Source organism: Cnephaeus nilssonii (genome assembly GCF_951640355.1).
Source record: "Cnephaeus nilssonii genome assembly, chromosome: 20".
Classification (NCBI taxonomy): Eukaryota; Metazoa; Chordata; class Mammalia; order Chiroptera; family Vespertilionidae; genus Cnephaeus; species Cnephaeus nilssonii.
The window spans coordinates 29,038,166-29,182,032 of NC_137091.1; the positions used below are offsets into that span (position 1 = coordinate 29,038,166).

General features: G+C 46.3%; 2 protein-coding genes across 3 annotated transcripts in view; both read left to right on the top strand.

Annotated features, from left to right (window-relative positions):
- The first annotated feature begins 12,960 nt into the window (after positions 1–12,960).
- USP10 (ubiquitin specific peptidase 10) lies at positions 12,961–85,936 on the top strand. 2 transcript variants are annotated; one of them, XM_079799972.1, is made up of 14 exons: positions 12,961–13,109; positions 42,404–42,472; positions 54,298–54,358; positions 60,235–61,275; positions 71,273–71,364; positions 71,869–71,978; positions 72,395–72,450; positions 72,682–72,785; positions 73,650–73,746; positions 74,447–74,624; positions 77,515–77,680; positions 80,982–81,126; positions 83,125–83,190; positions 84,908–85,936. In XM_079799972.1, exons 1-14 carry the CDS (start codon positions 13,089–13,091, stop codon positions 85,093–85,095), a joined length of 2,394 nt encoding a protein of 797 aa, XP_079656098.1. In that variant the 5' UTR covers positions 12,961–13,088; the 3' UTR covers positions 85,096–85,936. The 2 variants fall into 2 exon arrangements, with proteins under 2 accessions (XP_079656098.1, XP_079656099.1); XM_079799973.1 differs by lacking the exon at positions 42,404–42,472 and having other exon boundaries at positions 12,969–13,109.
- Positions 85,937–123,325: 37,389 nt separating this feature from the next.
- CRISPLD2 (cysteine rich secretory protein LCCL domain containing 2) overlaps positions 123,326–143,867 on the top strand; it is a 67,799-nt gene continuing 47,257 nt past the window's right edge. Inside the window, exons 1-2 of the mRNA XM_079799744.1 lie at positions 123,326–123,509; positions 140,602–140,915. Coding sequence (XP_079655870.1) covers positions 140,676–140,915 — 240 coding nt within the window. The 5' untranslated portion in view covers positions 123,326–123,509; positions 140,602–140,675. The remainder of the gene's footprint in view (positions 123,510–140,601; positions 140,916–143,867) is intronic.

Sequence of the window (143,867 nt, forward strand, 5' to 3'; positions counted from 1 at the left end):
GGTTCTGTTTATCTGGAGAACCACCCTGACTAATACAATGTGATAACTTGAAATGTAGAGAAGACCTTGGGCATGAAGATGTTCATTAACATTCTTAAGAATGAACAATTAGAAATAATTTATATACATAAGACATGCACAGGACAGAATATTGTACTATCACTTAAAATAATGTTTATGCGTTTTTATTCTTAATAAAATGGAAAAATAATTACATTGATGTTATAGGAAATACAAAATCAGATATCCAATAGTAATAACAACAATAACATTCTCATTTCTTGAGCAGTAACTAAATGCCAGGCACTGTCTTGGGTGTTTAATATGCATCATTGAACTAAATTGAATTCTCACCAGTGTGGCTCCGTGGTTGAGTATCGGCCTATGAACCAGGAGTTATGGTTTGATTCCTGGTCAGGGCACATGCCCAGATTACGGGCTCGATCTCTAGTGTGGGGTGTGCAGGAGGCAGCGATCAATGATTCTCTCATCATTGATGTTTCTAGCTCTATCCTTTTCCCTTCCTCTCTGAAATAATATATATATATCTCACCTTGGAGATTACACACCAAAAAGCCAACAGTGTTTGTCTTTGAAAAGAAATGAGTTTTTTCTTCTTTGCCTGTCCATATTGAGCTTGTATAGCCTTTATGACTGGAAAGAATGAAAACAAACTGGATTTTTAAAAGATGGATCCTCAGTCTCCTGCCTCTGGCCCTTCATCCGATTAGTTTGAGATCATAGTGCTATTGGGGGTAGCCTATGACCGGTGGTGGGTACCCCTCCCCCTCTCTTGGAAGGCTACTATCCCCAGAATCTTCTGTCGAAGTTAAATCCAAAATTATTGTATAACTAACATATCAATAGTGATAACAGCAGCAACATCATCTTATATGCAAATCACTTTCATTGTAGAGCACGCACAGCATAGTAAGAACCTATCAAATGCCAATGACACTTTTATTATTTTTTAAACTTCCATTAAAAGAAAGCATCTTAAATTGGAAAGAAATAATCCATGTCACAGGCCAGTTAGTCAGACACTGTTTTTCTGTTTGGAGGTCCCAGAATGATCGTCATCACATTCACTCCTTATGAAACACTTACCATGCACCAGGCGTCCTGCAATGTGCTTTGCATTTGATGTCTCAATCTGTATACCTCGCCGCTGTGCTGGAGGTTTGAGTTGTTATCACAAGATTACAGGGGAAGAAACAGACTGAGAAAAATCAAATCCCTTGCTGAGCGGGCAAAGCCAGAATTCAAGCCTAGGAGCAGTGAACTCTGAAGCCAGGAGATCTGGGTCACCATGCCGCGTTGCTGGGGGCAACGTGTTCTTAAGCTCTGCTATGACGTTCACACAAGGTGTGTTGATGGAAACGAAGAGAAAGACAAGACATAAACGCTGTGCCTCCAGACAAGCACTCCCATTCTCTTAGCTTGTGTTTCTGTCATCAGATTGAGAGCAACCAGGGAAGTTCTGGGTGTAGTTAAATACCTCCTCCTCGACTGTCCCGTCTACCCAGTCCAACAAATCAGAAATATGGCATTCGGTGAACATTGCCTCTCTCTCACCTCTCACATCGGTGCTTTCGATTCTTTCCCGTTAACTAGCTCCTCTGCAGCAGCCGATGCAGGATGGCTTCGTTGGGAAGTCTATGAATTTTCTTTAGTTTCAGGCATGGCCGTATCCAGGAGCCCAGAAATTGTGTCCAGCTTGGAATTCAGTTACAGGTTCTTAACTTGCGACGTGCTCCTGTCTCTTTGTGCTCCTCAGCTCACCACCTTCCCACCTCACCTCCACTGGTTTCCATGCATGTTATTATCCCAAATGGGGGCACCAAATGACCTTCGAGGTCACCTCAGACTACTACAGCATCGCCTTCAAGTCTGACTCTCAAAGGCACTGGGAGACCCTGAGGGGACGTTAGGAGGAAACCGAGGCTTCCAGCGCTGAACTTAACCCAGGTTCACCTGCTGCTGAGTCACAGCTTATTGTTTTTCTTCAAAATCTCTTGATTTTTGTTATGTTAACATAAAAACATTCAAGCCTGTAAAGAATTTCTGTGTGTTTATTTGAGCCAAACTGTCAACAATTGCAGGGAAGCACTATCTCAACAGATTGGGACAATGCTCCAGAGAATAGCAGGTTTTCATCTATTTTTATACATAGCGATCAAAGAGGGGACGTAGGTGGGTTACATGAAATCCATTGTGATAGATTAGAGAGGCGGGAGAAAGCAAAGCGGGGGGGGGGGGGGGGGGGGTGAGGAGGTGGGAGGGCGGGGAGGGCAAAAGTAAAATGATAGATACAGTTAGGTGGGTACAGGATAGTTAATAGTCAACAATTAACATGATAACAATAACAATGAAGGAATTTGTGGTATCTGTCCTGGTGCTCAGCACAGTAGGTTGTGCCCCAAGGGGTCTGGAAAAAGGGAAGTTACAAGTTACCCAGACATTTCAAGGATTGTTATCCTAGATGCAAAAAGACAGATAGGCTCAGTTAAGGTAAAGGTTGACCTTGTCAGTGAAGATACCGGCCTAGGTGGTGACTACCCACCATAACTGCTTTTAGTTAAAGTTTCATTTCGGACCATCCTTTGTGGTGACTTTAGGTCTCTGAGTTTGCGAGACCACCATGCAGGCCGCCCCTGAGCTTGTCAGGTCAGCAAGTGGCCCCTTTCATCCACAGTTATAATAATCAATCTTGCCTTTAGAGTAGCAAGATACTTGTTTTTGTAGGCTAGATGTGATTGAAAGAATGCTTCCCTCCCCGCTCCCCCCAGCTGTCTGTGTGGCAGAAAAGAAAAACGTACATTAAGTGAAAATCAATGAAAAATAAGAATTTCTTGGATGAATGGGAAAGAGAAGGGTTTGGAGGGGTGACTAGATCAAGAAAAATGAAAGGGCATTAAGTAGCAATGTCGCCACTTTAACTTGTTAATAATGTGAATGCATTGCGGTTAATGGATCATTTTACGTGGTTTAAATTGCTGTCACATTCATCACCCCAGTTGGCCTCTGTATCTCCCCTATGAGGCGGGCAGGACGAATTGGAATCTCCTAACTATATAGGAACTGAGTGACAGAAAATCAGTGAATCTTCCAAGGTCTTAGACTGACGTGGAGTCAGAATTAAGAATGCAATCAAGACCCCTGGTACTTCTCAAACGGCCAGTTTTAGAAACAGACCCGGGAATGTAAAGTACAGCATGGGGAACACAGTCAATTATATTGTAATAATTGTGCATGGTATCAGATGGGTACTAGACTTATGGGAATGATTACTTCATGACGTATAGAAATGTCTAATCACTATGTTGTACACCTGGAACTAACATAATATTGATTGCCAATTGTAATTTAAAAATGAATGTCTAAAAATGTTCTTAAAAAGACCGATGGTACTTCTTACACTTTCTTTACGTATTGCAATTGTTCTTTAGCAATTGTTCCCCTGGCCAAGGTTCTGTTAATGTAAAAAACCATTCAAACCTGTAAAGAATTTTTGTGAGTTTATTTGAGCCAAACTGTCAACAATTGCCAGGAAGCAATATCTCAATGGATTGGGATAGTGCTCCGGAGAATGGCAGTTTCTCATCTATTTTATACATTGCCATCAAAGAGGGGTCCTAGGTGGGTTACGTGAAATCCACTGGTGATAGATTAGAGAGGCGGGAGAAAGCAAAACCCGGAAACCACTGGGATTGGATAAGGAGTAAAATGATAGACACACAGTTAGGTGGGTGCAGGAACAATTAACATGATAACAATGAAGGAATTTGTGGTAACTGTCCTGGCACCCAGGCACGTTGCCCCAAGGGATCTGGAAAAAGGGAAGTTACAAGTTACCCAGACATTTCAAGGATATGTTATCATAGACCCAAAAAGACAGATAGGCTCAGTTAAGGTAAAGGTTGACCTTGTCAGTGAAGATACCGGCCTAGGAGGTGACTACCCACCATAACTGCTTTTAGTTCAAGTTTAACTGCAGACCATCCTTTGTGGTGACTTTAGGTCTCTGAGTTTGCAAGACTGCCATGCAAGCCTTTCCTGGGCTTGTCAGGTTAGCATGTGGTCCCATTTCATCCACAGTCCTTTTAGAATTTAGATGGTGGTGTCTGCAAGCTGGTATGCTGTCTGGGGACAGTGCTAGACCCGGGGAAGGACAGAGACAAGGAAATAGTGCAATGTAGAGGAGAGGAACTGCATTATACAGGTACTTTCCTTAAGAAGAGACTTCAACTATTGAGTTCTGCCATCAAAAATTAAAAGAGAGAGAGAAAGAGAGAGAGAGAGAGAGAGAGAGAGAGAGAGAGCAAGAGGAGAAGAAATAAAAGGGTGAGCCATTCCACTCCACAGGCTATTCAGTGAGAGGTTGGGTCTCAGTGAGCAATCTGCCTCCCCTCCCCTCCGTCTGTTGCCTTCCCTCCCAGGGCAGGTTGTTGGGCTGAGTTTGAAGTTGATGTTCACCAAGGAACAGATTTTATTTTATTTTTATTTATTTATTTTTTTTAGGAACAGATTTCAGATAGCAAGCCCTGCAGAGCTAGCCATAATTAGAGGCTCAAGTGGACAACCTGAGATTTGATTTGGCTCTGGATGAGAAACTCTCTGTGTTGTCTATATTATGTGACACAGAGACAGAGCCACACAGGGAAGAAGTCCACGTGACGATGGAGGCAGAGATGAGAGTGATGAAGCTACAGCTGAGAAACGCCATGGACTGCCAGTAACACCCGAAGCTGGAGAGAGGCATGGGATGGGTTCTTCCTCAGAGCTTCCAGAAGAGCCGACACCTTGATTTCAGGCCTTTGGCCTCGAGAGCTGTGAGACAATAAATGTCTATTGTCTTAAGGCCCCCAGTTTGTGGTCATTTGTTACAGCAGCCACTGAGCGCTCATACAGCTAGCTACCAGGCAGGCTATTTCCTGAGACACATGGGACTTCTCTGCTGGGCAAACTTGGCTCAAGGACTCCCAGACAGCCATGCTGAAACTTTTAAAGACTGCACGTCTCTAAAGACTCTTCCTATCCAGCCCTCCTTCCTTCCCCTTGTCTTCCACAGGGGACAGCCTATACCAGTGATGGCGAACCTCTGACACGCGTGTCAGTGCCATTTCTGATGACATGCGGCCGCCTCAGCGGCCGCATGCCGAGGATGAAACATTTATGTTATTTAAACTATAAATATCGCAAAATAATGGTTTTTCCTCAAAGTGACACACTACCCGAGTTATGCTCAGTTTTTTGGCGAAGTTTGACACACCAAGCTCAAAAGGTTGCCCATCACTGGCCTACTATACTCTACTCTCAAGGCTCCACCAGCTGCGTCCCAATTTCCCACCCAGGTGGAAAGGAATTGATTCTCAGAGGACCTGAACTGACACTTGCATATCTCAGATTCAATGGTTGTCAAGATCTTGCCACGTTTGCTTCACCTATTATTTTTTTCCTGTTTCCCCCCCTCAAGTATTTTAAAGCAAATCCCATGCAGCACGTCATTTCACCTTTATGTATTTCAGCAAACATCTCTTAACACAAGAAGCCATATTTCCTAGTATAACCACAATGCCACTCGCACGCCTAACACATTAATGGGTAAATAATTCCTTGGTATCCTTCAGGCCTTACCTAGACTTCCAGATTGTCTCAAAAATTTCTTTTCATGGTACATGGTTTGACTCAATTTCCAAGTACGATCCCAACTCTGCATTTGGCAAACCCATGTTTAAAATCCCCGTCTGGACGAAACCAGTTTGGCTCAGTGGATAGAGCGTCGGCCTGCGGACTCAAGGGTCCCGGGTTCGGTTCCGGTCAAGGGCATGTACCTTGGTTGCGAGCACATCCCCAGTAGGGAGTGTGCAGGAGGCGGCTGATCGATGTTTCTCTCTCATCGATGTTTCTAACTCTCTATCCCTCTCTCTTCCTCTCTGTAAAAAATCAATAAGATATATTTTTTAAAAAAATCCCCTTCTGTCTCCCTTATAAGAGGTGCAGTTTTAGGCAAGTCATGATTTAGGCAACCTTCTTTCAGTTTCCTCAGCCCTAACATGTGGAAACCAATAGCCTCCACCTTACTGGGTTTGGTGAGAATTCAGTGAGGTCATTCGTTCATTCATTTATTCTACAACTATTTACTGAGTGGCTGCCAAATGTCTGGACCTATCAAAGGTTCTGGAAATATATCTGTGAAAAAGGCTTAGAGTCTGGTGGAGGTAGGCAATGCCCACATAAGATAACTATGCCATTACCTGTCGGCTAATGAGATGTTCTGCAGAGAAAAATAAAGCAGATAACAGGAGGGAACGTGCTGGGCAGCCATGAGAGACAGAGTGGTCAAGGAAGTCCCTTCCAGGGGAGGTGGCCACCAGAGAACTGAGTGAGCAGAAAGTTTCAGGCAGATGGAAAGGCACCTGCAGAGAGGAGCGGGAGCCTGCCTGGGGCCTTAGAGCTGTCACTCTCAAACTTCTTGGTCTGGGTTTTCTTTACATTTTTCAAAGTTATTACTGACTCCCAAAAGCTTTTGTTTTTGTGAGATAGCCATGCTATTTACCATTTAGGAAGGAAAACTGAGACATTAAAATATATGCATGACCATTTAGTAATCATAAACTCATTGTATGTCAGCACATAAAAACATGGTTTAAAAAAAATAACTATTTTTAAACAAATTTTTTTTGTGTGTGAAGGGTGGCATTTTCTTGTTTTGTTTATTTGTTTGTTTTTGTAAAGCTCTTGAATGTATGGGAAACGGCTGGATTCTTCTACTGGCTACAGAAGCCAGTCTGTTTTGATGTTGTTTTGATTGAAATAGATGAAGAAAATCCAGCCTCACACAGATAACATAGTTGGGAAGGGAGGGAGGAGTACTTTCCTAAAAATTGTATTTCTCAAGAGGAATGGCCTTCTTAGACAATTGTGGATATTTTCCTTTGTTGTTCTGCCAAAAGAAGACACATTTCTTAAAGGAAAATTGCGAAGTGGAATGTAAAATCATATCAATGAACTTTTTGTACCCCCTTTGATCAAAATCCACTAGTCTAGCTTGTATTTTGAATGGACCTTTTAGTCATCGTGATTTTATAACATCCCACATGGGTCATTTGGAAAATATTGATTCACTAAGTTATGCAGATCTTCCAAATATTGAAACATGGCATTATTCATTATTTTTTAAAAATGTATTTGTTACTATCACCACCATCTCACCAGAAAAGTCTTTTAAGTGTTGAGAAGTTGCCCCGATCACAATGGTGGAGATGAGTTTCCCAAAAGTCTAATTTTTGTTTGAAAGCTTGAATTTAAAAAAAAAACCTGATTTTAGAGAGAGGAAGGGAGAGAGAGAGAAAAACATCAACTGTTGCCTCCCACATGGGGGTCAAACCCACAACCTGGGTATGTGACCTGACTGGGAATCAAACCTGCCACCTTTTGGTGTTCAGGATGACACTCCCACTGAGCTACACTGCCCAGGGCTGAAAGCTTGAATTTTATCATGGAAAATAAATCTTGTCAAATGCCCTGAGCTGTTGCTGTGCAAATATTGCCTTCCTTCCCAAGAAGTCTGGGAATAATAATGATAATTTCCACCACTTAGTAGCTCTTGCTGTATGCTAAGTTTTTTTTTTTGTATGCTAAGTTTACATGTTATCTTGTTATTATATTTACATGTTATCTTTTTTTTAAAAAAAAATAAGATTGCATATCTTTTATTTTTTTAGATATATATTTTATTGATTTTTTACAGAGAGGAAAGGAGAGGGTTAGTTAGAAACATCAATGAGAGAGAAACATCTATCAGCCGCCTCCTGCACACCCGCTACTGAGGATGTGCCTGCAACCAAGGTACATGCCCTTGACTGGAATCGAACCTGGGACCCTTGAGTCCACAGGCCAACACTCTATCCACTGAGCCAAACTAGTTAGGGCTATATTTACATGTTATCTTGTTATTATATTTATTTTCACTACATCTCTGGCAGGTATAATTTCTCCCATTTAATAGATGAGGAAATTGAGATTCAGAGAGGTTAGGTAGTGGCACAAAGTCACACAACTAGTGGTATTCCTCTATGCTATCAGAGTTCCAGCAAAGAATTTTCCAGGTAAGATAAGCCTAATTGAAATACCCTGCCCCCTTGGGGCCAGGAATTAACTCCTGCTTGTCGGATCATGTACCATTGATTCAGAGGGCGAAATATGTATCCCTTCTGACAAAGGCATACTCATCAAGACTTAGCTCAAATGTTACTTCTTTGGGGAAACCTTACACCTTCCCTGGGATATAATAAATACTCTCTTACCATTTGTTGAAAAATGGTAATAAAACTCTGTTACCATTTGACAGGCACAATATTCCATGTGCTAGCCCCATAACTTCATTTCCCCCTGGCAACATGCTTGCAAAGTAGGTGGTATTAACCCCTGTATTAATTTCTTATGGCTGTTGTAACAACAAGCACAAATTTCCTGGCTAAAACCAAGACAAATTATTTATTTTACAGATTTGTAGGCCCCAAGATTCACTATGTTCATTTGGGAAGTTCTGGGAGAAAATCTGTTGCATTGCCTTTTCTAGCTTCTGGAGGCTGCCTGTATTCCTTGGCTCAGGGCCCCTCCCTCCATCTTCAAAGCCAACAGCAGAGCATTTTCATCTTTGTCTTTCTGTCTCCTACTCTTCTCTCTCCATCTCCTACCTCTCCCTCTCCTCCTCCCTCTTCTTTCCTTTTTCCTCTCTCTCCCTTCTGCTTCTGCTGCCACAAATCATTTATCTCCTTGTATTGAAATCGTGTGTTCATATCTCTGTGAGTGATTTAAAAGTTTGAACGGTGTCTTATTTATTATAATTTGTATTTTTTGTTCAAGTACCATTTTGACAAAAATCAGATACAAACCATCATAAGTCACTGGTTTTCAGATCTCTTCCCAGTGTTTATCCATGTACAACATGGATGTTTCTGTGGTTGTAACCACAACATGTATACAATATTATATTCCATCTCCCCAGATTTTTGTTATAAAAAATTCAAACATACAGCAAAGTTGATAGTACCACTTAGATTCAACAATTGTTAAGATTTTGCATTATTTGCTTTCTCTTTACTAGTATGTATATTTGTGTTTACGTGATTTTTTTTGTTGAACCATTAAAAATAATAACTCATAGGTACTATGACATTCACCACTAAATTCTTTAGATGCATAGCCTAACAATGTGAACATTCTCTCACATGAACACAATATCCTTATTACACTATGAAAATTACCAATAATGCACTAAAATTATCTATATCCTAGCCATACTCAAATTTCTACAATTTTCAAAAAAATATTTACTAGCTAAAAAAAAAAACACAACACAACAAAACATACCAGTGTCCATACAAGATTCACTGCATTTGATTTTTTTTTAAAATTGATTTTAGAGAAAAACATCGATTTGTTGTTCCACTCATTTATGCATTCATTGTCTGATTCATGTATGTGCCCTGATGGGCGATCAAACTCACAATGTTGGCATATCAGGACAATGATCTAACCAATTGAGCTACCCAGCCAGGGTTCACTCATTTTATTTGATTATGTTTTTTGTCTGCTCTTTATGTTAGAACAGTCTCTCTCCTGACATATTTTTCATGGCATCCCATTTTTTAAAAAGACCAGGCTACATGTCTTATGGAATGTAGGGCTAGATCTGGTGATCTCGCAGCACTGGGTCTGGCAATAGCAGACTCTATACATGCTTGTTGATAATGGTTATGAATAACAATCACAGTAGCTAATTTTCATTGAGGGCTGGCTCTTTTATTTATTTATTTATTTTTAATATATTTTATTGATTTTTTTTACAGAGAGGAAGAGAGAGGGATAGAGAGTTAGAAACATCGATGAGAGAGAAACATCGATCAGCTGCCTCTCGCACACCCCCTACTAGGGATGTGCCCGCAACCAAGGTACATGCCCTTGACCGGAATTGAACCTGGGACCCTTGAGTCCGCAGGCCGACGCTCTATCCACTGAGCCAAACCGGTTTCGGCAGAGGGCTGGCTCTTTTAGCCAGTGTACTCACACTCATCTAATTTGATGCTCACAGAAATCTGACGATATTTTATTAGTCTCATTCATAGCTAGGAAACCAAAGGCTCAGGAAAGAGAAGTGGCTTGCCTGACATCACTCGGCTAGAAAAGGGGCCAAAGCAGATGGTAAACTGCCTAGTCAGAAAGGGGGCTCACTGTTTCTGACAGATCCTCCCTTCCCCCAATGGGTGGGCGGAGTATGACGTAACCTGCACCTGCAGCCTGGACATTCTCTCTGGCCCTACGAACTCTGGACCTACTCTTTTGCCCACCCTCCTCAACACAACTTTCCATCTACTCTCTAACATCAATCCCTCCTTCTCTACATCCTGCTGGACTTGTCTGTCACCGGCTCGAACCCTCATCATAGCCACTCCAACCCCAACCTATTGGACCACTAACTTAACTCATACCAGACCTCAACGCACCCTATACAACATCTCTCTCTTTAATACGGAAAACACTACCTGTTTAACAAATACCTCTCAAACCACTACCTCAGCTACTCCTACCCCTTACTGCTGTGCACCATCTATAAATTTACCCCTTCCCTTAGCCTGCCCTCCACTGGGTATTTTTCTCCTCTGTGGGACTACAGCCTACCCTCCAGGACCTCACACTCGCTCTTTTTTTTTTTTTAAATATATTTTATTGAGAGAGGAAGAGAGAGAGGGATAGAGAGTTAGAAACATCGATGAGAGAGAAACATTGATCAGCTGCCTCCTGCACACTCCCCACTGGGGATGTGCCTGCAACCAAGGTACATGCCCTTGACTGGAATCGAACCTGGGACCCTTCAGTCTGCAGGCCGACGCTCTATCCACAGAGCCAAACCGGTCAGGGCACACTTGCTCTGTCTTGATGTCTTCCTAACCCCCAATCTTTCTATCAGAACAGAGGGAGAACTCGAATCCTCTCTTGGTCTTCTCAGACCTCGCCACAAAAGGGCGGCCCCTGTTCCCCTCTTAGTGGGTACGGGAGTCCTCACTGCAGTAGGGACAGGAGGAGGAGGCATTTCCGCCTCAGTTCATTTGTACCACAAATTGTCTGCTGAATTTTCAGAAGGTGTCTCCATCATTAGCAATTCCCTTGAATCCCTTCAAAGGCAGGTAGACGCCTTAGCAGCGGTAGCCCTACAGAACCGCTGTGCTTTAGATCTCTTGACAGCAGAAAAAGGGGGTACCTGTGTCTTTTTTTAAAAAAATATATATTTTATTGATTTTTTACAGAGAGGAAGAGAGAGGGATAGAGAGTTAGAAACATCGACGAGAGAGAAACATCGATCAGCTGCCTCTTGCACACCTCCTACTGGGGATGTGCCCGAAACCAAGGTACATGCCCTTGATGGGAATCGAACCTGGGACCCTTGAGTCCGCAGGCTGATGCTCTATCCACTGAGCCAAACCGGTTTCGGCAACCTGTGTCTTTCTTGGGGAAGAATGCTGCTACTTGGTAAATGAATCAGGAGTTATCAAAGATCACATTAAATCCCTCTGGGACAGGATTGACCAAAGACGACGCAACCAGCTAGAAGGTGGGTATGCCATCCTTTGGCTCACTTACCCCATGGCTCCTCCCACTATTAGGCCCACTGGTATTTATTCTTTTAATTTTGCTTTTTGGCCCCTGTCTCATGCGCTGTTTCACTAGTTTTTTTTGGGTTTTTTTTGCAGAACAGAATGCAGATGTTCGCCAACCAGAAGGTGGGAGAGATCTATCTGGCCTTGAATTCAGAACCTAGAGACACCTATGTCACCAGAATCCTTGAGACCCCGAGTAGACGCCCCTGAAGACATCCCCTCTCAGCAGGAAGTAGCTACGGAAGACGGGCCTTCACCCCCTGACCTTGCCTGGACTCTCAATTTTTTTTTAAACTATTACCAAAAGCCAGGAATGATAGATCCTCCCTTCCCGCAACTGGTGGGCAGAGTATGAGGTAACCTGCACTTGCAGCTTGGACATTCCTGAGTACCTAATCAGGCACTTTATATGGACTATACATTGAACCACCAATCAACACCTGCCAAATACCCTAAGCCCTTGTCCCTATATGACCATACATTAAGCCACCAATCAGCGCGTGCGGAGTACCCTAAGCCCCCATACCTTCCCATTCCTCCCCTCAAAAGGCGTGTTCACCTCTGCACGTGTTGCTGTTCTCCCCTTGCATGACAGCCAGGCAGGTCCTTCTCCTCTAATAAAGCCTGTAGTCCTGGTTTTTTGCCCTCTGTCCGACCTTTCAGTTTCTTGAACCAATGACCCCAAAGCTGGTCTGTCTGGATACACATACAGCGGTATGTGTGTAATCGGTAGCACTGCTTACTAACTTTGCCAGGCCTCAAGTGCGTTTGCTTGTTTGTTTTTCAGTATCCTCCAATTGTCAAGTAAAAGGCATGACAGAGTAGACTGCCAGTATTTGTGGAATGAATGAAAAGTGAGTCAGTGAATGAATGGATGGAAACGTAAGTGAATGAATGGATGGAAACGTGATCTTCATACACCAGAGGAGTCCTCTGGGTCTTCAGCGCTCACTCCGGAGACCCTGGCCCAGGGAGACTCTGGGGCTGGGGCTGGGGCTGGGGCTGTGGCTCCCGGGCACCAGACGTCCCAAGTCCCGCCCATCAATCACTTCGACAGCCTCCCACCAGGTGAGAAGCCAGGACCACCTTGGTGCTTTGGTGTTTTCATCTCTCTCCTCTGCGCTTTCCCCCTCCCGCCCTGCAGCGGGGCTCCGGTGGCTCCAGTTCAGGAAGGGCCGCATCCGCCCCACAGGCGCGGGCTCAGAGTCCACCCTGGGCCGGCTCCCGCCGCGCACGCCCACCTGTCCGCCGCGCAGGCGCAGCACGCGCCCGGCGCGCCCGGCCTCCCCGCGCCCCGCGGTGCGCGGCCAGTGCGCAGGCGCGGCGGCCGATGCGAGTGTCTATGTGCGGGCGAGAAGATGGCGGCGGCGGGGGAAGCAGCGTGAGGAGTCGGGCGAGCGACAAGGCTCATTGAAACGGGCCGCCATGGCCCTCCGCAGCCCACAGGTAGCTGCCGGCCCGTGCCCTCGGCTGGAAGGGGCCCCGAGACGCGGCGGACGGGCAGCGGGGCGGGCGGCGGGCGAGCGCCCGCACCCTGGCCCGGAGCGAGGCGTGTGGGAGTGGGGGAGGGCGCCGGGACACGCTGCCTGGGACTAGGCCCCGAGCCTCCCGCAGTCTCCGTGCCTCGGCCGCCCGCTGCCGCGGTCCGCCCCGCGCCGGAGCCCGCCGTCCCCTGCCCGTAGGAAGCCGCGGAAGCAGCGGGAAGAGGGCGTGGGGGGGGGGGCGCGAAGGGGTTAAACCTCCCTGGCTGGACCGCGCCGACTTTGGAAACGGGGCCCTTGTCACCGGGAGAGGCAGCCTGGGGGCTTCGGCAGGCCCATTGGGCGGCAGAGCTCCAAGCACTCCCGTAGCCTCTCTGCCCCGAGCGAGCCACCAGATTTGGGGGTGCCCTGTTTCTCCCCCGTCTCCAATGGCTGCTTTCTCAGCTTGATTGACCACGGGGGGGCTTGGCTTGCTGGTTTCCTAGTTTTTAGACCCAAGTCATTAAGGAGCATCCTTAGGTTACTGTTGCAAAGAAAACTAAAAATAAGTCGCCAGGACGGTACTTTTACTCGCGAGTGACATCTTTTGCACGAATCCATGTCAGCCTGCCTGACACTATGCACCCTGTCACAACTGTATCTAAAGGTTAGGGGATGTTTTTAATAATCGCATAGAGGAAAGAAAGTAAAATGCACCTTTCGATTTTAGGGAGATGCATGTGTAGAGTTGAGTTCGAGTCACACTCCTCCCCTCCCCCATTACAGATACTCTGGATAAAAAATCGGCATGTGTTATTATTTGTCAACTTTGCAGTAGACTGCTGATTTGTTAACATCTAATCCCTAGAAGTTACTGCACTTTTATACCGTCTCAATGTTCTTTTGTATTAAATATGGGGGAATGAAACAAAGTAGCTATTCGGTAAACTGGTGGCCGGTAAATCCTAACCCTTTTAAAGTACTGGCTTTTGTTACCTTTTTGGAAATGAAGTCGGTTTTCATAACTGTTGTAATTAATGCGTGTTGTGGAATTTAAAACGTGAAAACCTTTTTTTTTTTTTCAATTTTTTTATTAAGGTATTATATGTGTACATATCTTACCATTGCCCCCCGTGAAAACCTTTTAACAAATTAAATCCACAGAGTTGCAATTTCGTTAAATTATTGGTATGTAGTTAGTTTGCACTAGAAGTTTCTCCTTTTAACTTTTTGTTCATGTGTACATCTACTCTTTAGTATTTAGTATTGTACTTGTTACAAAAAAGAGACTTAGGGTACAAATGTGTAATTAAAATATTTTAAGAGATTTGGTATTTGCTTTTTTCTCAACTTAAAATATGCATGTAAATAGCTTAATATAGTAAGTATGGACAGGTTCAAGGGCATTGTGAACTGATGTGTGATAGAATAGTCATGGTGTCCGGCTTGTGTGGCTCAGTTGGTTGGGTGTCGCTGAGCACCCAAAGGTTGCCATGTTTCGATTCCTGGACAGGGCGATAGATGTTTCTCTGTCATCTATGTTTCTATCTCTCCCTTTTCTCTCTCTGAAATCAATAAAACAAAACTATATTCTAAAAGAAAAAATATTCATAGTGATTTTGAAATGAAAAAAGAATGTCAGGCACAATTCACTACCATTATTATAGGCACTAATCACAATGCAAAATTGATTGAAATGTTAATTAGCAGTGATAATATGTGAACCTAATTGTAATTTTGTTTTCAATCATTGTTCTAGTACTGTATTTATGTTTTATACAACAATATGGCCTATATACATCTTTATAAAATTGGAGTGGCAAAAGTTAGCTGAACATAAATGCTAGCAGCACTTTGGGGTTATTCTTTTAAAGTATGGTGTAAATGATATTAAGTTCTAGCATGGAGAGTTTAGCAGTGGAAATAGTATGATTTCCTTCTCTTTTAAACATTTTTGAAAAATATATTTTATTGATTTTTTACAGAGAGGAAGGGAGAGGGATAGAGAGTTAGAAACATCGATGAGAAAGAAACATCGATCAGCTGCCTCCTGCACACCCCCTACTGGGGATGTGCCTGAAACCAAGGTACTTGCCCTTGACCGGAATTGAACCTGGGACCCTCAGTCCAAAGGCCGACGCTCTATCCACTGAGCCAAACCAGTCAGAGCATGATTTCTCTCCTTTTTAAAGTATAGTAATGAAAACAAGTAATGAAGTTATATGTGACGAGATTTAATGATCGGATCCTGTTTGAGTCAGGTTGAGCATTTTAATAAATTTTACTCAATTACCTGCTGTCCTAAAGGTCCTTCAGCCTTAAAGGCCATTCATTCATTAATTCAACAATCATTGATTGAACCCTTACCCTGAGCTAAGCACTATGATATGCATATTGCTTGTTTACTATTGGGAATAACAACCACAAATTAACAGTAAGGGTCCTGTTTATCTTTAAAACATATATTTTTATTGATTTCAAAGAGGGAGGGAGAGGAAGAGAGAAACATCAGTGGTGTGAGAGAATCATTGATCGGCTGCCTCCTGCATGCCCCGACACTGGAGATGGAGCCCACAACCCTGGCATGTGCCCTGACTGGGAATTGAACCTCCTGGTTCATAGGTCGATGCTCAACCATTGAGCCGCACCGGCAGGGAGTAAGGATCCTATTTTAAAATTGGATTAAGGTTACAGTTTTAAAACTTTATATATATTATGTCTTATTTCCATACTGTTGATCGAATTCTGTTTCCTGAGTTGATATGAAACAGTGCAAAACTTGGAAACATTTCTGATGCCAATAGTTTTCAATATTTTAACAAAGACAAGTGATGAACTTTGACAGTTGAAATATAAGTACCTCTCTAATTTATGAATATTTGTTGTCGAGAGGGAACTGATTAAATTATTTGGGATAATTAATTTGAACAGATTAGTTCTGCCTTAAACCAGAACAAATTTTTGTGATCATTGAAGTCATTTATAATGACTTCCCCACAGTAATGCTTCCTATATCCTATTAGATGTCATGCGGCTACTGCTGTCCTGGTCCTCTGCAGCAGGCTCACCTCAGTCTTTTCATTGCCTTGTAATAGTGGGGCCCCCACATTTTACACTAGGGAATATTTTGGATCCAATTTTATAGCACATGGCAGTGTTACTACAGGATGTCCCCCCAAAAGGTATACACTTTGAATGATGATAAAGTCAGTGTTTATTAACATATAGTTCATTTTTAAAATTTGAAAGAATCTATAGAAATAAGTGTGTGTACTTTTTTTTTTTGCGACACCCTATATATTGATGAATATCTTTATATCTGACAACTATATTAGTAATTCTTAAAAGAGACATTTTTATTGGAGTCTTACATAGGAGCAACTGAAGTATATAAAATTATTTATATATAGGATACTTGGAGATACCTTTTTTCCTTTGCATACTGACAGCAAAATATTGAGACATATCCTAAGACTAGTTATGCTATTTAAAGTTTGTGAGTTGATGGTTGTTGCCTCAGTGCTGTGGTCGGCAAACTGTGGCTTGCGAGCCACATGTGGCTCTTTGGCCCCTTGAGTGTGGCTCTTCCACAAAATACCACAGCCTGGGCGAGTCTATTTTGAAGATATGGCATTAGAAGAAGTTTAAGTTTAAAAAATTTGGCTCTCAAAAGAAATTTCAATTGTTGTACTGTTGATATTTGGCTCTGTTGACTAATGAGTTTGCCGACCACTGCCTCAGTGGTTTCTACAGAACAGCGGTGCAGGTGAATGGTATTCAGGGCCTTGCCCTCATGCTCTGGAGCCCATATTGTTGGGACCAGAGTGTACTGAAATTATATTGAATAATAAATGGATCTGCCTCGTTCTAAACTCCTCTTAGAGCAAAAGTTAGGATATATATTCCAGAGCTTTTTTAAAATGTGGAACTGGCATGATATAATAGTGTTCACACATAGGAAAACTTAAAGGAGGAAATGATTACAAAGCTTAATGGTTATTTACTGCCAAGCCTAGTGACACATTTACTTTGTGCTTTCTTTGCTCAGAAGAGAGTATTCAATACTTGAGAAAAGGTGTATCTCTCTACTTGAAGTAGTTACATCAAGGTTATTTTTGTTTGTTTTAGTGTTTTTACAGATTTCAGACATGTAAGTACTTGCTAATAATGGGTCTGGTTTTTCAAGTGGCACATTAAAGGTGGTTGCTGAGGACATTTCTTACTTTCTTAAATACCAAGTATGAAAAATAGGAAGAGTTTGCTTTTGAATTTGTAATTAGACTTATATTTCTATTAACTGCCACACGTACAAAAATCACTGTGGCACAAAACAGATAAATCCATTTGCAATGGAATTTACTGGCCTTAGGCCATTGGATTACTGTCATTTGTCACTTTAGTGCTATTTCAGCAGTGTAGATGTTCATTTTCAAAGACTTACATGTGCTTGGACTGCAGTTTTCCTGTTTATTGAATTGATCTTCCAAAAAGTCTTTCTATGACCATTTCTGTCCACTGGCTGGATTAAGAATTTGTGTAGGTATACTAAGTAATAAAGGTAGCCCAAGGGGTATGTTCATAGTATTTGTTTCAAGACTCAAACATTGTAGAATCTATCTACATAAACCTAGATGTGGAGTCTTCAGAATGTAGACTTTTCACGAGCTGGCTACTTTCTATTTGAAAGCTCCTCAGCCATACCCCATTTTCGGCAGAAGACCTGAGGAACCAGAAGCTGTCAGTCAGTTAACTCCATTCTGCCCTCTGTCTTGAAACATGCCATGCTGCGGTTGTCCTCTCCTGTGAATAGGGTAGGTGAGGTATTGAGGTAGAAGTGTGGTTTGGGAATGAGAGAGAGGCAATGTGGAGAATTAAAGCATGTATTTCTAGACTTTTTCTTTCTGGCTTACTTGAGAATTGTTAGATGATAATATGCATGTATACTGTTAGCCCAGTGCCTGCCACCAAGTGTCTACACACTCATGATGACTAGTCTTCTGATTTTTAGGCTCATCCCACTTGGTCTTTGCAGCTTTTTTGGTTGCCATTCTTTAGATCAATTCTCAATTTATTTTTCTGGTATCAGCTCGAGAGCCATTTCCTAAGACTGCACTCTTACTCAAGTAATAGAAATGTGTTAGAAATGAAAGTGCATCCTAATAGGCTGGGGTCCCCACTATTCTGCCTTCTTGATATTACATTTAGTCCCTGGCTTCCCCCCATATTTGATGGTGGTGGATTTTTGTCTCCCCTTTCGTCTTTATGAAGAAACTAGAGGCCTGGCGCACAAATTTGTGCACAGGTGGGGTCCCTCGGCCTGGCCAGGGGGAGGGGCTGCAGGCTGATCTGGGTGGGGCTGGCTGGCCGGGGGGGAGGGGCTGTGGGAAGTTGGCTGGCCGGCCCCATCCCCTGAAAAACACAAATTAAGACTGCACCTGTTGCCTGGCCAGAGTGGCTCAGTTGTTGTTCCATGCACCTAAAGGTTTCTGGTTCGATTCCTGTCAGGGCACATTCCTGGGTTGCAGGTTCAATCCCTAGATCCCTAGTTAGGGAACGTCGGGAAAGTAACCCGTCAGTGTCACTCTCATATCGATGTTTCTCTCTGTCTCTTTCTCTAAACCAACGGTCGCCACCGGTGGTCCGTGAGGTCCGAAAGGTTGGCGACCGCTGCTCTAAACATATTCACAGGTAAGGATGAAAAATAATAAAAATAAAATAAAGTATGTCTTAAACAAAAAAAAAGACTGCCCTTGTTATTGTGGATGGGAGTCCCATGAATATTATAGCACCCGACCCCCACCTGAGCTATAGTCCTTAGCTGAGATCAACTGATTGCACTGCAAGTGGTGGGGATGGCTTTTTGGACCACTTTCTTAACTTTAGTCTTCTCACTGTTGACAAAAATAGAAGTTTACCATTGTGATATGTGTCAAAAATGTTCATTTTTGTGTTTAATATATTGAGTAAAGCTGGATATCAGTATAAATTACATTTTGTAAGCCATGGACCTTGTGAACTAGAACTGCCCAAGAATATTTAATATATGGTTCTGCATAGAAAATTTTGATTTGCCTTTGGTCTTAACGAGGTGTTACAATCTGCATTCATTGTTTTCACGTAAACATGATAGTGTCATAGTGTCCTTTGCGCAGTGCATTTTTATTTTATATTCATTTAAATTTAGTCAGGACCAATTAACTTGTGAATTTATTTGGTGTTCTGATAACTGTTAGGAGGATTTCTCATGTTTTTTTTTGTGTGTGTTTCTCTTATTGTAGACAGTTTATAACTCTAGAGGAGGCAGCAATGCCTCTCTTTTTTAAAAATATATTTTTACTGATTTCAGACAGGGAAAGGGGGATAGAGATAGAAACATCAATATTAAGAGAATCATTGATTGGCTGCCTCCTGCACGCCCCCTACTGGGGATCCAGTCCATAACCGGTGCATATGCCCTGAGTGGGAATGACCCGGTTCATGGGTTGAAGCTCAACCACTGAGCCATGCTGACTGAGCCAATCTTTTTCTTTTTGGTAAGAGATGTGGAAGCTTTGGAGGAATAGAAGAGAATTTGAAAATGACATTTAATTCTAGAGTTTGGGGAGATGCTTGCCCAATGTGGTGAATGAACACACACACACACACACACACACACACACACACACACAGTTCCTCTTAACCTTTTGCACTCGGATGTCGAGTGTGACTCGACACGGTTAGCATCGGTAGCAGCTCGCTCGTATGTCGAGCCACACTCGACACGTAGTTTCACCGCGGGGGTGGGGGGAAGGGGGATTTTTGTCTATTTTTCCAGTATCTTTTCTTGTTTTCATTAGCATGAAAGGACAAGTAAAATGTAAATGCCGTCTCAACTGATGCCAAAAAGAAAAAATGAAAAACCGATAACACATGTGAAATTTATTAGGAAACTAGTACATGATCTTGTTGGAGAATTCAGAGATGGTACACTAACTTCCAGGGGTAGATTATTATCCACTAACTTAGAGCACCTCACCCTAACAAAAAACACAAAGATTGTGTTGTTTGTTCTAACAAAAAAAATCAAAGGAGGAAGAAGAGAGACGATTTATATTTGCGAAACATGTGAATGTAAACCAGGTCTTCATGTGGGTGAATGTTTCAAAAAATATCACACCATGAAAAATTATACAGATTAAAATTACTCTTTGAATGTATCAATAATTTGAAATATAAAAAAATCCAAATAAATAAGTTTGTATGAAAAGAAACTCCAGTTTTTTTTTTTTTTTTTTTTTTGTTTTTTTTTAAATTTCTTTATTGATTAAGGTGTCATATATTTGTCCTCATCCCCCCATTCCCATCCCACCCCCCTCCCCATGGATGCCCCAACCCTCTGTTGAACTTAAGCATTGGTTAGGCTCATATGCATGCACACAAGACCTTTGGTTGATCTCTCCCCCCTCCCCCCACCCTCCCCTATCCTCCCTCTGAGGCCCGATAGTCCGATCGATGCCTCCTTGTTTCTGGTTCTGTTCTTGTTCATCAGTCTATGTTGTTCATCATTTCCCCTAGATGAGCGAAATCATGTGTCACTAGAGATATACTTATAAGAACTGAATGTGCGACGAGCAATAATAGTTATGCTGACAGGCAAACGAATCAGTCTGTAGTGAGTTTCTTTCTGGTCCAACAGTTCTTTTGAGACCCAATATCAATGTCCACCAGTTCCTTATGAGTACATGTCGGCACTGACCCCTCAGCTCTGGATGGTGGACAAATGGTGGTAATGCAGGTCCGACTCCCTCTGGTTTGGTCTCGGCCGGATCCAGGGGCACGGCTTCACCCGGATCCAGGGGCCCACGGCCTCACCCGGACCCGGGATCCAGTCTCACTCGGATCTAGGGGCACACAGCCTCGCCCAGACCCAGGATTCAGCTTCATCCGGACCCAGGGGCGCATGGCCTCACCCGGACCCAGGGGCGCGTGGCCTCTCCCAGACCCAGGGTCGCGTGGCCTCACCCGGATCCAGGGGCCCACGGCCTCACCCGGACCCGGGACCCAGTCTCACCCGGATCCAGGGGCCCACGGCCTCACCCGGACCCGGGGCCAGGCTCACCCGGATCCAGGGGCCCAGGGCCTCACCCGGACCCGGGGCCCAGGCTCACCCGGATCCAGGGGCCCAGGGCCTCACCCGGACCCGGGGCCCAGGCTCACCCGGATCCAGGGGCCCAGGGCCTCGCCTGGACCCGGGACCCAGGCTCACCCGGATCCAGGGGCCCAGGGCCTCGCCCGGACCCAGGGCCAGGCTCACCCGGATCCAGGGGCCCAGGGCCTCGCCCGGACCCGGGACCCAGGCTCACCCGGATCCAGGGGCCCAGGGCCTCGCCCGGACCCGGGACCCAGGCTCACCCGGATCCAGGGGCCCAGGGCCTCCCCCGGACCCGGGACCCAGGCTCACCCGGATCCAGGGGCCCAGGGCCTCCCCCGGACCCGGGACCCAGGCTCACCCGGATCCAGGGGCCCAGGGCCTCGCCCGGACCCGGGACCCAGGCTCACCCGGATCCAGGGGCCCAGGGCCTCGCCCGGACCCGGGACCCAGGCTCACCCGGATCCAGGGGCCCAGGGCCTCGCCCGGACCCGGGTCCCAGGCTCACCCGGATCCAGGGGCCCAGGGCCTCGCCCGGACCCGGGGCCAGGCTCACCCGGATCCAGGGGCCCAGGGCCTCCCCCGGACCCGGGACCCAGGCTCACCCGGATCCAGGGGCCCAGGGCCTCCCCCGGACCCGGGGCCAGGCTCACCCGGATCCAGGGGCCCAGGGCCTCCCCCGGACCCGGGGCCAGGCTCACCCGGATCCAGGGGCCCAGGGCCTCGCCCGGACCCGGGACCCAGGCTCACCCGGATCCAGGGGCCCAGGGCCTCGCCCGGACCCGGGACCCAGGCTCACCCGGATCCAGGGGCCCAGGGCCTCGCCCGGACCCGGGACCCAGGCTCACCCGGATCCAGGGGCCCAGGGCCTCGCCCGGACCCGGGACCCAGGCTCACCCGGATCCAGGGGCCCAGGGCCTCGCCCGGACCCGGGACCCAGGCTCACCCGGATCCAGGGGCCCAGGGCCTCGCCCGGACCCGGGACCCAGGCTCACCCGGATCCAGGGGCCCAGGGCCTCGCCCGGACCCGGGACCCAGGCTCACCCGGATCCAGGGGCCCAGGGCCTCGCCCGGACCCGGGACCCAGGCTCACCCGGATCCAGGGGCCCAGGGCCTCGCCCGGACCCGGGACCCAGGCTCACCCGGATCCAGGGGCCCAGGGCCTCGCCCGGACCCGGGACCCAGGCTCACCCGGATCCAGGGGCCCAGGGCCTCGCCCGGACCCGGGACCCAGGCTCACCCGGATCCAGGGGCCCAGGGCCTCGCCCGGACCCGGGACCCAGGCTCACCCGGATCCAGGGGCCCAGGGCCTCGCCCGGACCCGGGACCCAGGCTCACCCGGATCCAGGGGCCCAGGGCCTCGCCCGGACCCGGGACCCAGGCTCACCCGGATCCAGGGGCCCAGGGCCTCGCCCGGACCCGGGACCCAGGCTCACCCGGATCCAGGGGCCCAGGGCCTCGCCCGGACCCGGGACCCAGGCTCACCCGGATCCAGGGGCCCAGGGCCTCGCCCGGACCCGGGACCCAGGCTCACCCGGATCCAGGGGCCCAGGGCCTCGCCCGGACCCGGGACCCAGGCTCACCCGGATCCAGGGGCCCAGGGCCTCGCCCGGACCCGGGACCCAGGCTCACCCGGATCCAGGGGCCCAGGGCCTCGCCCGGACCCGGGACCCAGGCTCACCCGGATCCAGGGGCCCAGGGCCTCGCCCGGACCCGGGACCCAGGCTCTCCCGGATCCAGGGGCCCAGGGCCTCGCCCGGACCCGGGACCCAGGCTCACCCGGATCCAGGGGCCCAGGGCCTCGCCCGGACCCGGGACCCAGGCTCACCCGGATCCAGGGGCCCACGGCCTCGCCCGGACCCGGGACCCAGGCTCACCCGGATCCAGGGGCCCACGGCCTCGCCCGGACCCGGGACCCAGGCTCACCCGGATCCAGGGGCCCACGGCCTCGCCCGGACCCGGGATTCAGCCTCACCCGGATCCAGGGGCGCACGGCCTCGCCCAGACCCAGGATTCAGCCTCACCCGGACCCAGGGGCGCACGGCCTCGCCCTGACCCAGGATTCAGCCTCACCCGGACCCAGGGGCGCATGGCCTTGCCCTGACCCAGGGGCACATGGCCTCACCCGGACCCGGGGCCCAGCCTCACCCTGACCCAGTTTCCAGCCTCACCCGGACCCAGAGGCGCGCGGCTTCACCCAGTTCCGGGACCCCGCGGGGTTTCATCTTCTTGATCCCAATTCCTGTTGGTCAATTCCCTCTCAGCAATTCCTTCGGCCATTTTCTCAGAGTTCCAGGGCAGCCACCGCAGAACTCGTTGGGCGGCGGGCTCGGCGAAGCTACGGTGTGCCCGGTGCGCGGCGGCGGGCTGGTCCGGGGTGGCTGCGTCGGCCCTTGGGTCTGCAGCGGTGGCCGGTCGCTGAGCATGCGCACCTGGCCGCTTCCGAGGCGTTGAGATTCTTGAAGGACTCGGAGGTCAGCAAGCGCGTAGTCTCCCACCCCATGTCTCCCAGGGGCTCGTCTGACCGTGCTCGGCAGCGAGTGAAGCCTTCCCCTCAGCCGGAGACCGCTGGGGGAACTGCGCCGAGCACGATCCAGGCCGCCATTGTGTCGCCTGAGCCGTAGTTTTTAAAGTGTGGTCTTTGGGTCACCGGCATCAGCTTCATCCCGCGTACCCCTCTCTTTTATTCTAGTTGTAGAGCATCTGCTCAGTCAGCCCTCCGGTGGTTCTGGATGGTGTCTGCTCTGCTCTCCCGTCGTAGTCTCAAAATTGTTGTGGTAGGCAGCAATCAGGCTTCTGCCCTATGCCTCCATCTTGGTCCTTGTTTGTATAGTTAAGTTTTGATTGTTGTTGGTGTCACTGGGAGGAATTGTCCTCCAGGCCAATTGGTCGTGCGGACCCTCTGTGTCTATAAAGGAAGAGTTGCTGTGCGGGAGACACGTTTATTTGCCGGGTCTTGGTGCAGCAAGGCTTTGGCGCTCACTGCGTCTGCCTCTTGAATGTGTCCCTTATGGTAGTGGTTGAAATCTGGTGTCATCTCACACCGACCACTAGATGCCTTCGTTTCTGGGTCTCCAATGGAGTGTAGGTCAGCTACTGCCTGTGGCCCCTCAGCATGAATTACAGCATCACTTATATTCGTGACCTGTTTCGGTGTCTTCCCCTTTTGGCTGCCTCCCTATCGCTCAGCTTCCCCAATCTCCCTAGGTGGTCGCTCTTGATACCCCCCTTTGTGGGCTGAGTGCAAAGTCTTGGTGTTGTTAAGCCTTGATTGCTGTTGGTACACTGGGAGGATGTGACCTCCAGTCCAATTGGCTGTGAGGATCAGCTGTGTCTATGCCGGGAGACAGCCCCATTCAACTAGACTTGCAAAATTGTAAAAGCCTCTGTGTTCAGCTTGGATGGGGCGGAGTTACAGGGCGGAGCCTACCGCCTTGGCTTCCCGTCAGCCCCGCCCTATGAGGTTCCTGTGTCTCAGTGTCCCTCCGTACTCCCAGCAAACACCTCTGAGAGAAAAGCGCCCTGGAGTTTCGCGCGCTGCCAAACAGTCTAGTCTCTCCCCCAATGAATCTGGATTCCCAGATTCTCGCCCAGAACTGGGTTTCCGTGTAGTCAGAATTGGGGCTCACCGCAGTCTGGCGCTTTTGTCTCCTTCCCTCCAGGGCGACTCAGCGGCACAGTCAGCAGCCCATCCTCCGCGCACAATCCCCTGCGCGCCTCCGGTGCTCTGCTCTTCGCCGCCTCTCTGCACCTCTGCCCCACAGCCCAGCTTTCCCCAGTATGAGCCTGGCTTCCCCGGGTCTTTACCGGAACTGGGGTTCAGTGCAGTTGGAACTGGGGGTTCAGCACAGTCCGGAGCCCTTGTCTCCCTCCCGCTAGGGCAATCCAGCGGCACAGGCAACAGTCCCTCCTCTGCGCACATTCCCGTGCGCGGCTCCGGCGCAGCTCCTCTGTGTCTCTGTCCCACAGCCCAGACTCCCCCAGCATGAGCCCGGCTTCCCAGGGTTTCGCCGGGAAATGGGGTTCAGTGCAGTTGGAGCTGGGGTTCAGCACAATCTGGCGCTTTTATCTCCTTCCCGCCAGAGAACGCCAGCCAGGCCGTCAGCCGCCCCTTCCTCTCCGGCTCCGTCTTCCCCGCACGCGCGCGGGCTCCTGTCTCCACCCGTGTCTCCATACCTCAAGCTTTTACGGCTTCCCTGATTTTCCTTGTGGTTTTCTTTTTCCTTCTAATTGTGCGCATTTCAGTCAGCCAGCTTTCCTGTGGTTCTGGATGATGTCCGTTTTGATTTTTAGTTGTGTTTTTGAAATTGTTGTGCCCGGCTGTAGGTTAGGTGTTTAACCTATGCCGCCATCTTGGTTTCTCCGAAACTCCAGTTTTTTATTCTATTGCCGCGCTTTGTAAAATCTGGGGTATTTAAAAAATTAAACCCCGAGTAGAATAAAGGAATCAAGAAAAAAAGCAAGTGAGCGCAAAGGGTTAAATATTGATATTTAAGTAGAAATTCCTGTTAAATGGCTGCCAAGATATGTACATTTATTTGAGACCTGGGGTTGACCTTCTGGGTTGATCTGATAATTGGAAAAGCAAGAACATGTTTATTATAAAACATTAAGAATTCAGAATTGACATGTGGAGGATGTTGTGCAGTGTATAAACTACATGGTTTATAAAGTGCCATGGCTGGTTTGACCCTTGCAGCAACTCTGTTACATATTGTTATTACCATTTTACACAAGTAAAGTGAGACTCAGAGAGGCTGTGACATGGCTTTTAAGTGAGTAATCAAGAAGGACTTAAAAGCAGGCCTTTGAACTTTTAAATTCTTTGCCTGTTTTACTTTACCAAGCTGCTTTTCTAGAAGAGATTGATAAAAGGATAACATTTCATATTATGACTTCCCATAGTAATTCCTCAATGAATGTTTATGATGGACAAATGAATGAAATGAAGATTTAGCCCTAGCTGGTTTGGCTCAGTGGACAGAGAGTTGGCCTACGGACTGAAAGGTCCCAGGTTCGATTCCAGTCAATGGCACATGTCCGGGCACATGTAAGGGGACGTGCAGGAGGCAGCCAATCAATGATTCTCTCTCATCATTGATGTTTCTATCTCTCTTTCCCTCTCCCTTCCTCTCTGAAATCAATAAAAATATATTAAAAAAGATTTAAATGTTTAAAGATGGAATATGTTACTATTACTGTTACTAATCCTACCTAATAATAGACAAATATGCAAATTGACCATACCTCTGACACACCCACAAGCCAGTCCACCATCCAATCAGAGCGAGTATGCAAATTAACCCAACCAAGATGGCTACAGCCACAGAGAGCAAGGTTTCCTAGGTAACAGAGGAAGCCAAGCTTTCCGCCTGCCCTTGCCAGGCCTAAGCCTCCACTCAAGCTACAAAGTTTCAATTATAGAAGGTAAACAAATTCAAACAGAAATGGCGGCAGAATGGAGCTTGAGAGAGCAGGCCAGGGTTGCTCCCGGCAACAGGGGAAGTAAAGCTTTCTGCACACCCTGGCCGGGCCCACCCACTTAAGGCAACAAAGTTTCAATTATAACCCCAACACAAATGGCTGCGGGCCCCGGAGGGAGCCCCAGGCTTGGCTCCGCTCCAGGCTACAAAGTTTCAATTGTAGAAGGAAGGGAAAGGCCTCCGCTTGGGTTGCCAGGGGGCGTGGCCGGCCTGCAAACCACCACAGGCCCCTCGCTCAGGCCGCCCCACGCCCCAAGGGAACCCCACCCTGATCAGGGACACCCTTCAGGGCAAACCAGCTGGCCCCCACCCCTGTACCAGGCCTCTATCCTATCTAATAAAAGAGTAATATGCAGCCAAAACCGGTTTGGCTCAGTGGATAGAGCGTCGGCCTGTGGACTGAAGGGTCCCGGGTTCAATTCCAGTCAAGGGCATGTACCTTGGTTGCGGGCACATCCCCAGTAGGGGATGTGCAGGAGGCAGCTGATCGATGTTTCTCTCTCATCGATGTTTCTAACTCTCTATCCCTCTCCCTTCTCTCTGTAAAAAAATCAATAAAACATAATAAAAAAAAGTAATATGCAGATTGATCATCACTGCAACACATAATATAGCTGCCCCCATGTGGTCAAAGATCCTGCCCCCATGTGGACACAAGATGGCCACCACAAGATGGCCAGCAGGAGAGGGCAGTTCGGAGGCACCCGGCCTGCAAGGGAGGGCAGTTGAGAAGGACCAGGCCTGCAAGGGAGGGCAGTTGAGAGGGACCAGGCCTGCAAGGGAGGGCAGTTGGAGGTGATCAACCCTTCAGGAGAGGGCAGTTAGGAGTGACCAGGCTGGCAGAGGAGGGAAGTTGGGGGCAAACAGGCTGGCAGTGGAGTGGTTAGGGGGTGATCAGGCTGGCAGGCAGAAGTGGTTAGGGCCAATCAGGAAGGCAGGTAGGCAAGCAGTTGGGAGCCAGCAGTCCTGGATTGTGAGAGGGATGTCCGACTGCCCGTTTAGGCCCGATCCCAATCCCAGGTGGGATCGGGCTTAAACGGGCACGGGATCGGGCCTAAACGGGCAGTCGGACATCCCTCGAGGGGTCCCAGATTGGAGAGGGTACAGGCTGGGCTGAGGGACAACCCCCCTCCGTGCACGAATTTCGTGCACCGGGCCTCTAGTATGTTAATAATTATTAATTACTAAATACTGCATGGAATGCATTTTGATATAAGTTCTTACTAAGGCATGCTAGTTCTAAAACATGCAAACAATATAGAAGTATGTAAGTTAAAAAATATCTTCAGTTTGATCTTCAGTTTGTTGATATATATTTCAGTTTGATCTTCAGTTTGATATATATTTCTATGCTTTTTTTCTGTTAGGGCATTTATTTATTGGGTGATATGTTCTTTTGTTCATAATACATACAGTCAGTTCTAAGCAGATAGTCATTGAACTGAACTTTTTGGAGCAAATCTTATTTTTAAAATTACTGAAGGCACCTATTTAAATATAGTTTGCTTATTTTTGCCCAATTTTGTCAGGGAATGAAGCAGATATACTGGAGGTAAAAGTGGCCCATTGGGACCCAGTATACTGAGGACTATGGAAGTGCTGTAGAAATTTCTGAGTAACAAAATGTCTAAACAATGTTTTTCTTTAAAAGAAAGGATATTTTGAAGCCATTTAGCCCCTTAATTATAGCAGTTATATTTGCCAGTTTTTCTGTTGTAAGAGTTCTGATTTAAATTCAAATTATTGTTGATGGGTCACCACTGCACTAGAAAAGATTACTAAGAGGACAAACCTTTTGTTGGAGAGATTGTAGGTCACCAGCCTGAGTGAATAGTGGGGAATTGGGTAATTAACCTGGGTATATTTCTATCTTCTTCAAAATCAGGTTTTTTTCTCCGCTCCCTTTTGTTTTTATCAAAATACTGCAATGGCAAAAAAGAAAGCACTCTCCTCCCACTCCCCACCTCCTGTCCACCTCCCCAGAGACAACTGTATTCAGCCATCCACTTCTGACTAATCAAATGCAAAATCAGGCCTTCTATGGTAGCATTCCATTTCATTTGGAATTAATTTTTAGGACATCAGACCCTTATTCAGAAGTACATATGAAGGACTGTATATCTTGTGTGGTTCAAAAATTTTTGGTGGCTGGGCATTAGCAATATAGAGTTGAAAAGAGAGTTTCTGTGCTTTAGAAATTCACTGAATCGTGGGGAGAGAAATCGGGTAATTGGTGAGTCCTGTTTAGGGTTGTAATTCCCGTAACAGAGGTGTGAACAGCATAGTCAAGAGCATTCATTCATTCATCACATAGTTATTGAGTGGCTCCTGTGTACCAGGCACTGAAGATGGAGTGATGAGCAAAAGCAGTCATTGTCCCTCTTTCAGGGAGCTTGCTATCTAGTGAGGGAGACAGTGCTCCTCAGATAATCACAGTAATGCATGTATTATTCCTAACAGAAGTGTGTCCAGCAGGAAGGGAACACAGTCTGTTGGCATGGCCTGGGGAAGTCAAGGAAAGGTTTCCCCAGAATTGGTGCCGTAGCTGAGAGCTTGAGACAATGGGAACAACATGTGCCTTGTCCCACCGAAACCGGTTTGGCAACCCGTCGGCCTGTGGACTGAAAGGTCCCGGGTTCGATTCCGGTCAAGGGCATGTACCTTGGTTGCGGGTACATCCTTGGTATGGGGTGTGCAGGAGGCAGCTGGTCTATGTTTCTCTCTCATCGATGTTTCTAGCTCTCTGTCCCCTCCCTTCCTCTCTGTAAAAAATCAATAAAATATAAAAACAACAACAACAACAAAAAAAAACAAACAAAAACATGTGCCTTGTCCCTGTGACTGGAGTGAGTTTGGAGCGTTTAAGGAACTCAGAGAAAGCCAGTGTGTCTTGAGCTCAGTGCTGAAGATGGGAGGTAGACAGCAACCTTGCATCCTTTCTTTCTTTCTTTTTTTTTTTTAATATATTTTATTGATTTTTTACAGAGAGGAAGAGAGAGGGATAGAGTTAGAAACATCGATGAGAGAGAAACATCGATCAGCTGCCTCTTGCACATCCCCTACTGGGGATGTGCCCGCAACCAAGGTACATGCCCTTGACCGGAATCGAACCTGGGACCCTTGAGTCTGCAGGCCGACGTTCTATCCACTGAGCCAAACCGGTTTCAGCCCTTGCATCTTTCTTAGAAGATACTGTTTACCTTGAGAAAAACGTGGAAGAGGGCATGGTATAGCACTTGACCACAGAATCTCAAAATCAGATTGTATTTTGGCTTATACTCTCACTGCCCTATGTAGACTAGACTAGCATGGTCACAGTGGCAATAAGATCAGTAGGAAGATTCTTAGACTTTTGACTAGGGAGGTTGTAGTAGATAGAAATGGCATAATCTAAGAGATAATTGGGCGTACCAGTAAAATGGTTTGAAAAAAGGAGAGTGTAACTGTGTGTCAGGAGAAGCTGGGAAGATGTTTCTTCTAGAAAAGTGACATTTAGAGATAGAAGCATGAGGACAAGGGCACGTAGGAGAGAACATGCAGAGGAACAGTCTCAAAGCCTGCGGCATGTTTGGGAACCCGATGACTGACTGATGTATAGGGTGAAGTGATGGGACAGGAATCGGAGGAGAGGCGAAGGAACTTGGTAGTCCAAGCCAAAGACTGTGTTTGATCTTGTAAGCAGGTGGGTGTCTGTGGGAAACCACAGGTTTTAGGAATAAAACCACAGGTTGTAGGAAGTGGGTAGGTAGTTCCATGCTGTGTTAGCATTGCTGATTGAGATGATTGCTCAGGGGACTCGTGTCTTGTCAAGGCTATCACTCTTCGGGCTCTCCTCGAGGTCTGGGAATGAATTCTCTGCTTACCTCAGCACCTCAGGCATCTCAAACCCCACAACTTTAAGGAGAAAAATGTAGGGCATTCTGTTGGGGACATCTGGGGGAGATTAATGCCAGGAAAATAGCCCTTGAGTGTCATCAGTGATAATTGGATAGATTCTTTAGGGAAGGTCATTTGGGGACATGATTCACTTTACTTTTTTAGGGAGGTACCTTTAAAAATAAGCTTTTTTCTTTTTCTTTTAATGCTCCTAGAAAATAAGAAAGCATGAAAAACGCATCACCAATTATATTCCATGACTCTGAGATAACTGCTGTTAATAAAGGTGTGGGAAAAAAAAAAAAGGTTTATAGTTCATATGGAAAAAGACATACAGTTTATGATTATTACAGTAGCTTTATTAACTCAAAAGAATGTCACGATAATAAGACAAGTAATATAATAATAAATGAGTAATACAAGAGTAAACTCCGTGTTTCATTACTCACAACTGTAAACCTACTTTTGCCCACCCTGTATTTTGAAATGCTTCCCTTGAGTACTTTTTGTAGTAAATTTTAGACATTTGGGGTCATTTTATATAATAGTATTTAAATTATGATCCTTGGTCATGGTCTCCCAAGATAATCACCTGGCACGGTGATCATTATCCAGACATGCTGATTAGAGATCCCTGTGACCAGGCCCCAAATCTGTGTTTTGGATGACTTCTGCATGTTATCTTAGCCACACTCAAGTTTCAGACTCCATATGGTTTTTGTTGTTGTTGTTGAAGTATTTTTCCATTGATTTTTAGAGAGGGAGAATGGAGGAGAGAGAGACAGAAAGAAAGAGAGACAGACAGAGAGACACATCAGTCAGCTGCCTCAAGTATGCACCCCAACTGGGCTCAGGGATTGAACCTACAACCCAGGTATGTTACTTTGACAGGAAATCAAACCTGTGATCCTTTGGTGCAAGCGCCAAAACTCTAACCAGCTAGCAATGGCTAGGGCTCCATCCATATGGTTTTGTTTACATCTTTTCCCACTTAATCTGTTGACCACTTTCTCATGAATGGGATTAACTAAATCATATTTTGAACAAAAATTTTTTAATTTTTCCAATCTAGGTTAAGTGTGAACAACAACCAAAAATACAGGTTGTAACACTCTGAGAAGTGACATTATCTAATTTTAGCATTGAGTGGAATGAATTGTGGAAACAGAAGCAGCTGAAAAACCTGAAAGTTTTGAAGATCCACCACATTGGATCTTCACAATGAGATTTTAGTTTTGTTGAAGTTTATTAAAAACTGATTAATTCCTTCTCATCAAACTCTTTTTCAGCTCTTGCTGTATGCTGGAATGTTTATTGGGGTTTGTAAGTTGTAAAACGCAATTACAAAAATATACGTAAGTGTGAAAATGTTCCCCAAAGCTACAGATGCTTTGCAGATGACTGCTGTGCTCCATATCATGAAACAGGACCTAATGATCAGTATGGGAGCAGCGCAGACTCCACCACAGCTCATTTTAACCGTGACTGTCTGATGTCCCAGAGAGTCGGAAATAACTTTCTAATTCACTCTGAAGACGGGTTGGGTCAAAATCTCTTTGGGGATGTGTGTACACAGCCAGCCAATTTGCCATCAGAAGTTCTTGCTGCTTTATTTGGTTACTGGTCATGGATTTATCAGCGTAAGAAATTTTTGCCTCCAGTTTTTTCACAAACTGGTGCTAAAAAAATAATTGGTCTTGGTTCTTTTTTTAAAAAAAAATATTTTTTAATTGATTTCAGAGAGGAAGAGAGAGGGAGAGAGATAGAAATAGAAGCATCTATGATGAGGGAATCATTGATTGGCTGCCTCCTGCACACCCCCCTACTGGGGATCAAACCTGCAACTCAAGCATGTGCCCTGACTGGAAATCGGACTGTGACCTCCTGGTTCATAGGTCGATGCTCAACCACTGAGCCATGTTGGCTGGGCTGCTCTTGGTTCTTATAGAACTCTTGGCTTTTCCATGTAATAACTACACAGTGTGAGGTAAGTGCCAGGAGCATAAACTTTCTTTTTCATCTGTGACTAGAGTTCTGTTTAGTGAGAAAGGTAAGGGAAAAAAAAATCTTAATGTGCTCTTCAGTTTTGGCTGGAAGCTTAGCTGAATATAACTTGAACTTGACACAGTGATTCTGTAGCAGTATTCTAGCAATGACTAGACCTGGACACTGAGTTACCAGGACTGAGTTTGGAAAGAGTTTGCCTCTTATCCCAAAGTACATGTTGAACAAATGAGTGTTTTTTTTAAAAAAAATATTTTTATTGATTTTAGTAAGGGAGAGGGAGAGCTAGAAACATCAATGATGAGAGAGAATCATTGCTTGGCTGCCTCCTGTAAGTCCCACACTGGGGATCGAGCCCGCAACCCAGGCATGTGCCCTGACCGGGAATCGAACCGTGACCTCCTAGTTCATAGGTCAATGCTCAACCACTGAGCCACACCAGCCGGACCAAAGGTGGAAGAAAGGTAAAGTTCCTAGGTGGAAGAAAGTTAAAGTACCTTTTGTTTCTTTGCCATTGATTTCTTCTTGGGTGATAGATTTGAGTTAGCTCTGTTAATTAGTTCATTACTTCTCTATGAAAAAGGAAAGGAATCCCTTGTATGTGGCTTTGAGGGCCCTTTGACTTTGATTCTGTAGGTGCTTCACCTTTTCTCCTATGGTCAGTTGGCCATTCGAGGAGGCCTGCAGCCTGCTGGGCCTGTATTGGGCCCCGTGCCCAGAGTGGTGAAAAGAAGACATGGCCCTCCTTGGTGAAGGTAACACTGGACAGATGGTCGTCTAACTAGAGCTCTGACAGGTGTCTTTAAGTAGGAGTTCAGGGGCCCTGAGGGTGATCTGATGGGCCCAGGAAGGTTTTTTTGAATATGTGTGTTCTGGTTCTCCTCCAGTGCCTCCACTGCCTAGCACAGCATCTTGCCTTAACTGTGTGTCAAATGGATAAGTTAATTGACAGAGGGACCAGTTGAAGGAAATAAAGAACACACCTGGTTGTCATTCAGTATGTTCAGGGTTGTATGTGGTTTTGTTTTGTTGTTTCTGGTTCTGGCAATGAAGAACAGGACCACAGCATACAGATCCATGATTAAGAAGAGGTGGGCTGCTATTCTTGTTTCAGATTGATGATAATTTCTGCAATAAGAATGCATGGGTGAACTCTAAGCTTCCTTTAAGATTTTTCATGGCTCTCTGTATCTCTGTTATGTAGTTTCTTTAATCCAGGTGCCTGACCTGTATATCAGATATTTCTCTCTGTTTTGTTTCATTCTCTGGGCTGTTTTTAAAAAATGTAGTTCTGAGATCATAGGACAGTTATTGATGCGAATAAAATGTTTTCACCATAGCTTTCCCATGCTCAGTTGGTAGGCCATGCAGTGATCCTTTGTTGACATGGCAAGAGCAAATGCCCTTATCCCCTAAATTTGAGAGCCAAGGAGATGTCAGCCTTCAGGTAGAAAGCCTCTGTGTCAATGATGAGCTTGGAAAGAGAACTTTCCAGTTGGCTTACCTGTTATTTTTTATATTTGCCACCTTTATCACCGTAGATATCCCAGCCAATGTCATCATTAATCCAGTAGTTTTTAAAAAATATTTTCTTTCATTTGTTTAATTTTTTTTCAGTTTCAGTTTACATTCAGTATTATTTTGTATTAGTTTCAGGTGTATGGATCCATTTTTTTAGTTGTTTCTGATTATGCATTGATTCTTTTCTCAGAGCTAATTAAAACACAATAGTAAACTGAAGGATAAATGTCTTTTAATTCATTAATTATTTTGGAGGCATAGCTGGAGTTATATTTTGCTAAGTAATATAGAAGAATAATTCGTATTAATTGAAAACACTACTTCCTGCCCTGGCCGGTGTGGTTCAGTTGGTTGGGCATAGTCCCATGCACCGAAAGGTCACTGGTTTGATTCCAGGTTGGCACATGCCCAGAGTTGGGGGCTCGATCCTAGGTAGGGGGAGTGTAGGAGGCAGCCAATCAATGATTTGCTCTCACATATATGTTTCTCTCTTTCTCTCCTCCCTTTCTCTCTCTAAAAATCAGCAAAAAAATCTTTCAAATACTTCTTCATCAGTGTGACATGGCAAATTCTTAGCTATCAGCATCTGTTTTGCATTCTTTATTTTAAGCAGATAGTAATTTTGCATCTTTTACTGCTTCTAAGTAACTTTGGTTTTCATTAACAACCAAAGCAACTCATTAAGGGGAACATTCTGTACTTCCTCCTTAAAATTGGAAGGAGAGGGGTGTATGTTCAACTAACATAAATACTTCTTGTTAGGCAGCTCTAGAGTTTCCAAGGTATTTGAAGAGACCATTGGCAAGGGCCAGCAAATCAGAAGAAAATCATTTATGTAGAAGCTCTGATTTAGTGATGCACCTTCCTTTCTAGCAGGTGGCCTTCGTAGCCAAGCTTTTGTTGGTTTGGTTCCAGCATATTTCATTAAGTGAGAAATCCTGTAGAACAGATGCGTTTACAAGTTTTTGCCCATGTAGCACTCTGTTTAATGAAACACTGGAGTTTTGATTCAGTGTTGTTGGCAGTAGTTGTCCATGTGTGCAGTGTGGGGTTTGAGTAGGTGGTCAGGGGATTCAGGCAATTATAAAGGCTGAGCTGCGTGCCAACGATCTGAGGTGGTAATTGAGTGATGATGACACAGAGGCTTAAATAAAGGCAGGCACCCTTACAATGATAGCATGGAGCAAAATACAAATACGCACAGTAGTTTAGGTGGTGTTTGTTGTGTATCACCAGTAAGAATGTTTGGACTAAGGAACATGAAATCTTAAAAAATAAAAACAAACCCAAATCTGAGATCATAGGACAGTTATTAGATGTTTACAAATACAGAGTACTTAAGAATTCTATTTATGTAAATGAAAGATTAATTCTATGGTCATTGGTATTCAAGAGCTGTTTTATAACACAGCTTTATCCTCATTTGTAGATGTGCATCAGTTAATTTGATTTTGCATGAATTAAAAAAATCAATCATATTGTGTTATACTTTAACAATAAATGTACCCATTTTAAGCTTGCAGTTGACTTTTTAAAACATTTTTATTGGTTTTTGAGAGAGTGAGAGGGAGAGATAGATATATCAATGATGAGATTGGCTGCCTCCTGCACGCCCCCTAGTGGGGATCAAGCCCACAACCCAGCATGTGCCCTTGACTGGAATCGAACTTTGGGACCCTTCATTCTGCTCTATCTACTGAGCCAAGCTGGCTAGGGCTAAAGTTTTCTTTAAAGCTTAATTTCCTTGATGATGTTTAATTTAAAAATTAGATATAATATCTTAATTATATTTAAAGATTATACTTAAAAATGAAAACTGTGCTCCTGGCTGGAACATCTTTGGTGATGATTAAAAACAATAAAAACCAGCCAGAGCAGTCAAGTTAAAATTTTGTCAGCCCGCCCTAACCGATTTGGCTCAGTGGATAGAGCGTCAGCCTGCGGACTCAAGGGTCCCAGGTTTGATTCCGGTCAAGGGCATGTACCTTGGTTGCGGGCACATCCCCAGTAGGAGGTGTGCAGGAGGCAGCTGATCGATGTTTCTCTCTCATCAATGTTTCTAACTCTATCCCTCTCCCTCTCTCTGTAAAAAATCAATAAAATATATTTAAAAAAAATTTTTGTCAGCCCACTTATGACTGGGTGTCTAAACTACCATTGTGAGAATGAAGAGGTTATCATTCCTTATCCCTAGAACTTTATTTGTTGTGGTTTTTCTCTTTTCTTTTTCCTGAATTCATTTGTTCAACAAAGTATTTTAAGCACCTACTACTATATGCCAAGTACTGTATTAACTGTTCAGGATACAAAAATGAATTTACCTTGGTTCCTGTTTTAGAGGCATCTTATCTAATAAAGAGGGAATATGCAAATTGACTGTCATGCCATAACAAGATGGCTGCGACCACAGCAGAGGCCGAGTTCCCATAACCAGCTTTAACAAGCAATCAGCCGGGACCTGAGGCTGCATGGCATTGGGCCGGGGCAGGAGACCTGAGGCTGCGCCCCCCTGCCTTGTGGGGCTTGACAGGGAACCTCAGGCTGCGCCCCCTGCCCCGGCGCCAGGCTGGGGAAACTCAGGCTGTGTCCCCCATCCCGTGGAGCTTGACGGAGGACTTCAGGCCGTGCCCCCTGCCTGGTGGGACTTGACAGGGGACCTCAGGCCATGCCCTCTCACCCATTGGGGCTTGATGGTGGACCTCAGGACATAGCCCCTCGCCTGGCAGGGCTTGACGAGGGACCTGAGGCCACGCCCCCCACCCAGCGGGGCTTGACAGGGTTGGCGCCGGCCGGGTCTGGATCTAGCCCAGTGGGGGTGGGTCCGGCCTGGTCTGGGTCTCTGGCAATTTCAAGGCCCACGTGGGTGGGCAGGGACTTGACTCTGGTTCCCGTGGCACGCCCCAGACTCTGACAGGAGGAAGATTTTCATATAAATTTTACTAATTTTCTTTCATCTCTGACACTTCTATTACAGAGAAAGGGCAAATAGCAATATTAAAATATTTCCTCTAATTAATTCCCTTTTAATGTGCACGAATTTTGTGCACCGGTAACTAGTAATAGTATATGTGCAGTGAATTTCACCCATTTAAAGTACATTGTTTGATGAGTTTTAACAAATGTATATATTTGTGTAATTACCTCCACCGTTGTGTAATTAACTCCACAGTTAAGACAACCATTTCTACCATTTCTATCACTCCCAAAAGCTCCCCAAAGTTTCCCCTGTGCCCCCTTGCAATCTGTCTTCATTCATCCCTGGCCCCAGCAAAGATAGAACTATGGTTGATCCTTAAATAACTCAGGGGTAGAGGTGCTGACTCCCATAGTAAAAATTTTGCATATAATTTTTGACTCCCCAAAACTTAACCCTACCAGACCGCTGTACCGATTTTTCGGTAATTTCCGAATCTGCCGCTATACCGCTGTACCTAATTTTTGGTACTTTGCCTAGACCTATTTTCTACAATGTCTCCAAGTTGCATTTTATTCTAACCACTTGTTTGCATGTAACTAACATTTTTCTATATCATGTTGATTTTTTCTCTTTAATGCTCAGGAGCCCAGGTATAGGGGACAGTTAGGTTCAGGGCCTCAGGTCTGGTAGAGTTAAGTTGTCCCTTGCCATCAGTCAGCCCTCGGCATTTGAGGACTTCCAACCATGGATCAAAAACGGTACAGGTATTTATTTAAAAAAAAATTCATGTAAGTAGACCTGTGCAGCTCAAACCTGTGTTGTTCAAGGGTCAGATGTACTGTTTCAGTTTTCTTTTGTATTGAGTCTTTTTTCCTTTCTCCCCTCCCCTCCCCTCCCCTCCCCTCCCCTCCCCTCCCCTCCCCTCCCCTCCCCTCCCCTCATTTCTTCCCCTCTATTTAGCACTTAGGTGTTTGTAATGGTTGTGAAAATAGGTGGAATCTTCCCTAAAATTATCAGCTGTGTTCCATGTGATAAAAATTCTATATAGCAAGTTATTGAATAATGAGGGTTGTTTCTATTATCTTGCTGTTTAGTACTAGTTTAGCAAGTTAAAATTTAACTGCCATTGTGTAATATAACTAATTCAGACATGGGACTGGAAAGTTGGTAAGTTGGCTTTTCGTTAAATGAATCAGGTTCTCCAATTTGGAGATGCAGTCTAAAAACAAGTTTTAGCCCAGAATCTCCATGAAAGCAGAGTATATTAAAGCCAACCTATTAAAAATCCTACTTTGGAAGGTGAGAGGATATCTTCTGATAGGACTTGAATAGAATAAAATATACAAACCATGTGAAACTAGACACTAAATTGTAGTACTTTGACATTTGAATCCTAAGGAGGGTTGCTCTCTGTGGGTGTGACTTTATTACACAATTTTTCCATTTTCGGGACTTCTCTGCTCCAAGAAAGTAAAGTAGAATTCTGCTACAACCCAGTCGGTTGAGGAATAAGCCTTTCTCTGCCTCCCTCTTTCTTTTCTCTTTCTCTTTTTCTTTTTTGCCATTTGTAACACTCATTGCAACTTGCAGTACACTTACTTGCACTGTTACAAAACTAAATGTCACTGTGTCCTGAACCCTGTGTTTGTCTAATTCAAAGTTTATTCTCATAATCGAGTACATTTCACTGTGGATAGTTGGGGCTCAATACACATTGTTAAATCAACAAAATTCCTGCTGTGCTTTGACTGTTTAAGCAATGTCATCCCCAGATGCCCTCAAAACCACCCACACGGCTTTCCAAATTAAAAGTGCCTTGTGACTGGTTAATAGCTACCAGTTAGCACCCATCAAGTATGGGACTGTGATCAATAACATTTAGTAAATAAATTAAAATGTTTATTTTTATGCAAGTACTGACCTGATATTTTTTACTTCATTTATTTTGAGATATAATTTACATACCATAGAATTCATCTATTTAAATAAGTGTACTAGTACATTTCAGTGGTTTTTAGTGTGTTTGCAGAGTTGTGCAACTATCATCACAGTCAATTTCAAAAACCCCAACTATCATCACTCCAAAAACCCCATACCTATTAGCAATGGACTCCCCTGCCTTTACCTCCCTTCCCCCCAGCCCCTGGCAACCACAATCTACTTTCTGTATCTAGGGATTTGCCTTTTCTGGACATTTTATATGAATGGAATCATACAACATGTGATTCTTTGAGTCTGGCTTCTTTCACTCAGCATCATGCTTTCAGGGTCCATCCAGGGGGTAGCCTGAATTAATAGTAGTCTGAGAATATTTCCAAACCGGTGTTTCTCTTAGTCTTTGTTAGATCCAGGAGATCCTCTGGAACTGGGAAGGACTTTGGAGGTTGTCTAGTCCAGCATCCCCTCATTTTAGAGATGAAATTAAGGCGTTTATTACTCAAAACAATTTATTAGTTCTAATTATTTCTCATAGCCCAAATTCAGTTTCCTTGGGTCCGGAAACCAGGGCGAAGACTGTGTTTCTCCTAGGTTTCCTTTTATCTGTGACTTGGTTCTGTTCCTGAATAGTTGTCTGACTGCCTTGGAACCTGTGAAGTACGATGCACATGCAGCAAAGTGTGTATTGATCACTGCCTTTGTATCTTAATGTTTACCTCAGAGTCTGATCTCCTGTTTCCATGAGTTTTGGAAAACGGAGAACATTGATTGGGTAGCACCCTGCACATGCATTCACACTTCTGGAGGTGAAGTTTTGGAAGCTTGATTGAAGACTTAGTGTGCTGTACTGCAGTGCCTCCTGGTGCCATGCTGTAGTGGTAGTCCTCCATTCCTGCTTTCAGAAAGTGGTGTTTCTTGTGGACCTTAGATCTGTGGAGAAATGCAGGGAAACAGCAAACACCTCTTCTCCACCTTCCTTGGGCGGAAAATCTTTGCTTTTCCTTTAGCACAAACACTGGTATTTTCAGCTTTGCCCAGCCCTGTCCCTAGGGTTTATAGACCTGGGCCCTCTGACGGGTTGGCTCGTCCAGTGCAGCTACACCCAGGGGCTGTGCATCAGGGAGGTGCCTTGTTTCCATCCTAACTGTGTTGTGGACATGCCCCCTTTTTCTCAAGTATTTCTTATATATGCATTTTTCATGTCCTCCTAGAAAGGATGAGAAAATCATAAGACATGAGAACAGTGGGAAGGAGTTCTGAGCCTGAGCTGGGGTCAGTTGGACCTGAGGGAAAACGGAGCTTTCTTCCTTGTGGGGGATGGTGGGAGTGGGGAGAAGAGTCACTCTGCCTCCTAGGCTCGCTTCCTTAAGGCGCATGGAGAGGTTGGACGCATGGAGAGGTTGGACGGCCTGGTGGTGTGTTCTCCTTTCCTGTGGGCGTCATGGCAGTTGGGAAAGGAACACTTGATGTAGCTTTCATGACTCCATTATTCACCTACCTCTGGTGGGAATTGCTTGAAACCTAGAGCAATTTTCAGTTTTGCCTTGCTTTATTTGATGCAGCAATTAGAAGAGATGCATTATTAACGACATTCCTGTAATGTGGTGTGACCAACAGAGGAACGTCAGGCACTTTCTTTTGTTTCATCCTCACAGCACCCATTTGTTGAGCATCTGTGCTGGTGTGTGCTAAGCCCTGCACCAAGCTTTGGAAATGCACTTATTTGTTCCTCCTGTTTAGTTTCCATGCAAACTTAATTGTCCTATGTGTTAAGTCACTCTGCTCTTACAGAACAAACTAATTCATGTGGCCAGTGGCATTTTCTTCCCCACTGATTATAAATCCTGTAAAATCAGACACAGAATCATCTTCGTCTTTTTTTTTTTTTACCCAAACAATATTTTCACCCTAAAAATCAACTTTAAAAAATCCTCTAAAGGAAAGAGAATGTTTCACACTTACATAAATAAAGAGATAAAGGTTTTCCTTGACAGTTTCCATGGCAAATTTCTGGATCTGTTTGAGTGACCAAAGGTCATGCTGCTGCTGCTTCTTCTTTTTTTTTTAATATATTTTATTGATTTTTTACAGAGAGGAAGAGAGAGGGATAGAGTTAGAAACATTGATGAGAGAGAAACATCGATCAGCTGCCTCCTGCACACCCCCTACTGGGGATGTGCCCGCAACCAAGGTACATGCCCTTGACCGGAATCGAACCTGGGACCCTTGAGTCCGCAGGCCGACGCTCTATCCACTGAGCCAAACTGGTTTCGGCAAAGGTCATGCTTCTTGAAACCCACTCCCTGGATGTTCTTGTGAATGTTGGTGGTGTTGTCTCTGGTCACTACCTCACTGATGGCAGAATGGCCCTTCTTCTCACCACCCTTTGAGGGAGCTATCCTGCTGGGCCCAGGTTAGAAAGGAAGAGCTTCACAGCATCACTTTCAATGCATGGTTTCTTTGTGGACTTTTGTATGTATATGTAAATTATTATGTCAAGATGTTTTTGTTTTTTTAAAATATATATTTACAGTTTTGGTAGCTATTGCAAGAGAGCCATCCAGAAATGTTTTCCCCCAGAATATCAATGCATCAGTGACTTATTTCTTGGAGCTCCAGGGAGAATATGAATTCCCTCACACTTGTTAAACTTGCTTCCATGCAGTTTAACCATTTTTTTCTTTGTGTGTGTTTCTTTTCTTTTTTTCTTCTTTTTAAACCATTTGTTTTTCCAGAAAGTCACATTCAGAATTCTATGCAACGAGGTTACATAATTAGGTTTGTGTCTGTCAAGTAATGTTTATCTATGCATCAGGTGTCAGTGGATTTTTAAAGATAATTGCATACATACTGGTATTTTAAAAAGTCATTAAGATCATTAGTACTTTCCTTTTGTTGGATTTTTCTATCTTCCCATTTGAACCACATTTTCTGCTTTTCTTTAGTATGTATGGCAGAAAAAACTAAAATGGAAGTGGTAACATGAGTCAGCAGAAAGGTAAATGGAACTCCAATTGGAAATGTTTGTGAATCAAAAAATTGTCCTGCAAGCAGGACTCTGCTTATGAGTTTGGTGTACAAAACTGACCTGTTTCAAAATAAGCATTAACAATTTCAGAGTTTTCTTTGATAGTTTTGTAGAAAAGGCTAAGTAGTATTTTCTTGTTTGTAATTGGAAAATAGGACACCTAGAAATCTCACTTTATAGACCTTTGATTTAATGAAGGAAGGATCTTGGGCATTCGAGCCTGAATATATCATAGAATTGTTTTAATATATGGTGGTTTTTTCTGAAAGTATATAATTTGTATAGTTTATGTGATCAATGACTGTCTCCCTCCCTCCCTCCCTCCCTCCCTCCCTCCCTCCCTCCCTCCCTCCCTCCCTCCCTCCCTCCCTCTCTTTTCCTTCAGTATATTTTTGGAGATTTTAGCTCTGATGAATTCAATCAATTCTTTGTGACTCCTCGCTCTTCAGTTGAGGTAAGACAAAACTTTATTTTATTGAGTATATGTGTAGATGTAGTAAATGGTTATCTTTTAGTTTTGTTTTTTTAATTATTCTTTTTGATAAGGAATTCCAGGGTACAGAAAAGTGCAGGAACTAATATGAGAAATGCCTGAACCCACCAACCAAAAAAAAAAAAAATACTAGTATACACACTTTGAATAATTATAAAGGCAGTGTTTATTAAAATAAATTCCGTTTTAAAAATGTAATAGAATCAGGTGTTAAAATGTGTATTCATTTTTTTGGGACACCCTGCATTAACATTTAACTATATTTATAAATAGCAAAACATTACAGATAACAGTTGAAACTTCCATTATACCCCTTTTTCATCTCATTCCCCTATTCCCAGAAAAACGACTCCGCTGAAATTGGTACGTATTGTTTTCTGACTGTGGTTTTTAACCATTTACTACATGTGTATGTTATCAACAGATAGTGCATTGTATTGTTTTATATGAAATGTCACATAAATGTTTCATACTATATTCATCATTTTATAGTTTGTTTATTTTAACCTTTTGCACTCGGATGTCGAGTGTGACTCGACACGGTTAGCATCGGTAGCAGGAATCGAGAAAAAAGCAAGCGAGTGCAAAGGGTTAAGCTAATGTTCTTTAGATTTATCTATGCTGATGCATTTCGTTCTTTTTCTTTCATTTTAATTGCCAAATACCATTAATTGAACACATCACAGTTCTTGTTGAGGACCATTTAGGTCTTTAGCTCTTCCCACTATTACAAAAATGTTGCAATAAGCATATTTGTCATGTCTTCTCATGCTCCTCTGGGTTACTCCAGCATATATTCTAGGAATGACACTGCTGGGTTGTGCAAGTGATAAACATCTTTAGTTTTACTAGGGACTGCTTATCTGCTAAGTGGTTTTTTGTTTTTGTTTTTAATCCTCATTCGAGGATTCCCCCCCCCCCCCCCCCCATTGATTTTCAGAGAGTGGAAGGGAGTGGGGTAGGGTAGAAAGAGAGAGAAACATCAATGTAAGAGAGATACATCAATTGGTTGCCTGTCACAGGGGCCCCGACAGAGGCTGGGGATAAACCTGAAACCCAGGTATGTGGCCTTGACCAGGAATCGAACCTGCGACTCTTCGGTGCATGGGCTGACACTAACCACCGAGGCATGCTGGCCAAGGCTCTAAGTGGTTTTAACATCAGCAGTGCACGAGACTTTTCTCTATCTCATTTAAAAACAAAAAAATCTTGCCTAATTCTCAGTATAGGCATATTTAAGATTTTTGTTAAGATTTTAATTTGATGGATTATAAATAGATTGTCATTGTTTTAATTTACATTTCCCAGATTACAAATAGTTGAGCACTTTTTATTATTTTCATGTCTATTGGTGATATATTTCTACTTCTGTGAATTACCCGATCTCTATCTCTTGTCTGTATTTTTTATCAAGTGGTTTTTCTTTTTCTTATTGACTTACAGGGTTAATAATCTTGGTTCTGCATGTTACAGGTATCTCTCCTAGCATGAGGGCTTTTAAACTTCATATATGAAGCACTTTTTTTTTTTTCTGGGTAAAGAGAGCACACTTTTCACTTTAATGTCTAATATATTGACTTTTTTCCTCATGGTTTGTAGATTTTAGGTTTTCAAAAAAATATCTTTAAAGAAATTTTTTCCTTAAGGTAATAAAGACATTTATTTTCTTCTAAAACTCTTAAGGTTTTTGTTTTTACTTTAGCATGTAATACATCTTAAATTGAGGCATTGATTTTTGTACGTGTGTGAGGTGGGGAATCTAATAACCCCTCCGCCATGGCAGTAGAAGTGGTCTCAGCACCATTACCTAGAACTTGGCCCTTAGATGTAGTACCACCCTGTCAAGTCACATCTCCATATATGCTAGGTTGATTCTGGGTCCCCTGCTCTGTTGGCCTTTTGCTCTGTCTCAATACCATGTTTTAATTGCTGAACCTTGTCAATCTTTCAGCAGGGCACACACCTTCTTATACTTACAAGTTATTTTGGCTTTCCTTCATTCTTAATCTTCCTTAGGAATTTATGATCAGCACCACAAATTCCATGAAAAAATCCTGTTGAAATTTCAATTGGAATTGCGTTAAAATTGTGGATGAATTATTTTTTATTTTTTATTATTATTTTTTTTTTGTGGATGAATTTGTAGGAGAATTAACATCTTTATGATAATTTTCCTAAACATGATTGTGGTATATTTCTCCATTTATTCAGGTCTCCTTTTATGTTCATTCTTTATGTGATTAATGGTTTCTGTTTTAGTTTAATAAAAACTTACCTGGAACATTTTTCCAGTTTATATCTATACTAATAAAAGGGTAACATGCTAATTAGACTGAGTCAACTGGCCATCTTCTATATGTCCGACTTCCTTCTGGACAAAGCCATGGTGGTGGGGACCGAGGCAGAGGCAGTTAGGGGCGAGATCAGGCTGGTAGGGGGTTAGGGGCGAGATCAGGCTGGCAGGGGAGGGCAGTTGGGGGTGACCAGTCCAGTAGGGGAGGGAAGTTGGGGGTGATCAGGCTGGCAGGGGAGGGCAGTTGGGGGCTTTAGGCAGGCAGTGGTCCTGAATTGTGAGAGGGACGTCTGACTACCCATTTAGTTGGACATCCCCCGAGGGATCCCAGATTGGAGAGGGTGCAGGCCGGGCTGAGGGACAACCCCCCGCCCCCTGCACAGATTTCATGCACTGGGCCTCTAGTTTTAAATATAAACACTGTTGAGCCCTAGCTGTTTGGCTCAGAGGATAGAGCATTGGCCTGCGGACCAAAGGGTCCCAGGTTCAGTTTTGGTCAAGGGCATGTACCTTGGTTGCAGGCTTCTCCCCGGCCCAGGCCCTGGTCAGGGCTCGTGCTGGAGGCAACCAATCGATGTGTTTCTCTCACACCGATGTTTCTCTCTGTCTTTCCCTCTCTCTAAAAATCAATGGGAAAATATCCTCGGGTGAGGATTAAAACAAACAAACAAACACACACACACACACACACACACACACACACACACACAAAAAGAAACCTGTTGAAATTGCATTGAAAAGGAAAACTGAGGGAGAAGTAAGTATACAGTATTTCAAGTAAAATCTTAGTTAACTTTTAATGAAACCTAATTAGCCTTTTAGAGCCCTTAATTTTAGGTCATTAAGTAAATATACACAGTTGTACATTTGCACGCATATTAAGTATTTATGTACTAGAGGCCCGGTGCACGAAATTTGTGTACGGGTGGGGGTGGGGGTGGGAGTGGGAGGAGGAAGGGTCCCCTCAGCCCAGCCTGCACCCTCTCCAACCCGGGACCGCTGGCTCCTAACCGCTCACCTGCCTGCCTCCTTTATCACCCCTAATGGCCTTTGCCTGCCTGCCTGGTCGCCCCTAACCTCCCCCCACTGCCGGCCTGGTCGCCCCACACAGCCTGCTGTTTGGTTGTTGCGTGAGGGCGTCCCAACCAATTTGCATATTCCTCTCTTTCAGGCGTCTTCAAACTACGGCCCGTGGGCCACATGCGGGTGCTTTTGCCGTTTTGTTTTTTTACTTCAAAATAAGATATGTGCAGTGTGCATAGGAATTTGTTCATAGTTTTTTTTTTAAACTATAGTCTGGCCCTCCAATGGTCTGAGGGACAGTAAACTGGCCCCCTGTTTAAAAAGTTTGAGGACCCCTGCTCTATTAGTATAGATGGTGTTGCTTTATTTGGTAAAATGGGGCAGGAGAAGCTAGTTCCTTAGAATATGAGTCAAAAGGCCAGCGTTGGGGTCTGGCTGGACCATTTACACATGACCTTGGCAAGTTTTTTACTCTTCACCTTGGCTTCTTGCATTCTAAAAAAAATTTAGAGTTATGGCGGTGGGATTAAATAGAACACATTGAAAGTATTATTTTAAGCTTAGAGATGTAAGAAAGATTTGTTACTTGTTTTCTTCTCTTTCATTTTAGAAAAAAAAATAAAACATCAGGTTTCATTTTAGAAATGCATATAGTTCACTGCCATCTCTATTTCTTGTATTCATTGATGTTAACAGTTACGATTTTAAGGAACCTAAGGATACGAATAGTGAAAGCTAAATATATATTGTATTTCCTAAAACTATACAATGTATCTATGCATTTTAGAATTCTGTAGAACTTAAGGATTGAAGTTTAGTGTTTTCTGATAAGAAAATAGTTAACGAGGAAAAACATAATCAATCCCACATTCCCTAAGCATTAGTGTTAATTGAGGTTCTACTCTATATACTCTACCAGTGATTCAAGTTTTAAATAATTTCTGTCTTGAATCATAGTAAAATATGGTGGTGCTTGCCACAGTCTAACAGTCCTCTCTGCAATTAAGGTTTTAAAAAACAATAAAGCCCAACTTCTGTAGTTTATGAAAGCTTTTCTCAGGTGTGTGCATATGTGTGGGGTTTGTGGATGTTTGTTTGCAAGTAAGTGTTGGATTGAAAACTTGGGTTTTCCTGGTGATATGAAAGTGGAAAATGTACCGTATTTCAAGTCTGAAGAGCTGGGTTCCTTTCTCACTCTGCTACTTAAACAGACTCAGTGGTCTTGGGCAATTTCCTCCATTTCATTCTTCCTTTTTTTTTTTTTAAATTGAAACTGGAGAATTCTTATTTACTTCAAAGAAATGTTGGAAAATCATTAATGTATGGTGTGATACCTAGTGTGTAATAAACGTTAGTGGATATAAGGATGCTGGTGGTAAAGTTATGTCACACTTTTTTTTTTTTAAAGAATAGTTTATTGATTTTTAGAGAGGGGAAGGGATGGGGGGAGAAGGAGGAGGAGCAGGACAGGTTGGGGGGAGGCAGTGGAGAACATCAATGTGAGAGCGCAATGTGGACCAGCTGCTTCCTGCATGAATCCTACTGGGGATTGAGCCCTCAACCCAGGCATGTACTTTTGACTGGGAATCGAACCCAGCAACCTCCTGGTACATAGGATGATGCCCAACCAACTGAGCCATACTGGCCAGGGCTGTCAGACTTTATTTGCAAAAGTAATGGCTGTGTCTCATTAAAATGAATTATAGTAAAAAATCATAGTGTGTCTGGGCCTATTTGGGGGGGGGGGTGTCTTTGTTTTTTTTTGTTTCTTTTGAGCATGCATGGGGGTAGGGTATAACAAGTGTTATCTATCAAAATCAAATGTTGTCCAATAACCTGCGAAAGGGAAATACAGGCTAATTAACATGATTGGGCTGAGTTATTATCCTCAATATATAACTATTAAAATTTGTGGGCTTGTATGATAGTAATATAGTCATATAGGGCATGGACTGTTTAATGTAGGGATGCACGGTTGGAACAGTGGGTGTTATCTCACTTCTGCATAATCCTTTGTTTGGCCCTTTACTTTGTAGGTAAAACTGCACCTCTTATTTGTACTGTTTCTACCAAGTGCATAAATTAGAATCCAGCCCTGTTCCTCATATATTTTTTTGGCTATTAAGAACTTGATAAACCACTGCGAACCTGGTGCCCACAAAGCAACACTCGGCTTCCCCAAAGTGGGACACAGACCCCATCACCACCCCAGAGTGACACCCCACCAAATCGCAACCAACACTGCCAAGACCCTATGGCACAAAATGTGGCCCACAGTCCAGCCTAGCCCAGCCCAGAAACGGTCTCTGTGGGCACTGGGTAATGACGTCACATAGCAACATCCGGCTTCCTCTCCCTAGCATCTAGCCTCCTTGCAGTTTCTTCAGCCGAGGAACACGGCTTGCTTTATAGCCAGGTGCAAACATTTTACACTTTAACAAGTTAAGCGCCCAGTCAGTCACCGGTGACTGACACTAGACTTTCTGTCTGGAAGACAAAACAGGCTGGGCGCTTAATGTGTTAACCAAATGTCTGTGAAGCGTTTTCATGTGCCTCATCTCATGTGATCCTCACAGAAGTCCTGGAGTAGGTAAGATAGGAGACTTGGTAGAATCCTGTTTTTTGTTTGTTTGTTTGTTTTTCATTAGCTGGAAAATGGAGATTTAGAAAGTTTAGAAACTTGGCCTGACTGAAAAGAAGTAAATGGTGGAACTTGAAAATGACTTCAGGTTTTCTCACTGCATAGAATATAGTCAAACACTGCTGCAGTTAAATATTTCACCCTTTGTTCTCCCTGTGTGATCTACAATAATAATCTGCTTTGTGTTGATATTTACTGCTGTGTTGCTGACAATTACCTGAAAGAGAAGTTGGGGTGCTTCACTGGGCTGGAAAACGTTTAGCTAAATCAGAAAGCAGGTCTGATGAAGCAAGTTGATCTGTTTATAAAGCTCTTGCTGGCGCCAATCGCAAGCATGTGTTTCCATCTGTCATTGTTGATCATGAATTTGGTTGACCCTTCTATTATAGAGAAAGGGTGAATAGCGATATTAAAATATTACTTCTATTTAAAGGAAATTAATTTCCTTTCAATGTGCACAAATTTGTGCAGTGGGCCTCTAACGTGAAATATAAAAACAATTAAAAAAATAAAATTTTAATTTAATTCAATTTTTAATAAATTAAATTATTAAATTAAAATATAAATGTTAAAATATACATTTTTTCTACAAAGCATCATTCCTCTCAGCTGAGAGTTTGTCTCTCTCTTAGTTTGCTTGTTTGAAAGCTTGCCACTGACAAGATAGGGTGGTCAGTACTGCAGTTTAACAGAATTGGAAGAAACAAATTCAGCTGAGTGATCTTAAAGCCATACCTTGGAGATATTGCAGGTTCCCTTTTAGTCCACTGCAACAAAGTGAATATTGTAGTAAAAATGAGTCACACGAATTTTGGGTTTCCCAGTGCAAATAAAAGTTAACAGTAGTCTGTTAAGTGTGCAGTAGCATTGTCTAAAAAAAGCAAAGTATATACCTTAATTAAAAATACTTTATTGTTAAAAACCATTAACCATTATCTGAGATTTCAGATAATAATCTTTTTTGCTGGTTGAGGGTCTTGCCTCAATGTTGATGTGCTTTCTGTAAAGAGCATTTGTAAAATGAAGTGTAGTAAAATGAGGCATGCCTATATCAGTTTTTTAAAGGTAATTTAAAAAATACCTTTCTAAAGCTGTGTTCTAGTTTAGAAGCCAGGGTTATTTAAAAATGAATTTCTCCAACTGGAAAAAGTAGTCAGCTTATGAATAACTATGTTATGAACCCCAGTCATAATCATGTTATTGGTGTTCAAAACAGGGATAGAATGCTAATTCTTCTTGAAACTTCCCGGACGCTCATCATTAGAGACAACACATAGACCTCAACCAGCTACTGAATAACAAGCCTGTGATAGCATTGGGTAGGCTATACGTGCACAGCACATGCATGTGTGTGGGGGTGGGATGTTAGAATTAGGACAGTTATTCTCAGTGGTTTGGAGTCTTAATATTTCAGAGGAGAGACTTAGGGTTTATGGTTTATGAGGGTCTTTTAGACAGCAGAACAAATGGTGGCAGCACCAAAAAGATTTTAAAACATTACCTTATCAAAGGTCCCAAGTCCTGTCTTCACAAGACTGTTAGCACTTTTTCAGATTAAGGCAATTTGACTGTATCTAATATAACTAGAATTTGGTTTTTCACATTGCTCAGTTTACTTTTGTGTCTGAGATTTTATGCTCTTGCTTTGGTTTTTATATTTTGTTTCTTATAAATAGCTATATAAAGAGGGAACTTTAAGCAAACAATTATTACAGTTTATTCTGCTGTATATTTTTTAAAATATATTTTTATTAATTTCAGAGAGGAAGGGAAAGGGAGAGAGAGGGAGAAACATCAGTGATGAGAGAGAATCATTGGTCGGTTGCATCCTGCACGCCCCCTGCTGGGGATTGAGCCCACAACCCGGGCATGTGCCCTTGACTGGAATCGAACTTGGGACCCTTCAGTCCGCAGGCCAATGCTCTATCCACTGAGCCAAACTGGACAGGGCTATTCCTGCTGTGTATTTATTATACCCAATTACCACAGACTGAAGGACTTCTTGTGAGTGGAGGAGGTTTTGTTGAATTAAAGGTCCCATGTGCTGCTAGAGTAAAAAAAGAAACACACATACTTCTGGGCCGGAACTCATTCCAGCATTCAGTAATTCCCACAATTACACTCTTAACCAGATTTGTATATAGTAAGTGTTCTAAACACACTAACAGAAAATGGCAGTATTGCCCTGGAGTCTGCTGGGTGATAGCTTTTCAAATTCTGCTTCTACCACTTAACTAGATTCTGAAATACAGGGACATTAAAAAAACACACACACAACTTCTAGTGACTTAAAATTGTATCGATTTCTATCACCAGGGGGCACCCCAGTGTTGTTGATAGAAAAAGGGAAGGCATTCTGTGTCTGGGATTCTGCTAAACTTCTTTTGTGGCTGCAGAGGAACATGACCCCTATTTGTGGCTTCTTTAAATGCACCTTTTTACCCCTTATGTTCGCACCAGCGGTAAATGCTAGAGCACTTGGTGCGAGTGTTTGAATGGTGTGTGGAATGAATGGTCTTTGCACTTCAGGTGCAAAGCCAGTGTAGCACATCTCTGGGTACAGAATGCTTTCTCCCTTTGTGTCAGTGTGAAGATTACTGGGGTGCCCCCACATAGTGGAAATATGTGCAGCTCTTAAATCCTGAAAGCAGTCTTTTACTTTTGAATAACACTGCATTTTCTTAGCATCTTATTTATCACTAGCTGTACCCGGCCACGCGTTGCTGTGGCTCAGTCTGGTTAAATGGAAAAGAAAGAAGAGAGAAAGCGCACGTTTCTAATATGTTTAATTTCACAATGCTTGTGGGTATACAATATTTTGTGTTGTTCCATTGTCTGTGCAGATATAGAGATTGTCTGGTTTGCCAACTCTAGAACACGCAACATAAAATTGTCCATGTGAGAAGCAACCTGTGTCTAGATAGATCTAAACCGCACAATTCTAAAGATTGGCCCTGAGTTTTGTTGATGGTGATTGCAAACGCCAATCGAATTGGGAATTGCAATCTGTTAAATTGAAGTGGCATATCGGTTGGAATCATAGGAATGCGAGGAATGAGGACATCTTCACCTTTGAAAGGTCCTGTCAAGATTGTTGCTTCTACTACATTGCTCATTAATTTTTTTACTGCAAGCCGTGTGCCGTTGCAAAGCTTTGGCTGGTTGATATTTCGCAACATGATAATTGGCACGCCGATTTTCAATTGCAGTACGTGCAGTGGCATCCCTGGCAGATCGAGTGAATTCAAAAATTCTGTTGGATAATTAACCGCTTCATCTGCTTCCACAACAGTGTCGACAGACTTGTATGTGACTGCCTCACTTTGAATGTTAGACTGAAGAATATTGTTAAGTTCATAGACGTCTTTGTTCTTGGCCGCAAGAATAGCTCGTTCACTCAGCCAATCGTGATTCTTATAATTGGTTTGAATATTGGGAAATACTTTTTCAACCAATTCTTCTTTTGATGTCACTAAATTGCAAAAGTTATGAGGCAATGAAATTCATCCTGAGGTCAGATCAACCGGCACCTTTCTGTTCCCAATTTCCAGAAATTGATGTGAGAATATCTCAGCCGATCGATCGTTTTGCAGCTGGACACGCATATTTGTAGTTATTTTTAACGTCTTTACATGTTGCCACAAAGTAGAGTATTTCAGGCAAGCATTTATTTCATCCGCTGGTGTCGATCGAGGAATTACAGGTAACGTTTGCCTGAAATCTCCTGTAAGCAATATTAATGCGTTCCCAAATGGTCTGATGTTTCCACGCAAATCTTGCAGTGATCAATCAAGAGCCTCGAGCGATTTTTTTGTGCACCATTGTGTATTCATCCCAAACAATAAGTTTGCATTTCTGCAATACTTTTGCCATGCCGGATGCTTTGGAAATGTTGCACGTGGAAGTTTCAATGAATTGCATGTTCAATGGCAATTTTAAAGCGGAATGAGCAGTTCTTCCACCTGGTAGCAATGTCGCAGCTATTCCGGACGTCGCAAGAGCTAAGGCTATGTCATTTTGAGATTGAATTGCTGCCAGAATCAAATCTAATTAGGAATGTTTTACCAGTTCCTCCTGGCGCATCTAAGAAGAAGATTTCTCCAACCACGTTATTGACAGTTTGTGCTGTTTGATCGTAAATTCCTTTTTGCTCAAGCGTTAGCTTAGGATTATTTGATTGCACATATGACAAAAGATCACCCGTGTTGTAATTTTGTTCACAATGCAATTCTACATCAAACAAAGCAGCAGCAGATCAATTCGGTGATGGCATTCCCAATTGATTGAGAACTTTGCGATTTCTAAGCACAAATCTTCAATCATTATCAACATTGAAATGGAATCGTAAAACTGGAAATTTGGAAATCGTAAATGGATTGTAAATTGGAAACATTGAAATGGAATCGTTAAATATTTAGTATAGCGTGTGTTGCTTTTACGTCCAACAGATGGCGCTGTTTTTCAAAAAAGCACGTTTTTACCAGTCACAGGTGTGACATCTATATAATAGTAGGTATGAGGTATATAAAAACAAGCGCGTATTCGAATGCAACGTTGTTTCAAATTTTCAAAGCAATTGGTGAAGGACTTGCGGAGATTTAAGATTTTGAACAAACGAACATTTACATTTTTATTTATATAGATTAATTCTCTGGGGAGAGAACTTAGTTACTTGGAGCGATAAGCTTTTATCTTTGATTATTGACTTGACTTCCTAAGAGTTAGTTGGAAAAATCAGTTGAGGAAGCCACTTAAGCAGTAGTTCTCAGCAGTAGTGGGCATGGGAATCACCTGGGTGCCTCTGAGTATTGCAGACTCTGGGACCCCACGCAGACGTGGGGCCATTGTACTGCCAGTGCTGCAGCAAGCAGAGTTTGAGAAGCATTGTGATTTTTGTTCTTTTGTTTTGCCTTCAGGTAATAATTATTTGTCTACTTCCCTTGCCATCTAAACTTTCTTATCTCAAACATACGCATTTGAAACATTTTCAGCTCTTAAATATTATGGAATAGCTGGGAAGGAGAAAAATTTGATGTACCGTATTTTCCGGCATATAAGATGACTTTTTAACCCAGGAAAATCTTCTCAAAAGTTGGGGGTCTTATACACCGGAAAATACGGTACCTGTACCCCCCCCCCCCCCCCCCAAGCAGCTGTCCCAGTGCTGGAGCTGAGAGTGAGTACCGTATTTTCCAGCGTATAAGAAAAATACGGTATTTATAATAACTTTCTATAGACACTTACCATTTTGCTTGATTCTTTCCAAACAAGGAATGTGATTTCTAGCTATTAATTTGGTTATTTAAAGCATTGTATTAAAAAGGAAGCCACAGTGCTCGCTTCGGCAGCACATATACTAAAAAGGAAGCCACAATTCAAAGACTTTTCTTTCCCAGTGGGGCTTTCTCTATCCCTTACCCATAGGCCTGGCAGTGCTGACATGTAGTGATCGTGAACACGAAGTGCTGACGGTCACTAAGTCATCTTTACCAGTGGACAAAGATAGGGGGCAGTGGTGTTTATGGGCAGTCATCAACATCCTGTGAAACAAAGGATATAGCATAAGCATTTTATTGAAACTGATTTACTTGTCAATTGGAGTTTTGTGGGTTTTCTTTTTGCTTCATTTTTGGATCTATTTAATAACAAATATTTTAAATTATTCCTATGATATCTTTTTCTTAAATGAAGATGATTTACTGTCTTTCCATGTGTATTATTTTGGTAAAAATGTCATGAAAAGTTACATGGATAAAGAGTTTTAATGAAGTAGCATGTGTTGGGTTTTAACATTTTGTTGAATTAAAATATTTTTGATTCCCCATGCAGCTTCCTCCATACAATGGATCAGTTCTGTGTGGCACACAGGCTGCAGAGGAACTACCTGATGGTAAGCTTGTTCTCCTTTATTTCCCCGGTGTGGATTCTGGACATATGTGCTGAGCTGGCATGTCACCTGGAAACAGTGTTTTCCTCTTTGTTCATGCTTTTTGAATAAACATTCCCTTTTAGCTTGATGTTTTGGCTGTAAACTGTAGTAGATTTAATCCCTGAACCACTTTGACTAGTGAACTTAAGTTTATTCTATGCTTCATAGTGTCAGACATTCAAGGTTTAGTTAAGAAAGTAGTTGTTCAGTTCTTTTTTTTTCATTAGCAATTCATCATAGCCAGTGCTTTTTGTCAGAGTTCTTTCAGTCTGGGTGCAGAGGCTGCTGGGCCCTGAGCTGGCAAATCTCTGAGCATGTGCTCTTGGTATGGCTCAGTGGCAGTTTGAATCTGTTCCTGCAGTTTTACGTTTATGACCCTGTCTGTCCTGAATATTCTTGGAAATTCAGGTAACCTCTTTACCTTCTGACTTGTTACTTGTTTTTGATCTCTGTCACAGACAATGAGCTGATTCCTGAAGATGAATCATCGCTTGTTGAGATGTAGCGATTTTGTATTAAGTGCCTGGTGTTCAAATAACAGCAGGGCCCTTATTGCAGGCTACCACTGCACAGGTCAAATTTGTCTAGACCATTTTTCAGTTTGGTTCACGTTAAAGGCCCTGGCTGACCTTGGAGAAGCTGAAAGCTAGACCTTTTCTTTCGTTCCCTGTTTTGTTAACATGATCAGACCTGTGAAAGGAGTTTTATTTATAATTTAGGTTTAAATGTAAACATTGAAAAGGCTATCTAAACTCTTTATAGTAAAATCAGAAAGTGGTTATATCTAAAATTATCAGCAATTTTATAAGAAACAGTGGTACAGGAAATCATAAGGGAAAGAGCAGTTCTAATGATGGCTTAGGTTGAGAATAAAATAAATGAAGCTAGAAGGCCCTTGCCCTGCTGCCCAGCCTCTGGAGCAGCGTTTTTATCTGTGTCAGTTGGATTTCTCTGTGACTATATACTTTGCACATAGTGAGCATGCTGCAGATGTTTACTCAGTGCTTTAAATTGTTTCATTATTTTCCTTTCGTATTATACCTTTGTCTCTAGTTCAGTTAGTGGCCCCGCCATCTTCACAGTGGCATACGCTAGAGATCGGAGGCTTCACTGTGAATGCTGCAGTGAACAGACTTCAAGAAACGCCATGTGAGGATGTAATTGTTTTCTTTGAGCTGGGTTTCCTTCTCCCAACAAACCACGGCATGCCTGACCTGAGCATTGAGTTCCCATGGACCCATTATATTGACTGGATTGTTCAAAGAATTAGTTTGCAGGACTTCTTCCAGTCTTTCAGTTTGACAGGGCTTTGTGCTAACCTCTCTACCTTGCAGTGCAGTGTACATGTGTGTCCATGCCGAGAATTCCTGGGTAAGAAAAGGAACTGTTGTCCTGGTCAGGGGGCTCAGTTGGTTGGAGTGTCGTCCTGCATACTAAAAGGTGTGGGCTTGGTTCCCAGTCAGGGCACATGCCTAGGTTGTGGTTCCATCCTCAGCCAGAGCATGTACAGGGGGCAACCCATCAATGTCTGTCTGTCTCTGTCTCTGTCTCTGTCTCTGTCTCTGTCTCTGTCTCTCTCTCTCTCTCTCTCTTTCTCTTTCTCTTTCTCTTTCTCTTTCTCTTTCTCTTTCTCTTTCTCTTTCTCTTTCTCTTTCTCTTTCTCTCTCATTGGTGGCTTTATATGTAAACTTGCTGTTAAATGTAATTATTGTCAGTAGTCATTTTTCAGGAACTTTTTGTTGTTGTGAAGGCCCCCTTAGCCCCCGCCCCAATCCCAACCCCAAGGAAGGGGTGTTTTGTCAAAACAAATGAAGAATTAGGAGACTAGGCCCTGCCCGCACTTACTGGCACACAACTGGCTTCTCTCTGGGACTGTTTTTTCCTTCTATAAAAAGACTTCCAATATATTTAGTACTCTGTAATGGGACATAATTCTTTTGGTACATATTATGATTTTTTTTTTTCTTGAAATACATGCCTTGAAAAAAGTTGGCCTCTTATGCTAGACTTGGAAAAATCTTCAGTTATACACTAAAAGTGAATTATAAGGCATGTGTTCTTTTCTTAACTGCAAAATTTATTTATAACTATTTTATCAGTTATAAGCTTACATGATGCTTGGTGTCTGTTAAAAGACACAATTAATTCTAAACTTAATTTTAGAGATAAAAACTATGAAACAAACACACATCTTAGAATGGATGGAGTATCTAGGATGTCAGCTGGGAAGAAGTATTGAAGGGTTCCAAAGACATGTTTAAAAGTTCATGGCCTGATTTTTATCTTTTGGTAATTTTGGGATACCTTCACCACTCATGGACTTAATCCAATGTGAATTTATTTAGTGGACAATTAACGTGCATTCATGCAAGGCTATTTTCAGACTTCAATTAAGATTATCAATGGGGGAGTTCAGGAGATGGATAATTTTAAAAAGTGATTTTGAAATATACCTTTATGTAGAGGATGAATTCTTGGTATAGTTTATGCTTTTTTTCCCCCAATTTTTTTTATTAAGGTACTAGAGGCCCAGTGCATGAAATTTGTGCATGGAGGGGGGTTGTCCCTCAGCCCAGCCTGTACCCTCTCCAATCTGGGACCCCTCAAGGGATGTCCGACTGCCCGTTTAGGCCCGATCCCTGGGATCGGGCCTAAACGGGCAGTCGGACATCCCTCTCACAATCCAGGACTGCTGGCTCCCAACTGCTTGCCTACCTGCCTTCCTGATTGCCCCTAACCGCTTCTGCCTGCCAGCCTGATCACCCCCTAACCACTCTGCTGCCAGCCTGTTTGCCCCCAACTTCCCTCCTCTGCAGACCTGGTTACCCCTAACTGCCCTCTCCTGCAGGGTTGATCACCTCCAACTGCCCTCCCTTGCAGGCTGAGTGCCTCCCAACTGCCCTCTCCTGCTGGCCATTTTGTGGTGGCCATCTTGTGTCCACATGGGGGCAGGATCTTTGACCACATGGGGGCAGCTATATTGTGTGTTGCAGTGATGATCAATCTGTATAGTACTCTTTTATTAGATAGGATAGAGGTCTGGTACAGGGGTGGGGGCCAGCTGGTTTGCCCTGAAGGGTGTCCCTGATCAGGGTGGGGTTCCCTTGGGGCATGGGGCGGCCTGAGCGAGGGGCCTGTGGTGGTTTGCAGGCCGGCCACGCCCCCTGGCAACCCAAGCAGAGGCCCTGGATCTGGAATTTATTTTCCTTCTACAATTGAAACTTTGTAGCCTGGAGCGGAGCCAAGCCTGGGGCTCCCTCCGAGGCCGGCAGCCATTTGTGTTGGGGTTATAATTGAAACTTTGTTGCCTTAAGCGGGTGGACCCGGCCAGGGTGTGTGGAAAGCTTTGCTTCCCCTGTTGCCGGCGGCAACCCTGGCCTGCTCTCTCAAGCTCCATTCTGCCGCCATTTGTTTGAATTTGTTTACCTTCTATAATTGAAACTTTGTAGCTTGAGTGGAGGCTTAGGCCTGCAACGGCTGGCAGAAAGCTTGGCTTCCTCTGTTACCTAGGAAATCTTGCTCTCTGTGGCTGTAGCCATCTTGGTTTGGGTTAATTTGCATACTCACTCTGATTGGATGGTGGGCGTGGCTTTGCAGGCGTGTCGAAGGTATGGTCAATTTGCATATTTGTCTATTATTAGGTAGGATTATATGTGTACATATCTTACCATTGTAGTTTATGCCTTTTGAATTATTAACTTTAACTAGAGAAGCTATATATATATATATAGCTCTCTCTCTCTCTCTCTCTCTATATATATATATATATATTAGATAGGATATATATATATATATATATATGTGTGTGTGTGTGTGTGTGTGTGTGTGTCTGTTCTCTCTCTCTCTCTCTCTCTCTCTATATATATATATATATATATAGAGAGAGAGAGAGAGAGAGAACAGACACACACACACACACACACACACACACATATATATATATATATATCCTATCTAATAATAGACAAGTATGAAAATTGACCATACCTCCGACACGCCCACAAGCCACGCCCACCATCCAATCAGAGCGAGTATGCAAATTAACCCAAACCAAGATGGCTACAGCCACAGAGAGCAAGGTTTCCTAGGTAACAGAGGAAGCCAAGCTTTCTGCCAGCCGTTGCAGGCCTAAGCCTCCACTCAAGCTACAAAGTTTCAATTATAGAAGGTAAACAAATTCAAACAAATGGTGGCAGAATGGAGCTTGAGAGAGCAGGCCAGGGTTGCCGCCGGCAACAGGGGAAGCAAAGCTTTCCACACACCCTGGCCGGGCCCACCCGCTTAAGGGAACAAAGTTTCAATTATAACCCCAACACAAATGGCTGCCGGCCTCGGAGGGAGCCCCAGGCTTGGCTCCGCTCCAGGCTACAAAGTTTCAATTGTAGAAGGAAAATAAATTCCAGATACCAGGGCCTCTGCTTGGGTTGCCAGGGGGCGTGGCCGGCCTGCAAACCACCACAGGCCCCTCGCTCAGGCCGCCCCATGCCCCAAGGGAACCCCACCCTGATCAGGGACACCCTTCAGGGCAAACCAGCTGGCCCCCAACCCTGTACCAGGCCTCTATCCTATCTAATAAAAGAGTACTATACAGATTGATCATCACTGCAACACACAATATAGCTGCCCCCATGTGGTCAAAGATCCTGCCCCCATGTGGACACAAGATGGCCACCACAAGATGGCCAGCAGGAGAGGGCAGTTGGGAGGCACCCGGCCTGCAAGGGAGGGCAGTTGAGAAGGACCAGGCCTTCAAGGGAGGGCAGTTGGAGGTGATCAACCCTGCAGGAGAGGGCAGTTAGGGGTAACCAGGTCTGCAGAGGAGGGAAGTTGGGGGCAAACAGGCTGGCAGCAGAGTGGTTAGGGGGTGATCAGGCTGGCAGGCAGAAGCGGTTAGGGGCAATCAGGAAGGCAGGTAGGCAAGTAGTTGGGAGCCAGCAGTCCTGGATTGTGAGAGGGATGTCCGACTGCCCGTTCGGGCCTAAACGTGCAGTCGGACATCCCTTGAGGGGTCCCAGATTGGAGAGGATACAGGCTGGGCTGAGGGACAACCCCCTCCGTGCACGAATTTCGTGCACCGGGCCTCTAGTACATTTATATATATATATATATATATATATATATATATATATATATATATATATATATATATATATAGAGAGAGAGAGAGAGAGAGAGAGAGAGAGAGAGAGATATTTTAAGTCTCTAAGTTAGTTGTGATTTTCTTTTATTTACTTATTTTTTAAAATTCTCACCTGAGGACATGCCTGGGGGGCGGGGGAGGAGGAGGACATTGATGTGAAAGAGAAACATTGATCAGTTGCCTTCCCTGGAGATTGAACCTGCAACTCAGGTATGTGCCCTGAACGGGAATCAGCCGGCGGTAACCTTTTGGTGCACAGTATGATGCTGAACCAACTGAGCAACTCTGGCTGGGTGTGATTTTCTTTTAATTGTCTAAAAAGCTTATACCTTACTCTCAGGCATAGAGAAAGCTGGTCAAGTCAGATTTCACTGAGGAGTGTTTTTAGACAGGCATAATATTATTTGCTTTATATTATAATTTTAATTTCTACCCTCTGGAAGTCCCAATAAGCTACTCTGAGAGTAGAAGATAAATTCAAGCTGTTTTTCTTATCCCCAAATTAAATATAATCTTATAGTTATAATTTTAGCAAATTATTTATTCATCAGAGAAATGAAATGTCAGCTTTGTTCATTAGAAGAAGACTTTAGTGTTTCAGTTTTCAAAGAGAAAAATAATTATTGGCATTTTTATAGTTTGCATAGCTGTATTCTTAACTAATGGGATGTTTACTGACTCTTTTCTTTCTAAATAGGACAAGAATATCAGAGAATTGAGTTTGGTGTTAACGAAGTAATTGAATCCAATGACACTTTGCAGAGAACTCCCAACTACAGTATTTCAAGCACATTGAACCCTCAGGCCCCTGAATTTATTCTTAGTTGCACAACTTCCAAAAAGGCCCCTGATGACATAGATAAAGAAGCCAACTACAGCTCCATTGACTGCCAGTACCCAGGCTCTGCCCTTGATCTGGATGGCAGTTCCAACGCAGAAGCGGAAGTTTTGGAAAACGATGGCACCTCGGGTGGTCTTGGACAAAGGGAGCGTAAAAAGAAGAAAAAACGTCCACCTGGATATTATAGTTACTTGAAAGATGGCAGTGAGGGTAATATTCCCACGGAAGCCCTGGTCAATGGCCATGCCAATTTAACCATCCTGAACAGAATATGCACAGAGGATGTAGAGTTGATGGGTAGTATGCCCTTGCTGGGAACACCCAGGACTTGTAGCAGCCCTCAGGACTCCACAGACTTCGTCAGTGGTGCTGTGCCTGGAGGTTCTTTTCCTAGGGCCCTGGATAGCGATGCTAGGACTGCAGGGCAACCTGAGGGCTGCCAGGGGCCTGACTTTGAACAGTCCTGCCTTCCTGCAGAGGCTGACAGGGACAGCCTGTTGAGGACAGCTGTGGCTCACCCTTATGTTGGGACTGATACTACTGAAAACCTTGGTGTTACTAATGGACAAATACTTGAATCCTTGGGTGAGGGCTCAGCTGCCAATGGGATGGAGTTGTACACTGTGGAAAGCATGGACTCGGACCCAGCTAAGGCCGAGAGCACTTCCCCTCCCGCCGAGGCCCTGGCCTCTGTGGTGGGCACCACTCCTGTCAGTCAGCCTAAGTCATGGGCCAGTCTTTTCCATGATTCTAAGCCCTCTTCTTCCTCGCCTGTGGCTTCTGTGGAAACTAAATATTCCCTTCCTGCCACATCTCCCCTGGTCTCTGAAAAGCAGGCTGAAATCAAGGAAGGGCTTGTTCCAGTTTCAGAGGATCCTGTAGCCATAAAGATTGCAGGTATAGTTCAAAAGATACAGGTCAAAAGTGAGGAGGGGAGCAGATCTCATCGCCTGTTGAGTGAGAAGTTTGCGACAGTCTGGGCTTATAAACTGTGGTGATAGATTGTTACCCAGAGCAATAGTAGATTACCTGTTTGTTAATAGGAGTTTCTGAAGAATGCCTGTGCCTTACATGTTATCTAAAATAATATATAAACAAAATGAGAGGGGGTTGTCATAGCTTTATGTTAATTGAAAAATCTCTGTTACCATTCCTTTTCTTTTGACAAAAGACATTTCCATTTCTTGCCCTTTGATCAAGTACTTCTGTTCCATTGTGACTTGTCCTGTCTGTTACACCTATTGTACACCTTTGGTATAATTCCTGATTTGGACTCACTTTGCATTGTTTCTATATTTTTTAAGATACAAGAAAGCATTTGGGATTTTTTTTTTAATGCCTGTTTTGGATTGAGTAAATGGATTTTACTTAGTTTTAACACATCAAAGTTAGCTCTGGACACAAAGAAAAACTAACAGTTTGACTCAAAGTTAAGGTTTTATTTTGAAGTGGTAAGACTTAAAAGTGAACCAATTCACAATAAAAATGTAAAGCTGCATAGTTTGCAACTTTTTTAATAAAGGTAGAAAGTCGTAAATACAGAAGAGCATGTATGTTTATATGTATCTAGGAAGCCAGAGCTATTTCTTCAGGTTTCATCATACCATGCTTAGTAGCCTACTCAGCTTCTTACCCCATTAGCCGAGTTAAAATAAGCTGTCTTATTGAGGCTTCGTGTGAATCTTCTGATTTAACATTTTGGAGCACCTGACTGCATTACCAGGGATGAGGATGAATGCAGTAGCAAGCTCTAAAATGTATACCCTTTTATGAATGGTCAGAATTCCATCAACTATAACTATTCTTTTTTAATGGTCAGAATTCCATCAACTATAAACCTTTTTTATGAATGGTCAGAATTCCATCAAATATAAAATATTCTTTTGATGGCAGTAAGATGACAGCAAGCAGTACTTTTTTTTTTTAAGTGAGCATTTTATTCCTTATACAAAATACATTATGTACTCTTGGTGTCTGCTGTTCTCTTAAAATAAGGAGATAATTGATAGGCCAGTCATCATTTTGGACTTCATACCTATTTTTAAAAGCCAGGTGATTTTTTTCATTTATTATAACTTTTAGAATGTATTCATTGCAAGAGAATGCTGTTAACAGGATAAGACAGTATAAGTTTGTATAGATTAAGTTAAAAGCTTATTTTAACCTATAATGATAAATGCGTGGTAGGATGCTTTTAAAAATGTGCATTCTAAGTTGAAAGCCTTGAAGTCATTGTAGTTTTACTTTTGTTCCTAAAAATTGCTTCACAAAGGAAAACGTCTCATTTCTGGGGAATTTTCTTAATCTTTAGTTTACAATAAGAAAGAAAAGCTTCATTTCAAATGTTTTAAAACATAGTCATATAACTTTAAATGTGGTTTGATACATAGTTTGCTTTGTTCTACGTGTGTTAAAGTCTACTTAACTTGCTAAATCTAATGTTAATCTGCTTTGTAAAATGCTGTGTATGTAGGAGCTCTTAGTTACTTGTATTAGTGGAGAGCATTGCTACAATCCAAGTAATTATTTTTGAATGAATGTGATGTGTCTCTCTCCCCCTGCTTCCCCATTTTATTTTCTTAATCCTATTTTGCTTAGGCCAGTTACAAAGATGAGTTAATTATCTGAGCAAAAGTTTAGATCCTTTTAAAATACTTTATTCTTTTATTTTTTTATTTTTATTGATTTTCACAGAGAGGAAGAGAGAGATATAGAGAGCTAGAAACATTGATGAGAGAGAGACATCGATCAGCTGCCTCTTGCACACCCCCTACTGGGGATGTGCCCGCAACCAAGGTACATGCCCTTGACCGGAATCGAACCTGGGACCTTTCAGTCCGCAGGCCGACGCTCTATCCACTGAGCCAAACCGGTTTCGGCTAAAATACTTTATTCTTTTGAGCCTGTTTATTGAGCCTTAGAAACATAGAACATGGTTTGCTGACAGTTCTCAGTATTACTTTCTGTAAGATAATGCAGTGGTAGTAGTCACACTAAATAACACTTGGAATCATATAGAGCTTAGGTAAAATGGTATTGTTTGGAATATTTTTCCCTTTGTCATATTCTCCTACTTATAGATTTACTTTATAAAAGTGATAAAAAAAATGCATTCAATTTGCTATGTCAGATTCACTATCACAAACTGGCCTTAACATGGGCATGCCTTTAAGCATAGGCCCACTATTTTAAGCAGCATTTAACTGAAATTCTAGCTCCATTAAAATATCTGTTGATTTTGGTTATCATAGCATTTGCTGTACATTAGCATCTAACTGGTTCTACTGAGAGAGTAATTTTTATGTTTATCATTATACTTACTAGCTTTTGGGAAAGAGGGAGAAGAGAACAGTTCAGACATTGTCAACTGTTTTTTGAGTTCTTCACATTTCTGGATCATCAGCCCTGTCATTAAGTCTCTGTTTAAAATGCCAATTAACTTTTGTATAATCACAAGTGAGATACTAATTAGGATACTAATTAAGATCACATATAAGGACTTTTGAAGTGGAATACAACCAACTCTTGATTATTCGTAAACTGTTTAACCATTACATTAATGGGTTCTGCTTTCAACTTCTTGGTGGCAGGGCTGTCTTCACAGTGTAGATTATTTGTGAACATTTTGTTCCATTGGCTGTTTCTTAAATAAAAACTCTGTGTAACAAGGAGATGGAAGGGAAGAACACTTCAACTGAAACACCAGTAATGGAGAGAGCAAGAAAATTATTACAAGTTGAATCTGCTCAGGAAAATGAATTTCTGTGTCCATATTTAATTGAAATGTAAACAAAAATTTAGCCTTTTATTGACCTTTGTTTTGGTGGTTTGTAAATCATATTTATATTCACCCACTTCCCCTTGGGAAATTACTTCTTAAGTAGTTTGCATCTTCTCTTCAAATTCTCCAAAGTAGCGGTAATGTAGCATGCCTTAAGCTAAAAAGAGGTACAGCACTTGTTGGCAGGAATCCACCTTGTGGGTTGAGAGTTCAATCTATATCTGATTCGATATGTATATGTCCTCACTGATATTTATCATATGTCTCTCTTTTGTAGAACTAAACTGAGAGCCCCTCCACTAAATAAAAACACAAGCCGATCTGTAATCAGTGGCACACTTGGGTTGCTTTGCTGTCCTCCACATGATGAGATAACCAAGATAGCATATGTTCTTCCATAGCGATGTAATGAGGAAAAGAGAAACTTTTGGATAATGTTCTGGACCCATGGTCGGCAAACTGCGGCTCGCAAGCCACATGCGGCTCTTTGGCCCCTTGAGTGTGGCTCTTCCACAAAATACCACGGCCTGGGCGAGTCTATTTTGAAGAAGTGGTGTTAGAAAAAGTTTAAGTTTAAAAAATTTGGCTCTCAAAAGAAATTTCAATCGCTGTACTGTTGATATTTGGCTCTGTTGACTAATGAGTTTGCCGACCACTGTTCTGGACAATTAGGAAGATGTCAGAAAAATAGGTCAACATATCAGAATGTCAATTATGGGGCCAATTATTGAGTGAAAGACTCAATGAAAGTTCTGCACCTTGCATTTTCATGGATTATAAATGGTGGTAGGACCTCTAAATCCTAATTTTAGGAAGACAAAATTTGATGCCTAAAATGTGTATGGGAATAATCATAGCTTATATTGACTTAAAAGTTTACAATGCTAGTATTGCCACTGAGTTTAGAAATCATTTCTTTTAAATGGTATGTTGCAACATGCAAGCTCCTGGATATGTCTTGTAAAATACAAGAAACAATATTAACCACTCATTTTTTCTGTATGCCAGATTTCACAAAGTTGAACTTTAATCCAGCCAATTAGTGTTTGAGCTATTACAAAAGTGAAGACATCAGTTTCAATTTCTCATCTTCTATGTGATACGGAGTCCTTCTGGCATTTGTTCCATTCCAGTAACATTGTTTTGGGGAGGCCCACCAGCTGCTGGGGGAAAAGTGGGCTGGGGAAGCCATTTAGGAAAGGTGCTCTCTGAATGGGTCTGAGTAGTAACTTACACCAACAGTGATGATTGAAAAGAAGGGAAAAGTTCGGCATTACAGTAAGCTTGTGATTATTTGCTAAAAAGAAGGGAAAATAGCTTACTAAGAGTGCTGATTTGGGACCACTAGTCAGATTTAAAGTTTCAGTATCAGGAAATAACTTTGCGCCCTCTCCTTTATTACTGTCCTTTCTGGATTTGATTCTTTATACTTTTATAATTGTAGTGCTTACTGGACTTTAGGCTAGGAATGAAATAATGAAGGAAATGGTGATATTGTTAGAAAAGGAACTTAAATAGAGCCATGAGTTATATGAAAAAATTAAAAGCAGCATTCATACTGGCTTGTCTGCAAGTCATGAATAATTGACTTTTGAATTATAGAAATAGGATTCATTCACTTTAATAGGATTCAATAATAGTGACAGTTGACTACAGGAATTAGAATGGTCTTGCATCTGTGCTAATTTACTAGGAGGGAGAAGAGGAGAAGCGCACCGACGAACTTCATCAGAAGTTAGTGTCTGTCTCAGTTTGGGGTTATTTAAATTATTTGGGGCAAAATGCTCAATGTGCAATATGTTACAAAAATGAACCTTTAAATTATTTAGATATTTGGCTTTAAGAGAATCCTAATCAATAAGAAAATTGTAATTTTTTACAATATTGCAATCTTTTTGAAATGGAACTTTAAAACAATTTTAAGGAATTTAAGCTAACATTTCTTCTTGGATTACTGAAAATTATACTGTAAAACTCTTCCATAAATTAATATTAGCGCTTTGTCCTATATAATAAAACCCTAATATGCAAATTGACCGAACGGCAGAACGACCGGTCGCTATGACGCGCACTGACCACCAGGGGGCAGGCGCTCAATGCAGGAGCTGCCCTCGGGAGATCAGTGCGCTCCCACATGGGGAGTGCCGCTCAGCCAGAAGCCAGGCTCATGGCTGGTGCAGTGGCGGGAGCCTCTCGCACCTCCGAGGCAGCGCTAAGGAGCAGTGAGCCCGGCTTCTGGCTAGCGAGCATAGCGGTGGTGGCGGGAGCCTCTCCTGCCTCTGCAGTAGCACTAAGGACCCTTCAAGGGATGTCCACTTGCTGGCTTAGGCCTGCTACCCGCAGGACATCCCTTGAGGGATCCTGGACTGCGAGAGGGCTCTGGCCAGGCTGAGCCTACACGCGCCCCCCCGCATTGCACAAATGTCATGCACTGGGCCTTTAGTTTTCTAATAAGGATTATGGAGTGTCTGTAATGAGCTGACAACCTTGCCAGGAGTGTTCTGTGCATGTGTTACATTATCACACAGTAGCCTCCCCATGTCTGATCGTGGTGTAGTCTGTTACAGGTGAGGACGGAGTGAAGTCATCTGCTCCAGAGTGTGAAATGAAGTGAAGTGGCAGAACCAGGGTGTGAACCCAAGTGTCTGGTTTGTCTTCCTGGACCCTTGCTCTTGCCCTTTGCCTGCTTTTCCCCAGGGATGCTCCTGGAGGCTTACTGAACTATGTGATAGAATGACCTTTGAAGTTTACTGGGTCATTTCTGTCCAATCGGAATGCAGCCATTTACCATAACCAATAACTTTATTCTCCAGATGGTAGCCAGTGATAGTGTCTGTTGCTAGGGAGATACAGTGTGTAACTTAGATGCCTCCAAGGAAGACTGTTTCCAGTTGTTAGTTAATTTTACTTTAGAGTAGTGTTCAGGATCTTTGGAAGATAGTAATAACAGTGGTTATGTGTTTTAGCTTATGGAAGACTTGCCACAGTAGAGAAAAATTTTCTAGAATAAGAGCTTAATCATTAAGGAAACTCTAGATTGTTCAGTGTCTCTATTTCCTAAATCTGTAAAGACTTATTAATCTACATTTATGGATATTGTACCAGAAGGTTCTTTCAAAGAATGCTAAAGACTTAAAAATAAGCTAGTTTTGTACATTTGCTAATGAATCCTTTGGTTCTACATTGTTTCAGAGTTTTTGCCTTTTTAATTTTACAGATATAGTAGAGGCCCGATTCATGGATTCGTGCACCGGTGGAGTCCCTTAGCCTGGCCTGTGCCCTCTCACAATCCAGGACCCCTTGGGGGATGTCGGAGAGTCATTTTCGGCCCAGTCCCCGCAGGCCAGGCTAAGGGATCCCACTGGGCCTTGAGTATTCATATAAGATTTTTGGTTAATCTCTCCCCCCTCTCCCGCCCCCTTTCCTCTGAGATTCATCAGTCTGTTCCATGTCTCCATGCCTGTGTGTTGAGCGTCAGCCCCCTGGTGGTCAGTGTACGTCATAGCGAACAGTAGAACGGTCGCTTAGGCTTTTATATATAGTATATAGACTAGAGGCCTGGTGCACAGATTTGTGCACCAGTGGGATCCCTCGGCCTGGCCTGTGGGGATTGGGCCGAAACCGGCTCTCCAACATCCCCCGAAGGGTCCTGGATTGTGAGAGGGCGCAGGCCAGGCCAAGGGACTCCACCATGCACAATTGGAGCCGGAGAAGGACTGTGGAGGGCTCCAGGGAGTGTCCGGCCCGTCTCGCCCAGGCCCAATCGGCTGGACCCCAGCAGCAAGCTAACCTACTGGTTGGAGCATCTGCCCTCTGGTGGTCAGTGCGCTTCATAGCTACTGGTCGAACAGTCACTTAGGCTTTTATATATATAGATGTCTACTTGGAATGTTCTGTTGCAGTTATTGGAGAAACCACTAGGTGATGCTAAGAGACTTGAATTTTAGATTGTGGAAGATCAACAGTGAAATGGCTTTTTTACCTGCTTGCTCCTTAAAATACACAAACCAAAAGTAGTGGCTAGAAGTTGGCATCAGTTCAAAGGGAGGGTTGATTAGAAATTAAAGATTTCTGTCCAACCAATGCATGCTGTTTCCCAGCTGAATGTTGGAAAGAAGTCAGCTAGTAGTCAATTTTAAGTTGGATCTGTTCTCTTAATTCCAGAGTGTTTGAATGTTTCATTATTCAGGGGTGCAGATTATTCTGGGCGTGTAGCTTAGTTAAGAATATAAGAGGAGATGATCTTTCAGTGGATCTTAGAGCAGTTCATTCTTGATGTTTTTGTATCTGCCTTTTCAGAGTGAAGTTAGCCTTGTTGTAAATGATTTTTTTTTTGTCTAACGATATGAATTTAAAGTGCTTTTGATTATCTATAAATATATTGGTTATTTTGTGTTTTGAGTCTATTAAAACAGTTGACATGGAAAGGAAGTTTTGGATCTTTTATACCTGTCCCTGGCCATTTTCTTTCCATTTTCCCCCAGTGTCTGTATTGAACAGGAATTAATGTCATCAAGCCCCTTCTCCACCTCCCTCTTGGACCTTCACCCCAAACCCTCACCCTAAAAGACTTTGCCTTCTATGCCCTTGAGACCCTGAAACCTGCTTCTGTCCCCACTACTAGTTCAAATTCCCTGTCCTTCTGGATCACTGTTACGGGTTCTTCTGGCCTGTCGCGTAGACATGGTGCTCCTTAGGGTTCCATCTCTGACCCATTGCTTCTCTTGCTGCATGTGTTGTCCGACACACTTCCAGCCCAAGCTGCAGGGGCCTGTGTGTTAAGTATAGATATGTACTTGCTGATCTGTGATTGTAAGTGTACTAGTTACTGGTGTCATCTGGGTACCTCTTCTCAGCACCTCTAAAAAGTAAACTCATTATCTCATCACAGTACAGAACAAAAAGTAATCCACTCATCCTGTTGTGTTTCTTCTGTGGGTAGAAGGCACTGGGGATGTGCTTTGGTATCAGCTGCCATTTGTTGTCATCAGCTCTGGCTGCCTCAGGGTTTATCCAGTCCTTGGGTTGGGCTGAGCATCCCTTCCACTGATCCCTTTCAGCTTCGCCTGCCCTGTGATGTCCCTTCCTCACTGGCTGCAAGCTCTCCTGCAGCAGGGCCGCGCTCAGCCATTTCTATCTCTATCGCCGTGCCTCCAGCAGTTGTCGCCCAGACAGGGCTCTGCAAAGGGCAGCATGTCGTTTAACAGCGGTCCTGTGTTAGGAAGGCAGTTAATTTTGAGTCTTACAGTTCTGTAAAAACTTTAATTGGTTCTAGATATAAAAATACCACGACAAAGATTTATAGGTATCATGCTGGGTGTTATTTGGGATTGATGCTTATTTGAAAATGCAGGGGGTTTTGTAATGTTTATATTAACTAATTGCCATTCTGGGCACATATTGGAAATTAAGACTGTTGTGATAATATGGCTCTAAGACAAGATGTGAAAATCTGTTGTAAGTTAGATCTTAACCTCTGGAGAAAAGTTAGTATCTGAAACCTTAGAGTAAAAGGATTTTAAAGTGGAACCCGTTGTCTCATGAGAAGAAAGAGCCCAGCTTCTGGAGTCAGGTAGACCCAGGTTCACGTGTCAGTTCAGTTATGTGACCTACACCTATTACCTGATGCCTCGACCTCAGTTTTCTCACCTGTGAAATTGGAGTGATTCTGTTGTTTGCTTGATAGGGTTAAGATGATTATGAAAAATACAAATAAAACAGCACAGTGTCTGCCACATGACCGCTACTGTCTGTGCTGGGTGTTATCACATGGAGGCTCCTGGTTCAGTTCTGTAAATGACCCATTACTCATCGAAGGCACAGTACTGTTCCCTGTAGTAAGAGAGGTGAGAGGAGTTTTGCAAGCTTAGTCCAATTGACTAGATTGCATTGGGTTCTCTTGAGCCTATAATGTTTTCCTTTTTATAAATGGGAAAATTATTCCCTGTGCTTCCTCAGTTAGAGGAAAGAGGGCATTTACTCTCACAGGAGAAATGGACGGAGTGTGTTGATGTTAGAATTTTGCAAATTAGTTCCTTCATTTAATGCTTAAGTCTGGGACCAGCCAGAAAAGGCTGCTTTTGTTTGAGCAATGCCTTGGAGGGATGCTGCCATTAAATGTGTGCTCACCTAGTGCTTCTTTCCTGGTGCACAATGTAAAAGGAAAGGGAGGCTGTGTGGTCTGGCCACACACAGACCACGCATTTCAGGTGCTGGATGTGCTAGTGCTACCTTGCTCCTGTGTGATCACAGGCAACTATTTAACCTTTTAGGGCCTTAATTTCCCTATTGGTGAAAGGGGATAGGGGTGGTACTGCTGGATTAATAAGGATTAAGTACAGCCAGTTAACATATGTAAATTGTAAAGCACTTGCTAAGTATAGACAGTGTCCATAAATTGTAGTTGTCACTGTTACAAGTTTCAAAATGACATTTCTGAAAAAAATATTTAAAGTATTTAATTTTAAAAATCATTACAGCATTGTATAAGGATGGCATTTAAAGCTATTTTAAGACTATGAAGCAGGGAGATGTCCATGGGTGAAACCCAAAGATAAATGGAATAAGTGAATTCTGGTGTACAAAACAGTCCCTAAACTCGACTTCTAATGAAAAATACAGTTCAGTTAGTAGAAGATAGTAGTCCCCCAAAAAGCAGTCATTGAGCACCCATTGTGATGTGTTGTGTGCTGGAGTAGTTGCTGGTGATTCGTTCAGGCTCTGCACGGAAAGCCCTTTATAGCCAGGGTCTCCAAGACCATGCTGTTACCAAGGCAGGCCTAGCTGTCTGTCAGTCTTTAAGAGGAAAGGCTGTGTTTTTTAAATCCTCTAATATGACATTTGTTCCTTATTAAAATAGTTATCATGCTTCCTAGTTATATTCCCACAAGAAGACAAATGTTGGTGTTTGGGAGAACTTTTTAAAAATTTTAATCATTAAGTAATGTACATGTTGTTGAATGGAGCGAAGCTTTAACCCCTTATGCCTTTTCTTTGGATATGTGCTTTATTGGAGGGGTTTTGAACACTCTCCCAGATAGAGCATAAGAATTTGCTTCAGTGTTACTCACTAGATGTCATTAACTTCTTAAATATGCTTCTTTACTCTTTCAGAGTTACTGGAGAATGTAACCCTAATACACAAACCAGTTTCATTGCAACCCCGTGGACTGATCAACAAAGGAAACTGGTGCTACATTAATGCTGTATCCTTCTTAGATGCTGTTCCAAGGCCGACTTACTAGAGTTTTCTCATCCTCAGCCTCCATGGGGCATCTACCCTAAATTTTGAATCCAGAAACGTGGTTCCTTAGTTTGCCTACCTTGCTTCTAAACAGTGTTACTCCTCATGCTCCAGAAAGATTTGTTAATCTGGTAATGACAGAATCAGGCAAGTTTTCTTAATAGAGTGGTCCCAAATACTAGGGCAGAGTGACCATTTACAAATGGAAATTTTGTTTTCATCGATTTATCTTGGTTGAGTCAAGTTCTTGTATGTAAACTGCTGATTGCAGAGTAAACCCTTAAGTGGGTATCAAAAGGCAGTTATCCCCATGGTGATTTGGTTTATTCCCTTTTGTGTTTACATATCTAAGTTGTTCAGTGTCCTTGGCTTATTTAGTTTTATGTGCTCTTGTGCTTGATGTGCCTTTTGGAAAATTGGTGTGTCTGTTTCCTTTCCTTTACACTTCCTTACTGCCAATATTTAGACACTGCAGGCACTAGTTGCTTGCCCTCCGATGTATCACCTGATGAAGTTCATTCCTCTGTATTCAAAAGTGCAAAGACCTTGCACATCAACACCCATGATAGACAGCTTGTAAGTAAGGTGCTTAAAAATGTATTGAAGGGGAGTGGGTTTTTTCCCCTCTGATTATTAGAATTCAAATAGTTTAGCAAAGTTTTGATTTCCTGCAAATGAGCCCTATGCTATTTTAAAAAAATTTAGTATTCATGATTTTGTATGGAAGTTAACCAGAAATGGAATTGGAGCATTGTTTATATGTTTTCTTTAGATTCTGTGAAATAAATTTTAGTGTTTACCAGCTTATCACTTAAAATATACCAAAAACTTACATAGAAAAGATTTAAGAACTCACTAGCTGTTATAGCATTGGTTGCCTAAAATTTGCTATCTTCATACTAATTAATATTCTACTTAGCCATCAAGGCTTTTTAATAAGAGCATTTCTTATAAAATAATGTACTTCTAACATTTTCCTCCCTCATGTTTAGTGTTCGGCTAATGAATGAGTTTACTAATATGCCAGTACCGCCAAAACCCAGACAAGGTGAGTAAAATGAGCTCTTCTGATGAATTACATATTGGGAGTTTGAAGTCAGATGACTGAATTTGATAAATTTAGTCTTATGGGAGGAAAAAAATTTAAAAAATAGATGTTACTATACCTATGCTATTTTCAGCATTGGGTGGGTGTGGGAGGGAGTTTTGATGATTTTGCTTTTTGTCATTTTTAGGCTTCCTTTTTGTTATGAAAATCTATGTTCTGTTTCCATTGCAGCTCTTGGGGATAAAATCGTGAGGGATATCCGCCCTGGAGCTGCCTTTGAACCCACATATATTTATAGACTCCTGACAGTCATCAAGTCGAGCCTGTCTGAAAAGGTTTGGGACTCCTCTAACGTGGCCACTGGAGTGTTGCCTTTTACTCCATTTTATGCCTTAACTATTGCTTATTCAGGGCTTGCCCTCTTTGTAAGTGCTGTGATGGGTGGGTGTGTTCCGCAGATTTAGGCTTGTTATGGAGTCAGTTGGTTGGATTAATTTAAAGAGGTTGGTGGTAATCATAATTAGAACCAACTCACGTATCATTTACTGTGCACCAAGTATTGTTGTAAGTTCTTCCATATATTAACCCGGTGAGGAAAGTATGATTATTCTCTCCTTGTTATGCTTGAGAAGAGTGGAAGTCATTGCTTAAGGTCACACAGCTTATACATGGTCAGAGCACAGCTTTAGCTTCAGCTCCTTAATCCCTGCCCTGCACTGCCATTCGGGTCCAAAGGAAGCATTTGTGGCTGCTAATTTCAGGACTCCCAGTGTGAATGAAAATCCTGGGCTTGTGTAGGGAGGTGGCCCTAAACAACTAGTTCTTGTTCTTCTATTTAGTTTAACAAAACAACTTTTAAATAACTTTTCTTATAAAGGCAATGCATATTGTAGAAAATTTTATAAATACAGAAAAGCATAATTTAAAAAAACCCATTAGTTCCATCACTTGGAGATAACTGTTTAATCTGTCTCTCCTTTCCTCCGTCTTCCCCTCCCCTCCCCCATCTCAGCTGTCCAAGGAAAAACTCAAATGTTTGGGGGGGAGGGTGAGGGAGGGGGAATACTTTACATGACAATGTGTTGAAAATTTAAAAGGAAGCATAGTTTGAATATGCAGGTAATTATATTCCCTGCATGTGTTAGATAGTGATCATAGTAATCGGTTGGAATTAATGTGGTCATATTTACCCTTTTCAGGGTCGTCAAGAAGATGCCGAGGAATACTTGGGCTTCATTCTAAATGGACTTCATGAGGAAATGTTGAACCTAAAGAAACTTCTCTCACCAAATGATAGTAGGTTATGATGTATTTGCTACAAAAATGTGTGAGAATATTTTCTTAAGAATCATTTATTTTGCCCTAGCTGGTTTGGCTCAGTAGATAGAGCATCAGCCTGCAGACTGAAAGGTCCCAGGTTCGATTCCGGTCAAGGGCACATGCCCGGGTTTCGGGCTTGATCCCCATTAGGGGATGTGCAGGAGGCAGCCAATCAATGATTCTCTCTCATTATTGATGTTTCTATCTCTCTTTCCCTCTCCCTTCCTCTCTGAAATCAATAAAGATATATTTTTTAAAAATTATTTATTTTATTTTATTTTTAATTCTCACCCAAGGGTAGTTTTTTCCATTGATTTTTTGAGAGAGAGAGTGGGAGAAAGGAGTGGGGGGAGAGACAGAAAGATACATGGATTAGTTGCTTCCTGTATGCACTCCAGCTGGGGCTTGGAATTGAACCTGCAACCCAGGTAAATGCCCATGATCAGGAATCGAACTGTGGCCTCCTGGTGCATAGGTCCACACTCTATCACTGAGCACACTGCCCGGGCCATTGTGTTTGTTCTTGGTGTAGAGTCTTGATGTAGAACACACCTTGATTTTGTTCATAAGACTATAAATGACAAATCTGTGTAGGTGATGTATGTAGAACTTTTTTTATTTTAATGTTTTTGCTGTTCTTGTGAAGAGTATCCTAAGCAGGCTGTCTGTTTTCCAGAACTTCCTATTTCCAATGGACCCAAAAGCTACTCAGTGAATGAGGAAGAGCAGGAAGAACCAGGTGAAGGAAGTGAGGACGAATGGGAGCAAGTGGGCCCCAGAAATAAGACTTCAGTCACTCGCCAGGCGGACTTCATTCAGACCCCAATTACTGGCATTTTTGGGGGACACATCAGGTTCATGTTTTTCTGGAATATTTTAGTATTTGCCTTTTTCAAGGTTTTGAGATTTTGCTAAAGGGGGGAGGTATAAGACTTATCCTAAGACATTTTGACTTGCTGGTTTCCCTCTACACTTCTGTGTACTCTCCTCTTGGACTTCTAATAGTTCTCTTGCCAGCCACCACTGCTTTCACACTACCCATTGTGGCCTTTCTGTAGAGGGCGCTGTACCCCAGGCACTTGTCTGCCCCCTCCCCCCCCCCCCCCCCGCTCCTGACTCCCCTCCATCAACATTTACATTCCCTCAGCCCAGCTGTTCACCACTAGGTTGGAAGGGAAGAGAAGAAATTATGTATCTCATTGGAGGAATTGTAGGCACTGGACCAAGTGAGTTTAAAGTTAAGGGAATGTGGGAGAGCTACTTGTACATAAAGGAGGACCTGTGACCTCGCCCTGGAGTACCTGGCACCTCCTGTGCCCCAGTTCCCTAAGCCAGCTGCTTTACATGCATTCACCAAATTCCCCTAAAAGGCTTTTATTTATATAATTCAGCCATTTAGTACTACCATGATGTTGAATTCAGTAAGACTCATTCGTCTACAGGGAGATTTACTCATCTGGTCTGAAAGGACCTCATTATAGCACATTTCCTCCCCTAAGGCCTCACAGCAGAGCCTACCAGGGTGGTGTATTAGTGAGACTCTTAGTGTTTCGTTGCCCCAAATACTGTGTATCCACAAGAAATAATACCCTTTTCAGGCATCAAGGGTTAGTTCAATCCCTGCTCTAAAACAACTTAGATTGAGTACCTTTCAACAGGCTAATGAAAACCTCAGAAAATGTGCACTGACTTCTCACAAGCTAGTCAGTGATGCTGGAGGACTGGATTTAGAAGCCAGTTGTGCCATGTGACCTTGAACAAGTCACTCTGTGCCCTTTGCTGCGAATTACTTCCAGGGCCCCTTCCTATTCTGGAGTCTCTCCCGTGTCAGCCTGTGGTCAGGTGTGCTCTGGGGAATGCCCAACCTCCGATTGCTGCCGCTGTAACTTGTTTTTGCCAGATATGGCTCCTTGGGTTGGGCCATGTTGGGAGAAGAGAGCAGGGGTCCAGGTCTGTGAACAGCAGTGAGAAGAGGCTGAGTGTGTCCTGGGCTCTCCATTGGACCAGCAGCCTGATGTTAGCATTCTTGGGGCACTCACTCAGTGATGGGAGAGAGGGTGATGTGTAGACAGAGCATCATATTTTTGCCCAGGTGTAGTATCAGAATTATGGCCACTGATGGCCAACATACCCAAGTTCCCAAATTTGTCCGAGAATGACCCATGGGAAAAGCCAGAATCCACTTTGTGGCATGTCTGGCTTGGCCTGAATGGCTCTGCCATGGTCCCTCGCCTCAGCCTCTAGGTTCTTTGTGTTGAAATTGGTTATTGATACGCCTTTTTGAAAAATGGCAAAGGAAAGGAAAGGAATTGCTTCTTATAATTTAGGAACTTTTCTTTGCATAGCAGCCATCGTTAAGTATGATTCTCTATTCAAACAAGTGGAAAAGTTTTCTTTTAAAATTCACCCTGTTCTGGTGGCTTTTCAGTTTCCATAGAAACAATCTTTCTTTGTTTGTTTTTTAAATCTTTATTGTTGAAAGTTTTACATATATTCCCTCAGAAGGAATCTTTTTCCACCCTTTTCCCCCGGGATGCTTTTGATTAACTTGAGGCCCTTTGAACCAAGAAGACCACTTCTTGATTTCTTCCCCAACTTCAGTTAGTGGTTTCCCCACTACTCCTCTTTGGAACCAAGGGAGGGGACGAGTGTGGACATGCTTCCTCAGACTGTGCTGGGAAAGCAGCGTATGAAAACCAAGCCCTAAGCAGAAAAGCTCTCAGCTCACTCTTCATGCGTCCGCTCTAAGAAGTCTGAATATCCAGCCACACCCGTTTTATTCCGTCTACAAACTAGGTCACTCAGGCTGCAGAAATAGAATCCCTTGTTGAACTCTTGGAATATTTCCTTGCTGAGGCTAAGTGACAGATGGGCCCAACACACAATTTTTACTCAGAAAAACTTAGAAAAAGAAAAATGAAATGAAAAACCAGCTAAGAAAACAAGGTTGAATTGGCAGCCTTCTTCTTGAGGGAGGTAGCCCTGTTTCCTGGAATGTTAACTTGTTTTTTATTATACGCACCCTGCTCCTCTTCTTTGTAAGTCATTTTTATAGGGGAAAATGCCATTAAAAATATTCTGTTTACCTTGAGGTTTCCTCTCTTTTATTAGAGCAGGCTGTGATACTTTGAGAAAATGAAATGTGTCAGCATTTTGAGGCCATGCTAGATAGTCACATTTATTAACTGGTGTATTAAATAAAATATGGAGTGGAGGTGAAGGAGTTTGAAGGTGAAATATGTTTTCTTCAGAGCCCTTCAAGAGGAAATTGTCAACTGCTGGATTTAGTTGCTAGAAATACTTAGGAGTGGCAATCAGCAGAATTATTATTTTGTTGTTGTTAATCCTCACCCGAGGATATTTTTTCATTGATTTTAAGAAAGAATGGAATGGAGGGGGGAGAGAAACATCGATGTGGGAGTGACACATTGATTGATTGCCTCCTTCATACACCCGACCAGGGCTGGGGATCAAATGGCAACCAGTAGGTGCCCTTGACCAGAATCGAACCAGGCACCTTTCAGTCCCTGGGCTGACGCTCTATTCTCTGAGCCAAACTGACTAGGGCCAGAATTATTTCTAAATTCAGTATATTTTTGGCTTTTCTGTTCTCGCTGGTCTTCTGAAGGTGATTTTGAATAATCTTATTTTCAGTGTTTATTCCTCTTCTCCTGTTGAATAATCTTAAGAGAAAGTGGGAAGGAGTGGTCTCTTAAGTTTTTTGTTTTTGTTTTCAATTTTTAGGTCTGTGGTTTACCAGCAGAGTTCAAAAGAATCTGCCACCTTGCAGCCATTTTTCACGTTGCAGTTGGATATCCAGTCTGACAAGATCCGTACCGTCCAGGATGCATTGGAAAGCTTGGTGGCAAGAGAATCTGTCCAAGGTTATACCACAAAAACCAAACAAGAGGTATATTCACGGTTGATCTTGAACCTGTCTACTGAGGCACTCGAGTATGGTGGAAAGAACACAGAATTAGGAATGAGGACAGGTGGATTTGAGTTCAGCCTCTTAAATCAGTTGCTTAACTTTTTTGGACTGAGATTTTTCACATTTTTAGATGAAATGGTTGAAACAGATGATCCTAACAATCTCCTTTAGCTCTGAGTCATGTAGCACAAGGGAACAGTCTTTCGGATTATTTATCCTGAGTTGCGTTTAATTTTCTGGCTATCTAATCATGGCACCACAAAGTCAGTGCTACCCCTGTCAGAAGCTGGTGGCTTGTTTACATTCCTGATATCATAGAGCACAGTTTCATGAGATTAGTCAGGACATAAGAGATTCATAGCACATCTGTTTTGCATTTGATGGTAGATCTTCCAGGACATTGAAGTTGAGGAAGTCATTGTTCTAGTGCCTGTTGCCCTTTGATTTGATCTGGAAAAGATAAAAGTCTTTCAGCCTTCAGGAGTGGAGACACAGACTGTGTAGCTTAGTGTGGTGCACCTGTCAGTTCAATCTGGAGAGATGGGTAGATTCTGCTCTTTGAGAGCTTCCTAGTTCCTGGCTGCCCAGATGTACCAGTTTATGCCTGTTTCTAGCTCTTCAGTTGAGAATGTCTTCTCTATTATTCTCCTAAATTGTGGCAGTGAATTCATACACATCTGTTGGGAAATGAGTGCAGGCTAGTGATGGGCAGTGCTTTTTTGAACAGCTTGTAGTATTCCTGTGAAGCTTGATTGAAATAATAGTGTGTAGTGACTGCAAGGTGAAGAATGACGTCCCAGTGTGGAAAACGTGTCAGCTGCCTGCATCACTGAGGTGGACATACCCTTGCCTTGTGACTCGTGACCTGAGTGAAGAACAAAAGTCGGATGTGTTCCTCTGGGGACTTCAGTGCATCTGTGGTCTCCTGCATTGGATTGGTGAAGCCAGCTCTTGGGGATTTGCAGAAACTATGCCTAATTCTCTACCATATTTTCTGATTCCTTCTCCTGGGCAGTTTTGTTTAAAATTCAAAAGTGGTGGAAGCCAGTGTCAGAATCTTGGCAGTTGGCTTTGTGAATAAGCTAAGGAGATTCTAGTGGTGGGACTTAATGGAAGAGAAAGCTAGTGGGCACTTGTTTCAGGGAGGTTGCTTTGTGTGGCAGGAATGTGGACTTGGTTGTGGGGACTGTCCACAGCTTGTTCTCTGGCAGCTGTGACTACAGAGGTGGATGCGCTGTCCTGGCCACTGGGCCACTCTTCCTGCGCTCTTTGAGCCAGCTGTGCGGTCTGCCTACTCATCCTGCTGCGGAGGCAGTCCCTGGGCTATCTATCGGGAAAGCCCTTTGTGATGTATCTATTGTTCCCTCTGTTGCTTCTGCTGCAGTTAAACTTGGAGTTTGGGGAGGAGGTGGAATGGGAGGTACGGGTTGAGATAGAGGTGGTTATTGGACTATTGTCAGAGAGTGCTAAGGAAAGATGATTTGTTCTGGGCTGAGAGAAAAGATTCAAGAAAGAGGTGGTGTTTTGGCAGAGCCTTGAAGGTTAAAAAGAACAATTCTAGCTGTTCTAGCTCCATGGTCATGATGGTGTGTGGTTATCAGATAAGAGAACACTCAGAAAAGCAGATACTTGAGGAAGGAACATTTTGGACAACTTGTGATATCTGTAAAGAGCAAATAACACAATTTCTGTAATGTGGTTTTTTAAACTTTTTAAAATACCAAGTTTTTTTTTTTAAAAAAATAATGTTTTTATTGATTTTTTAGAGAGAGAGAGAGAGAGAGAGAGGAAGGGAGAGGGAGAGGGAGAGGAAGAGAAACTTCGATGACACATCAGTCGGCTGCCTCCTGAATGCTGCCACTGGGAATTGAGCCCGCAACCTGGGCATGTGCCCTGACCATGAATTGAACTGGTGACTTTTTGGTCCATGGGATGACACTCAACCAACTGAGCCATTTTGGCGAAGCCCAAGTTTAATTTTATTATACTTTTAGGTCAAATGTCTGTGTGTGTGTGTGTGTGTGTGTGTGAACACATGATGATGGTTCATGGGAAAATGTGATTAGGGTTTGCTTTTGTTGAGTGATAAGAAAGTGTGCCTCCATTTGTCTGGAAACCCAAAACACATTTAAGAATTTCAGATTAGCCACCTAGTGAACTGCCAAGCGTCCAAAATGGAAACCATCCCCACACAACATGATTAAAAAAAATTTTTTTTTAAAAATATATTTTTATTGATTTCAGAGAGGAAGGGAGAGGGGGATAGAAACATCAGTGATAAGAGAGAATCACCGATTGGCTGCCTCCTGCACGCCCCCTACTGGGATCCAGCCCTGCAACTCGGGCATGTGCCCTTGTCCGGAATCGAACCTGGGACCCTTCAGTCCGCAGGCCAACGCTCTATCCTCTGAGCAAAACCAGCTAGGGCACGCCACGATATTTTGAATTTAATTGCATCTATAGACGCTTATGGCGTACAAAAGGTGAAGGTAAGAATGACAGGTCTCCACACTGAGAAGCATCCCAGAGACACTTCAATCCAGCTCTCCCAATTCTCAGGTGAGGAATCTGGAGCCATCATTCCTAGTTTCAACTGTTGAGCGTGGTCACGCTTTTCATTCAGTCACAGATTTTCATTCAGTCACAGATTCTGTTAGATACAGAAACACTCGAATACAAAGACACGGTGGGCATGCTATCTTTTCTGAAAGAGTTTATAAGTATAGAGAACAATAAAGGAATGAAGTATTATTTGTGAAGTTGCATTTTAATAAGCACTCATTAGACCTGTGAAAGTATATATTAAGTTGCATTTAATAAAAAGCATTTATTAGAAGCTATGAAAGGGTTAGAATAAGTAGATTTAGGGTTAAAGCATCTAATTCAAGAAACACATCAGCCTCAGTTTTATGAACACTATGAGAGTTATTAAAAAACAAGCTAATAAATATATAACTCAAGATACCACTAAGTTAGCTTTTTTATGGTTATGCCAATTTGTCATTAGTGCCACAGAACAAAGATTGTTAACATGAGTTCACAGATGGGCTCAGGCACCCAAGGGATCCTCTGCAGTTGTGTTTACAAAGATACATGCATTTTTCTAAGAAGGACGCCAGTAGCTTTCTAAGGTATTGAAAAGATCTCACAACCCCGGAAAGGTCCAGAAGCTCTGCCATGTACTGTAAGGAGTCGGCCCTTGAGGTCTTTGAGTGGAAGGGGCGTGGCCTTTGCTGCCTGGAGTCAGATGGCCGCTGGACCTATGTGCTTTGTGTCCCAGGTCGAGATTAGTCGGAGGGTGACCCTGGAAAAGCTTCCTCCTGTCCTTGTGCTGCACCTGAAACGATTTGTTTACGAGAAGACTGGCGGATGTCAGAAGCTGATAAAAAATATTGAATATCCTGTGGACTTGGAAATTAGTAAAGGTGAGAAATATGTAAGGCAACAGCGTTTATGGTGACAGTACTCCTGGAAACCAGTGGGCATTTGACACATGGGCATTTCTGTAGAAGGTCAAGATGAAGGAATTTCTTGACTTTTAATAGACCTTTTTTCAAATTCTCATTAAAATGGCTTTTTAAAAATAAAAGCAAAAATAAAACATATAATCTTACTAGATTAGAAAAAATAGGTTTTATCCATCAAAATGAGTATCAATTTATAGATTAATGGTACAAAATAATTTTTCATATACTCCGTATTAACAACTGTGTGGATCAGCCTGACTAAATGGACTTTTTTTTAGTGAATTGGGAATGTTCCCTATAGACCTCTGGGGGTTTCTCTGACCCAGTTGCGATAACATACCTGTTAGGTTTGTGTGTTGCCACGAGTCTCCATCAGGTAACCTGGGCTTAGCAGCAGCGGCACCAGGAGCAGCAAAAGCACCAAGTTCAAGTTGTCTTGTTATAAGTACAGCTTGAAGCAGCTTTCCTTGAGAGCTTCAGAATTTGTGAAAAACGTTTTCTGATAATGAAGCTTGATCAGGAGCAACACAAGTTAGAGGTGATTCTTCAAATAATCAGAGTGTCTGGAAAACTGGAAAGAGGACAGGGGATGGCGTCTCTAGGTTGGGTAGAGCTCCGGGTCTCTGTCACCTTCCCTGCCTCCCCTCCCTCCTAACAGCACAGCACCCACTTGCCCTGCCTTTTGGGCCAGGTGACTCAGGAACTGGTGGGTGGGAGCCTATGCTTATGATCGGCTTCTACACCCCAGGGATGTTCCATTTCTTCCTGTGGCTGAAAATTTGGGCTCCTGTGCCAGTTTATGGTCCTCCCCTCCTCTCATAGTGAGCTGCTTCATTCCTAGGCAGCATGTTTTTCTGATCCCATCTGAGGACCAGAACAGGGAAGAAACTCCAGCCAAGAATCACATACTGGGTCATCGTCCCAATCTGCATGGCTTTCAGGAAACAGCACGCCAACAGTGACCCACTCTTGCACCTTTCCTCACCCCCAAATTAACCACCTAGTTGGACTGACTTGTGTGGTTTCCTACAGACACTATTTGCATGGCTTTTCTTGTTACATGTATTTTTATATCAGCTGCCACCTCAGATGCTTTCTAGAAAGAGAAATGACAGAGCTGAGAAATAGAGAAGGAGCCAGTAATCTCCAGGTGAACTCTTTTTTTTTTTTTTAAATAAATTTTATTGATTTTTTACAGAGAGGAAGGGAGAGGGATAGAGAGCCAGAAACATCGATGAGAGAGAAACATCGACCAGCCGCCTCCTGCACACCCCCCACTGGGGATGTGCCCACAACCAAAGCACATGCCCTTGACCAGAATAGAACCTGGGACCCTTGAGTCGCAGGCTGACGCTCCATCCACTGAGCCAAACCTCTTAGGGCTCTAGGTGAACTCTTCTCAGCATCTGAGTGGTGCCTCTGTAAAGGGGAACTGTGTGCTTTAAGGATGAGAGGGCCTGGCCTGCACCAGCTGGTAGTCGGAACCTCTGTGGAGAAGCCACATCACTGTTGTGTAATTGAAGTTTTGTGTCCTGACTCCCATGTAAAATATTTTACTGCCTAGGTTTTCTGAGACTGTTTTGTTTTTTTTGTTTTATTTTGTTTTTGCCTTTAAGAGGGCAGCCCCCTCTTCCCCCCTCATCCCCCCCCCCCCCCCACACACACACACACTTTTTAGAACATCTGCTTTTAAGGGGTTTCTAGCATGAGCTTAATAGTTTCGGTATGTTACTCATACTTCTTTGATGGGTTGGTTGCTGATTATGTCTTTTACTACACTGCACAGCGAATTGTCTTCATGGGTCACTTTTTATGCAAATAAAAGAATGGAGTTTTGTTTCCCTGGTCCACCAGGTAGTTCTGTGAGTGGAGACTTGTTAGTTCTTTGCTTCTGTTACTCTGAGACTCTCTGTAAGTGGTTTTATAGATCGGAGCTGTTGATATTTTGTTTTTCAGAGCTGCTTTCTCCAGGAGTTAAAAATAAGAATTTTAAATGCCACAGAACCTATAGACTATTTGCAGGTAAGTAATTTTGTACACTAATTCCCTATTAAAGCAATGATAAAAGAGTTTCTACTCAGGCATAATTTTGCCATAATGCCACTTAACATAAAGAATAGATTTCACTATCGGTATTGCTATGGAATTTTTAAGTCAGGCAATCATTTGGAAATGTGTGTTTTACCTGAAATTTGGTGCTTGGAATTTTGACAAACTACCCTCTTGGCTCTAAACTGAGCCCAACATAAGACCTTGTTTGACATGATCATTTCTGTCTCTGAGACAGAGGAGTAGGTTTCAGCCGCCAGGCTGGCACGTTGAGAATGTGACCTTTTCCTGCTGCCGTGTGGTACCTATAGTACATGGTGCTTGGAGTGGCTGTGACATGGAGTCACCCAGCTGGGTTAGGAGTCCCATACTGTTCATATGGCACTGTCAGGTGTGAGTGAGAAGGTAGCCTGAGCTCACATGCTTCTCAGTCAGTCACGGGAATCCCCCTCTGGGGTGGGTAAAGGGGGTCCTGGACAGCCCTGTCCCAGAACCAGGAGCCTGGAGCTCCCTGTGGTTCCAGCTTGTCTCGTAGGCCTTTTTTCCCATTCTTTCTCTTCTATAGCCTGAGTCTCTTGTGCCTTGGAAGGTTTATATCTCTTTTGATAGTTATTTGCAACAATTGTGTTTGCTTTTCTGGCTGTCTTTTTTAGCATTTTCTAGCTTCTTTATCATCCTTCTGTGTTACCTTCAGTGAGGTAGGTACTGTGAGTCATCATAGAAGACACTTCATAGAAAACTTAGGATTCTCATTTTTTCATGTAATATAGCATATTCCTATATCACAATCAGTTCCATGAAAATTCCACTTATCCTATGTAATAAAAAGCCAATATGCAAATTGACCAAACAGCAGAACTACTGGTTGCTATGATGCGTACTGACCACCAGGGGGCAGATGCTCAACGCAGGAGCTGCCCCCTAGTGGCCAGTGCACTCCCACAGGAGGAGCACTGCTCAGCCAGAAGCTGGGCTCACGGTTGCGGGCAGTGGCGGGGGCCTCTCCCGCCTCTGCGGCAGTCAGACATCCCCTGAGGGCTCCTGGACTGTGAGAGGGTGCAGGCTGAGCTGAGCACCCCCCGCACCCCCCCCTTCACGAATTTCATGCACCAGGCCTCTAATTGTAATATAATTCACTAATTCCTTCTAGTGGGTATTTAGGTTCTTCCATTTTTTCATTGTTATAAATCTGTGTCTAAGATTCTGATACTCTCTTTTAGAACAGTCTCGAAGTGGACTTGGCTAGATCAAGGGCATGAACTCTTTGTAGGTCTCTGGGTGTTTTTTCAGATGTTGATTACTTTATACTGTGGCTCTGTGGGGGTGTCTTTCATGTTCTAATTTCCAGTGTTCTCTCAAAAGTATTAAATATTCAGCTGGCTGATAACCCTTGCCTAAAGGGCTGACAAATGGAACAACCCTATTTTATGAGCATTTGTTTTATTGTTTGTGACGTATTGAACATTTAAAAGATGTTAAGATGTATGTGTATACCTTTTTATTGTAAATTGTTTAAGGTCTTTGTGTTTGAATAAACTGCCTTGTGTCATTAAGTTCTCTCTCTCCCGCCTGTTTTGGTAAGTGTCTCACAAGACCGACAGCTTTTTTGGAGGTAGTCAGGCGTGTGTGTTTAAGCTGTTGGTGTGCAGTGCTTGTCTCACTGGGCCCCCCACCCGGCCCTCTCTTCCAGTGGTCTACCATCACGGCAGCAGTGCGACGGGTGGTCACTATACTACGGACGTCTTCCAGATTGGTCTGAATGGCTGGCTGCGCATCGATGACCAGATGGTCAAGGTGATTAACCAATACCAGGTGGTGAAGCCCGCTGCAGACCGCACAGCCTACCTCCTCTATTACCGCCGAGTGGACCTGCTGTAACCGCCTGTGTGCTGTGTGTGCCGACACCTGCTTGTAGAAACCAACTCTCACTGACTTCCTTCCTCTCTTTAGTGGCTCTTTAGAGAGAAACTCTTCCTCCCTTTTGCAAAAATGGGCTAGAATGAAAAGGAGATGCCTTGGGTTTGTGCACAACATAGTTTATGGTGTCTTCTAACTTCCAAATCAAAATCACTTGGTTGAAATAGACTGTCGCTTGATTTAAGAAAATACACGAAAATCCATAATTTTGAAATAATGCTGATTCCTGAGTTGGAAGGGAACTTGCATTTGATTCCAAGTCTGATTGCTTAGTAGGATGAATTCTGCACCAGCAATGACACTTGTAAATTTGTGAAAATGAATTTTATCTTTACTTAAAAAATGAATTTTTTAATCCATCACACTTTCTTCCCCCACCCTTTAGTTTTTGATAAATGATAAAAATGAGCCAGTTATTGGAGAAGAAATAGTTCTTCAAAAGAAATAAACACAAAAAATGAGTTGCTGGTTCCTATAGGAAAAAAAATACATTTTAATAATTGTGTGACGAGACACATTACAGATCAAACATTTGGAGTTAAGGTGTTAGTCACATAGATGGGTGATTGTAACTTTATTGCCATTAAAAGATTTCAAATTGCATTCATGCTCCTGTGTACACATAATGAAATATGGGCAAAATAATGAAGATTGATCTTAAGTCCACTCTGTTTACTTTTGCTGCCTGCTCTTCTCTAATGCTGCGTCTCCAGTTGTACACAGTTTAGTGATGCCTAGGATATCAAGTTGTTGCCCATCAATAAAAATCACTAAGTTGGTCTAACACTGTGCTTGGTGTTTCTTTGACTGAGTGCCTTTTCCAGCGACTGGGATGCAGGCTGTTGGATCAGCTGACGTGTGTGAGAGCCGCGCCAAGACTCAGGCTGTGCTTGTTTAATGTTTCCCAAGTGAGAACTGGAGTGATTTGGGTCAATGGGTTTGAATCTTCGAATAGCAGAAAAGGGGAGGTGAAGTCTCCCTCAGTTGTTTCTGTGCCTTATCTAACCCCTGTCCCCCACCCCTTTCCCCCGCCCCCGCCTTATCAGCGTCACCAAAGTGCTGGGTTTTGATGGGCCTAGCATCTTCTGTGTGCCACTGGGGCATCCTGGCCCCGGACGCCACCTCGCATTGCGGAAAGGAAGCCTTCCTGGACTGAAGAGGTGGAGAGGAGGGACGGCCGCCCTCGGGCCACCCCTGTGGCTCTTGTGCCACTAGCGCCCTGCTTTCGCTCATGCGAACAATTCACAGAAATGTCCTCGGACCTCCAGAGAAGGAGCCTGCTTCCCAGGCTCTGCCTCCTGCCACCTGGTGTTCCCTGTGCGCCGCCCACATTCAGAGCTTACAGTCCTCTCGCTGGCCACGGAGCCTACTCGCCCTGTTGTAACCCTACTCCGGTTCACTTGGCCAACCTACAAGTCATGTAACCATTAGCTTCTCATTAAAATAACGTGCAAGTGTTTGGAAGCCAAATTAACTTTGGGGGAAGCAACCCACACCAGCAGTAACTTGGCTGAAGATGAAATGAAACCCATTTCTGAAGCACTTCATTGAGTTCAGGGTTGTCATGCTGTGAGCCAGGTCCTGTCTCTCCTGTTGGGAACGCTTACTGCCCTGAGCATGCACTCAGCCTCCATCGGTTGTGCTGGCCATCCTCTCGCAGCAGGATAACGTGGCTCTTCAGATGTGAAGTTATTAGACTGACGCCCTCTCCAGAACAGGGCCCTCTGACCCGGATGCCTGCCACAGGAATTGAACAAGAGGCCAAAGAAGTCTATTATTGCTACACAACCTGCTTCCAAGTCGTAAAACACATCCTGTGTATTTATTTTTACTTATTTTAAAAAAATATATTTTTTATTGATTTCAGAGAGGAAGGGTGAGGGAGAGAGAGAGAGAAACATCAATGATGAGAGACAATCACTGACCGGCTGCCTCCTGCATGTGCCCCGACCAAAATCGAACCTGGGACCTTTCAGTCTGCAGGCAGACGCTCTATCCACTGAGCCAAACCAGCTCGGGCGCATCCTGTGTATTTAGATGAGAAATTTTCCCTCAAATAGGGGTTTCTACATAATTTTTAAATTGCTACGGTGTATATATATGTCAAGCCCAAAATACGATGGAAATGACTGAGATATTGAGAAACTTCCTTTGAAAGGTCTCAAGTCTCTCAAAAGTGGTCGAGATGAACTAAGTCCAGTGGGACATTCAGTGTTGGTCAACATGTGCTGTGCAGTGACACTGATCCACTCTTTTTTTTTTAAACTCCAATTTTTTTAAATTATTGATTAAGGTATCACATATTTGTCATCAACCCCCCCCCCCCCCCCCCCCACACACACACACACACACACGCGCGCGCATGCCCCCATCCTCCTGTTGTCCATGATCACTGGTTAGGCTCATATGCAAGCACACAAGTCCTTTGGTTGATCTATCTCCCTTGTCCCCACCCTCCCCTACCTTCCCTCTGAGGTCTGACAGTCTGGTCAATGCTGTTCTTGTTCTTCAGTCTATGTTGTTCATCATTTCCCCTAGATGAGTGAGCTCATGTGATACTCGGAATACACTTATAGGAACCGAAAATGAGACAAGCAATAATGGTTATGCTGAGAGGCAAATGAATCAGTCTATAGTGAGTTTCTTTCTGGGCCTAAAGCTCCAATTTTATTGTGGACATTTTTAATATCCTCTTTCGGAGTTCCAACTGAATCCACAAACTTGTTTCTTTCTCTTTTTCTTTAATATATTTTTATTTAATTCAGAGAGGGAGGGAGAGAGAGAAAAACATCAATGATAAGAGAGAATCATTGATCGGCTGCCTCCTGCATGTCCGCCACCAGGGAATTGAGCCTACAACCTGGGCATGTGCCTTTGACCGGAATCGAACCTGGGATCTTTTAGTCCGCAGGCTGATGCTCTATCCCTTGAGCCAAACCAGCTAGGGCTGACCCACTCCTGAGATGCTGTCCCCACTGGTACGCCCGGACTTTTAAATTCAGCCATGTGGTAGCCAGCAAAGGGCTCCACTATTACCTGCATGCGAGGATGCTGGGTTTGAGAGGTGAAAGGTAGCTTTGTTTGAAAGAGAGCCTGCATACCACCTAACAACTCCAATTGTATTTAGACAGATGTAGCTTCCCAATTTTGCTTAAGCTGGATCAGCACACCCAGCTGCAGACAGAAGTGCATAACTCAGGAAGGGACAAAATACATAGCAAGGAGATGCCGGCCGGGGAGTAAGAATTATCAGCATCTGGTCCCTGGAGTGAATGATTGGCTTGTGGATAGAGAATCAGATGCTAGTAAACCCAGCATTTCCTAGGGTCCCGACGGAATGGTGGGCTTTACCCATGTTATCCGTTCTTAAGACTTTGAACTCAATGTTTAGTATTTTGTGCTGCAATGTGTAGGTTTTTTTGTAAGTTTCATAGACTTTCTCTGGCTTTAGGTCATTTACATGTAGAACTTTGCCCATTAACCTTGGTGTTGCGGATATAAATTTAATTATTTTCCTTTATTAGCATTTGATATGTCTTTATAGATAGCTCTTAAACTAATGTGAATGCTGAGTTATCGTCAGAAGTATATTATAGAGAGATTTTTCTTTAATATGTCATTTATTACAAGACTTGGAAGTTCTCTTACAGGGAAGAATGTAATGAGGTTTATCTGATTGGTGTATTGTTTGTCCAATAACCAAGAAAGTGGGTGAGCTACTCTGGGTTCCATTCAGAATTAAAAATGGCAGTCATTCCCTGGCCCTTGTGCCTCAGTCAGTGGTTAGAGTGTCAGCCCTCGAACCAAAGGGTCACAGGTTTGATTCCTGGTCAAGGGTATGTACGTGGGATGCAGGCTCGATCCCTGGCACTGGTCAAGGCACATGCAGAGACAACCAATCGATGTTTCTCACATCGATGTTTCTCCCTCACTCTCCCCCTCCTTCGGTCCTTTCTATTCTGTCTAAAAACCAGTGGGGGAAAATGGCAGTCATTTCATTGTCCTATTTGAATAACGGTAGTTCAGCTGCCCAAGTGGCTCAGAGCAGCGTTGCGCTTTTATTTTCAGTGTAGTCACCTCATCATGATCTAATGTGTGGGCGACAGGAGCAGGAACTTTGTAATCAGCAATTGCACCATTTATGTCTTTTCCTTAGTGGAAATTTCCTAGGCTCTCACTGGCTGCTTATATTTGGCCAGGCCAACTGGTTAGAAAACAGATTGCCATGTAAGTCAGTTGCTTTGAATTGACCAATTAAACCAGTGAGTCTGATCTTGCACAGCTCCCAGCTAACTTGCATGAATCAGTGATCATCGGTTGTGTGGTCTGGCCACCTCCCTCAGGGGAGCCGAAGACCCACGGCTTTTCTAACACTTCTCCAGCTCAACAAAGAAAACGACCTAGTGGACTGTCCCAGTGAGGGCAGTGTGCGGGGCAGTGGACTTAGAAAACATTAGACAAAATCTGAGTGGTTTAAAGATAGTTCCTGTCTGGCAAGGCCACACATTAACAGCAGCTCCACATGCAACGTTGTGTTTTTCCTAAGTTTAATCATCGCAGATGGGCAAGCAGGCATGCTTTTTCCTCAGCAAACGCTTCCTCTTGCTTCCTAGGATTTTTTTTTTGTTAAGTGTTGTTACTCATCTTCTGGTCTGACCATTCCCATCTTATTTCTGTCTTTTGGAGGAAATTTTATTTGCTTGAAAAATGAAATTCACTTCCTAGCCCTTAGCTTCACCTTGTGATAATGTTTGTTTTTTTTTCAGGAATGAACAAATGAACCAGTGAACAAATGCTTGGTCCCCTTTTCCAGCCTTTCTCTTTCCTTCCCTCCCCACCCCCTTTACGTGAAAGGGTATATTGTTTTAGCATGTGTGGGTTCCTTTAATGGGATTTAATTGTGAGTTTATTTCTCACCAGTACTTGCATTTCGCTTCACACATTTGGTCATGTCTCCCGCTGTACACTCACTGATTGTAATTAGGTATAATTGACTACAGATTTGCTCAGCATTTTGTCAAGTGGTCTTTCCTCCGAGACACGGGAAGTGAGCTTTTTAAGTCACCGTCTTTGATTAAAGGAAACAACGCAATCCTGGCTGCTGTGGTCCGAGGGAAGTATTTTGGTTTTGACTCGGGTTTCACACTGATGTCGTCTAAAATATTTTCATTTTCTTATAAGCTCCATTTTATAATAGACTCCCACTTAAGTCTTACTTATCATTCATTGTATGTTTTCTAACAAGTGAAATGTTGAGGCAGCTTCACGCATTCTACCAGATGAACCGATCGATGGAAGGCGTGCCTGCACCGGGAGAGGCCCTGGATAGGCTTGGGGCATTTGGGAGCGGATAAGCCTCACCCTACGTTTCTGCTTTGTGTGTTGTTTCTTAATAGAAGTTTTGTTGTTGTTATTGTTTTGTGGTTTTTTGATTGTTTGTTTTTAACATCTAAACCCATCTGGAATGTGTTTTCTGTTTTCTGTTGTGGGCCATCTGCGTGGTTTTCAGTGTTGGTGGTCCTGGGATTACCGGGTGGGTCTGGTGATCCTGACCTTGGGTTTCCCATCTGTCCTTCAAAGAAAGCAAATCTCTTCACATGCTTTTTGGGTATTTTGGGATTCTCTATGTGATTTAAAATGAACATTGCTTTTTTTTTTTAAATCCTCACCTGGGGATGTTTTCCATTGATTTTTTTTTAGAGAGAGTGGAGGGGAGAGGGAAAGACAGAAACACATTGATTGTTTGCCTCCTGCACATGCTCTGACCCGGGCCCAGGCCAGGGAGGAGCCTGCGACTGAGGTACTTGCCCCTGACCGGAATCGAACCCGGGACCATTTGGTCCACAGGCTGATGCTCTATCCACTGAGCCAAACTGGCGAGGGCTCTGTGATTTAAGAAAAAAGCATTGCTCTGCTTTGAAAAAATGATTGGAAGTCTCTTGTAAGATGTGAGGATCGATTCTTCATCCTCCTTCCTTTTCCATTCTGTCAGGGGGGCTGGCTCTGGACTCTTGGTGCTGTTGATAAGCCTGTCTCCTTTGCATAGGCAACCACTTACTTACTGCTGCTCAGGTAGCTTCTGCGACCTTGGGCTGGATTTGCCCTTTTTTATCGCATGCAGCCTAAAGTGGTGCCCCGGTGCCTCCCATGTTCCAGCGAATGCCCACCCTGGGGTCCTCCTGGGGGTGATGCAGTGACGTGAGCTTTATCCTGTTTGGGGAAAGGCGTTAATAACTTTGCCATGAGTAGCGCTGACTTTCTGGGAAGACATCCCCTGTGTCCTGTGGTTCCCAGTGTTCCTTGCACCGCAGGGCCCTCCCTCCCAGTGAGAGAAGCACAGGCTCCAGGGGATCCTCTACCCCGGGCTCTGACCTGGAGCACGTCCATGGGCGTTGGCCCCGGCGACTCTCGGCAGTCAGTCCTCTGTGGGCACCGTTGGGGTGCTCCTGCTGGCCGCCGCCCTCCGCTTCTCTGGCTTCCCCGCCTCCTGTCCGCTCTCGGGGACATCATTTCTGCTTTGCCTTAGGGCTTGGCATGTATTCTTTTTAAGATCTCCACAGTGGCTGAGACCTAGGGCTTCCTACAGCCCTGGCTGGTGTGGCGCAGTGGGTTGGGTGTCATCCCCTGCACCAAAAGGTTGCCGGTTTGATTCCCCGTCAGAGCACGTACCCAGGTTGCAGGTTTGATTCCCGGTTGTGGTGCGTGTAGGAAGCAACCGATGGATGTTTCTATCCCATTGATGTCTCTCTCTCTCTCTCTCCCTCACTCTAAAAAATCAATTAAAAATGTTTAAAATGAAAAAGCAGGGCTTCCTACAGACCAGGCCCACTTCTGAGCTCCTTACAGGCACGTGGCCCTCGCAGCGCCGTGGGTCCCTTGTCCTGTGTGCAGCTGGGAATGGGTGCCGGCTTCAGTCTGCCCGGAGCCCTGGCCCTGCTGTGCGAGGTGCTCACCCTGCATCCCCGTGCCTGCCTGCCTGCCCCTCTCAGCTCCTGGTCCTGGGGAGTAAACTGGAATGGCAGACGGGCTGGTGGGTATTGCAGAGAAACCGAAGGGGGAGATCTGGGTGAACTGCTAATGTTTGTAGCATTAAAAAAAAGGCAACAATGTAATGAAATGATGAAGAACTGGGTGCAGAAGCCACACAGCCTGTGTTCCAAACTCCTCTGCAGTAATCAGCCACGTGACCTTGGGGAGGTGGCCCAGGTCCATAAAAAGGCTGGAGGTGGCACTGCCCCGCCAGATCGGACAGGATTAGGCTAGAGAATGGGTGTGGTCTGTTAGCAGCACAGTGTTGGGGCTCAGTGAGCCCTGGAAACTGGTGGATCCTTTGGTGTCATCACCGGGCCTGGAGCTGGGGCCTTGTTGCTGGCAACTCACCTTTTGAATTTTTTTCCTGCCTTGACCTTGGACCTTGCTTGCCCGTCCCCTCCTTGTCCCCTCATATGAATTTCTGTATCTTGGTAGTCCTGGATGTTTCTGTTCAATTCAGACAGCTGGGCTTTGTCTCTTGCCTGGCCAGGGCCACCAGAGTAGAGCGATGTTTGCTGCTGGCTGAATTTCCGCTAAAAAGCAGGTGTGCCTGGGTGGTGGGTGACCCGGCAGGACTGCCACAGGGAGCGGTCCCGACTCCCCAGAGGACTTCACTCCTCCCACTGTCTTCCTGTGATTCAGCTGCACGACCTGGGGCGGCTGCGCCACACGCCTGTGTTTTTCTGTTACTCCTCTTCACAGCCATAATGGGACTTCGATTAACAACTACAGCCACCGGTGCAAGGACAAACAAACCTGTCACAGACAGGTCCGCCCCAAGATTGCATCCCACCCAAGATCTGGAGCAGCCTAAGGTTTGTTTTCAAAGAAATAGAAATATAAAACTTCAACTCACAGTACAACTGAGAAGAAAGCTCGCACTTAATTTAATGAATACAGCCAACGACACGATGCTTCAATTCTGTGTCGTGACCAGTGAAGAGCACAGAGGGTAAAGGAGGTGGAGAAGAAAGGGCGGGACGCGCCCAGGGGAGCCCTGTGGTCTAGCCTGGTCCTCCCGGGGACACAGCACAAACCGCGACGGGGCCTCGGAGCACCAGGCTGGCCTTGGTCACCGCCAGCCCCTGAACAACCTCGCTGACGCCAACCACCACCTCCCCAGGAGTTCTGTCTCTCCTGAAACAGTGTTGACTGCAGTTCTGAAGGTCTCAGTTACTTCTGTATGGTTTGCGTTTCAGAAATTCGTTTTGGGAATTTGGAGTTGTCCGTCTGCTCGGCCTGCGCGACGCCCACAGGCTGCGGGTCGCCTTCCTTCTCGGGGTAAGTCCGCAGGGCTTGACGCTTGCACTGTGAACCCACGTGGACGCTGGCTTGTGAGCCTTGTTCTTCTGCAACCAAATCCATTTCAGTGTTTCGGTCCTGCTAGTCCTAATGGCGACAGTACATAATTCGAATCAAAGGGAAAATAAGATTCACTGTAAAAAATAGAATAACGAGGCGGACAGTTCTTCACGGCTTGGCTCAAGGCCTCAGAGCTCACCCTTCCTGGAGCCAGAGCCACAGCAAGGTATCGGGGCAGCGTCTGGCCAGAGCGTCACTTCGACGCAGTCCTGGATGGAATTAAGTCGTGGCTCAGAACTTGAGCACAAGCCAGCTGACCTCCTGGCCCACTGAGCAGGTGACCCGTTGGTCTCTGAACACCCAGAAATGCTGACACCCCCCCTCCCCCCAGCAGGTTTGCGGTTGATTGAGCAAGAAGGAGTGGGCCAGGTCCTGCCCCCTTTTCATGGAAATGATGAGTTCTCGGAGTTGGGGTGCCAGAGCAATAAAACCTGGGGTGGGCGGGGCTGTGATCTCCAGATGCTGTGTGCCGTGGTTTGGAAAATATTGTGAAAAAAAAAAAACCCGAAGTGGCTACCATGAGTCTGCACGTTCATATGGTTCATATTTGACTTGGAATACCCGAAAACCAAACCCTTTAATTTCCCTTGAGTTAAAGTGATACATTGACTAAAATGTCTCGTCCTACTTAAGTGGGAGCGGCGGCGAGGATGATGATGTAAAACACTTACCCAGGAGTCGTGACTGTGCTGGAGCGCGGGGCTGGGTTTGGGTCTAGGGCTGTAGGTATGGCTTACATACGGGGAAGCGCACAAATCGTAAATATTAGCTCCATGGGTTTTGCATATTTATCCATGTAAATGTGTACAGCATTTCCAGCACCCCAGGCCCCCGAGCTCCCTCCCTGTCACTACCCCCATCCCTAAGGGTGACCAGTACTTGGCGTTATTATACATCAGTTTCTCACCCTCAGCACTGTGGACATCTGGAGCCAATAATTCCATGTGTGGGGGGCTGTTCCCTGAATTGTAGGATGTTAGCAGCATCCCTGACCTTGACCCACTGGGCGCTGGTATCATTCCCTGTCCAGGTGTGACAACCAAAAATGACTCCATACATTGCCAGATGTCTCCTGGGAGACAAAAATCACGGCTGGTTGAGAACCGCTGCCCTAGATCATTTTGACTATTTGGAACTTCGTGTAAATGGCACCACCCAGTAGGCATTCTTCATATCTTTCATGCAGAATTATTTCTCTGAAACCCACCCATGCGGTGATTTGTCCCAGGAGTTTGTTCTTTTTCATTGCCGAGCAGCACTCCGTTACATGAATAGACTGCAGGGTGTGGATGCATCCTATTGCCGATGGACCCTGTCGTTCCCAGTTGGGGCTGTGATGAGCAAAGCTATGAAGGGTCTCCCACTTGTCTTTGGTGCACGTGTGCCCTTGTTTCTCCTGGGTGCACATTAGTGGACTCTGTCACACAGTTTTCCAAAGTAGCTGTTTCCACTCCCACCAGCCAGGGGAGGGGATGCCAGCCACGGGGCCTGGTCCGGATGAACGCAGTCCTTTTGATGTCTGTCCGCGTCACTTTGTATTGAAATTCACAAAAAGGGGATTCAAGTTCACAGAGATATATGCAGAGTTTGCCAGTGTTAATAGCGGTGTATCCACTAATAAATTATTTTCAAAATGATAAATCTCAACAGCTGATGAATCTCACAGCTGCACCTTTCATCGTTTGGAACGATGTAAAGCCCCGTTCTTCCTGATTACCATTTACTAACTGCCAGGCAGGTAACGTTGAGTCTTGGCACAACAATATTTTCCCAATCCTCGCCAGAATCTTAGGAGTGGGGGCTGAGGCGGGGGTGGGGGAGGGAGTTGGTCCCATTTATGAATCAGGAAACGGAAGCTTATCTAGTAGTTTGCAGTCACCACGTTTTATCCACCACCCTCTCTCCCCTAATTTGCCCCTATTTTTACAACCTCTGTGAGATGTGCAGAAATTGGTGCCCACATTTTCTGGAGGAAGTATGTGTGAGTGACAGGTGCATCTGGCAGGAATCCTCATCCTGGTCTCCAAGTCCCGCCCTCTGGCTTGCTCTTCCTCACCTGCTGCCCATCTCAGGGCCTGAAGCTTTACCTGAGGGGCCAACTGCTGATTCATTTCGCAGCTTCCCCTCTCATGTCAGTCACACATGTGCCACCTTGAAGCCAATTCCCAAAGCCCAGGGCCGAGAAATCCGAGAGCAGGTACCCTCTGTTGAAACATCACCAGGGGTTGTCTCTGTAGGTTATTCTTTCTCGTTCTTTCCAAATCTTCCTATTTGTACATTTCAACTTTTCAATACTGGGCATTTTTTAAATCTACATTTAGAAATATTTTCTCCCTTTTGTCTCCCCTGCTTGGCATTGCCGGCCCAGGGAGCTGCGGGAGCCCCTCACACCCCCACCACGGGTCCTGGGTTCTCCAAGGCCCGCAGTTTGATCCTGTTGCAAGTCAAGGAAGGGCTTATCTTGATTCCAATAACCGAGGGACACGTCTGCCAAGTCTGTTCCCTCTTGGAATGCAAGTACTGGTTGGAGAATGTGAGATTCCGTTGCGTGGACCCGAAATGCAAGGATCTAATTCCACTTTTAAAATACAGAGAGCGCAGGCCGCCGTGGCACCGTGCGCCATTCCATCGCAATGAGTTCATCACTCAGATCCTAAACCTAAGGATTAAATTCTCTTTTAAATATGTACGGTTTCCAACTTCTGGGAAAGTATGCCTGGGAAAAATGTCTTTGGGGTTTCATCAAACACTTGGAAAATAATCTGAAAACATTTTTCCAAACCCTGAGTGGTTCCAGCCTGAATCCTAATTGATACTTAATAAGCATGTCTACGGGACCTTCTCAGCCTGCTCTTATTGCTGTAAATGGCGAAGGAGACCTCTCTGTGCTGAGGATTTATCGCCAGTAACGCGGCTCTGGCCAGTCTGTCGCCACCATCACAAAACAGCCTTGTCTCCCTCTCCCCGCCTCGCGGAAGTACTTGCCCCAAGTCCGCTATTAACCTTTACCAGAATCAGATCTTGGGTCCATTTCAAGTGTACTTATTCATTTGTTAGACTGTCATTGAGCATTGACTCAGTGCCAGGTTTTTCTTGTAGTTGCAGGGAGATAAAAAAACGAGAGGAGGTGAGAACTTTGACAAGCCCGGTGGAGTTCATGGTCAGTGGGAGAGAGCAGGGCCCCATACAGCAATACTGTGGCGAGTGCTTGAGTTACAGAGCATGCAAAGTAAAACACACAGATCATGCACATGTTCTGTTAGGTTTATACCTGTAGTATTTCATTTCGGGGGAGCTATTGTAACCAGTATTATTTTTAAATTTTCACTTACCAGTTGTTTATTGCTCGTATAAAGAAATATGATTGATTTTTGCATGTTGACCTTGCAGCCTGAGACCTTGCTAAATTCATTATTTCTATAAGCTTCTTTTATAGGCTCCTTATACATAGACAATGATGTATGCAAAGAAGGATAGTACTATTTCTTCCTTTTCGGTCCTAATGCCTTTAAATTCCTTTTTCTTTTAACATTTCATTGGCTTTCAATAAAATGTGTTATTGGAATGGTAAGAATGTATATACTTGCCTTGTTTCTGATCCTAAGGGGAGGCATTTGGTCTTGCACCATTGAGTAGAATGCTAGCTGTGGAATTTTTATAGATATCCTTTAGCAGATTAAGGAAGTTCCCTTCTACTCTGTTTTTTTATTTTATTTTATTTTATTTTATCCTCACTGTTTTTATTGATTTGAGAAAGAGAGAGAGAGAGAGACATCGATGTGAGAGGGAAGCATGGATCAGTTGCCTCCTGCACATGCCCCAATCAGGGATCAAACCCACAACCTTTTGGTGTATGGGAGATGGTCCAACCAACTGATCCACCTGGCCAGGGTGCTTCTCCTCTCAGTTTTTTGAGAGTTTTTATCATGAATGGATGTTGACTTTTGTCAAATGCTTTTCTGTACCGATGAATATGATCACGTGTTTTTTTCTTCTTCAGTCTATTAATATGGTGGATGGCATTGATTGATTTCTTTAATACTCCATCAGCCTTGCATTCTTGGGATACACTCCATTTAGGCCTGGTGTAATATATTCTTTATATAGAGCTGGGTTCAATTTGCTAGTACTTGTTGAAGATTTTGGGGTCTAGGTTTATGCTGTGCTCTGGTCCGTACACATTTCTCTTTACTATCGTCACATGGCTTGGGTCTCAGAATACTACTGGCCTCAGAAAATGAACTGGCAAGTATTCCCTCCTCTTTTATTTTCTGAGAGACACTGTGTAGGATTGGTCTTATTCTTCTTTATATGTTTGGTGGAATTCACCAGCCAAATCTCTGGGCCTGAGGATTTCTTGTGGGGAGTGGTGGTTTTTAACTATGTGTTTAATTTCCTTCGTAGATAAAGGGCTGTCGGATCATCTCTTTCATCTTGAAAGAGTTTTGGTCATCTGGCTTTTCAGGAATAGTTCTAATTCATCTGTGTTGTTGAGTTTATGTTCATGGAGATGCTCAACGTGTCCGCTCATTCTCCTTTTAATGTCTGTGTGGGCTTCTCTGGGGGTGGCACCTTTGTATTCCGGATAGTGGTCGTCTGTGTCCTCTCTCTGTCAGTCTTGCTAGAGGTTTGTCCAATCGGATTGCTCTTTTCAAAGGGTCAGATTCTGGTTTCATTGATTTTTCTCTTTTTTTTCTGTTCTCAATGTCATTGATTTTTGCCTTCATCTTTATTATTTCCTTCTGTTGGCTTTGGGTGTATTTTACTCTTATTTTTCTGGGTTCTCAAAGTGGGATTGTGGGTTAAGATTTAATAGGAATACCTATTTTTTCTTAATTTTTTTCAAGTGCTGTAAATTTCCCTATAAGCATGGCTTTAGCTGCATCTCACCAATTTTGATACTTGGTATTTTCACGTTCAGTTCAACACCGTTTTCTAATATCGCTTGAGACTTCCATGCATGTGCAGCTCAGGGGTGAGCCTGGGAGTCCGAGTACCACTTCCTTGGGGTCGCTTTCTTGAGTGCCCCTCCCCCCTCTCCATCTCCCCTAACAGATGTCCTCCTTCCGCCTTCGGTGGCCAGAGGGTGGGGCCCTGGGGCCCTGCCCTGCTATGTTCTTCCTGCCACTGTCTGCCTCCAGGGCCAAGTGGTAGAGCACAGAGTGTGAGAAAAGCTACCAACCCGCATAATCTTGGGACCGCAGATGTGTGATTAGAAAGGAGCCTTCCACTCTTTGAAGTCTCAGGTGCCTGCCCAAGGCCAAGTTCACTATCTCCCTGCCGCATTCTGTGGGAAAAACAGCAGGAAGGAAAAATAACCGAGGGCATCCCCTCTCTGACTCATCAGAATCTCCCTTTGGTGTTGCTTGGCCCAGAGACAGAGGGTTCTGTTGGAGCTTGCTCTGCCTCACGTGGTGCACGGTTCACGGTTCACGGGGAGGTGATGGTGGGCTCAGCACACTGCCCCGGGCGCTTTGAGTCTGGTTCCTTCCTGTGTGTCTGCCTCCCTGTATTTCTCAGAGGCCCCGAGAGCGGCGCCCTGCGTGCCTCAGGGGTCGTAGCTGCTTTCTTGGAAGAGCCAGGAAGGACCCTGCTCATCCATCTTGAGAACCCACACCCGCGCAGGTTTATTGTAATAAGGACAGCCTGTGGGTCTGAGCGCATCCTGCTCGCAGGGACCCAGGAAGTCCATCCCATTTCAACTGCGAAAGCCGTTTTCCTTTACAAAGTGCACGCTTCCACCCAGACTTCCGCTTCTCTGGGCACATGTGTCCTCAGCCGGACGCCACGTTTTGCACGTTGAGCTGAATGTTCTGCTCTTCCCTGGGAAAGTGGAGACGGAGTGGAAGAGCTCTGAGAGAGCTTGTCAGGTCCTGTCCTGTTCCAAACGGAGACACCAAGGTCCAGGGAGGGAACGAGGCAGAGCTGGGAGTCCCCGGCCTCCCAGGCCCTGCTGTGATGTCACTGGGCAGTGGTGTGCACGAACCCCCGCTGACCTGAGGGGCGCTGTGTGCGGGGCTTGGGGCTTGGCTCCCGGCCAAGACTGTGATTCATCTAAATCTGAATTGGGTCAAGTACACACAGCCGAGAATCTATAATTTGAATGTGAAAAATAAGAGTTGCCGTTTCTGAAATACTGACCGTTAAACACCAGTTACTAAGCACTTCATAATCCTCTCCTTTATCTCTACACGGCCCTAGGAGGTAGACCATGCTTACCACCCTCATTTATAGATGAGAGGAGTCAGGCCCAGGGCAGGGAGCCCACTTTCCCAAGGGCACACAGCACGGAAGTGCTATGGCAAGGATTCGAACCCAGGCCCATTTTACGGTGTGTTTTAGCCAGGACACGCCTTCCAGGTAAGCACAGGGGGCTGGCTTGTCTTTCAGCGATGTGCTTTCAGAATTTCAGTCTTCTGCGGATCACAGCTTCCTGAGGAAGAACCCGCCCGCCAGCCAGCGTGTCAGCCAGCGCTCCTCACAGAGACCTCATCAAGTGGCTCAGGAGTCAGCGCTCGCTCAGATGACTTTAATTTGTTGGTGGGAAATGTTAGCAAAGAACAGTTACCCTCGAAAGGTTTGTGCGTTTATGGTGTTCTGTTTTGATTAAGAATTCTGGGAAGCCGGAGACGGCTTTCTGTGAAGAGAGCTGCCATTTCCCTGCCAACACTGGCTCCTTCTCAGACGGAGCAAGAGCACGTCACTCGTGGGGACTTTGTGACCTTCCCTTCCGCTGACCTGTTCCAGTCTCGGTCAGCAGAGCTGACTCAGAGGTCCGAATTCCTGCCCCTTCCTTAGCGCTTGTGAGGAGGTGGAATCTCCCCAGTTCCCCATCATTTTGATTAATCTCAGAAACAGGCCACAGGGGGACTGCCCTGGGGCCCCATTCAGGCCGTGGGTGTACACCCAAAACACGTCATCCTGTCGTTGCTGGCACGCTCTCATGGCTGCAAGAGGTAGGTTTGGTGGCGGTTTTCAGTGACTAAGCAGGTAGCAATAGCTCATCTACCCTCAGTTCATAATGAGGCAGACCACTCGGCTGTAGGTGTGCACTGTTTCGCAGGTGCGTTCCTTCTCCAAGTTCACAGGATGCCCTGTTCTTCCAAGTCATCTGGCAGCCACCGTCCCACCTTGGACAGAGCCCGAGAGGCTGGGGGCTTACAGATGCCGGGCAGTCCCTCCTCTCTCTGCTCTATAGGATTCTCCATCAGATGCGTTTCCTTCCTCCCTTTTTTTCCTTCCTCTTCCCTCGCATATTTCTTTCTTGTTCCTGCTGTGCACATTTCCCCCTAGAGTAATACATGCTCATTCTAAACATTTTTGATGGGCAGGGAAAAAACAAAACAAAAAACCATCAGCTCATCATTCACATTTGTACATATTTAGTTTTTGTCCTTTTTACATTCCCGTCTTTATTTTTTTTTAAATATTTTTATTGATTTTTAGAAGGAAAGGAAGGGAGAGGGAGAAAGAAACATCGACGTGAGAACAGAACATAGATGGGACGATGCCCAACCAATTGAGCACACTGGCCAGCGCTCCCTTCTTTCTTTATATATTCAGGACTGGACCCTGATCCGATGCTGCTTTCTTCAGTTTTTGCTCAGCGTATTTCCCCAGGCCACGGCAAACACCATCACTCTTAGTGGTTGTTCTAGGGATTTCAATGGGCATCTTTAACTTATCACAACCTACTGAAAGTTAATATTAAATTACTTCAGGAAGATAAAGGACTCTTGCAACAATATATTTCCATTTACTCCTCCCCCATACTAAATGTTGTTGTAGTCACATATATCATTTCTAGACACAGTGTAAACCCAGTAACTCAGTGTTATAATATTTGTTTATCATTTTGTTCTTTTATGGGTTGTACTTTTGACATTGTATCTAAGAAATCCTTGTCTAACCCAAGGTCACAAAGAGTTTCTCCTATGTTTTCTTGTAGAAGTTTTATAGTTTTTGGTTTTACATTTAGGTCTATGATGTGATTGAGTTAATTTTTGTACATGGTGCAAGGTATAGAACAAAGGTAATTTTTTGCATAAGAATATACAATTTTTCTACCACCTTTTGTTAAAGATACTTGTCTTTCCCCATCGAATTTGCCTTTGCACCTTTGCAGAAACAATTGACCATATATGTATGGATCTATTTCTGGACTCTCTATTCTGTTTTATTGACCTATTTGTCTCTCTTGATACCAGTAACACACGATTTTGCTTTGTTTTCTAGTAACAATCTTGAACAGGAACGTAAATCTAACTTTGTTCTTTTTCAAAGTTGTTTTGTATTCTTTGTATTTTCATATGTATTTTAGGACCAGATTGCTTGGATTTTGATTGATATTGCACTTAATTTGAAGAAATACTCAAATTATCATTCATGAATGCAATGTATTTCTCCATTTATTTAGGTCTGTAATTTCTTTCAGCAACATTTGTAGTTTTAATGTATAGGTTTTGCTCATCTTCTGTCAAATTAAAGCCTATATATTTCATATTTTGTATACTATTGTAAATGGTATTTAAAATTTTAAGTTTTTAATATATAGAAACACAATTGATTTTTATATTTGATCTAGTATCTTGCAATCTTGCTACACTTACTTATTAGTTAGGGCCTTTTTGTAGCTTCCATAGAATTTTCTACATAGGTGATCATGTTGTCTGCAAATAGAGTCCTACTTTTCCTTTTCCAATTCGGATGGCTTTTACTTCTTTTTCTTGTCTTATTACACTAGCTAGCATCTCCATTACAATGTTGCATAGTAGTGGTGAAGTGGACATCCTAATCTGTTTCCAGATGTTAGGTGGAAACATTGAGACTTTTACTGTTAATTATGATGTTAAATGTAGACTTTTATAAGTGCCCTTTATTATGTTGAGGCAGTTTCCTTCTATTTCTGGTTTACTGAGAGTTTTTATCATGCTTTAATGTTGAATTTTGTCAGATGCTCAATCTATTGAAATGATCATCTAGTTTTTCTTCTTTAGTCAGTGGTTTTCATGAATTATATTGATTGATTTTAATAAGTCTTTAACTTGAAATGATTTTAGATTTTACAGAAAAGTTGAAAGATAGTGCAGAGAGTTCCACTATACTTTTTGGATTATAATCTAATGCTACCTAATTTTGTTTTTCATATCATTACAGCTTTGGTCATAAAGTCTTTGAAATTGTTACTGTGTCCATTGTTGACATGCCCCTATCCTCCCCCCCCCCCCACCCAACACAGCAATATGTTTTAAGCTTAGTCTTTTTATCATTATGATAAGTTTCTCTTTATCCCTGGAAATGTTCCTTGTTCTGAAGTCCACTTTGTCTGGTACTAATATCACCACTACAGCTTTCTTTTGATTAGGATGTGTAAATAGTATACATTTTTCTATCCCTTTACTTTTAACCTATTTATATCTTTACATCTAAGATAGCTGAGCCTTGCTTTTTTATACTCTCTGACAACCTCTGCGTTTGGATAGACATTTTAGGCTCTTTATGTCTAATATCAATATCAGAATAGCTGGGTTAAAACCTAGAATTTTGCTATTTGTTTTTAATTTTTCTTATCTCTTCTTTGTTGTCCCCTTCCCATTTTTCTTGCCTTCTTTTAGGTTAATTGAACAGCTTGAATTGTCAGTGGAAAAGGACTGGGACTGAGGCAGGTCTGCCCTGGTATAGTCTGAAATGTGTTAGTTCTTGACTTTGTGCAGGAAAGATTTCACGACACAAGTCCAGGTGATTTTGAGAGTACGTTTATGAAAGCTGGGGCAGTGAAACCAAGGAACGGTTTAAGATCGAAGAGGCAAGATCGTAGCAACAGGAGTGAGCCTAGGTGAGGCTGCCTTGGCCCTTTAGAAGGAAAGTCACAGAGGCAGCAGAAGTGAGCCAGCTGGGCTGTGTGGACTCAGGAAACAAGTTACAGAGGCAAAAGGAGGGCCTTTGAGACAGGTTCAGGGGGTAAACTTGGGACGAGCTGCTGCTGCCTACTGCTCCCCTGATTGCAAGTCTCCTGGGAACCTTTAGAATTTAAGAGAAAGAAAGCAAAGATACATGCCTGAGGAAAGAAGGGGTTGGGGGGCGGCGGGCGGAGAGGAAGGTGCCATGCCTTAGTCTTAAGGGTTTTTATCTGTTTTCTAAAGGCAGGAATTCTAGAGGAGATCTCAGGGGAGGATCTCTAGAATATTCATCAGCTTTTCAGATGTGTCCTTTCCAGATGATGAGCTGATTCATCAAAATGAGCATATAGGGTCAGGGTCATTCTCTGGTCAGTTTAGACTATAATCCAGTGCTACATAATCCTATCTAGCAAAGCGGGAATATGCAAATTGACCGTCACTCCATCACAAAAGATGTCGGCACCCATAGCCACAAGATGGTGGTGCCCAGTCCTCTCAGCCCCGCCAGAGTGCCCCAGTCCCAGGGGGGCGGCCGCTGAGAGCGGGCAGCATGAGCGGTCTGGCGGAATGCTTGCTTTGTCACCGTGGTGATGAGGCAAGTGTTTCACCCTGGCCATGGAGGGCCTCTAGGCAACGAGTACGGAGCGGCTGGGGGCGGGGGGTGGGGGGGAGTAACACTTGCATTGTTGCTCCGGTAACGAGGCAAGTGTTCCATGCCTGGCCATGGAGGGCCTCTGGCCAGGCCGGGCACAGAACGCTTGCATCATTGCAGGCCATGCTGAGAGAGCCCCCCTCCCCCGTGCACAAATTTTGTGCACCGGGCCTCTAGTGTGTGTGTGTGTGTGTGTGTGTGTGTGTGTGTGTGTGTGTGTGTATATATATATATATATATATATATATATATATATATATATACATATATATATACATACATACTTCTTGTAGTAAGGAATGTTTTAGAGCATGAAATATGCAGCTCTAGAGAGACTCCAAAGAGTGTCACCAAAGAGGGACTGGAACTGAGGCGGGTCTGCCCCAGCATGGTCTGGAATGTGTAAACTATTCGCTCCTAAGTATCCTTGGTTACTTAGGAAAGATAAGACCTTGCACAATTTATCTGGCTGTAAATTGCTCAGCTGTTTAACTATCTGTCTCAGTTTTCCTCATTCCACTTGTCAAGGAATTTTCCCAGCTTCTTATTCTGATTTCTGCCTTATTCTGATTCCAGTTTATCTTTTTTTATTTGCTTGCAGGTATTTAAAAAGTGAAAATTTCCTTAGGGATGTATAGGACGTAGAGGTTTTCCTAAAGTAATGAGAGCCATTACCAGATGACTGGTTAAAGCAAAGGTCGAGAATAATAATGCACATTTGAATTTGCCTCTGTTTACCAGTAGGAAACAGAGGAAACCTGCACCAGAAGCTGCGTGCATTTAATCCCCTAAGTTCACAGTTGTGTTGCCTCTGACTCGAACCGTCAGAGGAGTAAAGTGGAGAGTTCTAGAAATGTGGGAGAAAGGAGGTAATGGGCTGACAGCCCAGCCATCTGGAACGACACGATCACCTCTGCTCCCTTTCCGATGCTTCTCATTCCCTCCCTCATGCTAAGCCTTTCTCTCTGAGCTGCATATTTCATGCTCTAAAACTTTCCGAGCCAAAGGACACCTCCCTTTAACTAGTACTTTCAGTTCTTACCTTTGTTAAGTACAGTTCTCGGGTTAGCTTGCCTCTCTCCAATAGATCGATTTTAGGTAGCATTTTTGGGCGGGCGGGCTAGCAATGTGCAAAGCAGTATACTCAGAGCTTTACCTCCATTAGTACATTCACTCCTCCCAACAACACTTTATAGTGGATGAAACTGAGGCTCAGGCCTTTAAGGAAGCTGCTGGAATTCAAGCGGGGCTGCCCGGCGATCAGAACCCATGCTCTTAACCCCTAAGCTGTCCCAAAGAAGCCCATCATGCTTGGACCTCCTGTGTCTGTCTTTTCTTCTCCATGGCTGAAGTGAACAGCACGTTATTGCACAAGACTTTCTGAAACATCTTTCCCTTCAGATATCAGCCCTGGGGAGACAGAGGAAGTGAGACATGGTTCCTGCCTTATAGATGCTTGTCATAAAATGAGGTGATGAAGCCATTGTAACAGTTAGCTCTTGCCACAGTGCTGCTGAGTAACAAACCACAGATAACTGCTCCTGTGTCTGCAGATCAGCTGAGGCGAGAGGAGTGGTGTTATCTGACCTATGCCAGGTTCAGCTGGACTGGCCTCCAAAATGCAGGCTGCATTCAATTCTACTCCCCACATCTTCGTTCTGTGCCCAGTCCTCTAAGGCTGAGCTGGCCATGGCAGAAGCCCATTGATCAAAGCCAGTCACATGGCCAAAGTCAAGAGGTAGGAAGTACTCTCTTGAGGCCATGGGAAGCCCCAAGGCCATTGGGCGTAGAACATTCTTTTAGCACAATGATGGGCAACCTTTTGAGTTTGGTGTGTCAAACTTCACCAAAAAACTGAGCATAACTCGGGTAGTGTGTCACTTTGAGGAAAAAACTAACTCCAAGACTCTAGTCGCAAATGTTTCATCCTCAGGAGCAGCAAATGTTTCATCCTTGGCATGCGGCCACGTGTCATCAGAAATGGCTACGCGTGTCAGTGCTGACACGCGTGTCATAGGTTCGCCATCACTGGTTCTAGCAGATTGAAGAATTATGGACCCATCATTCAATTGACCTCTTCCATTGGATAAGTGAATAAAGTAATTTGCATGATACACTTGATATTGGCCAAAAGGCCTCAAGAAACTGTGTGTAATTTGCATGATAAATGCAAAAAAAGCGAAAGATGCTATCAAGGAAGACAGAGATAGAAGCAGTTGTGACCTGCCAACCACATCTCAGAGGAGGCAGCATTTGTGCTGGGAATTGAGAAGAGGGGTGAGCATACGCAAAGACCCCGAGGCACAAAAGGCCCTTGTGAGCTCAGGGGCCATGAGGCTGACACGTAAGGTGGGTGGGGGCAGGGAGTTGGCAGTCGAGGGAGCTGATCCCAGAAAGCGGTCAGTAATGGAGCTAATGAGGTGTCTTGGTCAGGCTTGCGTTTTTAGGTGAGCATTCCGGCTGCAAAGTGGAGAACAGAGAGTAGGCGCAATAGTGTGACTATCACTTATAGGTTTTAAAGTAAGTAAGCACTTAAGAGACCTAATTACATTTGAATCTCACAGCAACCTATTGAAATAGGTATTATTTTAACATACAAATCAAAGCATTTTTATTTCTTTTGAAGTATTTCCTCATTGGTGAAGCTTGATGAGTTGGAGGCTTGAATGTGCTCTCCTGTAGGGGAAGGGAAGTCAAGAGCAACTCTTAACATGCCATATGATTCCGTTAATGGGACATTCTAGAACTGGCAAGGCAAAGCAGCGGGGGGGGGGGGGGGGGGGGGGGCGGGGCGGGGGAAGGAGAGGGGGGTGTATGGGAAGTGAGGGAGGAGTGGGGGTAGACCGGGGAGGGGTATGAGGTGGTGGAAACATTCTATAAAGTGATTGTGGTTGAGTTGGTGTAGATGTTTGTTGCAGCTCATGAGGCTGTGTGTACTTTATCGTAGATTGCCTGGCTGGTGTGGCTCAGTGGTTAAGCATCGACCTGTGAACCAAGAGGTCACCAGTTTGATTCTCTGTCAGGGCACATGCCTGGGTTGTGAGCTTGATCCCTAGTAGGGGACATGCAGGAGGCAGCCAGTCGCTGGTGTTTCTCTCTCATTGATGTTTCTATCTCTCTATCCACCTCCCTTCCTCTCTCTCTAAAAATCAATAAAACATTTAAAAAAATTAAATAAAGTCCACCAAGTGATTTAAAGGTTGATTTAAAAATGTCTCAAGCCCTGATTGGTTTGGCTCGGTAGTTGGAGTGTTGTTCTGCGCACCAAAGGATTGTGGGTTCAATTCCCAGTCAAGGGCATGTACCTCAGTTGCAGGTTCCCCAGCACATGCAGGAGGCAACCAATCAGTGTGTCTCTCTAATGTAGATGTTTTTCTCTCTCTTCCCCTCTTCCCTCCCTTCTATTCTCTCTAGAGGTCGGTGGCAAAAATACCCTCGGTGAGAATTAAAAATAAATAAATAAATAAATAAATAAATAAATAAATAAATACAAACACCTCTGAAGCCTCCTGCTGGTGAGGTTGGGTCAGTGTGGGCAGTTAGTCGATGGAAGAGGATTGAGTTTTTACAACACATGCATGTGCTTTCCTCTTGCATTTTGGGGTATGTGACCTTTTCCTTTATCTGCCTTTGGGGGACTAGGATGCTTGGCAAGAGCTAAGCAAAAAAGGAGTTCGAGTTTAGCTTTTAGAGTTCTTATTGAGTTGATAGTCCAAACTCAAAAGGGCTTTCTAGATTCCTTTAGCTCTTACGCATCAAGCGTCAGAAGGGCTGAGAGCCACCCCCCCAGTGTGATGTGGAGGGGACCCCCATGCATGGTGGCCCAGCTCCAACATGGATGGCATGGAAGCCCAGGCGCTGGTGTGTCCTGGATCGGAGAGAGTGACCGGAGTGAGCCCGAGCTTGATATAGGGGGTGGATGGGGCCACTTAAATGACATTTCCCGGTCCTGACCCCAGAACCTGTGTCTGTGACATTCTGCACATGTGACCAAGTAGCAGATCTCGAGACGAATCCTCTTGGTTTCCCTGGGTGAGTTCTAAATGCAATGAAAAGTGTCCTTGTAAGAAGAGGAGAAGCCATTGAGGACGGAGGCCACCAGGAGCTGGAAGAGGCAGGGGGATTCCCCCCTAGACCCTTGGGAGGGGGTGTGGCCCAGCTGACACCTTGACTTCGGACTTCAGGGCTCTACGACTGGGGGAGATTAATTCCTGTTGTCTTAAGACCAGTTTGTGGTCATTTGTCACGGCAACCCCAGGAAACCCATTTAGACTCCTGTGTCTTGTAAAGGGATCTGGGGGTGCGGTGCGCTCCCCGCTCCTAGCAAAACCACACAGACCCTCCACTTTCCTTCCCACCATGCGGCATCTGAGGAGGGGGAGAGTGGAGGGGACACAGCTGTGAGAGGCTCCAGATGGCACATCCGAGGACTAGTGACCTGAGACTTTCCAAATGAACAGAGATGATGCCAAGTGAGAAACTGAGACGCTGCTTCTTGTCAAGTTTAGGTGACGTACCGCTCCCCACACCACCTCCCAACCGCCCTGTTACAGAAAACAGATGCACATCCCTGAGTAGCTGTGGGTGTAAAGGTAACTGCTGTCCAGGGAAATGAGAAACGCCCGCAGGAGGACAGCTTGGGGAGACACAGGATGCGTTGGCCTCGGCCACTTTCACGTGTAGCCTGTCAGAGCGTCTGCAGTGTCCCTGGGCTGCCCCGACGGCGGCAGGACAGCGCTGCCCACCAGGGACACTGCGGCTCTGAGAGCATGGGCGATGCCGTGCCGGCCGCTCGGGCTGAAGTACCCACCGAGGGCCACGTGTGGACCCCCATACCACGCAAAGTCTGAGACTGGCTACTGTCCAGTTTGTGCATCTGGAAAGTGTTGCTTGATTGCTCAAAAATTAATCAGGATGAACCCGGGGCATTTCTGGTAAAAAGGCTGTGAGGAGCGCCTCGCGGAGCCAGATGAGTCAGGGCTCTGCCGAGTGCTGTGTGGTCTGCGAGCGGTGGCTGCCTGGAAGCGTCCGTGTCCGCGCTCTGGCTGATTCACAGCGGTTTCCCTTGGAGGGGCAGCGCCGGGGCCTGCAGCCCAGCTCTGCAGCCCGCCCCCCCGCCCGGCCCTTCTGTAGGGACAACTGATCATGGATCCGTGTGCGTGTCCTGTGGCTGCTGTAACAAGTGACCACAACCTTATAGGTTCCAGGAGAGAACACATTTCTTGGTGTTTGTCAGCGTCTGGAGGCGGCCTCCATTTGTTGGCCCACGGCCCTTCCTGCACCTTCAACGCGCATCACTCCAGCCTCCTCTCCGCCATCACCTCTCCCTGCTCTGCCTCCCTGCCTCCCTCTTATAAGAACCCTTGTGATCACATGGACCCACGGGATAGTTCAGGATAATCTCCTCATTTCAAGCTCCGTAACTTAATCACTCCAGCGAAGTCCCGTTTGCAGTGTATAGGGGGGTTGAGTAGTGTCCCTCCCACCCCCAAATCCATGTCCGCGTGGACCCTCAGAATGTGACCTTATTTGGAAATAGGGTCTTTGTAGATGTAATCTAGTTGATGTCATACTGGACTAGGGTGGGTCCTAATCTAGCCATCGGTATCTTTGTAAGAAGAGGGAAGTTTGCTCACAGACACACAGGAAGCTAGTCAAGTAGAGATAGGCAGAGATTGAAGTGACGTGACCGAATGCCAACGATGCCGCAACCACCGGAAACTGAGAGATCAGCATGGGGCCAATTCTTTTCTAGAGCCTTCGGGGGTGGGGGTTGGGGGGCGGGGGAGCAAGGCCCTGCCGACCCCTTCATCTTGGACTTCTGGCCTCCAGGGCTGTGAGAGCACACCTCTCGGCTGTGCTGGCCTCCCCGTGTGTGGTCCTTTGTTACAGCAGCCCAAGGAAACTCACGTCCACGCGAAGGTCCAGGGATGGGGCTGTGGACGCCTTTGGAGGCCCTTAGTCAGCGGGGGTGGGGGGGTAGGGGGGGAGACTCGGACTGCTGGAGGCTGCGATTTGGGAGGGGGCCTAGCCGTGTATACATGGGGAGGTTGGGCAGCCTCTCTGGGCCTCAGTTTCCCCACCAGTGAGAGTGGGACAAAAATAACACACACCCCCCGCAGAAAGCGTGAGGATTGACCGGAAGACTCCATGGGCTGGCGTACTGTAAGTTCTTTAAAGATGCTGAGTGAGCTCAGGTGAGCTCGGGCTGGAGGCCCACCTTGGCCCTTGCGGGGAGGAAACGGTTCCTCCCGAGGTGACAAAGCAGGGCTTGAGCTCAGGCCAGTGCAGATCTCCACGCACAGGTGCGAGGAGGCAGAGGCAGCCTCGGCAGAGCTGCTGGACGTTGTGTGGCTCGCTAGGGCTGCCATGGAGTTCACAGGCTGCCGGGCTCCGTCGGGAGATCTTTCTTCCTGTTCTAGAGATTACAAGTCCAAGATCAAGATGTCCGCAGGGCTGGGGCCTCTGGGGCCTCCCCCCTCGGCCCGTAGACATCCGTTTTGTCCCTCTGTTCTCACAGGGTCTCCCCTCCGTGCACGTCTGTGTCCTAATCTCTACGTCTGTTGGATCAGAACGCGACCTCATGACCCGGTGGGCCTTCGTCACCTTTTTAAAGACCTGTCCCCAAAGATGGCCATAGTCTGTGGTGCTGGGGGTTAGAACCTCAACACAGGAATTGGGGGACACCATTCAGTCCATGACAGAAGTACAGAGTGTTCTCAGGATTTTTCACTGGACAGTTAGCTGATTGGAGGGACGTGTATGGCTTTCTCTCCCTGACAAAGTTTATGGTTACATGACAAGATCTGTTCATTGGCCTTTGCTGTGGAACAAACATCCCAAATTGTAGGGGCTTCAAACAGTGACAGTCTTATCCTCATGGTCTCCGGGGTGGCAGTCTGGCTGGCCCTCTGTGGTCTCGCCAGGGCTCACCATGCAGCTGCATGCGGGTGGCTGGCAGCCTCACTGGGGCCGAGGGTCCCAGGCTGCCCGCTCATGCTGGCAGTTGGTGTGGCTGTCAGCTCAGACGCCATGATTTGCCTCCGTGGGTCCTCTCATCATCCACTGGGCTAGACTCAGCTTCTCTGTGGCATCTCCTCTGGGGGTCTGAGGGAGAGCAGAAACTGCAGACCTCTTGAGTCCCAAGCTTGGAACAGATACCCCATCCCTTCCGCCATAATCTATTGGCCAAAGCAAACCACATGCCAGCCCAGGCACCAGGGGGCAGAGAAATAGTCTCTACCTGTTGACAAGACGAGGGGCAAAGTCACTTACAAAAGGGCCAGGACCCGGAGGCAGGAGTCACAGGGAGCCAGCCTCATCATGATCTGTCACGTTGTCAGGACTCCTTCGAAGAGACATTTTCAGCTTTGGCTTGAGTTGAAAGCAGGACCCAGTGAGCAACAGACCGCAGGCGTTGAGTGGAAGACAATGATCAGGAGATGTGCACACAGGATGAGGTCATCCTTGCGGTTGTCCCCAGGTCAGAGCACCCACTAGGACTTGCACAGGGACACGTCTCATGAATTCACTTACCCAGCCAGAGCCTGCCATGACTCTGAAAGGCCTGCCTTCCATCAGGCACCAATGTGGCCTATTTAACAGCAACACGGAAGCCACCCTACTGTTGGAAAACAAACATCTCAATTTATCTTGGTTTGCTCAACAGGGGAGACGGAGTCCTGGCATGTTCTGTTTAACAGATCATTGGGTATTCAGGAGTTTCATTGTTGCCATTGTTGAGCAGTTTCTTGGGAGTCAGAAATGATTCTGTTTCAGTCAGCAAACACTTGGTGAGTGCCTGCTGTGTGGCCAGCACTGACATAAAAACAAGGAACCGGTAGATCGTTCCTGTTACCTGTTGCTACACCCCCTGCGCGCCCCCCCTCCCCCCAAATTTAGTGGCTTAGCAAAACAGCAATGCTTTCTTCTGCTCACGTATCAGGGGGTCTGGAGGACCCATTCCGGATGGCGAACTCTCATCACTGCAAGTTGGTGCTGGCTGTTGGCTCCTGTCCACATGGTAGCTTGGGCTTCCTCACAGCATGGTGGTGGGCTTCCAAGAGCAAGTGTCCCAAGAGGAAGAAGTAGAAGCTTCCAGGTTCTTAAGGACTGGCCCAGAGTCACTTCCACCATATTCTTGGCCATGCAGTTCAAGGTCAAGAGAATAGTATCTTCACCAAATTCATGTCCTCCTGGAACCTCTGAATGTGTCCTTATTTGGAAATAGGGACTAGTGGGTGTAATCAGTTAAGATGAAGTCATACTAATCCAATATGACTGTGTCCCTATTACTAGAGGATACAGTTATGTAAGTTATGTTATGTAACGTGACGTAACGTAACCTACAGGAGCAGATCAGAAGCTGGAAGAGGCAGCGAGGATCCTCTCCTACAGGCTCCAGAGGGTCCTGTGAGAGAACACGTTTCTGTTGTTTTCGGCCCCCAGTTGGTGGTCATTGGTTCCGGCAGCCCCAGGACACTAATGCTCTCATTTACCCCGCTTTTCAAACTGTGGGCACAAGCTATACCTATCTGATTGCTTTCTGGGATGGGGGTAACTAGGGAGAGTGTTCCTGGGTGTGATGCCTGTCAGGGACAGTATTGACAGAAACAGGAGAGGTGAGAGGTTGGAGAACAAAGATGGTAGGGATGATACTAAGAATTCTCAGCAGTGAACTCGTCTACTACAATAGCACTAAAAGTGTGCCTGTTATTACCCCCATTTTACCGAGGAAGAGCCCGAGGGGCTTGGATTCAAGGCCCAACGGGGGATCTGGGAGCTCAGTGCCACGAGGAGCTGTGTGAGGGCCCCTCTCCAGCAGGAGGGATGGGGTGCTGTGACTCCCTCGCTGGGGAGACCAGTTTCCATTCTGCCAGTCCTCCCCTCCCCCAGGCTGGCAGAAAGGTTTAGAATCTCCTGGAAACACCACACCCTGGGCATGAAACCCAGGGCCGAGCCACCCTGGAAAAGGCCAATTGTCCCCCAGGGAGAAAGCAATCACCGTGGCAGCATTTGCCAGACGAGCTGAATTTTCTGAGGTATCTCCAGTGTGAGCAAGGAGTTTCTTGTGAAATTTAAATGGAATCTCCCCATTTTTTTAATTGATTTTTTTTAGAGAGAGAGAAAGGGAGAGGGAGAGAGAAACCTCTATCAGCTGTCTCCTGTACACTCCCTACTGGGATCAAGCCTGCAACCCAGGCATGTGCCCTGACCGGGAATCGAAATGGTGAGCTTTTGGTACATGAGACGATGCTCAACCAACTGAGCCACACTGGCCAGGGCGGAGTCTCTCAATTTTCTAAAGATATCATCACCCTTCCATTTTATCACTTTCTCCCAAAAGGAAGAGGTGCCAGATGGATGATTCAAAGGAGAAAAAAGGAAGAAACAATAACAGAACATTTTGTTATTTATTCATTTATTTTAATTAAACATTTTTAAAAAATATATTTTATTGATTTTTTACAGAGAGGAAGGGAGAGGGATAGAGAGATAGAAACATCGATGGGAGAGAAACATCGATCAGCTGCCTCCTGCACACCTCCTACTGGGGATGTGCCCGCAACCAAAGTACATGCCCTTGACCGGAATCAAACCTGGGACCCTTCAGTCCGCAGGCTGACGCTCTATCCACTGAGCCAAACCGGTCAGGGCTAATTAAAATTTTTTTATTTTTAAATATTTTTTATGGATTTCAGAGAGGAATGAAAAAGGAGAGAGAGATAGAAATATCAGTGATGAGAGAGAGTCATTGATTGGCTGCCTCCTGCATGCCCCACACTTGGGATGGAGCCTGCAACCTGGGCATGTGCTCTGAGTGGGAATTGAACTGCGACTTCCTGGTTCATAGGTCAACACTCAACCATTGAGCCACACTGGCTGGGCAATAACAAAACATTTAAAATCTAACATCAGATCTCTATTCACTTTTAAACTGAAGAAGTTACCAGGATTAGCTACTATGAGGAACAAAGACCGTACTCCTCCTTCCCACCTAAACAGGAATAGAACTTTATTTCTCTTTTATGCAATAGAAGTCAGATCGAGGTAGTGGGACTGATGTAGAGACCTACACTGTCATGGACTAGGTGTCAACATTTATGGGTTCTGCTCCCAAGGTACCTCATGGTCAAGATGGCTGCTGCTCTCCAGCCATCAGACCCATATTCCAGGTTGGAGGGAAGAAGGAGAACAATGAAAGGTGAATCTCCCCCATCCTATAGGGAGACTTCCTTGAAGCCAGACACAACTCTTAAGCTGAAATGTACTTCAGTGGACAGGAGAAGCTACCAGGCAGGCTGGGAAGCAGAGTCTTGTAGCTGACTGACAACCTATTAGAATGTAAGAATCTTTCTGTTTTTAAGAAAGGAGATCATTGAGCAATTGGTGCCACTGCTGGGGAATTGCGTGGCAGAAGGGACCCAGCCCTGAGATGGAGACTTGGGAAGTGGGCATTGTTGTCCCAGGGCGGGCACAACTGTGTCACACCAGGTGTTGATGATTGGCATCACTTTTTAGAAACTTTCCCTTGGCTGAGGAGGAAGGATTTGCCAGCGTTCCGGGATAATTGTTTATACTTCAAAGCCATAAAAGCATTTCCATCCCAAGTCCTGTGACAACAAGCTCCCTGAATGCTCCAGTACTTGCTAACCGAAGAATTCAACAGGATGCCCTCCGGGCCACCCCATCGCCTCGACAGGTATTCCTCACGAGAGGAAAGCTCACAGCTGGAATTCAGGACTCAGGTAGATTCAGAGAGAGAGAGGGACAGACCTGCATCGGACCTATTAACATTTAATAAACAGGTCACAGTATTGTTCCAGTCTCAGGGTTTGGGGCCCACGGGGCTCACACGGAGCGATCCTGGATAACATGCATGTGAGCCTGTTTTCCTGGTGTGATGGGGATGCAGTAGGTCCCACCTCACAGCATTGGCACGAGGCTGTGATGCAGGATTCCTGTCGCGTGCTCAATGGACGTTGAACTTGGGGTTTCTGTGTGCTCAGGGCTCACCGGTGCTGAGAGGAAGGGAGCTGTTCTGGGGGCTGTGGCCGACCGTCCCTTTTGGTGCCAGGAGCTCTCCCCGAAACATTCCAGCTCCCCACTCAGGCTGCCCTCCCCACGGATGCCCACAATTTGGGAGGCTTGCCTTTTGGAGGCTCCCAACTCTCTCCCTCCAGGTTAAAGTCTGCATTGCTCAAGGCTCTCACCTCCCCATGACTTGTCCCTGCTTGCACACGCCCAGGTCCAGGCTTCCGGTCTTTGCATTCGCTGCCCTCTGCCGAGAGAGCCCCGACCTGTCTCCTGATCGCCCATCTAGACCCATCTGTCTTGGCTGTCTCTCTGCCTGGCTCCCATTCCACCCACTCCTGTCACAGACTCTTGCTGCCCAGGCTGGTGGGTGCGCCAGGTTAGCCCATGCTGAGGTCCCGTTCCCCGCCATAGGCTGCTGGCAATGGCTGGGGGTCTTGCTTTGGGTTCCCTCCAAACAGACTCGGAGACAGGATGTGAGTGCAAGTAGTTTCTTGGAGGAGATGACCCCAGAAATACCAGGAGGAGGGTAAGTGAGACAGGGACAGGAAGGACTTACTAACATATGGCTGTTGACCAGCTACCACTGTGGTCCCTGCAGCGTAATCCCCTGGGCTCTGGGAGCCAGTGTTGTCTCGCCTGAGAGGGGAGGAGGTTGGGGTCTCTGTACTGCAGTTCTTATTAAATTACCTGTGGATGCTGCTCTGCGGGGTGTAATTCCATGTCGCATTTGGCCTGCCCTGAAGTCCTGTGCTCAGAATAAGCTCTGAGGCAAAGGAACGCAGGTGCTGGCAGCTGGAAGTCAGGCTGCCGTGTACGCAGCCATCATGGTTAGAGGACCAGGACGGGCATGAAGGCATCTGCCAGAGTAGGCATGTGGCCTGCGTCAGGCCAATCAGGTCTTTCCCTGGGATTTTATTTCTCAACTACAGGCCCAGTGCATGAAATTCGTGCATGAGTGGGGTCCCTAGGCCTGGCTGGCGATCAGGGCCAATCTGTGGGGCAACCAGCGGGGCGATCAGGGGGCCCCTGCTGGCACCTGCCTTGGTCAGCTTGGTGCGTCCCACTCACCGGCCCTGCCCCCCACCACCGCCACCAGTCGCCTCCCTCTGCAGGGTGACCAGTGGGGCGATCCTGGCCTTCCCCCCCCCCCCCCCCCCCCCCCCCGCTTGCACCCGCCTTGGCTGGTCTGGGGCCTGTGGAATGGGGGCAGCTCCTGCATTAAGCGTCTGCCCCCTGGTGGTCAGTGCGCATCATAGCAACTGGTCATTCCACCAGTTGCTCGGCCGTTTGGTTGATTTGCATGTTAGGCTTTTATTATATAGGATATGTAGCCAGGTGGGAGGTGCCGGCCTGCTGAGTCACAGAGCTGGGCAGGGTTGAATTGTGGCTGTCAGTGGCAACCTCCTCTGTTGGAGGAGTAACAGGAGGGAGCCAGGCAGAACCCAGAGAGGAGCCAGGAGGTCCGGGGAGGGGCCAGAAGAAGGTGTGGCCACCTCTTAGAGGTCCTGGGCCCAGATGTGCCTGAAGTTCTTCTCTTGACTTCCCACTTATAGAAGCTGACACATTGCCTCTTTCTTCTGGAGTCTGTCCTAGTGAAATGTCTGTAACAAGCAACAAAAGAGTCCTGGCTAATGCACTGGTCCTGCTCACATCTGTGACGCCACAGTCCACCCCTCGGTGCAGACACCGCCCCTCTCCTGGGCTCCTTGGAACCATCTGATGCCTCTGTTATTGCACTCAGCACAGAGGGCTGCATTGATCGTTCACTCAGGGTCCCGCCATTAAAAGGCTTGTCTCATGTCTGCCTTATTCATCTCTTTTTTCCAGAATGCCTGGTCCAAAGAACGGCCTCAGTAAATGTCATCAAATAGAATCAAAAGTGAGCTCCAGCATTCATTTATTTTTAAAAACCTATTGACATTTTCTGCTTGTATTATTTCTTGTGGGATGACCCGAGTTGGGTAAATTTGCTATTCACTGTTGGATGAAGAATTTGTCCTAAACCACCTCTCTCAAACTTTAAGAGGGTGCCCATCATATTCTGGGATTTGGTGTCCACTTTTCCTACATGAGTCATATTTTTTTATATAGTTAAATAATTCCACAGCTAAGCCTTAGCTTACCAAACTCCTCTTGTAAAAAGCCTTCCTCTCTTTATATGGCTGTTTAGACCTTGTCAGTTCTTTACTATTTTTCTCTTATACTTGTCCACATGTTCCATGGCATGTAGTACATGCTCAATACATATTCAATGGATAGACGAATGAATGAATGCACAGGTCTCCCAGGAGGAGAGTGATGCCTGGGACCCTATCCGCGAACTTCAGGGTCCTTGTCTTTGTTTTGGTTTCCAGAAGCAGACGCTGTCCTGAGGTTTTGAGGGCAGGCGGTGCATTTGAGAGGTGCAAGGAATAGAGGAAAGAGGTGGGTTAGTGAGACAGGGAGAGAAGGAAGCTGATAAACGGAGCATTATTAAGGCAGCTACCACGCGGCTGACTGGAGAATTTTTCTGAAGCTTCTCAGCTGAGAGGTGGGACCTGGGGTATTTATATCCTCAACCCTGTTAGCCGTTGTTAGCTGATGCCCTAGGCCAGTGATGGCGAACCTATGACACGCGTGTCAGCACTGACACGCGTAGCCATTTCTGATGACACGCGGCCGCATGCCGAGGATGAAACATTTGCTGCTCCTGAGGATGGAACATTTGCGACTAGAGTCTTGGAGTTAGTTTTTTCCTCAAAGCGACACACTACCCGAGTTATGCTCAGTTTTTTGGCGAAGTTTGACACACCAAGCTCAAAAGGTTGCCCATCACTGCCCTAGGCACTCTGGGGACACCACGCTGTGGGCTAAGGAGGTTCTGACAGCTGAGGGGCAGCCCTCCACAGATGGAGGTGTGGCTTGTGGAAGTCAGGTTTGTGCACGGAAATGGTTGGGGCTTCTAGGGACATGCATGGGACACGGCGAAGTCTGCTTCAGCTTCACCTTAAGCTACTGTCCCCCTGACTCCTGGCCTTTTGCTGGCTGTTCCTACAGATTCTTTGCTGTGGATCATCCCCATCCATCTGGCCTTGGGGTGTGTCTGCAACGTGCAGTGCCGCGCCATCACGTTCGTGTCACCTGGCTGTGTCCCCTTGGTCTCATTTGATTGGCCAGGGGTAGACCATCTCTCCTCACAGGGCCAATTAGAGTCTCTTGTTAGGAAGTTGGAAGTGGGGTATGGCTGGGCGCAGCCTGTGCTGGTCCCCATGCACCCCAGGCTGGTGGGATGGTCATGTCCACAGGGAATAGGTGAGGCCTGGCTACAGAGGGAGAAGGAAGGGACCCCTATACTGAGAGGGGGAACTACATGGTACTGCCAGGATGCCGGGCACCCTTCCAGGACTAGCGCTAGTTCTTTTCTGTTCTATTTTATTTTATTTTTGTAATTCTAGTTCTTTGAGGGTCTTGACTACCCTTGGATTCCACAATAACCCAGCATCCTACCCAGAAGCTCCCCTCTCTGCTTGCACTAACCTGAGCGCGTTTTTGTTACTCACAACTTTAGCCCGTCAGTACCTTCCAGTAAGTCAGGCAAACCCTGCCCCCCCAGATCCCGGAGGATCACACCATGGGCGTCTGTCAGGGCAGAGGTGCCACCATCTTTCTTTTCCTTTTTGGCTCCTCTTTCTAAGCCATGCTCATCACAGAACGATGCCCCGTATCTCCTTGGCTCAACGTCTTCACGGTCTCTGAAGCCGAATTGAGGCTGCAGCTGCTGAATGGGCGGGTCAGGAACAAACAAGAAGCTGGCACTCCCCGGCCACGGCTCTCGATGTCCAGCTCAAGAGACTGCAGGGAAAACAAGAGGCGAAGAAGATGTGGGTGCCATCTTCTCCTGTGACCCTAGGCAGACTCTGCGATTTGATCAAGGGTATGGCAGAGGGATACCAGCCCTGTGGCATCCATGTTGAGACAGGAAAGAAAGACCTTGGTCTTTGCTTCAAATGCTTAAACCTTCAGAGCACCTGGTGCAGCCCCACCATTCTGCCCTCAACGTGTGTGGTCCTGCCGTCAGCCCACCTTGGTTTCGAGAGAGCAGGTGGCAGAGGGGTGGGACCTCTCTAGGAGGCCATGACGAGGCCCACATGCTCCTTCATTCAGGTTGGGCTTCATTACGGTTCTTCAGAAGGACCTTTTCCTTCGTCTCAAACTCTCCATGACTTAATTCCTGCCTGGGAAGCAAACAGGGAAATCCCTTTGCTGGGATTTCCAAGGATATCCGTGGCCAGTCCCTTCCCATGAAGATTCTTGGATGCATCTGGGTCCTTTTCCATGCAGGACCTCCCAGGAGCCGATGTTGCCCATGACACACCATCGTATTCCAAGTCAAATGTTAATTTTTGGAAATCTAAGATTACACAGTGATGGAAAAGTTGATTAAAGTTAAACTTTTCTGTGTCTTTATTCTGTTGGCTCTATTAACAATGATATTAACTAATACTTGCTGTGTGCAGGTATTATTCTAATTTTTCTAGTTATTTTCTGTATGTAAACCATTTAATATTTTAATAACAGCCCAGGGAAGAAAGAGGCCATTGCCATTTTACAGATGGGGAGCCGAACACAAGGCCAACAGCTTGGAAGTGGAGAAGCCAGGATCCGAACCCAGCCCGACTGGTTCCAGACAATGGCAGCAACCAGCAAGCTACGGACTCAGTCTGCCCCTAGGGTGATCCCGCCTGGGAGGCAATTGTAGCTCAGAGAGGTCAGGTCACTTGAACAGCTGGTGGCTGGTGGAGTTAGGATTCAAACTCATCTGTCTAGACGCAAACATAGTGCTCCTTCCACTGGACTAACCTGGCCCGCTATGAAGGATGAATTGTCTTTTATTGAGTACTCCATGCCAGGCACTGAGCTATGTGTTTTTATGTATCTTGTCTACAAATTCTTTGATCTCTACCTGTTGAGAAGTGTCCTCTCTCCTTTGACCCTAGGTCATTGATGGCGAACGTATGACACGCGTGTCAGCACTGACACGCGTAGCCATTTCTGATGACACGTGGCCGCTGAGGCGGCCGCATGCCGAGGATGAAACATTTGCGAAATAATGTTTTTTCCTCAAAGTGACACACTACCCGAGTTTTGCTCAGTTTTTTGGCGAAGTTTGACACACCAAGCTCAAAAGGTTGCCCATCACTGCCCTAGGCAGTCTCTGTGACTTGACCAAGGGTATGGCAGAGTGATACTCTAAGATTTCCAATGACAGGTCATAAAAGGTCACGCACCCCACCACATGGGTGAACCAGCTCGGACGTCCAGCTCAGTCCAGCCTTTGGATGTCTGCAGCCCCACCCAACATCTGACTGCAACCTCGTGAGAGACCCCCAAGGAAGAACCATCCACCTGGGCCTGTCCAAATTCCTGACCTACAAAATTATCATCAAAGTCGAGTGGTTGTTTGAAGCCACTATGTTTTAGGAATAATTTGTTACACAGCAGTAATAACCATAACATCCCATTTGAGAAATGCTAGCCCAACTGGGCTATTAAAGAGAGATGTGAAATACCTCAGAAATGCCCAATGGGTTCACACTACAGCAAACCCAAACTCCCTAATCCCTTCAGGACATCTGGTTTAGAGGTCAAGATCAGGGGCACTGGGCTTGGACTGCCTGCGTTGGAGTCCCAACCCCATCTCCCAGTAGCCAAGTGACACTGGGCAAGTATCTTCGTCTGCCTGAGCCTCAGTTTCCCCATGTATAAAACAAGGCCAACAATAGCCACTTCCCTCACTGGGTTGTGAGAGGGTCACAGGCCGCTGCTGGTGAAGCCCCCAGCACAGCGCCTGGCACATGTAAGTGCTTGCTGGAGTCAGCAGGCAGGGGTGGGCATAGCCAGATGCCAGGCCAGGGAGGCTCAGCGGGGTAGACAGAAGCAGTGAGGCAGATGAGGAGAAGACCACAGAGGGAGCGGCAAGAAGAAACTGAGGGAGAGAAGTGGGTGGGGGTCTGGAAGGTTCTGTTGCGTGCAGGTGCTGGAGCAGTGGCTGCCAGGCCAGAGGGGAGTTGGGAGCCTGGCCGGGGAGCGACATGGTTTAGATGCCCTCAGGCTGCAGCTCTGCCAGTGGGAAGAGTGTCTGCGGAGCTGTCCTGGCTCAGCAAGGAGCCTGCAGAGTTGCCATAAAAAGCATCATTAAGGAGGTGGAGGTCCGAGTTAGCGTGTGCCTATTTCAGGCCTGGCGACAGAGGGAGAAGGAAGGGACCCCTATACCGAGAGGGGGAAATACGTGGTACTGCCAGGATGCTGGGCACCCTTCCAGGACTAATGCTAGTTCTTTTCTGTTTTATTTTATTTTTGTAATTCTTTAATTTTTTAAAAAAATAGATTTTTATTGATTTCAGAGAGGAAAGGAGAGGGAGAGAGAGAAATATCAATGATGAGAGAGAATCATTGATCAGCTGCTTCCTGCATGCCCCCTACTGTGGATTGAGCCCGCAACTCAGGCATATGCCCCAACTGGGAATCTAACGATGACCTCCTGAATGATGCTCAACCACTGAGCCACACGGGCCGGGCTGTACCCAAAGTTTAATGGTACACAAGGTGGTGGCAGTTCAGTGGGCAGGAGTGTGAGTTCAAATCCCGGTTCCTCCACTTGGGAGCTGTGTGGCCGGGGGAAAGTTACTTACACCCTCCGTGCCCAGTTTCCTGATGATTACAGCCTCAGAGGATTGTTGTGGGTGGACAGGATGCTATATATGGGGCTGGGTACCCGAGAGGCATCTGTTAATAGTACAAGGTTTGCCCTTTGTCAAAGTGAGGACTGTTCTCAAACAAGTTGGTTCACCCCTGAATACATCGATGCTTGGAACAGAGCCCAGTACATAGGTGCTTGATTAAGTATTGAATGATTGAATGTCAAGCTGAGAATGTTTCAAAAACTGAGAGAAGAAAAGTAAAAGAAATGAAAAAAAAAGGTAACAGAGGATGTCTACATTATTCTTTATCTGCATTTGAGCTGCGCCAAAATCTTAGGCAAGAGTTTCCGGCTTTCTGAATCCATGTCACACATGCCCCACCAGTCACGGAGGCATCTTCCCTCATCCCTGCCCCAGGCGTTCTCCATCTGTATTCCCCTGTAAGCTCTGACCCATCTGGGTGCCCCAGGCCCTGAGATCCCAGAGGGGTCTTATCTGAGCCTGCTCACCACTGCATAGCACAGGGGCTGGTGCGAGTGATTCAATGGGAGGAGTGGCAAAGGTATGAGTGATGAATGAGCTGATTCCAATGTCTTCATGCAGCAGGGGGACAGGCTATGTGACTGAGTGGGGAGCACAGAGAGGGAGCCCTTCAGCTTCTCCAGCCTTGGGCTTACATGCTTCAAAGGCTATTTCTTCTTGGCTCCAAATGGTTTTGTTACAGTAGTAAGAGCAGAGTTTGAACCTGTGCTGCTGCCCCCTAGCTGTGGGACTCTCTTCTCCAGGCCTCAGTTGCTAAATCTGTGAAATGGGATACTTTCCATCTCGCTGGACTCCTGTGAACATGTATTTGGATAATGAAGGTAAAGGCACTTAGCCTAGAACATGGGTGCGGGGTTTTACTGTTCTCATCCAGTATCATCTCCTAGTCTTCGTTTCTTCATTTGCACTTTGAGAAGAGAGAGCGAGAAAGAGGGAGGCAGTGAGGAAGGGAAGGAAAGAGAGACAGAGACAAAGACAGAGAGGAGACAAACACGGAGAGAAAAGACAGAGAGGCAGAGACAGAGACATTGACGTCGAGTCGGGGTGGCGTGCATGAAGTTCTACCCATGTGCAGAGGATGGGAGTAAATATAGCCAGTGTGTATTCTGCGCCACAGTTTACGGAGCCCACGCCCTTCCGGATTTTATTCGTGCAATCCCGGGAGGTCACCTCCCGATTCCCATTTTCCAGTAGAGAAGGCATTTTGGTAAATTTGCAAACCTCTAGTGGAAAGCGCTTGGCTCCGCGCCGGGCCCCTAGTAAGCCCTCAGTGGAACCGATACTTTTATGGTCACAATGAGGAAACTGAGCGCGTCCTCTTCTCAAAACGAGCTCCTAGGGTGCGGGTGGTCCTGGACGCTGGTGGGGCTCGCGGGGCTCGCAGGGAGGGGCGGGCTGGGGCGGGGCCTGAGGGGCGGGGTGCGGCCCTATCAGCTCCGCCGGCCCCTGGGGGGGCGTGGCCTCCGGGCTCAGGGGCAGCGTACAAGAAGCCGCGCTCCGGGTCCCCGAATCCACAGCTTCCTTCGGCTGCCGGGGTGTCCGGTGTCCTGTGACCGGCCTGTCCCGCTGTGCCCGCGCTGCCGCTGCCACTGCCGCCGCCGCTGTCGCTGTCGCTGCCGCCGCTGCACAACGCGGGAGACGCCTACGAGCTGGTGATTGGAGCCCAGATCGGTAAGTGTGACTTCGATTCCTTTCCTCTCTCCAAGCTTTGATCCTTTCCGTAATCTCCGAGTTGAAGTATCCAGGGCAGATGCCAGCTCTCAGGGCTTACCGTGTGCAAGCACCAAACCGAGCGTCTGCCTGCATCCCAGAACCGGGCTCAGCGGCTGGCCGAATCACAGCTGGAGAAACTGAGGCTAGTCGAGGGCAAGTCAGTTGCCCAAGACCACAGCCAGGGAGGGCGGGAGCCGGGACTCCAAGCCAGTCTGGCTGCAGATCCGTGCCCCTGGAGGCTGTGCGCCCTGGCTGTCCTGTGCAGTTCGCCAGCATTTGTTGTGCTCCTGTGTACACGCGGGGCGTCCGTCAATGGAAAGCTGGTAGGGTGGAGGTGGCAGGAGGTTGGATGTGTCTATACACATGAGGACGCGGGGGTGATACTGACGGTGTGTGTGCATTTTGCTTCACAGTTTACAGGACCACACCCCTTTGTGTTGTTTCAATTGCAACAAACCTCTAGGTAGCCTTCCTCTTCTCATATTTTAGATGAAGACACTGGGGATTAGAGAGGTGAAGTGAGTTGTCCAGGCAGAGCCAGGGCTGAAACCCAGCTCTGTCTGCCTCCAACGCTCCCGATGGCCGTGGATGGCTCCAGGGCTGGGGCATGTCAGCGTTCCCGGGTACCTCCTGCTGGAGTGGGCATCTGCATAAACTCCTTGTGTGGAGAGGATTCTGCTGAGAGCTGGGGGCTTGGTTCTGCAGTCCCGGGGAGATGGGCTGCCCTAGATGGACAGAACCAGGGCCAGCCCCTCATGTGGGCATACCCAGAGCCTCCCTTGCCAAGTGCTAGGCTGGTGGACAGGCCAGAAAGGGCTTAGCCGATGCCTGCTCATTGAAGTCTAACTTGAATTGGGCATCTTTTAGCCAAAAGGTGAGTAGCTGCTCTGGTCGAGAGAAGCAACTGGGGGGCCTGTGCAAACACCCAGCTTGCCTTGCAATACAGAGTGGGTTTGTGAGTTTTTACCTTGAGCATTTGAGCCCCTTATTCTGGCAGAATAGGGTGAGCCACCTTTCCCAGCTGGGTCAGGGCATCTAGGGTGTAAAGTCTGACAGGGTCCTGCAGAAAAAGATGAGGGGCAGGTCCCCTCCCCAAATAGACTGAGAGGGCTCTTTGTGTTGTGTGTACCTGCCTTTCTGCTTCCGCCTCTGATCTGACTGTTTTCACATGGGAGGAGCAGAAGGCATGGGAGCTGTACTGCTAGTGTGACAGGTATGAGGCCCTGCACTTTACCTGTATTATCATCCCTGCAACACCCCTGGGTAGCAGGCCTCTTGATGCCCATTTCACAGATGAGAAAACCAAGGCTCAAAGAGGTGAAGTGCATGCCAAGGTCCCCTAGCAGGTGTGCCATGCTGTCACCCCCATGTCTGTCTAGCTGCAGACCCCACTCAACCACTGGGTCCTGCCTCCTTTAAGATAATTCCCTGCCCAACCCCTAACTCCACCTCTGGGCCTGACCTTCACACAGGTGTTGTTTTGTCTGAGGTGTTGTTTTGTCTGGGAGGGGCTCCAGGTAAAACCACTGTCAGCCAGGTTGATCCCAAGCCTCAAGTCCCTGACACTGCACCCTGGGAGGAGAATGAAGAGGGTCATTTTGACTTTTACAGAATGTCTTAAGATGTAGGAGTTGGAATAATATTAATAATAACATTTATGATCATACCAGCCTGACATTTACCCAGCACGATGGGCCAGCCATGCCCAGGGTTTCACATGGATGATCTCACTGACTTCTTTATGAGGTGGGCACTGGCCCATTCTTCTTTTTGACCAGGAGGAAATTTGGGGCTCGGAGTGATTAAGGCATGTAGCCAGCATGACACAGCCAGGTCAGGGGAGAGCTGCCATCCTGGCTGGGTCCTGCCCCAGATTCTGGAAGAACATGCTCATCCGATGGTGAGCCACTTGACTGTCCCAGCAGAGCTTGCTGCTGGTCGGGCTTCTCCTGCCACGTGGGAGCGAGGTCCCTGCCTGGGTTAGGGGTGGGTCCGGAAAGGGGACGCACTGACACGGGGGCTTGGACTCCACTCTGCCAACAGGTACTGCTATCAGTGCAGAGAGCCCTGCCCCGGGACCCAGGTCAGCACTGGCTCCCAGAGTCCTGTTTCCAGATGGGAGAGAGGAGCTGGCTGGCTGGGGGCGGGAATGGGGCCCCGGTAGAAGAGCTGGAGGCCTCTGGGAGCCCCCACACTCCATCCCTCCCTTAAAGACCCCACGCGGGCTATCCGGCCGTGACGCGGTTGCATTTGAAAACTGGCTTTCAGAGGCAGGACCCCCAGCGCTGACCCCTTCGGCCTGGCGGGACCTGGAACATTTCTTCTCTCTGTCGCCAGTGTAATTTACTATGTATGGGAGGTGCCTCTGTGTCTGCTTGCTCCCAACCTACGAGGCTTTTTTCCCCTTTTTTCTTTTGCAAACTCACTGGTTTTTGATCAGTCCCAGATGTGCAAACCCAGCATCACTCAAAGGGGCTGACGGCTTGTCAAGAAAGGAAAGTACAACACAGGGAAGTCGTTTCATTCCATCTTCAGCTCCTTGAGCTGACTAGATTCTCAGACCTTCGGGGGACGGGGGTCTGGAGCCCCTCATATGGAACATGCTTTGTTCTGGAACAGGGAGGGCCGGGCCGATCTGGGTGGTGGTTGGTAGGGCCGGCCATGCCCCTTTTTCTTTCTCTTTCCCTTGAAAAAAAAAAGTGGTTTTATTGTGGCAAAATAGGCATACACATAAAAGCTCCCCTATTAACGATTCTAAAGCGTACAGATCAGTGACATTTAGTGCACTCGCAGTGTTGTGCCGACATCACCACTGTCTAATTCCAGAACATTTTCATTCCCCCAAAAGGAGACCTCATAGTCATCCTTAGCAGTCACTCCCCTTCCTCTCCTCCCCAGCCTCAGGTCACTACTGATCTACCTTCTGTCTCTATGGATTTCCTGTTCTTGACATTTCATACACATATTTTATGTGTATCCCCTCTGCGACTGGATTCTTCCACTTAGCATGCTGTTGTCCAGGTTCATCCATGTTGTGGTGTGTCAGGGCTTCATTCCTTTCTATGGTTGAGTCATATTCCATTGTATGGCCAGACGGCATTTCGTGTCTCCGTTCTTCCGCTGATGGACGTTTGGGATGTTTCCACATGTTGGCTATTGCGAAGGATGCTGCTGTGAACATTTGTGTGCATGTTTGTGTTTAAACACCTATTTTAAACACCTGTTTTGGGTCTACACCCAGGAGTGGAATTGCTGGGTCACATGAACGTATTGAAGAACCATGTTCTCTTTTCTTGACGCCCTTCTTAAAGAAACTTCAACTCAGGTCCTCTCATTTCAGCATCGGTCAAGGCCCTCTGCCATGGGTGCAGGAATATCAGGCATCCGGGTGTTTTGGGGGGAGTGTTGGCATTCCACCCAGGGTCACAGTAACACCTGGCTTTGTACCCCAGGCTGTGCCACTGTGGGCACTCGCAGACAGACACCCCCCTTTCAAGACTGTGAGGACAGACCGTCTCTCGTGATTCAGCCTGCAGGAGATTTATCTTCTCCATTGTCTCAAGTGCTGTGTCAGCTTAGACAGAAACCACAGATTCGGGGGGAAAGGAGAGGATTATGCAACTTCTGGATCATCATTTAAAAAATATTATAAATTATGAAATCCCACATTTTCAATCTGAATGTCTGGATTGTGTCCCATTGTGAATGCAGAATGACAATATCCCAAGCCGGAAAAAGAATCGAGCTTCCATTTCTTTAATGTTTTTTGTTTTTTTTAAAATTGATTTTCAAGAGAGAGGAAGGGAGAGGGAGAGAGAGAGAGAAACATCAGTCAGCTGCCTCCATCATACACTTCGACCTGGGCCCAACCGCCCAACCTGGGCTTGTGCCCTGACTGGGAATTGAGTCGGCGACCTTTCAGTACACAGGACGATGCGCAACCAGCTGAGCCCTACCAGCCAGGGCTCGAGCTTCCATTTCACTTGCAGTCAAGTGGTCCTGGAATGGACCCTGCCCCAGCGTTCTTTCGGATTGGAAAAAGCCCACCCGGAACTCTGTAGCTGGCATCCAGCTGACTTGATCAGAGCCTGAGAAATCTTTCTAGACCAAAGAAGCAGTGTTCTTGGGCAGGGAAAGGTGATAGTGGGTGGGGTGCTGGCGAGGGTGCCCCAAGTGGAGGTACCGTGTGTGTGTGTACGAAAAGGCCCGGAGGTAGGAGAAGGCCTGGCACCCATGGAGAAAGATAAGAAGTTCCGAGTGGCCGAGTTCAGGGCCAGATTCAGGAACAGCAAGGGTCTGCCCTGCGAGTGGGGTGAGCTCTAGTGAGTCTGGATTCCCTGCCACCGGCTGCGGGGCGCAGGAGTGTAACAGGGGGGTGTTTCCACTGGAGAACAGATCACTGTGGAATGAGTAGTGTCCCCCGAATTGTGAGCATCCCATCCCGGCTGGTCCCCTAGGTGACTGAGCCTTGGCACAGACCCAGCAGCAAAGCTCACCAATCCAGGACCGTTCCTTCCGTCCGCGTATAGCAAGGCCAAGGTTTAAGGTGGTGCCCTCAGTCCCTAATATTCCCCTCCCCACCCCAAACATCTCCCTTTCCAACAAAGAGAGCATTCTCTACGACAGTCTCTGGCCAGTATCAGGGCTCAGCTGGGAGGTCTCCCTTTGTTCTGTTTTCATTGTGTTTAATTTGATTCCTGCTTCCGTTCAAGGCAGAAGTGGTCAAGTTCCCTGCAAGTGGCGGAGAAGGAAAGCTACCTTTTACAAGTAAACGTTTTTGAGCCCTCCGAGTGGGCCAGGTTTGAATGAAAACATAAAATATGTGCCCGTACAACTAGACAGTGAAGCTGGACAAGATGGGGAAGAGGGTGTGCCCAGGGTACAGATGGGGAGCTCCCGGATTACGGTGGGCCTGAGGAGGTTTGGGAGGCTAATCTGCAGTAGCCGTTCTCAAAGTGGGGTCCCACTCAAGCTGGCGGGACACAGCAGCACATGGGAACTCACCAGAAACGCAGATTCCCAAGCCGCTCCCCAGACCTCCTGAATCAGTGTGGCCAGTAATCGGTGTTTTAATGAGGCTTCCAGCACTTTCTGGCGCACACTCAAATGTGAGACCTACTGCCCTAGAAAGCAGATGAAGACTTTGCCCGGGGCCTGACACAAGTGGGGGTCGGGGGGGACTGGTGGGTGGGTAGATGGGAAGCTGTGCGGAGGGTTCTGCGGAGGGCGCCTGGTGTGACGGAGAGAAGTCACATGGCGAGAAAGCAGCGAGTGGCTTGGGAGCTAAAGTGAGCGCCAGAGTCAGGAGCCCCTTGAGAACAAGTTGCTGGCGGATCCATAAGTCTTTCTCCCGGAAAAATGCTCAGCTTGGTGCACTCTTGCTGGGGCCTGCGCACGTGTCCTGAGGCAGCCGGCATCTTCCTTCCCGGCATATTTAGTGTCCCTGTGTGCACAGGAGCTCGCGAAGGACATCTATCTGTCACGCTGGATGTCCCCTCGGAAAGAATGAGTTGTTTCCGGGATACCATTTAAAATATATACGCGTGTCCGTGTATTATCTGCCGCCACCCCCTCCCTCCCTCCTGCCCCAAACTGGCTCCCAACACAGCCAGTCTGTTCTCCGGGCAGAAGCGCAGGGCAGCTGAAAACGTTGTTTATTCCCAGAAACCTTCAAGACCTGGGCTTCGCTGGGACTGGAGATATTTTCAGCGTTGGCATTGCTGGACAAAGTGCCCTCTCAGACGTGGGATGAACTGGGCCCTGTCTGGGAGAGTGGGTGTCTGGTCCAAGTGGGCAGCCCGGGCCAGCCGCAGGGCTTTATCTGGGCTCCAGCAAGTCCGTTCACTTTGAAGCGCTGTCCTGCCGGAGGCCAGGCTCCAGACTTGTCTCAGCTTCGAGACTCCTGGGGAGAATCCTTGAGGGCTCTCTCTTGCATAATGGTGTTCCCCTTGCAGCCACTCACGCTGCTCTTGGTCCATCCTTCAAACAGAAGCCAGAGAGAGGACCGCGCGCTCATTCCTGTACTGGCAGATGCATTTTTTTTCCAAGTGCGTACGTACAGGCCAGGATCCCAGATCAAGCTGCAGGCTTGACCAGTCCCCTCCCTGCTCCCTCATCCACCCCCTCCCCCTGCCACCTAGGTTGGTTTCCTGGTTTTGAACTTCACATAATGCACCATGCATGTGTAATTACAGGAGTCTGGCTTCTCTTGTTCAGCGTTATGTCTGTGAGCTTTGTCTACCTTGGTGCTGGCTGACGGGCTTTCAAATCATAAACCAGACCCTGTCACCGTCAGCTGCTTCCTCCACCCCCCCATGCCTGTCTTTGCATTTAAAGCAAAATCAAGACTCCTTGTCATGGCCTTCAAGGCCCCTGGCCACCTGTCCCACCTGCTTCTGTGACCCCGTTTGTCCCTCTTTTCACCTGTCCTGCATCATGCTGAGACCACCTCAGTCCTGTGACCACCTCTAAGCCTTTGTCCTCACTGTTCCTGCTGCCCGGAGTTCCCTTTCCTTGAGACCTCAGCGGGACCCCCACTGTCCATCCTGGCCAGAGTGGTCCCTACCCCGGCCTCTGCTCAGCTCCCCTGCCCCATTCCCAGGGTGGCTTTCCTCGTGTCTTTATTTAGTTGCTGTTATGTCTCCTTCCCTTCCCAAGAGCGGCCTGTCTTGTTCCCTTGCCTATTCCTAGGACTCCGTGGCCACTCGAGGGTTTGCCCGGGGATTTTCACCGGCGGAGCAGTGTGGAGAGGCCATAGCCTGGTGCTATAGAATTCCTGAGCTTGTGTCTATGAGCTCGGTTCACACCCACTGGCTGTGACTCCTCCTGGCAGATACCACCCAGTGCCAGGGAATCATGCATTTCAGGCAAGTGGCTGGTCCAGGTGCTGCCGCCCTGGAGCTGGAGCAGAGATGATCTGCGATGCCCGGATTCACCCAGGAGACAAGGGAGAGAAACAGTCCGTAAACACTGCTCGGTCCGAGGACTTTGTTGTTGGGCTTTTTAGAACCACTATTTTAAACTTAAAAAATAATAATAATAAAAAAAATATATATATTTAAAATTGATTTCAGAGAGGAAGGGAGAGGGATAGAGAGATAGAAACATCAATGATGCGAGAGATTCATTGATCAGCTGCCTCCTGCATGCCCCCTACTAGGGATCGAACCCGTAACCCGGGCATGTGCCCTTGAGTGGAATTGAACCCGGGACCCTTCAGTCCGCAGGCTGATGCTCTATCCACTGAGCCAAAGCGGCCAGGGCTGAAGCACTATTTTAGTAATCTTCGCTTCCTCCCTCCTCTACAGGAAGACACCCCGGGAGGTGAAGGGTCCTTCTGGGTAGCTCTCTGAGGTGGAGCCAGGATTCAAACCCAGGTCTGACCTAGTGGCCATGCTTTCCACACGCCTCTGGCAGTCCTGGATGTCTTGTCCTGTGGAGATGGCATTTTCTGCTGTTTATCCACAGCTTTGCTGAGAGCATTGTTCCCAAGCAAACTTCTACACACCTGCAAGAAAAGAGCAAGGGCCCGGAGTCCTGGCTGGGTAGTTTAAGACCGTATTAATTTATTATCCAGCCACTGGAGAGTGGCTTCCTTGATATATTCTCTTGGCTCGAGTTGAATGCACCTGGTTTTTAGTTCTTTTTTTGCACAAAGTAGATTAAGTGTCTGTTGGATGAGTTTCCTTCTTGTATATTGTTCTTGTTCAATATTTATCCCATAAGAAAGTATCCTTTGCCAAAGGGATTGAGGAAGAAAAAAGGTGCCTGGGGTGGGTTTTCTCCCAAACCAAGTGGACTGCTGTCCATCTGTCCTTGGTTGTGGGGAATCCAGGGTGCCTGTTTCCTCCCATCCAGCCCTAATCCTGTGGAGAAGGGTTTCAGGAAAACTAACCAGATCGCCTGCCACCCCACCCCCGGGTGTCTGGTACTGACCCAGACGCTCTTCCTGAGAGGTTCTGCCCAGTCCTGGGATCTGCCCAAGACGTGCCTGCTGGGGAGTCCTCTTCCCTCCTCCCAGCCACCACTTCATTCCTGGGATTTCTGGGCGGTTTGTGGGTACGACTCTGATCTGTGCTTGGCCTCGCTCGGATGTCGAGTTCTTCTTTGTGCCTTTGGGGTTAGCTGCTGTCCTGTGGGTGGGGTGTCTCACTGAACGAGTCTGGCTGACATGGGGCTGGAGGCCAGAACTGCCCTGACGTTTGGGGGGCCACTGCCTGGACGAGCCAGGATCGGTAAGCAGACAGAGTGTGACATGCCTCGGCCCTGTCCACAGGCCTTCTGTGTGCCCGTGAGCAAGTTGCTTATCCGGTTTGAGCCTCAGTCTCCTCATCAGCATCGTAGGGCTCATGATCGCAGTGACCCCATTCATCTGTGGAGAGAATGAGCATGAGATGCTGAGAGTAGAGGCTGCTTAGTCCACATTCATTTCGCTTCGGCCGGGTTATTGGTGATGACTGTTCCTCGAGCATTGAATCCCCGCTGGAACTTGAAGTAGAACAAGGCTCAGTGCCAGCCAGTGGCGTGCTGGGGCCAGCTCCCTAAAGTTTCAGAAAGGTCATGAGCCAGTTAAACAACCATCATTAAATGTTGACTTACATAAACTTACAGTTAAATAAATCATATTTAAAAGAAAGGTAATAAGTACTCAAAACTCATCACATCCTAAATTTTTACTTTACTATTATCTCTGCGCTTGAGGTTATTTGGTGTGCTAGCGCAAGTCTTTCCAGAAACCCCATGTTCAGTACCTCCCGTTGCTTGCTCGAAATTGGCCATGGTGGGAGTATTTATACCAGGGCAATTGGCAAACACTACAAATAAGGGTGGGTTAAACAAAGTTTATTTTTGAGCATTGGTTGTTAAACATTTACCAACACACCGCTGATTCCAGCCCTCAAGAAGCACATAGTCTAGCTGGCGAGGTAAACAGTGTGAACAGATGCAGTGCAGGCTGGTGAATTCTCGGGCATCCAGGGGCCACTTCACTCAGCGAAGACTGAGCCCTGGGAGGAGACAGAGCTCCATGGCAGCCGTGGCATCTGAGCTGGGTCATTGGCATCTGCATGAATTACCACATACATCTGTCCCGATGGTTCCTGGCCATTTGGTCAACATCAATGCTGTAGACCCGATTTGTGACATCTTGGCACCTGCTTCCCCGGAAGGTGGGGAAAGTGGCCATGCCTGCATGTGCTGAATAAAGTGTGTTTTAGATTTAGGGGAAGTTCTCTCCTCTGCCTCACAAGCATTAGACATTTAATAGGATTTTTAAAAGTTAGATTTCGGCCCTGGCCGGTTTGGCTCAGTGGATAGAGCGTCAGCCTGTGGACTGAAGGGTTCTGGGTTCGATTCCAGTCAAGGGCATGTACCTTGGTTGCAGGCTCAATCCCCGGCCCTGGTTTGGGGCATGTGCACACTCAGGAGGCAACCAATTGATGTTTATCCCTCACATGGACATTTCTCTCTGTCTCTTCCCCTCCTTTCCACTCTCTCTAAAAATCAATGGAAAAATAGCCTAGGGTAAGGATTAACAACACAAAAAACGTTAGATTTCCTCTCAAGGCAGGGGTGGGCTCTGAAATAATGTAGGGAAGGGGGAGGAGTCTTCTTTGCTGCATTCTGCATTATTGCTAGTAATGTCAGCAGTTCTAAGAATCCCTTCAAACAGCGTGTCTGCGGGGCATGCAGCACCATCATCATCATCATCATCATAGCTAACGCTGTTAGCTGTACAGTACATAGCTAACATGGTCATGCTTATCTCTCCTTCGTTCCTCACTCCACAGCTCATCCCTGGACCCTAACCTGCCCCTCCCCCAGCCCAGGCCGGGCAGATTAATCCCTGCTCATTGGTGAAGATTCAGCTGAAGAGTCACTGCCTCCCTGAAGCCTCCAAGAGCTTAATCATGCTATAGACCTGCTGGTCTTGTTTGCCAAAGTCTGACAAGTCCTGCAATTCTCCTCTACCGTATAGATGCAGACACGAGCCCAGAGAAGCTACGTGCCACGTCCAAGGTCACACAGCTAGTGAGGGGCAGTGTCAGACATTGAACCCAGGTCTCTGGTCCCGGAGAGCCCAAGCTTCAGGCCATAATGAAGAAGCCAACATCATGTGTATTGTTTATACGGCTCTTCTGATCTCGGGAGGAGGAGAGCCACACATTCATTCCATAAATATTTATTGAACACAGGCTTGGCAGACATTGGTGACTCAGCTGTGAATGAGCCAACAGGTCTGCAGGCATGATTAAGCGGTGACCCTGGAGTTGAGTCTTAAGTGAGGATCAGGAATTAATCTGCCTAGCCTGGGCTGGCGGAGAGGGCCCGTTGGGGTCACAGGATGAGCTGTGGGAACAGCATGTGCAAAAGCAAAGAGCTTGGCACGGTCTCGGAGCTGAGGGCTGACAGACTCGGTCCTAAGATTCATCTTTCTGGCAGACTTTCCCAAACACAGGCAAAGGCTGCCGGGCGAGATGACGCATCCAACTTAAACCATGTTCCTTTTCTCGCTTCTGACGGTTGAATATGGCGGTGGCATCACCCAGGAGGTCACCGTCAAGGAGGCCCTTTGCTAGACTGGGAACACGGAGATCTGCTGTCCCCTACGTGCCCATAGAGCCTTGGCCAGGCGGGAGGGGCGTCGTGCTGTGGAGAGCTCCCCAAGCTTTCAGAAAGCTCGATTTGAGTCGTGGTTCCACTAGCTACACAACCTCCCAAACACCAGGCAGTGTCTCCCGGACTGAGTTGTGTTTTCTGTAAAACGGGGTTGAAAGCAGCAGAGATCAAAGCCCTTGAGCGCTCCGGGCCATGCTACAGGAATCTGCCTCCTGTCACTTCAGTCACCAGGCTCGGGTCCCTCTGCCGGCCCCGGGGTTTGAAAGCCTTGTTGGTCCCTCCCCACCTCTCCAGTGGCCTGCTGTCTAGGATGTTCCCATGAGACCTTGGTGTCTTTATCATATCTGTGGTCTGCTTCATCATGCCCGCAGGCCTGCTGGGCTGGGATTTTGCAACTTTGGCGAAAAAGAACAAGATCTTCCAGAGAGCATTTCTGCCGTATCTTGGAACCGTCCACGGCAGATGTTTCCAGGGGTGGCACGAGGCCCGGGATGCCAAAACGCTCAAGAGGGTTTCTCTAGAAAATGCCTTTGGAGGGGCCTGCCCCCCACACCACGTTGGCAACCCTAGGAGAGTTGGTGGGGCAGAAGAGTGTGGGCCGTGCTGTCCGCGTACCAAAGTTCGAGCTCCTCCAGGAAGTTAGGAAAACAGCTGGGACCTCAGCAGGTGGAAAGCGCCCTACAGAGAGTACGCATCAATGCCTGGGGTCAGAGGTCAGCTGGCCACATTTGAGTCAAAGGCTGGTTAGCAGATGGAGGTTGGCAGGGGCATGTTTTGGTGAAATGTCACCATGATGTGAAGGTTTCAGTCCCCTGGGGGTGACACATTGGTGCCTTCTCATCAGCAGAGCCACCGTCTGCCCCGGGGCCCACTGCCTCAGCTCCACTGAGCCCAGCCGTCTTCCCAGGAGGCAGAGGAGGGCGAAGAGGATTGCAGAGGAAGATAGAGTTGGTGGGGCCCCCCTCCTGCCTGGGTGGTGACAGGAAATCCATGGAGTGGCAGTAAGAAAGGGTTTTGAGGTCAGATGGAGCTGCGTTCCAACCCAGGTTTTCGCTGGGTAGGTGTATGACCTTGGATGGATTCCTTAAACACCAGAGGCCTCCGTCTCCTCCCCTCTAAAATGGGATAGTGGAACCCAAACCTCTGAGACTTTGGGAGGTGAATTGAGAAATGCAGCAATCGGCACACAGTAGGTCTCTCTCTTATGCCCCCTGCCAGCCTCCCTGGGGGCGAGCGTGTACTTGTCATTGGAAAGCTCCAGGCAGCCTTGGACAATGTGTATGTCTCATTTGTAAAAAGCTTTTTATTAAAAAAAAAAATTGTAAATGGAAAAGGGACTGAAGTGCTTGGCCCGAAGTTCTGATTGAGCTGCTTGGGCAGCGGAAGCTGAGTGGTCAGAACAGGCCAAGGTGCTGGCATTACCTGTGAAGTGAGCTGACTGTCACTGCAGGTTCCAGCCAGACCCTCGCCTTGCCTCCTCATTTGGCTCTCTGTTCCCGCCTTGCCTCCTTCCATATAGTGGCCAGCAGGGTATTTGGAACATGACCCTGTCATCCATTTGTCTGATGCTCAGGTCAGTTTGGTAGGGCTGCGGTAACCAAGGACCCCGGACTGGGGAGATTAAAGAACAGACTTTTATTTTCTCACAGTTCTAGAGTCTGCAAGTCCGAGATCAAGGTGTCAGAGGGATTCCTTCTGAGGCCTCTCTCTCTCCGTGGCTTGCAGATGGCCGTCTTCTGCCTGTGTTCTCCCACGGTCTTCCCTCCATGTGTATCTGTGTCCTAACCTCCTCTTCTTATAAGGACACCAGTTGTATTGGATCAGGGCCCACCCTGATGACCTCATTTAACTTCACCACCTCTTTAAAGGCCCGATCTCCAAATACAGTCACATTCTGAGATGCTGGGGGTTGGGGCTTCCACATAGGAAGTTATGAGAGACACAACCCAGCCCAGAACCGTGTGCTCGCTCCTCTGTGCCAGCACCCTGCTGGGCTCTGGGAACGCAGACAGAGATGAGGGGGACGCCAGCCCTTCTATTGCTTAAGTCATCAGTGTCCTCCTGCTGCCCAAACTTAGCAGGAGCATCGAGATCCAGGCTTTGCCCCTCTCCAACATGGACCCCACAGGCACCCTGAGCCCCAGTCAGGCCAAACCTCTGTCAGGCCCAACAGTATACTGGACACGCCGCCCAGCATGGTGCCACAGATGGTGGGACCCAGGGCAAGTCTGGCTTTCCCGGCCAGCGACCGGCAGGGCGGAGAAGGCTTGAAGAAATTGTTTCACTTTTGCTTTCTTCCACTGGGAACGTTCCAGGAAACTCCCTGGTCCTCCCAACTCTAAAACTCCACCTGAGGCTTTATCAGTTCTTGTTAGAACCTTCATGCAAGGACCTTTCCTATTCAGAGGGCAGGTGGCTTGTTGGCTCTTTTGGAATAAGGTTGCACTTGGGCAGGGGACATGCCAGAAGGATGCACGTGGGACTCTCAGTGGTTTCATTGCCCTTTCATGCGCCAGTGTTTTGCTTTGTTTTAAAGTAGACAAGTCCACAGGGCGCATTCACCACCCAGGCCTGGCCTTGGAGGACGCCTGCTTTGCTTACAGCTTCGCAGTTCTTGCCGACTCAGCCTGTCCCCCTCAAGTGAGCAGCGGTGCACATGTCCATATTTGCTTGAGATTTTAAAGTAGAAATAACATCCTATATAATAAAGAAGTAATATGTAAATTGACCCTCACACCCTTGCACAAGTTGACTGCCCCCATGTGGTCAAAGATGGCTGCCACAAGATGGTTGGCAGGGGAGGGTAGTTGTGGGTGATAGGGTCAGCAGGAGAGGGGAGTTGGCGGTGACCAGGACTGCAGGGGAGAGCAGTTGGGAGCGACCAGGCCTGCAGGGGAGGGAAGGCAGTTGCGGGGGATCAGGACTGCAGGGGAGGGCAGTTGGGGGTGACCAGGACTGCAGGGGAAGGCAGTTGGGAGTGACCAGGCCGGCAGGGGAGGGCAGTTGGGGGTGATCAGGCCAGCAGGGGAGGGCAGTTAGGGGCTACCAGGCCGGCAGGGGAGGGCAGTTGGGGGTGATCAGGCTGGCAGGGGAGGGCAGTTAGGGGCTACCAGGCCGGCAGGGGAGGGCAGTTGGGGGCAACTGGACCTGCAGGGGAGCAGTTGGGCATCGATCAGGCTGGCAGAGGAGTGGTTAGAGGGTGATCAGGCTGGTAGGCAGGCGAGTGGTTGGGAGCCAGCAATCCCGGATTGTGAGGGATGTCCGACTGCTGGTTTAGGCCCCTTCCCTGTGGGATCGGGCCTAAACTGGCAGTCCGACATTCCCCAAGGGGTCCCAGATTGGAGAGGGTGCAGGCTGGGCTGAGGGACCAGCACTGGGCCTCTAGTATTAAAGATAAAGATGAAGTCCCTACATTCTTCTTTCAGTTCCATCGCTCTTTCCTTGTAGTCCACCACCACCATAAACTTTTTCTGATTCAGTCCTGGTTTTATCATACAAACACACACACACACACACACACACACACACACACCCAAATACATACATGTAGACAATACAAACATACAGATACGTGTATATAATATATACATATAAATATTTGTGTGTATATGCCCATGTATATCCAAAAATATACAAAATATGGTTTATGTTGTAAAATTTACTTAAATGGTACAATAAGCATAGTATTCTACAACTTGCTTTTTTAAAGCCCAGCATGATTTTGAATTTTATTTAAGCTGACACTCACATAGCTCTAGCTCATTCCTTTTACCTGCTGTATACTATTCCACCCATGACCACCCCATGATTTATTTACTGATTAGCCCTACTGTTAGCCGTTTGGGTTGTGCCCATTGGCAGTTTAAACCAAACCCAGGATTCAGTCTGTGAGCCACAGTCGAGTTATATAAGCAGTTCCTGTTTCACGTCTTTGGGGTGCCCGCCCCTCCAGCTCTTTAGCGCAAAGCACATAAGTGTTGTGATGCCAGAGTGGACGCCTCGTGATGTCAGTCCTCACTGTCGCTTCGTCTCAAGTCTTGGTCCAGCGTCAGTGTGTTTTGGCATCTCCTTCGGCCCGGCCTTCTGCAGCTGGGAAATGCTCTTATATGGTGGGGTGACTAACCTGAGAGAGACATCAGGGACCCCGAGGGGCTCTGCATTACTGGGCTGAGTCCCAGTGGGGCGCGTGAGCACGCAGAAGTCCTCCCCGCAGTTCCCGGTCTCTGCCCCAGAGGGAACTCCCCAGGAGGAGGCCACATGTGGCTCATGCCAGAGAGAGCCAGGCCTCCCCTCTGGATGGCGGTTATTTTTATCTGAAGCTCGGGCTCCGTCAGGACCCTGGAGAGTTTCCAGGGTCGGGGATGAGAACGGCCTCTTTCCCAGAGCAACTGGCCTCTGCTCTGCCTCCTGGGATTCCCGATTCTACTGTCCAGGCTCTAGGCTCCAGGCTCGGCTCCTCCCCTCCCTGCTCCACTCTGTGTCTTGCCCCTAAGGGTGTCCTCCTCTGGCTGCCACCTTTCGGTCCCAGCCAGCTCGACTGCTGAGCCCCTGGTTGTCACTAATGAGCCTTGTTGAGAAGATCAAGCCTCTCAGGGTTCCAAGTGGGTCAGCACTGAGGCACGGCCGGCAGCCTTCCCACCCAGGAGCCCTGCCCTCCAGCTTCCTGTTCTGTCCTCAGTCAGCCTGTCCCACCAGATGGGGGCTGTGGCTTTCCTCGCCTGTCTCCCCAGCCAGACTGGGAGCCCCTGGAGGCCAGGGACAGTGTCCTCTTCATCTTCATGTCCCAGGGTCTAGCACAAAGTAGGTGCTCGATGAAGGTCATCAGGTGACTTATAGCTCTCCTCGGGGAGAATGCAGAGGTGAAGAGAGACGTAAATGAACACACTCGCTCAGGCCCTGCCTTATCTTTTCGGACCAGGCGACAGCCAGGAGGAGGATCACAGTTTGTGTGCCTTTAGTGGAGGTGAGACCTCTGGCCTCCAGGGAGAGAGGAGCCAGGGTAGCATGAGCGAAAATCCTGGACCCTCAGAGTCACCACACCTGGCGTCAAGTCTCAGCATTTGCACTTACTGGTACAGCAGCCCTGGGCTTGTTGTGTCTCCACCCGAGGCCTCAGCTTACTCATCTGTAAAATGGGTGCGATGACAGATGACCTGATGGATTGTCCTGGGATTGGAAACGATGTGAATGAAGTGACCGGTCCATGTAGATGCTCAGGAAGAGTTTTTAGAAAGAACAAAAGGCACGGAGGAAATTCACCTAATGAAATTGGACCTTGGGACTTTAAAGCTAGTAGGTGTATTCGAAGACTAAGGCAGCTCTTCCTAACGCGAGTGCCAGGGAAGAAAGGTTAGGAAGAGGATTAGCTGGGGAAAGGACTTGTAGCCTAAAGGCAAGGAAGGACCTCCGAGACCCTGGGTGGGTCATAAAAGTGAGAGAGCGTTCTTTCCTGCAGTCTCTCTGAGAGGGGCGGTGTGTCCCACAGCCCCGCAGCCCTGACAAGGGTCAGAGTTAGGGTTCCAGGAACACGCTTTGGGAAGGGCAGCTCTGCTATGGTGCTGCGAAGGTCGGGGAGTCCCAGCCCGCCCTCTCTGTCTCCTCACATTGCTGTTGGTTTTGTCATCCTACAACAGGTCACCATCCTGATGTGTGCATCGGGTACTGATGACCCGTGGGAACCACTAACCTAGCAGCCGAAAGGGCAATGCCTGGCAGTGTCTGGAGTAGACCATGTGCTTGGTTGTTGAGCAGGTTTGCCAGGCAGGCTCGGGGGTGAGAGTGGGGTACACAGCGCCCCCCCACCTTGGAGGTCCTCCCTCTTTCCTCTGTCACCTCCTCTGAGGATCTCGTTGACAGGTGACTTGCTGCTCCAGAGCAGGCAGCTGGGTTCCTGGCTAGGGCTGGGTGACATGTGGGAGTGTTGGCGACCATGTGGGCCGTGATAAGAGGAGCCTTCTGCCATGCGGGGTCTGGGGGTGCCTGTTAACCACATTTGGCAAACGGAGTCCACCTTCACGGGGACCAGGAGCATTGGTTCAGGGCAACTCCTTTGGCGATGTGAGTGACCTTATCCATCTCCATTGGGAGCAGGAGCTAGAACTTGACCCAGTCATAGACCCACCTGAGTCCTGAATGAGTAGAAATGCTGACTCGCAATGAGAAAAGATGGGACAGGGAACTTGGGTCCAGGAGAGATTGTGCCAGGATGTCGTATGTAGAGTCCGGCCAGCTTGCCTTGCTGGAAACCCTCCGCTTGAATCCCAGCTCTGCCGTTTCCTGTCGGTGGGACTTGGGTTATTTAGCTTTTGTGAGCCTCAGTTTCCACGTCTGCAAAGTGGGGCGAATACTATCTACTCCAGTCACTGCTCAAGCCAACACCTCAGCTGGTTCAGTACTGACCGACTGCCTCCCGCTGCCCTCTGCTTCCTTTCAGAGCCCGAGCCCCCAGCTCTGCCCCAGGAGCCCAGGCCGCCCCGTCGCCCCAGTTCCGGCTGCAGGAGAGGAGCCATGAGCTACGTCCTGAATGGCCTCGTCCCCTTGGGGATGGTGCTGCTAGTCTGTGGAGCCCAAGGCTTTTTCCTGCCCAACGTCACACACTTAGAGAAGCTGCTCAGCAAATACCGGCAGGACGAGCCGCACTCGCGGGCCCGCAGGGCCATCCCCAGGTCGGACCAGGAGGAGATCCTCATGCTGCACAACAAGCTGCGGGGCCAGGTGCACCCCCCGGCCTCCAACATGGAGCACATGGTGAGTCTGCACACCCCGGACCCGGGGCCTGGGCTCCCTCTGCTTTGTCCCCAGGCACTGTTGTGGAGCAGGCTTGGGGGGGGAGGGGTCCCGGGCGGCAGAGGGTCCCCTGCCTTGTTCTTAATGCCCCACCAAACAGCACCCGTGAGCAGAGGCCGCCTCCCTGAGCTCAGCCCCCGGGCTGCCCTGAGGCTTCTGGAAGGCGGAGTGGGAGGGCCTCGGGGCTGGGCTCCCACCTCCTAGTGTGGCCTGGACACCAGCCACCTGAGCCTCAGTTTCCACTGTGAGCATCCTGTGCTGCCACGGTTCCCGGGACAACTGAGCGCAGCCCTCACACCGGGGCTGTGAGTTACTGTGGTTACTGTGGCGGCTTGATCTTCCTCTGGCACCTTCTCTGTCCGAGAGGGCGTGGCCGAGTCTGTGAGATAAGGTGTCTTTTGGGAGGGAGAAGGGAAAAGGGACAGTGTGGGGGTCCCCTCTGAATCTGGAGAAACCCCACACTGAGGAGCAGAAGGGGCAGCCCGCTCTCCCAGGTCCAGATCTCTTCCCCTCTCCCCCGTGCCTTCGCTCACCCATTTCCATTCCTGTCGGTACCCTGGGAAATAGGTGCGGTTATTTTGCCCATTTAATAGATTAGGAAACTGAGGCCCAAGGTCACACAGCTGGCAGTGACAGAGCCAGGTTCGAACCCGAGTCCAGCTGACTCCAGGACCTGAGCTCTCAGCCACCACTCTGTAGCCAATGCGTTTCCCACCCCATCTTCCCATCCTGCTCCTGTCTCGCCTTGATTAGGGGCACAGCCTCAGCCCTGGGGCTTTCGCTGCCCACTTTGCCCTCATCCGCTCGTTCTGAGTCCTGCCATCACGTTACGCTGCCTACATCTCCACTTTTCTCCTGCTCAGGAGCCTCTAGGGCCCTCTGTGCCCAGGACGGAGCCCAATGCTTCTTGCTTGGCGTCCCAGGCTTCTCTCGGGAGCCCTGTCTGTCTTGATGACTAGTTTCCCTCCCTCCCCTTTGGCCAGAGAGGTCTTCTGGGTGTCCTCTGAGGATGCAGCGTGGGACAGCCGCCCCTCCCTCCCCGAGAACACTTTCCGGTCATCACTTTCCCTGTCCCAACTCCTCTGCAGCCTGCACCCTAGGCCACGCCCTCCTTCCCCTGGACTCAGCGGTCGCTTTCCTGTTGCCCTGTGCCCTGACCTGGGTAGCACGCGTGTTGGGGACCGTCCCGTGTGCCCGTGCGCCTGTGAGCCCCTCACTGTCCCTGTGTGAACCCACACTAGGTGGCCCGTCACCAGCTTAGGGCAGATGAACGGGTCACCCGTCCGGGCAGAGCCCTGCGAGCAAGGCTTCGGGAACTCATTATGAAACATTCCTCTTTTCCCTTAAGAGAATCATCCAGGCATTTATTTATTCCAAAGGGGCTGTGCTAATTTTAGGAGGAAGAACAGGCACCCTTTCAAAATGCACGGGGCAGCGTGTGCAGACTTTCTTAAGGTCAAAGCTGTAGGAAATTGGGGTAGATTTCTTTGGGGCTTTGGAAACAGACTGCTCCCCACCCTTTCCTCGACCTGTGGGTTTGACCTTGGTCCCCATCGGGGAAGGACACGCTGCACCTCTCTCTGGACAGGTCACCCAGTGCTCTTCCCACCCCAAGGCCCCGAGTGGTGCCCGCAGGGAGCGGTATTTTCCTCGGCCTGAAGCTGACGGAGCCCCAAGCCCCGGGGTCCTGGCTGCCTCCCACCTCTGTTGGAATAGGCTGGGTTTCTGCTGGTCTTTTCCTGGCGGCACTGAGCTCGTCAGGGGTTGTATGGCAGACTTGAGGCGAGTGAAGGGAGCCGAGATAGGCAGCAGGCAAGGCCGGGCCTCCTGGACAGCCTGGAATGAGCCTGCCACCTTCTCCTCTTCGTCAGCGTCGTGATAGTCCAGGATTGGAGTTGGGATCTGGGCCCTTAGGTCTAGATAGCCTGCCTGTCAGGGAAACTGTGCCTTTCGGGGGCGTTGTGAGGGACGCCTCTGTGCAGGGGCCATCTGGTAGGGAAGGCAGTCAAGGCTCAGCGCCTCCACCCAGCATCTAAGGCCCAGTGCTGCCCATCTGCTCCTGTTTCCACCCGAACAAGCAGCACCCATTGAGAAAGTGTCTTGAAAGCGTAGCTTCCTGCTCAGCCCTGCCTGCTGAGGCTTCAAGCCACAGTCCTTTGAAATAGACTCAGCACTGAAGGGTGTGTTAAAGTTCCAAAGACTTAAGATAACATGTTTTGAGGATTTATAAGTGAGCAGGCTCTGAAGCCAGCCTGCCTCGGTTTAGGTAGCGGCCACCTGCTGGCTGTGTGACTCTGGGCAGACTACTTGGCCTCTCTGTGTTTATCGTTCCTCACGGCACAATGGTGACAATAAAAGTACCTTTCTCGTAGGGTTGCTTGGAGGAGTCAATGAGGTAATGCATGATAAGTACTAAATAAACGTTAACTATACTTTTGCTATTATTACTTTAGTAACTATTATTCATTTAGTAGAGTGGGACCAGGACTTAGTGACAGCATGCAGATAGGATGACACCCCTCGGAAGCCAGATAAGACTGGGTTGTTAAAGTTCTAACTTCCTGGCTGTGTGATCTTAGACAAGTACCATAAATAAACTTCCCTTAGCCTTAATCTGTCTGCAATAATGGAAAAATAAAACATACCTCAAGGGCTGTTGTGACAATTAAAAATGAAAATGGTGCGAATGCTCTGGCAAGTGGCAGGTGCTCAGATGATGGCAGCTCCAGAGGTACAGGGCCCCGCACTGCCTCGTCACATAGTAGGTGCTTGAGGAAGTTAAAGGTGGTGCTGATTACGGAGGCCACGTTGCATCCCGCCCGAGGCTTGATGCCTGCTCTCATTCAGCCGTCCCCCAAATCCTATTCCAGCAGATACTATTATCCCATTTAGAGGTAGGGACACAAAGGCACA

Bases quoted from the DNA above. Each gene is read 5' to 3' on its own strand.
- USP10 (XM_079799972.1), top strand. From the start codon at position 13,089: ATGGCCCTCCGCAGCCCACAG. The intron at 13,110-42,403 runs GTAGCTGCCGGC...CTTTTCCTTCAG, and splicing joins TGGCCCTCCGCAGCCCACAG to TATATTTTTGGAGATTTTAG. The intron at 72,451-72,681 runs GTGAGTAAAATG...TTTCCATTGCAG, and splicing joins ACCGCCAAAACCCAGACAAG to CTCTTGGGGATAAAATCGTG.